Here is a 144,179-nt window from a genome sequence, read left to right on the forward strand (position 1 = left end):
AGCATTTCTTATTTGCATTTCGCAAATAAGCAAGCTGGCATTCATTACAATCTATATTTTTTATTTAGAATACATACAAATGTCAATTACGTCTTTTAGCTTGCCAAGAGATTTAAAGCGTCGTTTTTGAAAAGTGCCCATGAGCAAACGTGCTCTATTACGCAAGAACGAGATGATTGAATGATTGAATCTGGAAATAAAGCAAAATAACTGAGAAATAGTCCTGAGATGCCACGTCCGTAATTTATAGCCCCAAAAAAGCATTAATTCGATCTCTAACAGATTCATTAAAAGTAGTTATTACTCCAAAACCTGCATGATATCATTAACCAACATGGTTGAACACCCAATTTGCGACAATATGGTTTCGGGAAACAGTCATGACTAACTAGTTGATTTCTTCAACGATGCATCGTACTAAGATAGTGAAGCCGCGAGCTACGTCGTTGTACGGGCAACACACCCCTGTCTGGATCTGCCTTCTCTCCAGCTCCGCATCAGTTCTCGGTCCCACCGGCTCTGCCTCGGACACTCGACACCGCGGCTCTGCCTCGGACACTCGTCACCGCGGCTCTGCCTCGGACACTCGTCACCGCGGCTCTGCCTCGGACACTCGTCACCGCGGCTCTGCCTCGGACACTCGTCACCGCGGCTCTGCCTCGGACACTCGACACCGCGGCTCTGCCTCGGACACTTGTCACCGCGGCTCTGCCTCGGACACTAACCTCGGACACTCGTCACCGCGGCTCTGCCTCGGACACTCGACACCGCGGCTCTGCCTCGGACACTCGACACCGCGGCTCTGCCTCGGATACTCGTCACCGCGGCTCTGCCTCGGACACTCGACACCGCGGCTCTGCCTCGGACACTCGACACCGCGGCTCTGCCTCGGACACCGCGGCTCTGCCTCGGACACTCGTCACCTCGGCTCTGCCTCGGACACTCGACACCGCGGCTCTGCCTCGGACACTCGACACCGCGGCTCTGCCTCGGACACTCGTCACCACGGCTCTGCCTCGGACACTCGACACCGCGGCTCTGCCTCGGACACTCGTCACCGCGGCTCTGCCTCGGACACTCGACACCGCGGCTCTGCCTCGGACATTCGACACCGCGGCTCTGCCTCGGACACTCGTCACCTCGGCTCTGCCTCGGACACTCGACACCGCGGCTCTGCCTCGGACACTCGACACCGCGGCTCTGCCTCGGACACTCGTCACCACGGCTCTGCCTCGGACACTCGACACCGCGGCTCTGCCTCGGACACTCGACACCGCTGCTCTGCCTCGGACACTCGTCACCGCGGCTCTGCCTCGGACACTCGACACCGCGGCTCTGCCTCGGCCTCCAGGACCATCGGTGTGGCCCGGTCCTATCTGCTCAATGAGCACAATTATTCAAATCTAATCTAGTTTACTTTAAATGTACACTATGTAATTTTTGGCATTCTAGCAGTTAAAAAACAAAGATGCATGCATTTTGTAGAAGAACATTATTTTGGTTGTGCTTCAGCTCTGCGTAAAAGAAGCTGAAGAAGTTACTGTAGCTTTACCCATTAATAGACACGGTACTTCCTTAAATTCCAGCGTGGCGCTACAACAGCCATAATAGAAAGACACTTCACAATAGATAATGCTTCACAATGAACTCTGTGAGAGAGCTACATGGCAGTTTATCTGTTTAATAAAACACATTACTCACCTGTTGAGTAATAAAAGCGCCATCATCATCATCATCACTTTTACATTTCAAATCCCTCAGTATGCAAAAAAAAACAAAAAACATTATAAGTGTTTATATTTTAGATCGAGCGGGATACTCAGTCTCGGAAGAAGGATTGATGGTGTATTGACTCATTATTTAAATTTAGTTTGAACAAAAAAAGTTACATAGCGCACTTGTAAAAAACTTCCTCCTGAACAGAATTGATTGATGCTATGACAACTTTGAGATAATTTGAAAAACAACAAGTACTGAGTCAAATCATCATCAATTAAATGCAGATAACTCTGGATTTAATATATTGAGTATAAAAAGAAGGAACACTGTAACCTGAACTCTGAAATCAGTCAAGATTAATTACATCATTACTCTAAATGTGTCAAGCGAAGACATTCGCCTTTATTTCAGTCTAAACAAACACATAGGAAAGTAAGTAGAACGCAGTGATAACTAAGTAGACAACAACAAAAGTCAAAACTCCTTTAGGAGATGAAGAAAAAAACACGCTAAGCATGTAGGTCAAGTATACATGATAAGGAACAGATGATAGTCTTTATCCGCTTTGGAGGAGCAGAACCAGGTCGAGGCGTGAAAAAATGTCTAGAATTGTTTGAGGTTCTTTGTTCAGTGGTTCGCCTGTTGTCTTGATCTAGAACAGAGGAGTCCAACCATTTTGTGAGTGAGGGCTCCCTGAAGGGATAAAATATACTTGAATATTGATATACTCAAATATATTTATAATTTTCTCTATGTAGATGACATTACACTGAACATATTTCCCTGAATATTTAAATACCACAAAAATTCAAGAGTAATCTGTCCAATTTGCAACAACAAATCATCCAGATCAGCCAGCTTTTATAGGCAAAAGAAAAAAAAGAAAAACAACAGTGATCCTCTAACTGCCTTTTAATGTGAAATTTGGCATTGCATAATGTTCATAAGTGCCTTATAATCAGGAGTATAACCTGAAACTGTAACTCTCATGGAGTCCTCCAAATGTCCATCAGTAAGGCGTGTTCAGTGTTTGTTCTTATTAAAATGTATCTCTGCAAATGCAGATTCACACAGGAAAGTTGAACCAAAAAGACAGGCAACTTTCATGGCTGCTGTGAAAATATTTCTCTGGGTCAACAAGTCTGTTGCCCCCTGATAAGCTTTTAAATCTCCACCTCAACCTCACTAGAAAGCAGGTTAAATGCACCACTTAGTTTCTCAGAAATGTGCAAAATGTCCAATTGCATGAAAGGATTTGTAATGAATGGCACACATGGTTCCAGCTTATCAAAGTCAGGGAATCTGTCCTCAAATTCTTGGCCATGCCATTCCAAGAGTTCAAAGTACTTATTTATTGCTCTGTCAAAGACCTCAGATGCAGAAGCATTGACTGCCTGGATGGAAAGTGATGCAATTCCTTCCTCTGTAAATGCGTGGAGAAAAGCCTGTTAAAGCACTGATCATGTCACTGATTGTCTTACCGTTTCCTTGCAGGTCACATTTTCCCAGTGAGGTCATTTAGGAAGATAAGATCCAGGTTTATTTTTAACAAGTACATTTTATTTGTCACTATTTGCATTTTAATGCTGTAATATCTGGTATAAATGGTTTCTGCACCCAACCATTATAGTATTGCCTTTTAGACAGAATCTTGCACTCTATCTTTAGAAGGTCTTTATATTTGCTAAATATTATATATATTTGTATGTGAATTTGCATTCCCGTTTGTGATTTTAGACAGCTGTGTGTTTGTGTGGGAACGGGACTTTTATTTTGGCCCGGTGATGTGACGTCATAAGGCAGCGCCGCACTCCAGTTTCTGTTGTGGTTCACCTGAAGAAAGGTTTGTGGGTTTACGCATGTAAAGTGTTTAAATAAATGGAAGCTGTTCTAGCAATTTAATCGTTTTTACAAGCTATGTAAAATAAATAAATAATTATTAAATGTAACATTGTAATGCTTTTTTCGTGAATCAAGTATCTATACATGAGTAACAGAAACAGGTGCGCCTCCTTTCGCTCTTGATATCGCGTATCCGTTTATCGTATACATGGCATAGGTCACTGGAAAATAGTGATGAGAGAAATTGAGGTTTTCGAAACTCCGAGTCAATTGAGCCAAATGATTCACAACAATGATTCAGTGATTCAATTCGATCACCGGATCACCGCATGCTGACGAACCCTGCTGGTCCAAACTGTGTAAATGCAATGAGAACACAAACATGAATAATGGCTTAACTATAATATCTTTTGCTATAATAGTAATAATAAATAATAACTTTTACAAACCAACTGAAAATGTTTTTATGGAAGTGTAATCTGTTAAATGTTAGCAACAAATAAATAAATGCCATAACTAAATACAAAGTGTCTATATAATTTTTGTTCTTTTATTAATTTGTAGTGTTAGTTTTGAGTGTTTATTGGCTAATTATATTTAAGTCCATTAACTGTCAGTGTGCTGACTACTGAACTATAGTGAGCTGATTGAGAGAGACGCACCCTGAAATATAGTTTGGAAATCATTTTTCTTTCTGACCTTAAATACAGAGTCCAAACACAGAAAAACTCCCGGTGAAGCAACTGAGATCCATGTAGGCAACGTTTAAGATGGCGTTGATTAAAGAGGAGAGTGAAGTCACGAGGATTGAAGTGAAGCAAGAAGAGACTGAGGAACACACAGGTTGGTTTAATTCTCAGAGATGAACTCAGTCAGAGATGGCGTGTCATTTTCTCATTTCACTCAGGTGTTTTTGTACCCTGTCTTCCCTCTTGCAGATTTCTCTCTTTTCCTTTTTTGAAAGTCTGATTTTAACTAAGTAAGTGACCAATCACAGGCTGTGTTATTCAGCACCTCTGGCTGAACGTTTGTTTTCTAACACAGTCAAGAAGATGAGGAGGAAAATCTAGAGCAATTTTGTATTCTATTCTATTCCTAGCAATAGCACGTTGAATGAAATAATACTTTGTTTTCATTTATATTAGAAAAAAAAGAAACTACAAAGAACTCTAGGCGCAAAGTTCAGTTCCCACGCGCTGTATGAGCAGCGGCTTTGTGCGTGATAAAAACCACTCAGACAGAGCACGCATATACCGAATAGTCCTACATAAACATACTCCTGTTTTACTGTTTATTGCTCTTGAATGGTTTGAAATGACTTATTTTTTTTAAAACGCAAGGCTTAAAACGCATTATATCAATAAGCAGCAACGTCACATGACGACACATGACGACCGCAATATAGTCACATGATGACCGCAATATAGACGACAGTCCAAAATCTCAACCAGATGACAAATTTCAACCAGTTAAACGTGAATAAGCGTATATCCAACCAGCCGTAATAGCAACCAAAGCACCTCAGCTGGAAAAACGGTGTGCCTCAAAAACGCTCAAGCGCCACCAGGTGGCCGTCTTCAGAAGAGCACCAGGCATTTCAGCTGACACACGATAATTTAACATTTATTGTTAGGCATATATGGTCTATTAGTCTCTTTTGCATTTATGCATTATACTGGAGCCAAACCTGAGAAAGTTATCCAGCGTTCCTGGACACGTCATTTGCGTAGTTGTAATTCATAGATGGGGATTATGATTATTGTGAATGAGCGTGCACATGCCTTATTTACAAATGATAGGAATTAATTAACATACACACGTTTAACAAGCAAATCTGATGTTTACAAAGCATTTGTGAATCCGGAGGAGATTTCTCAGGAAGGTCCATTTTAGATGCAAATTACTCTGAATTTACCAATATATTCACGGAAAGTTCACAAATGAGGCCCAATGTCTTTTGTTCGATTTGAATGTAGCAAATGCTGTTGTCAGTGACAGTTTATATTCTGTGCAGTCCATCTTAAGAGTGTGTGTCTTGTAGTCGAAGTCGTTCCTAACATTGGCTTGTAGGCTGTTGCAGCTCAACTCTATCTCAAGGATGGGATTTTTCTGTATTTACTACATTTTTCAAATTTTTGGACCTGAAAAGTATGACCCATGAATTGGGAGGACTGTATGAAGATTGAAATCGTAAAATGGATGATTACTAAACAAACTGCTAAATGTGAATAGCATCTTTCAAATCTTGCCTTTCGAGGATATGAAACGGTGTTACTTGGCCGTATGTATTCTAACAATGAATGCTTGTGAAAACGTTTTATGGCTTAGTGCGATTAACAAATCGCAAAGGCTGTGATTTAAGATATTATTAGTTTGACGCACCGTGTTTCAGAGTGAAGAATTTTCCATGTGTAAATGATCCACTGTATTCAGTGTCTCAGCAAAAGTTATGATGTCGCAAACTTAAAGGAACACGCCACCGTTTTTTGAAATAGGGCTTACTCACCGTCTCCCTACATTTAGATAGATGGGCAAACACATTTTTGTCTCAGTGCATGCATCCGTAGAAATACGAAGTTGACAGTGCCTGTGTTTGTTGTCGTATGCTAGTAAGCATAGCATGTTAATTCCATGTGTGGCTTTCATGAACAATATTAAGGTAGATACCATCAATTAATTTTAAATCAGAGACATAGAGCCTGAGAACTGTTTATCAACCGTTCAAAGCATTGTGTGTAATTAGCAGAATTTTAAAATTGATAAAAAACCTAATAAGCAGTTAGTGTTGTGATAATAAGATCTATATTTCCTGCATCTAGTAAGCAGTTTTTCATACATTGAGATGAAGCATCTTATGTTCAGAGATATTGCTCCAATGATTAATACTTCTGTTTTTGGCAGAATTTAATTAAAGAAATGTACTTGTTATCCCGTCTTTTATATCATTAATACACTGTGCTATCTTAGAGAGTTGGGAAGTTTTTTCAGGTTGTTAATAAATATAAAACTGGGTATTATTAGCATAAGAGTGAAATAATATCTCTTAAGGGAAGTACAAGGAGAAAAGCAGAGGACCCAATACTGAGCCCTGTGGCACTCCATACTTGTGTTTGATGAGACGTCTCTTCATTTACATCATGGCTGGGCATCTCTGGCCCACTCAGATCCACTTTGCAGAAAACAATTTTTTTGTTAATAAAATTGATTTTATTACACTTGTCTTCCTTGTGTTGTTAATACTGAAGAGTTAGCCGATATTTCTTAAATCCTTCAGATTGGTCAGATTGCATACTTCCTTCAATCTACATAATTTCTATTTGTTCAACAATCTATGATTGTTCTTTAATTTCATGGTAAAACATTCCTGTCTGGTGAGGTAAATGGAGTAATATTTCATCTGACACTTTCACACTCACCTTAAGAAGTGTGGCCAAAACTCACAATATTAGTTTGGTGCCACTTGTGAAACTCATACATAACAGCTGTCTTGTGTGAGAAAAAGTTAAATTTTTTACAGCGTATAGGACCTAACATACATGTTGTTGGTTAATAATATATATCTTTTTTATGTTTGTTTCTTTGTGCCATTAAACCTGGGTTAAATTGTATTTGTTTTTTGTTTTGTTTTTTGCCTTAGACCTGATGGCGCTGAAAGAGGAGAGTCAAGAACTGAATGAAATTCATCCTGAATTCATTATTGGAGAAAAATCATTTAGTTGCTCACAGACTGAAAAGACTTCACGAGAAAGAGCTCAAAAGGCTGCAAATATACGTTATTGTACCTGCCAAAAGTGTGGAAAAATTTTCAACAGAAAAGCAAACCTTAATACTCACATGAGAATTCACACTGGAGAGAGGCCTTACACATGCCCTCAATGTGGAGTAAGTTTCACTCAAAAAGTAATCCTTAACAGGCACATTAGAATTCACTCTGGAGAGAAGCCTTTCTCCTGCAAACTGTGCGGACACAGTTTCATTCGAAAAGGATGCCTTAAAAGCCACATGGCCATTCATTCTGGAGAGAAGCCTTTCGTCTGCAATCTGTGTGGAAATAGTTTCATTCGGAGAGGAAGCCTTGAAAGCCACATGAGAATTCATACAGGAGAGAAGCCCTTCACATGCCAACAATGTGGAAGGAGTTTCACACACAAACCAACTTTTAATGCCCACATGAGAATTCACACTGGAGAAAAGCCTTACATATGCCCTCAGTGTGGAAAGAGTTTCACTGAAAAAGGAAACCTTAAAAAACACACGAGAGTTCACACTGGAGAGAGGCCTTTCACCTGCCAACACTGTGGAAGTGGTTTCACTCATAAAGGAAACCTTAAAAAACATGAGAGCATTCACACTGGAGAGAAGCCGTTTGCATGTGCTCAGTGTGGAAAGAGTTTCGGACATAAAGTATCCCTTAATTCCCACATGAAGATTCACATGTTGTGACCAATGTAATATAAACAGTGTTGGGGAGTAACGGAATACATGTACCGGCGTTACGTATTCAGAATACAAATTATGAGTAACTGTATTCCGTTACAGTTACAATTTAAATAGTTGGTATTTAGAATACAGTTACATTTTTGAGATCAATGGATTACATGACGATACTTCTCTGTTTCACGAGTTTATTCACTCTCTAAATAAATTAAAGCAACTCCATGCATTTCCCAGAAGCCCCAATATGAAAACGAAAAAATGCACGGTTTGCGTGATCAGTGAAGTCACAATGGAGTCGGAAGAGGAGCAGCAGGAGCTAGAGGTAGATGGAGCCGTAACAACAGATCCAGGGCAAGAATATGTTTCTATCTTGGAAATTCAAACAGCATTTCACATTAAAGAAAGAGAAGGGAGGATCTTCCTGGGTCTTCTCGTCCAGATCCAATGCTACCACATCTTCAAAATACTAGTATTATTTGAAGTTAACATTATAAAATAAGTAGACCTACACCACAAAACTAGTTGAAGATAAATTCTTTAAAATTGGCCAATTCCGTTATAAACGTGACATTTACAGTCAAAACTTGAAATATAAATTCTCAGAAAATGCATTTAATACCAATATATTGAAACGTCTGTTTATATCCATACTCCCTTAATAAAGGAGTCCAGACATTAGAAAAATATTTGTCTACACATGGGTTTTATATTTAATATGAGGGAAACATGCGTGACACAAAACAATATTTAACTTTTAGGTGGCAAAATATTTTTTAGTAATTCTGTGAATTACACTGCGCAAACCAAAGTAATACTACTACCCACCGGATGAAGAAGGGTTGGCTCTCAGTCTCCACAGAACATAAAATATTCATTTTATATTATTTTATTTTTCGTGTTCGCATTTATGAGGAAAAACAATGTTACGGACGCGACAGTTCTCCGTTAAGGACCTGAGCGCTCTGAAAGCGGCACTAAAAGATGCTTTAAAACTTTCACAGAGACATCCAACAGAAAGCACAAAAACTTTCTTTAAATTGAATTTCGTTTTGTAGTAATTGTATCTTAATTTTAATCAATGTTTCATCCACCAATTGCCTGGATTTAATAAATAAGTAGTAAATATAGTAGACGATAGATAATCACGAAACGGAGGCGCCAGCGCGTGAACTGGAGCTCGTCTCATAAATGAACCAAAACTCAGTGTATAAGGTAACCTACTCGCCTCTCAGACATGTCTACTTTTAACCAGAACAATTCAAAACGGAAGGAAACAGACTACAGACTGCTCTCTGCTTTTGTAATCCGTATGAAATGTGCATTTCTCTCTGGCACGTTCACTACTGAAGATCGCGAGTCAGCATCGTCAACTTCATCTTAGCCGACACTGACAAAGAAAACACTTGTTTATTAATAAACAATTAAAATATCTCCTTGCTATATTTGACATATTCATAATCATTACTTTTGCCGGTTCTTTGTGACAGCTTTTAGATACTTTATTGGCAGCGCCGCCCTTACATGTTACATGAACGCGTCACCACCGCACCCCCACCCCACCAGAATAGGCCTGTTTTGTTAGCCGGATTTGATGGCCGCATTCTTACACTTTTAAAGGCAATTCAATGTGGAAGTAATCCAAGTTTTCAGAATACGTTACTCAGATTGAGTAACGTAACGGAATACATTACAAATTACATTTTTGGGCATGTATTCTGTATTCTGTAACGAAATACATTTTGAAAGTATCCTTCCCAACACTGAATATAAATAGACAGTATATTGCCATCAACATATACAGTTACACTGGAAAAGTCATGCTTATGTGAGAACCTATTTTAGTACTTAGTACTTATACAGTCTCTCTTGCGACAGTTTCAAAAAATGTAGTGGTTGCAGTAAACGGCCTCTAATTTTGAATGTATGAAGAAGTCCCTCCATTCAATATAGCCTATTGACACCTTAGAATTGACACTTTTGTTTTACAGTGAAATGCTACAATGTAAATGAAAGGTTATGCATGATATGCAATGATATAAACTATAAAATCCAATCAAGTAATGTTGTGCAATATTCATTATTTCATTTAGTGAGAGCAAAATCATTGGCTTCTGGTTCCTTTCTGGCTTCTATGTGGTTTGCGATTTAACTCTGTTTTGGATTGTTTTCTTACTACCATTCTTTGTCATTTAAACTGCTAAATCACCATATATCTGATATCTATTACGTTAATCATACATCGCTAGCTTTCAATTTAAATTGCTATCACAAGCACAACGTGTTAGCATTTTAACTTGTCACTCATGCTCACCGTCTCTTTTGCGAGCCCATCAAACACTGTGGTAAGTAGAAATCAGAAAACAAACATCAGTTTGTCAAACGTCAGTCATGTCATCTTCTGTTATTGTTGCTTGCCATGTTTAGCGTAGCATGTGTTAACTCGCAAGTACGATGTCAGACACTGTCAGACACCCTTTCTGTTTGCCAGAGTGATGAGATAGTTAGTAGACTGTCCTCACTCAATGGCTGGCTCTCTAAGTGGTGTCCGCAAAATAATATAGGGTTCATAGACAATTGTAAAAGTTTTTGGGGCAGACCTGACCTGTTTAAAAGAGATGGTATTCATCCCCCCTGGGATGGTGCTGCTCTTCTCTCTAGTAATATGGCACATAGTCTTAGAGCTCAAACATGACAATCTGGGGCTCAGGTCAGGAAGTAGACAAACTGGCTAAACCGACCGTCTAAGGTCAGATAAATCCCATCACATAGTTTTTGAAACACATCTTCAGATGCACCTGAACACATCATCAGTGATGTAACCTGTGAAATACAAAAAACTCCCAAACCCATTAAGGGTAAAAATGTTCAACAAATGAAAATCAGAAGTAATACAGATGAACAAATGATAAAGCTTGGTTTCCTGAGTATTAAATCCCTTTCTACAAAAGCATTTTTTATAAATGATATGATCTCAAAGAACATAACCTAGATGTGCTGTGTTTGATAGAAACCTGGCTAAACCCAGACGATTACATTACATTATATAAATGAGTCCATCCCCCAAGATTACTATTATAAACATGAGCCTCGCCTGAAAGGCAAAAGAGGCGGTGTTGCTACAATTAATAATATTTTCAGTATTACCAGAGATAATTTATATAGAGACATGCCACTTCCTCCATCCTCAGTACAACTATATAGGGAAACCCTGTAACGCCAAAGATGGCGGTTGTATGCACATGTCCCGCCTCTCCCGCTGGAAAGCCAATCGTCTGCTTTTAACAGTCTAGCCGGGAAACATTTAAGCCTATCGTCTGGTTCCACTGACGCATGCGCACAGTTCAGGTTTGAGACAGCGGAAAATACGTTACTGATTGAAAAGGTGGCAGATTTGATATGCAGTGTATGCGTGCGTTGTGTAAATATCAGACATCCCAAGTCTCCCAGAACTTCCGGGAGTCTCCCCATATTGATAGCGGCTCCCTGATGCCCACAAATTAATTCAAATCTCCCGGGATCTAGAGCAAGCGAGCAAGAGCGCATTATCATCATTATATGATAATAGAAATTACAACAAATGCCAAACACAAGAACCAAAAACAAAAAAACTGTCCCAGCGATGTTTGGTTTCTTCAAGACCAACGCGACAACCCACAAGGGTTTTATGAGAGTTTATATTGAAAAGTCCATAGGTTAATGTTTGTCAAATGAGAAGGATGTGCATGTGGGACTGAAGCGCTAGTCTGTGGAGAAGTGTGTGGGGGACAAGCTCCAGACACCCTTCCTACCGGACCAGTAGAGCGGCTGTTCAGTGGATGCTGCGCAGATGGTAGGCTCCCAGCCGTAGTTATTTAGCTCGCCATCATTCATCTCCAAACAGAGAGAAAACCTGGCCAGTTCCTCTATGTAAACATAGCCTGATGGCGACGACGGATTCCCTACAGCCAGTAAGTAGTTCTGTCCACAGCTGTCGATCAGCTTCCCCAAACCCCTGAATGAGGAAGAAACCGCGGCCCTGTTAAACAATCGTGCTACAAAGTGCGATTGGCTAAGCACAGTCACATGACTGGAGTTACGTAAGGTCGCAGGGCACGTACTTCGCGCAGATCCATAAAAGGAACAGGGACAGCAAAACCAATATACAAACATTTAATATATATTGACATATTTTAACTTGGGTTACACCCTCCCCCCTTAAACCCATGCACGTCTCGTTGCATGTTAAACCACATGAATAACTGAACTGGTGGTAGGCGCAGGATTTAAAGCGTCCGATATACTGTGTAAAAGAGTTTGAACCACAGATATCAGGGGATTACCAAGTAAACTGTACTGCAACCTTTTAGGCGGCAATCGTTGACGCACAGAACGTCTTAAACTGGGTTCTGGTTCTACCGAATCAAAAGTTAAATCAAAGTTTAAGGGCTCAGAGATACTAGAGACTGACGTCTCAAGATCAACAAATAAAAAAACAAGCTTGATCCACCACAACATATATGTCCTGCTCCCACTTATCACTGAGCTTGTGTTTACCTCTCAATCGAACACTGCGCACAAGCACTCGGTCCCCTGGCTCCAACTTTGAATAGGGGACTCTTTGATCAAAGCGGACCTTGTTCTTTTCAGATGCTTTGGCGGCATTCTTCGAGGCAATATCGTGGCTTTCTTTCAACCGGGACTTCAGATTTTGAACATACTGTGAATGAGGTTGGTGGTTCTTCCCACTCAGCGGTAAACCAAATGCCAGGTCGACCGGAAAACGAGGAGAACGTCCAAACATCAGTTTGTATGGTGTTTATCCTGTAGTCTCATTCCTGGTTTGCTTCCAGAGTCCCCAACATGTTGAGCAGGGTGGGGTTGAATCTTTCTACCGGATTTCCTTGCGGATGGTATGGTGTAGTCCGACACTTCTTAATTCAAGCCACCTCACATAATTCCTTGAGCAGTTTGGACTCAAAGTCCCGCCCTTGGTCTGTATGTAGTCGTTCTGGTATCCCATAATAGACTATAAAATTGTCCCACAGACATTTGGCCACTGTCCTAGCCTTCTGATTTGGAGTCAGAAAGGCTAAGGCGAATTTGGTGAAGTGGTCTGTTAACACAAGGATGTCTTTGGTGTTGGTGTTGTCTCTGGTGTTGCTGGCTCAAGCTGACAAAATCCATGCAGATGAGTTCAAGTGGTCTAAAAGTGTAAATACTGATGAGAGGAGCGGCTCTCTCAGGAAGAGCTTTGCGACGAATGCACCGTCCACAAGTCTTTCTCTTTTGCTCTACGTCAACAGACATCTTGGGCCAATAGAAGTGAGTGCGAGCGAGATCTAACGTGCGCTCTATCCCCATATGACCCATATCATCATGGAGACTTAATGTCTCCATGAGACCAAAACAGTGGAACGAAGTTCTTCAGGCAGAACGAGTTGATATGAAGTCTGTTCATTGTCCTGTCGTGTTCTGTAGAGAATGCCTTTGACCAGTTTAAGCTTGCTGAGCTCTCTCAGCAGCAAGGAGATCTCCGGCAACCACTACCTGGCAGTAGGAGGAACTTTCTTACCTGTCTCCATCTGATGTATGACTTCCCGGAGATTTGGGTCAACCCTCTGTTTGTCCCGGAGCTCAAGATGGGACAGAGTCGGAACCACAGGCAGCCCAGGATCTTCTGCATAGCTCTCAGGAAGAACGTCTGCCATGATGGTCAGGGAATCGATTCAAGAACTTGCTGCTTCCACTCGGATGAGGCAACTCTGGCAAATGACATTGACAACCTCAGATGGAATTGAGGGGTCGCCAGAACCGGGAAGATGTTGTCTGGTGAACTGATTGAGGAGTTCTTGATCGGATTCGCCGCAGGGCAAGTATTCCTGTGGTCGTCCAGCTCTATATTGCAACTTGAAGGAAAACGTGGAGAGCGCAGCCAACCACCGAAAACTCGTTGCATCCAACTTGGCTGATGTCAAGATGTAAGTAAGAGGATTACTGTCGGTAACCACGGTAAAATTGGCCCCGTACAGATAGTCCTGAATTTTTTCTCTCACGCTCCACTTTAATGCTAAAAACTCAAGTTTATGAGCCGGATAACGACTTTCGCTTAATGAGAGTCCTCGGCTTGTGAAAGCAATAGCCCGAAGCTTAGAGTCTTGCTCTTGATAAAGCGCTGCACCCAGCCCAATGGTGCTCGCATCCGTATGCAGAATGTAAGGACGTTTTGGAACAGCGAACCCCAGGACTGGTGCACTGGTAAGTTTCTCAATCAAGGTGGTAAAGGCAAGTTGACAGTGAGAACTCCACGAGAACCGAAGGGTTGATTTGGATCAAACTGGGGGACCTTTAAGTCAAGGGGTTTTAAGTTCTTTCTTGTGGAAGAATATCCGCGGGTCAGTTCGTTGAGAGGCTTTGCAATGGCTGAATACCCCTTAATGAAACGGCGGTAATAAACTGCGAATCCCAGGAGGGATCTTAAGGTCTTGAGATTAGTGGGAACTGGCCAGGATTTTAGTCCAGATACCTTCTCTGGGTCGGTCTCAAAACCATTTTCAGAAACAATGTGTCCTAGATATTTGACTGATGTCTGAAAAAATTTACACTTTTCAGGCGATTGTTTCAAGCGTGTCGGAAAAAATGATCAGATCATCCAAAAACACAAGGACCTCTTCCAAATGGAGATCACCCATACACTTTTCCCTCAACCTTTGGAAGGTTGAAGGGGCATTGGTTACTCCCGGGGGCATTCTGTTCGATTCCCAGAATCTGAGAGGCGTGACAAAGGCTGTTTTTGGCTTATCTGCTTCATTCATTGCAATTTGGTAATAACCCAACTTGAGGTCTAGCACCGAAAACCACTTGGATCCAGTGAGTGCAGAAAACAATTCCTCCAAGTTTGGCAATGCATATGCGTCCTTTAAAGTCTGCAAATTGAGCTTGCGGTAATCAATACATAGTCGAATATCTCCATTTTTCTTCTTGACAACAACTATAAGCGACGAGAAAGGTGAATCGGAATCTCTAATAACACCCGCATCTAGAAGCTCTCTCAGATGTTTGGGAACTGCTTCTATATCCTGAGGATGAATTGGTCTTGCTCGGTGTTTGAATGGAGTGTCGTCATGGAGATTTATATGATGTTTCACATGACTAGCGCAGCCAACGTCCATGTCAGGCTGGGAAAAGATGTTGGACATTGCATTTAACTTGGTGGTGATTCTTTCCTTCCATTCCAGGGGTAATGGCGATTACCCAAAGTTAAAAACTAGTGGAGAGCCGTTGGTCCCAGGTGCTGAAGAACTGGTCACATGCTGCTCTGAGACGATGCATTCATACGCTCCCAGCTCTGCTATGATGGTCGAAGGTGGTATGTAAATGTCTTGCTCCCGGATCGTTTCTCACCATAACAGGTACTTGGTGAGGGAAACGCGTTGGCATGTCAACAAGACAGCTGCTAACGCACAGACGACCCGGCAGGCCTGAATCCGGATGTTGGACGATAGCATACTGACTTACTGGAGCAGAGACTTTAGCAGAGGCTTTCAGCAATACGGTTTGGCCAACAGGAACAAGCACAGAGACTTTACTGAGCAGAATTACAACTCCAAGATGGCCGCGGCAGCTTTGTTGATAGCTCACTTGGAGAGTTTGTAGTACAGCTCGGTAACTGGATGCATTTGGTTGGAAAGAAGGATTGTCGCTTTGCCGAAACTGGTCGTAGCGCATTTCGAGAGTGTTAATGCCAATCAGGATTGAGGTAGGAAATTCTGGTCTGACATCAGGAACAATGAGTGCAAGGGTTGGAACAGTAATGATGCTTCCCACAAAGTCTTTAGGGAAAGTCACTGTAGTTTCAATGTAGCCGAGATATGGAACATTTTGGCCTGCTGCTCCTTCGATGTGGAATAGCTCGTGCAGAGATTGAACTGGTTGATCGGAGAGACGTTCAGTTGTAGAAGGAATCCAGAATGGTCATAACTTGGGACCCGGTATCCAGAAGACAGGAACCGTGATGACCGGCGACATTGACATCAGCAGTACATCTGGATCCTATAAGTCCTTTTGGTACTCTCCTTGATGTAGACTGCAGCTCAAAACAGTTGACAGGAAGCTTACTCTTGGCGGGACAAATTTGGTCCTGCTCCGCCCCTGGATGTCCCACACCAGGAACTAGAGCTAGTTTAAATGCTTCTTTGCAGATGGATTTTGTCTCTGCCACTTCTGCTGCCTGTCTTGAAACTTCTTTCGCTTGGCACTAACCAGTGCTGGGTTCAGATCAGAATCACACTGAGGCTTGACATGGCCATCCTCCCCACAGCGAAAGCAAAACCCAGGTTTTAAATTGAAAGAAGCTAGTTTGGCGTTTCTCCCCGTCTTCCCGGTTTCAGACTGCTTTGAGGCAGAATATGTAGCTGCTGGCTGATACCTGTTGGTCTGACCGGCATTGAGAGCAACAAGCTGTTGTTGAATGGCTGTCATCTGTTGTGAAAGCTCCTTGGTGAAATTTGTTATCGCAGTGCACAGATTTGGTTATTCATCCTGCCTGTTTAGAAATTGAGCATGAGTGGTTACCTTTTGTTTGGTTCCTCCAAGATGCTGTTTCATTCTTTGCTCCTTTGCTGCTTCTCTGTCCTCCTCTGTCCGCAGGAGTAATAAAAGTTCAGCAAAAGATGTTGGACTTGATTTCCTTTGTTTGAGTTGGAGTTCTGAAATCAGTCCATTGTCCCAACACCCTCTGCAGAATTGAGCCAATAAGCATTTATCCACATCTCTCTCTAATACTCCTCCCCCCTCACAGCATGTTGTAGTGCCATCTGGAGTCTCTGTAGGTACTCAGATGGCTTCTCCCCATTTTTGGTAAGTGTCCATGAACTTGGCGTAAAGTTCTTCACCATCCTGGACAGTGCCATACGCCGACTCCAGCTGCCGCAAATACACATCAGGCAGCGCATCAGGGTTTAGATGTTTCACCATATCACAGGCAGGGGGCAGCAGGCTGTCACGAATTAGTCTGGTGCATTGGAGATCAGAGATGGCTGGATCACGCAACAGTAATTCGACGCCAGACCGCCAGGTGACGTAGTCCATTTCATGTGTTGACCTGGGCACTTTACCAGAGAACGGTCTCAGCCTATGGCTGGCATGCATGGATGTATCACTGCTCCGGACCACATGCTCCACAACATAGCGCTTCACTAGGTGCAATCGATCGCCCGCCAGCGCTGTTCATACCGGTACTGTTAGAGGCAGAAACAGGTGGGGTGAAAGAAGTTTCTAAGGGAGCATACACTGAGCCAAAAGTTCGACTTGGTACAGGAGGAGGTACAGATGGCTCTGGAGGTTTTTTCTTTTGTTCCAATTCAAGGACATTTACAGCAATGGGATGAAGTTGTGCAATAGCTTGTTGTATCTGGAACATCATTTCACCAAGAACCATTGAATAATCTTTTCTAGACATTTTGTGTGCTACAGCTAGCCGTCTAAAACATTATTTAGGTGAATTTAAACAATGGCTAAGTTGCTAAACGCGGCTTGTTCACATGTAAGGGCCCTGTTCATGTTGGACAGACATTTTAATTGCATTTTGTGTCTGTTAAGAGGCACAAATACACTCTTTATGTATAAGCCCCGTTAACTGCCGTTTTAGCTGAGTGGGAGCTCTGGGCATTCGGTGTAGCAGCTCCGTCTTGCAATCACCAATCCGGTTAGTTTTTTTTTCTATAGACAGTACTCATAAAGGTATAACGATCAAGATTAATTTAAAAATTGCCCGGAGTTCTCCTTTAAGTTTGTTAAAAACAGGCTTAGGAGAACTCTAACCCAAGAGAACTTGGAAGCATATATGCTTATGTCAACAGAGAAATACATTCTGATGTCCTGGGACTCTGATGGGTTGATGTACGAGGTTGCAGAGACCAGGGTAGGGTTGCACCAGCCATTCGTAAGTTCTTTCTTAAATTGTAACGTAAAGTCCACACTAGAGGCTTAGTAACTACTAGCTAGTTTGTAACTAACTCTGTACTATATTCCGTTGCACCATTTGTTCGTAAGGTAGAGCATAGCTAGTAGGTCGTAAGCTCTCCGTAAAGTAATCCGTAGTCGCATAATATGACGTTTAGCCTCAATGAACCAATAGCAGCCTTCAAATACGTGAGCAGAAATTGTGTTGAAATGCCGTGAATTTCAGTTTATCCTTCATTCTAACTTCTTTTGCCTCACGTTACTAACGGTAAAAATAAGTTTTCCATTAAATACGATACTTGATCATGAATAACAAGTGTTTTTATATGTAAATAACATTCAGAAACTGTATTTGAAATGAAATTAATAAGGATCAATAAATAAATATTGATACAAAAAAACATAAGATATTAGTACGTTTATTGATTATGACTGATATTTGACATGCACAACATGGACCGATGCACACAGCGGCGCTGTTTAGGAAGGGTTGGTGTTAAAGAGACGCTATCAAAGTAATCTTTTCACATAATGTTCTCCATCTTAAAATGTGAACAAGTGTAAATGTCAGCATTATCAAATATGTCTAAAGAATTGAAGTCTGTCAGGTAAAAGAAGAGCTTATTGATGCAGTGCAGTTTGTCTGATATTTTATTCCGACCGTTAACTACTCCTGATCGGAGGCTGCCATAAATATTTAGTTGGAACTTAGAGTTAAGTTTAAACTAAGTTTAATGGTGCAACGTAAAAATACGTTACGTCAAAACTACGCACAGCTGGTGCAACTGGCCCCAGTGACGTACTGCGGCGAGAACTCATGTTTTGAGGTAGGCCAGTTTTCTTTTATCAAGATTTTTGCTGGATACTGACAGTGCGATTTATTCTCTAAAGATTTATGATTTAGTGACATTTCCATAAAGTAATGTATGGATTTAGAAATCTGCATCCCTCTCCAGCTCATCAGCGGCATTGTGTGTGTGTGTACTCACAGTACTACAATGCTCAATACCACTTCTGTTTGTGTATAGTTAAATGTTCCTATTCTATATTAGCAACTGTTAAATGGTCTGTTTAGGTCTGTTCTAAACATGCATATGCATTGCAATATCCCTTTGGGGAAAAATGTGTCTGTCATTAAATTTTTTCTGTTATTATTATATGTTGGTGTTGGTATTTCATGTTGTTGTGCAGTCATTTGTTTGTCATTTTAGATTTCAGCATTTGCTTATTCACAGGGAACCATTTTCATAAAACCTATGAAAACTTCACTCTATAATCTACAACATGCATTTGTGTAGTGGCATCTAGTGGTGAGATTGCAGGATATTAACTCCTTTCTAAATGCATAGAATGTATAGAACAAGACATAAAACATGACGTGGCGTTGCCAAGGTAGCAATTTCCTTGGATCTAAACAAATCAATCTAACCATAGATCTGACCAGTAGCAGTGTCTTTCTTAATCTATTTAAAAATAATTTTGCAAGGTTCTATGACGTTAGTATATTTTTTTTACAAAAAAATATTTTTTCTTGGTAAAAAAAAAAGGGCCGGTGGTCTACGAAATTTCCCAGTAGATTTTTTGGTCCCACTCCGCCCCTGTAGACCCCTGAGGAAAAATTCCATTCATTCTTTTATAGGAGATGAAGAATTGTCTAAACTAAGCTACTCTGAAAGAGAAGTTATATATGCTCTTCTGAATATCGTTAATTCATCATTGTCATTAGGATACGTACTGAAAACTTTCACACGGGCTATTATTAAACCTCTTATTAAAAAAACACATCTTGATCCTACAGAATTAGTCAATTACAGGCCGATCTCGAATCTACCTTTTCTGTCAAAGATACTAGAAAATGCAGTATCTTCACAACTATGTTCCTTTTTAGAAAGAAATGGTATCTGTGAGAATTTTCAATCAGGATTTAGACCGTATCATAGTACTGAGACAGTTCTCATTAGAGTCACAAATGATTTGCTCTTATCATCCGATCGTGGTTGTATCTCGCTATTGGTGCTACTCGATCTTAGTGCTGGATTTGGGAGACGTGACGTTGACATGGCGACGTAATGGGATCACTTCAGGGAGCCCTATCAACTTCGAGTGTCTACAGAACGAGCCAATGAACGTTGGCGTGCGTGAAAAGCGTCACGCGCACCACCCCGCAGCGCGGGTATAAACAGGAAGTGGGCGCACGCACTCATTGTTTTTCGCTGAGGAGCCGAGATAGAGACGGCCGTACAGCGATGGTCAGCAACCGTGGCGACGGGACGTCACGTCTCCCGTTCCCTCCTTCAGGGAACGAGGGTTACATTAGTAACCGAGATGTTCCCTTTCAGCCGCTCACGTTCGATGTGATGGCGACGTGGCGACGTAATGGGATCCCATGGAAAACGCCGCGGTTGCTGCCACATCCAGCACCCTACGGAAGACTCTCAGACCCCCATCTGGCTGGGGCGGAAAACCTGCGTAGAGGGAGTTCACTGCTGTTCCGTCATACCCCACACAGTGGAACTCTTTGGATAACACTGGGAAAGCGTGCCTTTCCAGCGGAGAGGGACGCTGCGGAAGCCACATCCTGCCCGAAGGGAGGTAACATGTGGAGAATACACTTATGGACTGGCCGGAGGGCAGTGCAACATATGGAATGTCACTGGGGTGGCTCCAGCCTGAGAAGGCGGAGGCAACACAAGCAGTGACGGCAGAGCAGACTCTGCCAAGGGAAAGACACGGGCTCACCGCAGGGAGCTGATCGTGGAAGAATACGCATATGGGATCGCCGCAGGGATCACCACATATGGAACCCAACCCAGCAAAAGTTACACAACCATACAAGCACTAGGCCTGGCGTCAGACGCTCCGCAACATCTGACTGCCGAGGGGATGCGGAGGAACTCTACAGGGTTCGCCTGAGTGGGGAACTCGACTGGAGCGAGAAGCGCACGTATTCGCTCCATGAGAGGGGAGTGGCGCAGCAAGCCACCACTAGAGCGAGAACTTCGGTGTTACCGGCTGGATGAAGCGAGCACACAGCAAGAAACCGTCTCAACACGTAAGCTATTAAACCTAGTGAACGTGTTAGCTGTCGCCCAGCCCGCAGCTCTACAGATGTCTGTCGGCGAGGCGGCGTGTGTCAGCGCCCAAGAAGAAGCGACACCCCTAGTGGAGTGAGCTCTCAACCCGGGCGGGCAAGGCACGCCTTGAGCTTCGTAAGCCAAGGCGATGGCATCCACTATCCAGTGGGCCATCCTCTGCTTGGAAACAGCCTTTCCCTTCTGCTGGCCTCCGTAACAGACGAAGAGCTGATCTGAGGTCCTGAGGCTTTGCGTTCTGTCCACGTACAGGCGCGGAGAGCGGACGGGACAGAGAAAAGCCAGGGCTGGGTCTGCCTCATCCGAAGGCAGCGCCTGCAGGTTCACCACCTGGTCCCGGAAGGGAGTGGTGGGAACCTTGGACACGTATCCGGGCCGGGGTCTCAGGATTACGTGGGAGTTAGCCGGGCCGAATTCCAGGCATGATTCGTCGACCGAAAAAGCATGCAGGTCCCCTACCCTGTTGATAGAGGCTAATGCAACCAAGATCACTGTTTTACAGGACAGAATTTTTAACTCTGCTGACTGCAAAGGCTCAAAGGGTGGTCTCTGAAGTGTCCAAAGGACCAGAGACAAATCCCAAGAGGGTATAGAGAGTGGGCGAGGAGGATTTAGTCTCCTTGCCCCCCTCAGGAACCTGACGATCAGGTCGTGCTTTCCGAGGGTCCCCTCGGTCAGGGAATAGAACAACTGGCAGTGAGATGTGTCCGGGGCGGCAAACAGATCTACCTGTGCAGTCCCGAAGTGCCTGAAAATCAGCTGGACCACCTGGGGATGGAGTCGCCATTCTCCCGGTAGCACCCGCTGCCGTGAGAGCTCGCCCGTTGTACGTGGCCCCCCAGTCGGTGGCAGAGGCATCCGTGGTTACCACAGAGTGCCTGGACGCTTGTTCTAGGGGAACACCTGCCCGCAGGAACGAAGGGTCCGACCACAAGCTGAGAGTTTGGCGACAGTGGGTCACTTGGACCCGGCACGAGCCGCTCTGCCACGCCCATCTCGGGATTCGATCGTGGAGCCAGTGTTGGAGCGGCCTCATATGAAGCAATCCGAGCGGCGTGACCACGGCTGCAGATGCCATATGCCCCAGGAGCCTCTGAAATAGTTTCAGTGGTGCCGCTTTTCTGCGTCTGAGCATGCTCACGCAGTTCAATACTGACTGGACGCGGGCCTCTGTGAGGCGCGCTGTTACGTTGATCGAGTCCAACTCTATACCGAGAAAAGAGATCCTCTGCCCGGGGTTGAGTTTGCTCTTATCGCCAATGAAGGTGACCCGAAGCCCTAGGTGGCTGAGGTGATTGAGCACCATGTCCCTGTGTTCGCACAACTGCTCTCTCGACTGGGCGAGAATAAGCCAGTCGTCGAGGTAGTTGACAATGCGAAAACCACTCTCGCACATGGGAGCAATGGTCGACTTTCATGAAGACACGGGGCAACAGGGCCAGCCCGAAGGGTAAGACTTTGTACTGATATGCCCGTCCCTTGAACGCAAAGCGAAGAAACGGTCTGTGTCGAGGGAGAATCGAGACATGAAAGTTTGCGTCCTTCAGATCGATCGCTGCAAACCAATCTTGGGGACGGATGCATTTGAAAATGCGTTTCTGTGTAAGCATCTTGAACGGCACCCTGTGAAGGGACCGGTTCAGGACACGCAGGTCCAAGATTGGCTGTAACCCACCGCCTTTCTTGGGTACAATAATGTACGGGCTGTAGAAGTGTCCGATCGCGTCCTTTGCCTGTAGGACTGCGATCTCAGCTCTGAACACAGGAGCACTGTCTGCCAGAACACAGGTGAACAGAATGCCCCTGAACACAGGGGGACACCGGGCAAACTGAATCGGATAGCCGAGTCTGACAGTACGGATGACCCAGCGAGACAGGCTGGGAAGCGCTAGCCAGGCTCCCAGACACCACGCAAGCGGGACCAACGGCACCACAGACGTAACCGGGGTGGGGCAGCGCGGCGGAATGCAGGGGTCCGACTCGGACGGCATAGCGGCCCGGAGTGGGGTCTGAGTGTGTGGTGCAACACGTACCTGCTACCGTCGAAGGGCAGACTGAGTGTGCGGAGGCGTCAGTGTGTCCGGAACACAGCCACTGCTGCTCGCTGGCGATGAAAGAGGGGCTTGAGGGTGACAAGGCATAGTGTTGTCGACCGCCAAGCGCACCCTCTTGGGACCCAAAGGTTTCAGAAATTGCTCTTTTGTTGAAAATGTGGGTACCACTGGCCCAGAGGTCAGTGGCGGAACAAAAAGAAAAGGAAACAAAGGATTCTCCGCCCGGCCCTTTACCGGGGGAAGGAGCGGTGCCTTCACCGCCTCCTGAAGAGCAACTTGATCCACCTCTGGGTCGCCCGTCTCAGGGTCGGTTTGCACCTGTGCTTGCCTCGTGGTTTGGCAGCGGCCTGGATGGGCGTGGTCGTCTTACTGCGTCCTGCTCCACGCTGAGGCCTGGATGGTGGCTGCTGCTGCTGAGGCTTAGCGGGAGCGGAGGACGCCGCAGGAGGTCGACCTTGGGGACGATTGGACGGAGGATCTACGGCCGGCGGACAGGTGGGAGCAGCAGCGGTCCGCTGGGGCAGGATGTGTCGGATGGCCTCCGTCTGCTTCCGGGCGGCCAAGAACTGTTGGGCGAAGCTCTCAACCGTGTCGCCGAATAACCCAACCTGGGAAAGAGGTGCATCCAGGAACCGATATTTATCGGTGTCCCTCATATCCGCCAGGTTGAGCCAGGTGGTGCTCCTGGACCACCAAGGTGTACATCGCATGACCGACTGAACGTGCGGTTTCCTTCACCGCTCGGAGAGCGAGGTCGGTTGCCACACGGAGCTCCCGGAGGAGCTCTGGATCAGAACCACCCTCGTTAATGTCCATGAGCGGCTGGGCCTGGTGGACCTGCAGTAGCGCCATGGCATGGAGGGCGGAAGCAGCCTGTCCTCAGGCTCTGTAAGCCCTTGCCGTGAGACCGCATGAAAACTTACATGCCCTGGACGGGAGGCGCAGATTGCCTCGGTAGGAGGAAGCGGCCGCCGGACACAATTGCATCGCGATAGCACGCTCCAGCGGCGGGACATCCACATACCCCTTAGCTGCTCCGCCGTCGAGGGTGGTGAGAAGGGAGGAGCCACTAGGACGGCTTCTGGCACTATACGGCGCCGTCCACGTCCTAGTAAGCTCCTCATGCACTTCCGGAAAGAATGGTACCAGGGCGGCACGCTGAGAACTAGCACAGCCCGCCCCAAGATACCAATCGTCCAACCGAGAAGGTTCGGGACGTGGTGGAGGGTTCCATGCATGCTCGACCTTCTCTCGGCTCGGGAAAGCATAGCCGCCCATTCTGGATCTGACTCGGGCAACGCCACACTCCCGGAAGGGGGTAACGCAGCCGAGTCTTCATCTCCAGAGGACTGAAGCTCCCCCTCCGATGCTGCGATCGACATCTGATCGTCAGGTGGGGCTCCAAAGGACACGGCTGGTCATCAATGAAGAGGACCAGCGCGTTCCTTTGGAAGCTCCAACGGCGGCAGCGCTTGAGAGGCGTGAGGGGCCCGTGGAGATTGCCTCGGCAGGGAAGCCCTCACGGTAATCCTCAGATCACCCTGCCCAAGCGCAAAAGTAGGTTTATTCTGAGGTCCAGAATAAACACTAGATTTATTAGTGTATTGGCGAGGGGACTGCACCTCCCTTGAGGTAAGCGAGTTTAGATCTTAGCGCTGCCATAGTCATATTCCCGCAATGAGAACATGAGCTATTCACAAAAGCTGCCTCAGCATGCTGAACGCCCAAACACGAGAGGCAACAATTGTGGCCGTCTGCTGGCGCCAGGGAACGACCGCACCCAGAAATGCACAAGCGGAATGACATCCTGAAAAGGACGCAGGGTCACGCTTGTGTTGCTCTTTTAGTTGAAAACAAAAATTATATAGAAAAGAAAAAATAACTCTCTCAGTGCTGAAGCACCCAGGGATAGCCGCGGTGTAATCGGGGTACACACTCAAAGAGGAACGCCCACCGAGACCGACACATACACATACACAGACACACACAAAGTATGCTGTGCAAACAGCAGTTCTGAGCTGTAATTCTCGCGGCCACCGCTTATCGCGCCGTCACACCAGCAAAGGAACAGAGTATTTTCTCTCCTTTGAAGCAGTCTTCAACGTTGCAGCAGTCTGCAGAAACTCAGAGTCAAAATGAAAGCTCGGCTCCGAAGCGAAAAGACAATGAGTGCGTGCGCCCGCTTCCTGTTTATACTCACGCTGTGGGGCGGGGGCGCATGGCGCTTTTCACGCACACCAATGTTCATTGGCTCGTTCTGTAGACACTCGAAGTTGATAGGGCTCCCTGAAGTGATCCCATTATGTCACCACGTCGACGTCACGTCGAACGTGAGCGACTGAAAGGGAACCACACTTATCTCACAATTATCAATTTGTAGCATTAAAAGAAGAGGCATCATATCGATGTTCAGTATGGTTTACCACAAGGCTCAGTACTAGGACCGTTTCTTTTTACACAGTACATGCTACCTTCGGGAGATATCATAAGAAAGCATACCGTTAGCTTTTACTGTTATGCTGATGATACTCAGCTCTATAATTCTTTGCGGCCTGACTAAACTTATCAATTCACAAAATTAACAGAATGCACTAATTTCCTACTACTAAAAAATTAAGGAAAAAAAAAAGGTTTTAACTATTGGGCAAAAAACCTCTGCAAGTATTAACCTAAAACACTAACACTTGATGGTTTCTCTGTCAAGTCTTTGTCTTCAGGTAGAAACCTGGCAATTTTATAAAACTGCATTTTTTTCATCTTAAAATTTTATCTAAATTACGACATATGCTTTCAATGTCAAATATGGATCAGTTAGTTCATGCGTTCATGACATCAAGGCTAGACAAATTTCCTCTCGAGGACAAATAAAAATCAAATCAAATCAATGCTATTATGGATGGTAATCCCTTGCTTAGTTGGGTACACTTAATATTCAGCAATATTATTGATTTGACTGCACTGACACTATTGGATGAGAAATCAACTTAGCTAGACGATGACATCACTGTTTTCTGCAGATCTGCTTTATAGGTGAATTGAACTCATTGCATAATTTATGTACTTTACACATTTATTGAACCAAAATGAATCACTGATAAATCAAAGTGGCTTTACCCTGACCATGCTACATTTGTTGTTTTAGAGAGTGATAAACTCTTCGTTCTCTGCTAAAGGAAAACACAAGAACATTTTTAATATAATTTTCCAAGACAACAACAAGATTTTCCAGGACATTTTACATTCTCCAGGACTGAAACATTAGCCATCAATTTTCCAGGATTTTCAGGACACGTGGGAAGCCTGTAAGGGTTTTATGTGTGGAAATGTGTCCACATTGAGTACATATGTTGGCATATCTGTTGGCAGGTCAATGCGCTCTCTCCACTGTCCATTTCTATGTGGGCATTAGCAATTTCCTCATGTGAGAAGTTCTTGCAACACAGTTTGCAGGTGAAAGCAGTCTCCGTGTGACGACTTATGTGGGTATGAAGGTTTTTTTTATGCCTGAAACTCTGTCCACACTGAGGGCATGTGTACGGCTTCTCTCCAGTGTGAACTCTCATATGGACGGTCAGGTTTTGTTTTTGAGTGAAACGTTTTCCACACTGTTGGCACGTGAAGGGCTTCTCTCCGGTGTGAACTCTCGTGTGGTCACTAAGACTTCCTTTATGTGTGAAACGTTTTCCACATTGAGGGCATGTGAAAGGCTTCTCTCCAGTGTGAACTCTCATGTGGCTTTTAAGGCTTCCTTTTTCAGTGAAACTCTTTCCACACTGATCACAGGTGAAGCGACTGATAGAGCTGGTCTTCTGAGATCTTTTTTGTGAGGAAGTCTTTTCAGTTCCTCTGGGTTTTTCTCCATTGATGGAATCACACTGTTTCTTCTCATAGTGATCTTCAACTAGTACTTCACTCTCCTCTTTCAGCACCATCAGGTCTAAAGCAGAAGACAAAAGCAGCAACTTAATAATAATAAAACTTTAAAAAGTTTTATTATTGTGTTAACAGGCCAATGAACTGGGAAAATAGGACCTTTTCATGTGTTCATTATGTGACTTATAAATCTGGGGAACATAGGATTTCCCAGCGTGCCACAGGGCTCAGTATTAGGTCCCCTGCTTTTCTCCTTGAATATATATAATGCAGATTTATTATATTATTATTTATTATTATGCATGTTTTATATTTCCTTAAAACCTAAAAAAACTATAGTGTTTTATTGATATTAGAGCAGAATCCACTGATCAATGAAAAAAGCCTTAATTAATAATATTGGAAACAATCATTAATGAATTTTATTATTAATAGGTTTGATATTGATAGGCTTGACAGATGCACGTGTTAATAGTTTTGAGACGTAACACTTTACGCATATATATTCTTACACACTAGCATCATCAAGTGCCAAGTAGTTGTTTTCATTAAAGGGTAATCTACACAGTGTGATCTACAGTGCCTAGCATAAGTGAACACATCCATGCTAAAGTTGAGTAAAAAGAGGAATAAAAAGATCATCTTTTGGAAATTGATCTTAATGCCTTAATGTAAAAAATGAGGAAAAATCCAACCTTTAAGGACACCAATTTTCTTTGTGAATGAATAATGTACCGTAAATAAATAAATGTTCTTCCTTAAAATACAGGTTGCGTAAGTCAGGACACCCCTATGTTAAATTCCCATAGAGTCAGCAGATTTTTATTTTTAAAGGCCAGTTATTTCATGGATCCAGGATAATATGCATCCTGATAAAGTTCCCTGGCCTTCGGAATTAAAATATTCCACATCATCACATTCCCTTCGCCATATCTAGAGATTGGCATGGGGAACTTTCCATAAGATCATCTCTCAATGCAAATCAAACCAGCTATTAGCCTAACTGAAATATCACCATGCCGATCTCTAGTTGTTAATTAAGGCATTAAGATCAATTTCCAAAAGATGATTTTTTTATTCCTCTTATTAGTCAACTTTAGCATTCGTGTGTTCACTTATACTACCCACTGTATAATATCAAAGATAAATTAACTGTATTTTATATTTAATTCAAGTATGTTTTTGACTGAAGTATTTAATTCTGATGTGACAGTTTAAGGTTTGTTGTTGTGTAGTTCTAAGACTGTGTTTATAGCAGGGATGCAAACACATGTATGGTCAAAAAAGAGAGAGGTTATCGAAGCCCTCGCCCCGTGGCAAATATCCATAATTGTGATGAATTTAATCCTTTGTAAGTTATCATTTTGCAGTGTAAGATTACAGTTAACACCTTTAAATATTACATAAATGTATTGTGTATTTTTATTAAACTTAATGAGTGTATAAATTAGCAGCAAAAAGTAATTCTTGAAAAAATCTGCACAGTAATTTTATAAAAACTAAACATGTTAATACAAACAAATTACTATTAGTACTCTTAAAAAATACAATCATGCAATCATACATTTCACAATTTTATATTTATATATGAATGTCAAGAATTCAGATGTGTAGGCTATATATTTATATAGCCTACACTACACTACACAGAAATAATATACCATTAAATTATACTTATTTTAAATGTATTGTGCAGGATAGGTATAAAAAATATATAGGCTTTTAATAATCTTTCAGTGCGCAAAACCATGAACGCTTCAAAACAGAGCGCACAAAGCGCGTATGCGCATCGCGGGTGCAGAATGATGTGCTCAAAGCAACACGGAGTCACAGTGTGCAGCGCTGCGCAAGTGCGCATTTAAAAGTTCACGGCACAAAGCGAAGAAATGTCGAGAGCACAGATCCTAGTGTATATCTGTCCAACAGTTTATTGATCATTTGTTTCTTCACAGTTTTAAATTCCAGTTATTGTGCGTTTGATGCCGATTCATAGTCCTTGCCGTTTAAAAAAAGCAACAAACATAATATACAAATACACAAAATAATGTAATTTTATGCAAATCCACAGCCTTTTATCTATAGATCAAGCACTATAATGTGAATATATCATATTGGAGAGAGTTTTACCGTGCATCCTGCTGTAACCGGACGAGGCGCGCGCGCTATTTGAATGCTGAATGGAGAATGATTGACAGCCGCAGAGGAGGGAAAACGAGTTTCTGTTAACTTTAATTTAAAGTTTTAAATTAATTAAAAAAATTTAAAGAGTGAGTCGCCACAGCGGGCGACTCACTTTCCTCACACAGCGGGCGACACACATCGGGCGACTCACTCTCCTCAGCGAGCGACTCACTTTCCTCACACATCGGGCGACTCACTCTCCTCAGCGAGCGACTCACTTTCCTCACACAGCGGGCGACCCATTCTCCTCAGCGAGCGACTCACTCTCCTCACACAGCGGGCGACCCATTCTCCTCAGCGAGCGACTCACTCTCCTCACACAGCGGGCGACCCATTCTCCTCAGCGAGCGACTCGCTCTCCTCACACAGCGGGCGACTCACTCTCCTCAGCGAGCGACTCACTTTCCTCACACATCGGGCGACTCACTCTCCTCAGCGAGCGACTCACTTTCCTCACACAGCGGACGACCCATTCTCCTCAGCGAGCGACTCACTCTCCTCACACAGCGGGCGACCCATTCTCCTCAGCGAGCGACTCACTTTCCTCACACAGCGAGCGACCCATTCTCCTCAGCGAGCGACTCACTTTCCTCACACAGCGAGCGACCTATTCTCCTCAGCGAGCGACTCACTTTCCTCACACAGCGGGCGACCCATTCTCCTCAGCGAGCGACTCACTCTCCTCACACAGCGGGCGACCCATTCTCCTCAGCGAGCGACTCACTTTCCTCACACAGCGAGCGACCCATTCACCTCAGCGAGCGACTCACTTTCCTCACACAGCGGGCGACCCATTCTCCTCAGCGAGCGACTCACTTTCCTCACACAGCGGGCGACCCATTCTCCTCAGCGAGCGACTCACTCTCCTCACACAGCGGGCGACCCATTCTCCTCAGCGAGCGACTCACTTTCCTCACACAGCGAGCGACCCATTCTCCTCAGCGAGCGACTCACTTTCCTCACACAGCGAGCGACCTATTCTCCTCAGCGAGCGACTCGCTCTCCTCACACAGCGGGCGACCCATTCTCCTCAGCGAGCGACTCACTTTCCTCACACAGCGAGCGACCCATTCACCTCAGCGAGCGACTCACTTTCCTCACACAGCGAGCGACCCATTCTCCTCAGCGAACGACTCACTCTCCTCACACAGCGGGCGACCCATTCTCCTCAGCGAGCGACTCACTTTCCTCACACAGCGAGCGACTCACTTTCCTCACACAGCGGGCGACTCACTCTCCTCAGCGAGCGACCCATTCTCCTCAGCGAGCGACCCATTCTCCTCAGCGAGCGACTCACTTTCCTCACACAGCGGGCGACTCACTTTCCTCACACAGCGGGCGACTCACTTTCCTCACACAGCGGGCGACTCACTTTCCTCACACAGCGGGCGACTCACTTTCCTCACACAGCGGGCGACTCACTCTCCTCAGCGAGCGACCCATTCTCCTCAGCGAGCGACCCATTCTCCTCAGCGAGCGACTCACTTTCCTCACACAGCGGGCGACTCACTTTCCTAACACAGTGGGCGACTCACTTTCCTCACACAGCGGGCGACCCATTCTCCTCAGCGAACGACTCACTCTCCTCACACAGCGGGCGACCCATTCTCCTCAGCGAGCGACTCACTCTCCTCACACAGCGAGCGACCCATTCTCCTCAGCGAGCGACTCACTTTCCTCACACAGCGAGCGACTCACTTTCCTCACACAGCGGGCGACTCACTCTCCTCAGCGAGCGACCCATTCTCCTCAGCGAGCGACCCATTCTCCTCAGCGAGCGACTCACTTTCCTCACACAGCGGGCGACTCACTTTCCTCACACAGCGGGCGACTCACTTTCCTCACACAGCGGGCGACTCACTTTCCTCACACAGCGGGCGACTCACTTTCCTCACACAGCGGGCGACTCACTCTCCTCAGCGAGCGACCCATTCTCCTCAGCGAGCGACCCATTCTCCTCAGCGAGCGACTCACTTTCCTCACACAGCGAGCGACTCACTCTCCTCACACAGCGGGCGACCCATTCTCCTCAGCGAGCGACTCACTTTCCTCACACAGCGGGCGACTCACTCTCTTCAGCTGGCGACTCGCTCAGGCTGCGTTGACCTAATATTATAATAAAATCTCTACCAATTTAAAATACTGTGGTGGTGCAATAACTAACAGTAAAATGTTAAATTTTTGTGTTGTAAAAGTCATTTATTCTGAACCAATCATCTTAAATTGATTCTCATTGGATTTTTTTTTTACATTTATAAAGGCAATTTCCCCCTAACTATCATCTTTCATGTCAAATTCTATACATTTTAACTCACTATATATGGCTTTTACCAATCAAATTGACTAGTATCAACAAAAAAATAAATAGTTCCCACTGCGGAGAAAACAGAATCTGCATTAGAGGTGGCATTTATAAAATAAAATAAAAAAACCCAAAACAAGCATAAAAAACATTGTTTAACCACTTTAAAATAAACACCGTAAAGCTTCTATGGATTTTATCAATTATCTTTAAAATAGAATATTCTGAAAAAGTGACTTTGCATTTTTGCTGATTCACATTGGTATCAAAATAGGTAAAACACATTTCATAGTTACATACACCATTATGTTTTTGTAAATATCACATTAAACACGAAACAACCAAGATAAATATATGTCTACCTCAAATGTAACACTGTAGCATATCTGTACATCCGCATCAGCGGAAAAAACATTATCTCATTCACGGCTCTGATTCATGGTAGAGATAAATGCATGTAGGCTACACAGGTAACCGTGAAGACACTGAATTTAACAAAACACAGCTGTCATAATAATCACAAATACACTTACATTGCTGTAAATTAGTTTTTATGAATGAATGGCTTGCTCTAACTGTTGCTCTGGTCTTTGTCAACAACACACGCTTGCACCCCCTGCTGGTGAGGTCGACTAACAGCAGACGGAGATTATGCTCGGTAATCTACTGCTTTTCCTGCAGTTCCTCGATGTCAACGTTGAATTTACTGTTGAATTTGAACCACTGAATTTGTGGCAGCAAATTTGCTAAGCGAAATAAAATGGACCGAAAATTGCCTGTTGAATATTATAGGTTGTATTTTTAATCAGTTTGAATATTTTGGAAGTGAAATATGAAAGGTGAATATGGGTTATTGAATTTTGATTAATGAAAATGTGTTTGAAATGTTTTGAATTGAAATATTCACAGTTTAAATATTCAACCAAATTGAATTTCAGCCCATAAAATGCAAGCCCTGAAAATGCAATGCAAGCATGGTTTATGCAATGCATTATTTTTTCCAAGTAGTGCAATTCAACAGGCTTTTTTGTTTCAAAAACTTTTGGCATTATTTTACTGGCAGCTGCACTAACGCAGCCTACATGAGTGAGTCGCCAGCTGAGGAAAGCCCGCTGTGTGAGGAAAGTGAGTCGCCCGCTGCGTGAGGAAAGTGAGTAGCTCGCTGATGAGAGTGAGTCGCCCGTTGCGTGAGGAAAGTGAGTTGCCCGCTGAGAAGAGTGAGTCGCCCGTTGTGTGAGGAGAGTGAGTCGCTCGCTGAGGAAAGTGAGTCGCTCGCTGAGGAGAGTGGGTCGCCCGTTGTGTGAGGAGAGTGAGTCGCTCGCTGAGGAAAGTGAGTCGATGCGTGAGGAGAGTGAGTCGCTCGCTGAGGAAAGTGAGTCGCTCGCTGAGGAGAATGGGTCACTCGCTGTGTGAGGAAAGTGAGTCGCTCGCTGAGGAGAATGGGTCGCCCACTGTGTGAGGAGAGCGAGTCGCTCGCTGAGGAGAACGGGTCGCCCGCTGTGTGAGGAGAGCGAGTCGCTCGCTGAGGAGAATGGGTCGCCCGCTGTGTGAGGAAAGTGAGTCGCTCGCTGAGGAGAGTGGGTCGCCCGTTGTGTGAGGAGAGTGAGTCGCTCGCTGAGGAAAGTGAGTCGATTCGTGAGGAGAGTGAGTCGCTCGCTGAGGAAAGTGAGTCGCTCGCTGAGGAGAATGGGTCGCTCGCTGTGTGAGGAAAGTGAGTCGATGCGTGAGGAGAGTGAGTCGCTCGCTGAGGAAAGTGAGTCGCTCGCTGAGGAGAATGGGTCGCTCGCTGTGTGAGGAAAGTGAGTTGCTCGCTGAGGAGAATGGTTCGCTCGCTGTGTGAGGAAAGTGAGTCGCTCGCTGAGGTGAATGGGTCGCCCGCTGTGTGAGGAGAGCGAGTCGCTCGCTGAGGAGAATGGGTCGCCCGCTATCTGAGGAGAGCGAGTCGCTCGCTGAGGAGAATGGTTCGCTCGCTGTGTGAGGAAAGTGAGTCGCTCGCTGAGGTGAATGGGTCGCCCGCTGTGTGAGGAGAGCGAGTCGCTCGCTGAGGAGAATGGGTCGCCCGCTGTGTGAGGAAAGTGAGTCGCTCGCTGAGGAGAATGGGTCGCCCGCTGTGTGAGGAATGTGAGTCGCTCGCTGAGGAGAATGGGTCGCCCGCTGTGTGAGGAAAGTGAGTCGCTCGCTGAGGAGAATGGGTCGCCCGCTGTGTGAGGAGAGCGAGTCGCTCGCTGAGGAGAATGGGTCGCCCGCTGTGTGAGGAGAGCGAGTCGCTCGCTGAGGAGAATTGGTCGCTCGCTGTGTGAGGAAAGTGAGTCGCTCGCTGAGGAAAGTGAGTCGCCCGCTGTGTGAGGAAAGTGAGTCGCTCGCTGAGGAAAGTGAGTCGCCCGCTGTGTGAGGAAAGTGAGTCGCTCGCTGAGGAAAGTGAGTCGCCCGCTGTGTGAGGAAAGTGAGACACCCGCTGTGTGAGGAAAGTGAGTCGCTCGCTGAGGAAAGTGAGTCGCCCGCTGTGTGAGGAGAGTGAGTCGCTCGCTGAGGAAAGTGAGTCGCTCGCTGTGTGAGGAGAGTGAGTCGCTCGCTGTGTGAGGAGAGTGAGTCGCTCGCTGAGGAAAGTGAGTCAACCGCTGTGTGAGGAGAGTGAGTCGCTCGCTGAGGAAAGTGAGTCGCCCGCTGTGTGAGGAAAGTGAGTCGCTCGCTGAGGAAAGTGAGTCGCCCGCTGTGTGAGGAGAGTGAGTCGCTCGCTGAGGAAAGTGAGTCGCTCGCTGTGTGAGGAGAGTGAGTCGCTCGCTGAGGAGAATGGGTCGCTCGCCGTGTGAGTCGCTCGCTGAGGAGAATGGGTCGCTCGCTGTGTAAGGAAAGTGATTCGCTCGCTGAGGAGAATGGGTCGCCCGCTGTGTGAGGAGAGCGAGTCGCTCGCTGAGGAGAATGGGTCGCTAGCTGTGTGAGGACAGTGAGTCGCTCGCTGAGGAGAATGGGTCGCTCGCCGTGTGAGTCGCTCGCTGAGGAGAATGGGTCGCTCGCTGTGTAAGGAAAGTGAGTCGCTCGCTGAGGAAAATGGGTCGCTCGCCGTGTGAGTCGCTCGCTGAGGAGAATGGGTCGCTCGCCGTGTGAGTCGCTCGTTGAGGAGAATGGGTCGCTCGCTGTGTGAGGAAAGTGAGTTGCTCGCTGAGGAGAATGGGTCGCTCGCCGTGTGAGTCGCTCGCTGAGGAGAATGGTTCGCTCCCTGTGTGAGGAAAGTGAGTCGCTCGCTAAGGAGAATGGGTCGCTCGCCGTGTGAGGAAAGCGAGTCGCTCGCTGAGGAGAATGGGTCGCTCGCTGTGTGAGGAAAGTGAGTCGCTCGCTGAGGAGAATGGGTCGCTCGCCGTGTGAGGAAAGTGAGTCGTTCGCTGAGGAGAATGGGTCGCCCGCTGTGTGAGGAAAGTGAGTCGCTCGCTGAGGAGAATGGGTCGCTCGCCGTGTGAGTCGCTCGCTGAGGAGAATGGGTCGCTCGCCGTGTGAGGAAAGTGAGTCGTTCGCTGAGGAGAATGGGTCGCCCGCTGTGTGAGGAAAGTGAGTCGCTCGCTGAGGAGAATGGGTCGCTCGCTGTGTGAGGAGAGCGAGTCGCTCGCTGAGGAGAATGGGTCGCTCGCTGTGTGAGGAGAGTGAGTCGCTTGCTGAGGAGAATGGGTCGCTCGCTGTGTGAGGAAAGTGAGTCGCTCGCTGAGGAGAATGGGTCGCTCGCTGTGTGAGGAAAGTGAGTTGCTCGCTGAGGAGAATGGTTCGCTCGCTGTGTGAGGAAAGTGAGTCGCTCGCTGAGGTGAATGGGTCGCCCGCTGTGTGAGGAGAGCGAGTCGCTCGCTGAGGAGAATGGGTCGCCCGCTGTGTGAGGAGAGCGAGTCGCTCGCTGAGGAGAATGGTTCGCTCGCTGTGTGAGGAAAGTGAGTCGCTCGCTGAGGTGAATGGGTCGCCCGCTGTGTGAGGAGAGCGAGTCGCTCGCTGAGGAGAATGGGTCGCCCGCTGTGTGAGGAAAGTGAGTCGCTCGCTGAGGAGAATGGGTCGCCCGCTGTGTGAGGAATGTGAGTCGCTCGCTGAGGAGAATGGGTCGCCCGCTGTGTGAGGAAAGCGAGTCGCTCGCTGAGGAGAATGGGTCGCCCGCTGTGTGAGGAGAGCGAGTCGCTCGCTGAGGAGAATGGGTCGCCCGCTGTGTGAGGAGAGCGAGTCGCTCGCTGAGGAGAATGGGTCGCTCGCTGTGTGAGGAAAGTGAGTCGCTCGCTGAGGAGAATGGGTCGCCCGCTGTGTGAGGAGAGCGAGTCGCTCGCTGAGGAGAATGGGTCGCCCGCTGTGTGTGGAAAGTGAGTCGCTCGCTGAGGAGAATGGGTCGCCCGCTGTGTGAGGAGAGTGAGTCGCTCGCTGAGGAGAATGGGTCGCCCGCTGTGTGAGGAAAGTGAGTCGCTCGCTGAGGAGAATGGGTCGCCTGCTGTGTGAGGAAAGTGAGTCGCTCGCTGAGGAGAATGGGTCGCTCGCTGTGTGAGGAAAGTGAGTCGCTCGCTGAGGAGAATGGGTCGCCCGCTGTGTGAGGAAAGTGAGTCGCTCGCTGAGGTGAATGGGTCGCTCGCTGTGTGAGGAAAGTGAGTCGCTCGCTGAGGAAAGTGAGTCGCCCGCTGTGTGAGGAGAGCGAGTCGCTCGCTGAGGAGAATGGGTCGCTCGCTGTGTGAGGAGAGCGAGTCGCTCGCTGAGGAGAATGGGTCGCTCGCTGTGTGAGGAAAGTGAGTCGCTCGCTGAGGAGAATGGGTCGCCCGCTGTGTGAGGAAAGTGAGTCGCTCGCTGAGGTGAATGGGTCGCTCGCTGTGTGAGGAAAGTGAGTCGCTCGCTGAGGAAAGTGAGTCGCCCGCTGTGTGAGGAGAGCGAGTTGCTCGCTGAGGAGAATGGGTCGCTCGCTGTGTGAGGAGAGCGAGTCGCTCGCTGAGGAGAATGGGTCGCTCGCTGTGTGAGGAAAGTGAGTCGCTCGCTGAGGAAAGTGAGTCGCCCGCTGTGTGAGGAAAGTGAGTCGCTCGCTGAGGAAAGTGAGTCGCCCGCTGTGTGAGGAAAGTGAGTCGCTCGCTGTGTGAGGAAAGTGAGTCGCTCGCTGAGGAAAGTGAGTCGCCCGCTGTGTGAGGAAAGTGAGTCGCCCGCTGTGTGAGGAGAGTGAGTCGCTCGCTGAGGAAAGTGAGTCGCCCGCTGTGTGAGGAAAGTGATTCGCTCGCTGAGGAGAATGGGTCGCTCGCCGTGTGAATCGCTCGCTGAAGAGAATGGGTCGCTCGCTGTGTAAGGAAAGTGATTCGCTCGCTGAGGAGAATGGGTCGCCCGCTGTGTGAGGAGAGCGAGTCGCTCGCTGAGGAGAATGGGTCGCTAGCTGTGTGAGGACAGTGAGTCGCTCGCTGAGGAGAATGGGTCGCTCGCCGTGTGAGTCGCTCGCTGAGGAGAATGGGTCGCTCGCTGTGTAAGGAAAGTGAGTCGCTCGCTGAGGAGAATGGGTCGCTCGCCGTGTGAGTCGCTCGCTGAGGAGAATGGGTCGCTCGCTGTGTGAGGAAAGTGAGTTGCTCGCTGAGGAGAATGGGTCGCTCGCCGTGTGAGTCGCTCGCTGAGGAGAATGGTTCGCTCCCTGTGTGAGGAAAGTGAGTCGCTCGCTAAGGAGAATGGGTCGCTCGCTGAGGAGAATGGGTCGCTCGCTGTGTGAGGAAAGTGAGTCGCTCGCTGAGGAGAATGGGTCGCTCGCCGTGTGAGGAAAGTGAGTCGTTCGCTGAGGAGAATGGGTCGCCCGCTGTGTGAGGAAAGTGAGTCGCTCGCTGAGGAGAATGGGTCGCTCGCCGTGTGAGTCGCTCGCTGAGGAGAATGGGTCGCTCGCCGTGTGAGGAAAGTGAGTCGTTCGCTGAGGAGAATGGGTCGCCCGCTGTGTGAGGAAAGTGAGTCGCTCGCTGAGGAGAATGGGTCGCTCGCTGTGTGAGGAGAGCGAGTCGCTCGCTGAGGAGAATGGGTCGCTCGCTGTGTGAGGAGAGTGAGTCGCTTGCTGAGGAGAATGGGTCGCTCGCTGTGTGAGGAAAGTGAGTCGCTCGCTGAGGAGAATGGGTCGCCCGCTGTGTGAGGAGAGTGAGTCGCTCGCTGAGGAGAATGGGTCGCTCGCTGTGTGAGGAGAGTGAGTCGCTCGCTGAGGAGAATGGGTCGCTCGCTGTGTGAGGAGAGTGAGTCGCTCGCTGAGGAGAATGGGTCGCCCGCTGTGTGAGGAGAGTGAGTCGCTCGCTGAGGAGAATGGGTCACTCGCTGTGTGAGGAAAGTGAGTCGCTCGCTGTGTGAGGAGAGCGAGTCGCTCGCTGAGGAGAATGGGTCGCCCGCTGTGTGAGGAGAGTGAGTCGCTCGCTGAGGAGAATGGGTCACTCGCTGTGTGAGGAAAGTGAGTCGCTCGCTGTGTGAGGAGAGTGAGTCGCTCGCTGAGGAGAATGGGTCACTCGCTGTGTGAGGAAAGTGAGTCGCTCGCTGTGTGAGGAGAGTACGTATACAGATCCACCGCTGGCCTATCAGTGGGAAAGTCAGTATCTAGTGGCTGTAGTATAGTGACTTCCTACGACGAATCATTAGTCCTATTTTTGGACCTTCCGTCCCACCATATAAATAGACTTCTGTCCCTCACATTAAGCTATGGAATGGCTTCAGATGACTTTGTGAAATTATAATAAGACCCTCTCAGTCTCAGACCCAAGTCACCCAAACTGACGGGAAAAAAGCGTGAGGCGCCTAAAAGCGCGCTGTTTGCATCCCTGTTATAGTTTGGAGAAAATGGCGAAATGTGTTAACAATCAAGAAAAACTGTAAAAAGGTATTGAGATCGGGATGAATGTCCTGTTTCCATCTGTAATGGTTTTGAACAAGATATCGTCATAAACTGATAATACTTAAAGGTAATTTGGCTTAGAAGGAACAAGAAACCTGGAGTAGATATCCCTTTAATGTTACACAAAATAATTGTTTTGTTTACGCTATTTCTATATTGTTTTTTCCTAATTCCTGTATTATAATGTGTGACATGTCGTAATAATGAATGTCCAATGTAGAAGTAAAAGTTTCTCAGATGCTGTATTTGTCTGGTCATGTGATCTCAACACCAGGCGACCCGCTCCATAACTAATAAAACTGCTTTAATTAGGACTCTCATTATTTGTATTGCATATATTGTTAATGGAAGATAATCACTGTGAATTGGATGAAGGTGCACGAACCCACTGTGACAAAATGGACACATAGATTGAGACAGATATACATATTTGAGAAGATGACTGCAGATTTGCAGAAGTGGGCATTAGTTGAAAATTTGCAGGAAATAAATAGTCTTGATATATGTTAATGTTTGAACAATGCAGATAATGTACTGGTATGTGGTGCATTCTCTGAAGTGGTGTAAAGGATTTGTGTTTTTTTTTTTAACTCCTTTACATGATTAATATTACATGTAAATGTTAGGTAACAGTGCTTTGTTTATAAGAAAAGTTCAATAAAAACAGTTAAAAAAAACATTAGGACACTCTTTAGAAATTAGGATTTCTGTAGAGCTGGATATATAAAAAAGGATCAGCGTTGAGAACGAAACTAACCTGTGTGTTCCTCAGTCTCTTCTTGCTTCACTTCAGTCCTCATGTCTTCAATCTCCTCTTTAATAAACGCCATCTTTATAATAGTGCGTCACAGATGCTTTCCCAGGAGTTTGGACACACTGTCATGTTTGAGATGAAAATTATTAACAGAAACAAAAATAAATCTCAATCAGTTCCCTAGTTCAGTGGTCACTGGCAACGGAGTGAGAGTTATAGTCAATGGCCTTAAATCTAAATATACACAAATCATACAAAAAGTTCATGAGCAGGATTTTATGATTTATATTTGGCATTCAATTATTTGTTCATCACATGTAATAATTTAAACTTTCATGAAAACATTTGCAGTTGGTTTGTAAAAGTTGTCATTGCACATTAAAGGTAGGGTAGGCAATTTCGGAGAGGCTAGCATTAGCAAGCTAGCTTTGAAAGCATAACACTAATGTCCACTACAGTGGAAAAAAATCGCTCAGTGCCAATAAACAGCGCTAATAAATTGAGAATCACGTTTCTTTTTGTTTCAAACAGATCACGATTCTGAAAAATAGCATGTAATTAACTAGAGGTTTTGACAAAACGTTAATTGCTGTAGTCTATTTAGAATGTTTAATTAATCTGAATGAATTAAAAAAAAACAGTTTAATTGATTTAATGACTCACTAAATAATAAATAATTCACTTGGTTCGGTACTGAATGAATCAGCATTTTTAAACTAATCTCTTGAGTGAATGACAAATACACTTTTTAACAGTCACTTGTCGCCATCTACTGGTGTAACAATGTAAATGATACAATCTTTATTTGAAGTGGCAAGTTACTTTCAAAAGATAATTTACTCTATTTTAATTTTGTGATAATATTAATATCTGCAACACAAAACCAACGAAACTGTGGTTGAAAAGATCTGTGATTTTGTCAAATGTTTAACAGACACAGGCTGTCATTAGGAATGAGATCACGTGGGTGTTTGAATCGAGATCGCCAACTTTTTGCAACGATTTATACATGGTTATAATAAAAAAATTGGTAGATAATGAATGCAAAACAGAATTGTATTTTTGTTTTTTTTTGTGTAATGTTTATTTAACCAGGAATTTGTGACAACATTACCTGTAACTGGGACATAATTTGTTTATAAATAAATAAACAAACAAACTTCATGAGGTGTGATGGAAATACACAGGAGGACATCGGACCGAATGCAATGATTGGACAAACATTTTGTGGTCCTGAGACTTCCACGGAAGATATATGTACATGTTTTAACATTTACACCACTTCTAATATTGATTGATATCAGGATGTAAAAAAGCGTTTCAACCAGAATAGCAGAAAGTGTTTATGAAAATGTTCTCGTTGCATTTAAACTGTTCTGACCAGCAGGAGTCCGCGTGCGGTGAACCGAGCGATTCGAATCACTGAATCATTTGAATGATTTGGTTCAATTGACTCGGAGTTTAAAAAATCAGATTTTCTCTCATAACTTATTTCCAGTATCCAAATTCGTGTTTACGATAAACTGATTCACGTTATAGAGAGCGAAATGAGACGCACCTTTTTCTGTTACTCATGTATGGATGAGATTTACTCACAAAAAAAAACTTAATTCATGTTAAATAAAACATTACAACATTTCATTAAAAAATATATTAAACTATGTTACATCGCTTTTAAAAACGATTGAACAGTTTGCATTGATTCAAAGACTTTAAATGCAAAACCACGAACCTTTCCTCAGAAACAGACAGACGCAGGAGTGCGGCGCTGCTTTATGACGTCACACCACCAGATCAACATAAAAGTCCCGTTCTCTCTCTCTCTCTCACACACACACTCTCTCACTCACACACACTCACTCTCTCTCACACACACACACTCACTCTCTCTCTCTCTCTCTCACACACACACACTCACTCTCTCTCTCTCTCTCTCTCTCACACACACACTCACTCTCTCTCTATCTCTATCTCACACACACACACACACACACACACACACACACACACACACACACACACACACACACACACACACACACACACACACACACACACACACACACACACACACACACACACGTTATATCAGATATTACAGTATTAGAATGCAAATAGTGACAAATGCGGTGAACAAGATTCAAATACATGTTAAAAGTCTTCTTATACCAAAATCTTATGTCAAGGTATACGAAATTTTGTTTCATGATAATGTTCAGGTTTGTCACATGACTGTGCGGATGCTGTTTGAAAATGGCAAATATTATATACATTTCCAATATAAAGTAGTAGCGAGTGTCTCGAGTTTACTTATTTAATTTGATGTAACCTAGAATTGTTCTCCCATTCTTGTATTTTGTTATAAATGTTTCAAAATCCAACCTTAAACGGGACTTTAAATCTGATATTTCCAAAGGGATCTCCATGGACAGACAGATAAATAATGCTACTGTATTTCGTAAGAATCAACATCATACATTTGTAATGTTGGCATATTTATTGCACAATATTCCCATAAAAACTGGGAAACAAAGATAAGGTCAAAAGGAGAGGCATTATGTACAAATACATCAATAAAATCTAAGCAGTATATACAGCTAACATTTACCAATGCATGCCAGTAAATAAATTAAATGTTTGTTGTTGTCATATAAAGAAATAATTAGATATAAATACATATTCTGTAGAAGACAAGTGGATCTAGATGATTTTTGTTTTTTACAAAATGAAATAAATTGCAAGTTCCCCACAGAAGCATCTCATACATGCTTTAATCCTTACAATAACCTGCAATGCCGTGTAAAGCCTTTCTTTATCGTGTGACGTTGATTAAGACTTAGATGTATGGTTTGACCCAAACACAAAGTAAGCAAATTAGTCATAAACATCTATGCAAGTCATGAACGGTTTGAAATTAATGCTTATATTAACTCTTTCCCCGCCAGCGTTTTTTTTTTTTTTTTAGAAATCTTGCCAGCATCAGCATATTTGATCATTCTCATAAATTTTCATGGCCCCCAGAATATTGTTGCATGAATATCTGAACATGCAATATATCAAAAGAAAGAACAAAAAACGGTTTCATTCTAGCTTCATGCATTCTTTTTTTTTATCAACACTTGAATGTGAGTAAATTTCATTGAAAATGTTTTTTTTTTCTCAGCGTTTTGTTCAAAATGTTGTTTTTTCCCCAAAAAGTAAAACATGCCTCTATGCTTGTTTCTGCTTCACATGTGTTTAGATCAGGAGATTGTGTAATAAATCAGAGGTTGTGTGATGGCGCCCCCTACCGTACAACAGTGAACGCACAGAAAGACGGACAATGGCAGGGAAAGAGTTAAATAACTGCATTCCTCTCAGTTATTTCATCAGTAAACAATCTGGCTGCACGCTAAAAATAGTCATTACACAAAGATACAGCATTTCAATCCTGAAAATAAATGATTGTTAAATGTCCCTGGATCAGTGTTACAAAAAAAGTCCAGCACAAATCCAATGTAGTGAGTGACCGTCAGATCTCTCTCTCCCGATGTATTCCTGCACAGCCTTTAAACATCAAACATCAAACATCACACAGCACGACACGTTTACATGACTGTTCAAATAAAAAAAATACATCTCTTGATCATTTCTCCTCCGCGGGACAGGTAAACACTTCTGTTACCGCTAAAGTGACTTTGCACAATGTCGAATCCTCAGAGCTCATTCATGGGAGATCGCGCCACGGGTTCATCTTTATTGAACCAAACGTGAAAAGTGTTTCATTTAACATGTTAGAAAAGTGTGTGTGTGAGGTAGAGCTCTGGAAACAACAGGGTTAGTTCTCTTGTAAACACATTAAAAGGATATCAACATGATCACTCACTGCCACAATCGATTGAGAAAATAATAATGTATTTAAAATCATAAAACTGATTTTAAAAGCGCTGAGTCTTTGCCTTGTGTGTTGATGTGGAGGCGCCGCGCCGGCGTCAGTGTTCGCTCACACACACACACACGCACAAGGGCTTCTTTGGCTTCTACATTCAGACGTGTTGTGAAGAAACAAAATGTGGAGTATGGAATTAAAAAACTCAGTGAAAAAATTGATTGATAGAAAAAAGTGATCGTCCAGAGAGGGTTTCTGGGAATCTGTGGGTTTGGTGAAGAGCATCTGTCCTGCAGTCTGCTCACCCTGACCCTGTGACCTCATGACCCCGTGACCCCAGTCGCTCTACAGGAGGATCTGGGCCACGTACGGCGAGTGTGTGCTAGCTACGGCCGCTAGCAGAGGCAGGTCGTTCGACTCGATCCTGTGGGAATAAAGGGAACATCATCAGATCGTTACTTTCGCTGGATACACATGCTAGCGCTGGGCGATATACCGGTGATGCGTCCCAGCTGAGGACCCGAGACATCCGATTGGCTCAAAGCTCGTTTTATGGGTAATCGCTGTAGTGCCTGGTTACAAATCAGAATCACTTTATTATACCCGTTTGAACTGTGTTATAACGACCATTAATAACTTTCTATATACTAGCACGTTTCATATACTAGTATATAACCGAAGTTATAGATTGTGAAATTAAAGATTTCTGGTTCTTTTTTTTAGTTAGCTTAGATAGTAGCATAGCATACAGCTATCCGAAAGTATTAGAGATAATGTTTCTTTTTCACTTAAACGTTTCTTAAACTATATAAATAATCAGGATAAAAATAAAAGATTATTACATGAATTAAAGTTTGATAGTTTACATTAAGAATCGCAAGAACAGTTTTAGATCAGTCACACTACTGGGGTCCTAAACTGAGACTCATCACTTCACCACACCGGTTCACACCCAATACCAGTGTTTATTTTTGTCATGTTATGAATTTTTTATATACCGCAATACCAGTGCATGTCGCTTAAAGGTGCAGTGTGTGATTTTTAGCGGCATCTAGTGGTGAGGTTGCGAATTACACCCAACAGAAGTTACGGTGGCCGACAGGAAGTCTCCAGAAGTCTTTGACATCGGTGAATAAACACGAGCAAGTCTTAGTCAGAGCGCGGGTGTTTATATGAGCGCATCTGAAGAGAACTGACCGTCTTTAGAAAAGTTTCGATGTTATTTTCATTGAATCTTTCTTTACGTTTCCTGATAAAGCAGTGTTTATGAGCGCTGTTTCAGCCGCTCTTACAGCGCCTCCTGCTGGAGCTCTTTATAAACACTGCAAACCTGAATTATATTAACATTAGTGTGGGATTGCTCTACAATATTCACTCATGACAGTAAAATAGGGTATTCTGAGTCAATCTACTGCAGTATCTCCTCTCTCACTCAGTAGAAAATGTGGTTAACACCCAGTCATGCTTGAAAAAATAATTATCCTATACCGTGAAACGGGATAATTTTGAGAAAATCCCGTGATATTAATGTTTGTTCGTAGTACCCAGCACTAAGGCTGCGTTCCAGTCCACTTGCGAACTTCCCTAAGCACTTGGATGAATCCCTGCTGCCGAGGGAAGTTTATATGGACCATATGTACACTTCAGGAAGCTCCATATACCACAATGCAACACGATGGTGACCTCAACGCATATTGCATTTAATTAACCCCACCACAAACAACTCTATGATAAATTATAAAAAAAAATTTAAACAACTCAGACACACCATTTATATATAGAATGCTGCATTAAACAATTTCGTAAAGGAAAAAAATTAAAAATAAATCAACCCCATAGTGGATTGTAAGTGATCAAGGGCTTATCGTTCCAGTTCTGCCCATTGCAGTTTCCGCCAGTAGTGGGCACTCATGCAACGATGCAACTCATGCAAGCAATGACGTACATCCGAGTGAACGAGGCGGAGGGTAGTTAGCGAGTGAAGGGCATGACAATTGTGGACTGTACCAGCGTTGCGTGAGTCTTACCCCAGAACCATGCCCAGCTCCTTCACATGCACTCGGGTCTGGCCCTTCAGGTACTCCGCCAGCATCTTGCTCTTGAAGTACAGCTCCTGCAGACGGTCCTCCAGATGCATGATGCACTGCAAGCAGAGCGAGAGTCAGATACACACACACACAAACACACAGTCCAATCCTGCTTAAGTTCAGTTTAGCCTTAACCTTGCCCAAACACTAGGGGTGTTGAAATCAATCGTTTCTGCGGTGCATCGCGATACAGACGAGGACGATTCGGTATCGGTTCAGTAATAGACCATAACCGATTATAATGTACTGACGCTTTTCTGACGTCATTTATCGCGTATGTGTTTTGTCCCGGTAGCATACACTGGCAGAGGGAGGTGATACACGAGTGCGAGTAATTAAAAATGTTCCAACTGCTTGGAGCACTACATCTGGGCACATTTCGGCTTTTATGAACAACCTGCTGCACGAGCTGGAGAAGACACACGCTGTGTGCGCTTTTGTAACGCACAAATAGAATATGCAGGAGGTAATTGATAAATCACTTTAGCCGTTTTCAACCAGAGCTGTGAACGCCTGGAAGAGTCTGACTGCTGTAGATTAGCGGATGAGCTCGTGTGATTATAAATGGATGATCGTCACCTTGAATAGCGGACTCGGCGACGGTTGATGCGCGCTCTCTAGGGTAACATTATACACTGATGAATGAGCGCTGCTTTTAAATGAACATTTCTTTAAAACAAAATTGATTTGACAGAACTTCATTTTCTTAATGGCATAAATATGCTTTACTCCCTTGAAACTTAAACTGGAATGTCACTATTTCTGTCACTGCGACTTCCCGAACAGGCGAACACACACACACGCATACACACATCACTATTGAAGTAAAATCGAAGATGCAGTGCACCGCGATGTATCGCGATATCGAATTGAACTGAATCGATGACATTAATAATTGTAATCGAACCGAACCATGAGACCAGTGTAGGTTCACACCCCTGCCAAACACACATGCCTGGAAGTTGCCAGTAATCCTGAACCAGCTTTATTTGCCTTCCACAATGTATTGAAATTAGTGCTGTCAATCGATTACAAACAAAAAATATTTCACAAATTTTTCTGTGATTAATCGCAATTAAAAACACTTTTTAAATATATTCTGTAATGTCATAATTTCACAGTTAATCTTCAAATTAATGTAGAGACAACATAAAGACAGTATATTTTAAATACTTGTTTAATGGCATATTTTTATGAATGAAGCTCAGTATCACTGATACTAAAACAACAATTGATGTATCCATCAAAATGACCCCCCCCCCATTTTAAACAAACTATAGCCATTCAACATTACAGTGTAATTGAAAACTATAATTTTTTTGTAACATTTATAAGACAGTTAACTTAAAATAATCCTCACACAAACCCATGATTGATGTCCCTCCTGTCTAACAGCTATGACATATACAGAAATTGAATAAACTTATCAAATAGTCTGCACTGCATAAAATATAAGTTAAATATAGATTAATCCTTAATAAAGCTACAAAAGTTCTTTAGTCAATTGTAAGGCTGTGTTTTCCTGAAATAAAGGCATGCGCTGCGTGTTTCAGAGAGAAGCGCGGCACTGTGAGCGACTCACGTTTTCAGACACTCGATTCACTGTAAATCATAAACTCAATCTGTTCAGAGCTTGACGTGCATTTGGAAACGCAACATACGCTACTAATTTGACCAGATTTGTAAAGATAAGAGTTTATTAAGACGTTGCAAACAAAGGAAAAGCTTTAAGGGCTTTCTGAGGATTTCCCTTCAAAATAAGAGCTTGATGGTGTAACGCTTGAACATAATATTTAAGTAAAGTATGTTATTGCGGTATGAAGCCAGACGGGGCCGTGAGCCACAGGAGATTCTTCCTGCCTGTTTTTGTTATGTTAATATGCTGCGCCTTGAATTTTGTCATTTATGTTTGTTTTGCAAATAAAGTTATGTTTAACTAGGGTTGGGAATCAAAAATCACTTGGTCAAGAACCTATGCATGTTTAATATTCACAATATTATAAAAGAAGTAGATGAAGTTGTTAAATATAAATATAATATCACATAATGCACTAAAGCATCATGAACCACATAAACAAACATGATTGTCACATTACTGATTACACTGGTTCCTTGTGAAAGGTGTTCCAGCGAGAGGGAGTTTAACTCACAAAGTTGGGCGACAGGTTGAGTCTGTAGAGCTGGTATGTGGACTGGAGCAGGCCGGACACGAGGCTGGACACCAGAACTTCTTGACCAAGTTTGTCGGAGGGTCGTCTCTGGCTGCTGGCCACCTGAACGCTCCACTTATCAGTGTCTGCGATGATGCACACGGCCTCCGCGAGCGGCTCGTCCAGCACTGGGTGCTGCAGAACAAACACACTTATCACATTACAGTCACATTTCTGTGCAATTAAAGTCCTCCTGTGGTGAAAATCCAGCTTTTAATATTGTTTATATGTCTATGTGGTGTTTTTAATATGCTTTAAGACAAATCATGTGTAAATTCATAAGTCGACAGTATTTCTGAGTATTTTCTCCTTAAAACTGCAGTGAACCAAAGACAGTCTCAAAAACATGGTTTGAAATCGCTGGTGTTTCTGACGTCACAAACTACCTTGTAACCAATCAGATTAACGTGTGATCGTTAACGAGTGGATCTCTGAGATGAGTGAGTGGAGGTGGGGCTCATTTGCATATTCATAGAACCACGTATATATTAAATGAAGCAAGGGTGTCGAGTTACATTCAAGATATTTTAAGGCATGAAGACATTTTTTTAAAGGAAAAAAAACGCATAAATATGTCATTTTGGTGATCAAAGACGAGTTTTAAAGGATAAAATTATTGGCAACAGGGGGACTTTAAATATGGCGCTATCCCTCATTAACGTCAATTAAGACCAATCGGATGAAAAAATGTGTTGAAGCAGCTCTTATTGCACGCAAGCAACAGTGATTTGACACTTAGCAAGTACCACCAAGTGCTAGTCATGTGATCCACTGGAGGCTGTCTTTACCTGAACTGCATGGGCCAGATCCGACATGAGGTTCTGCCTCAGCTTCTCATCATTGGGCGCTCCGTGCAGAACAAAGTCTGGAACATATGTGGGACAGTATCCACCAAACAGTGACCTCCCGAAGTTTGCAATGCTCGGTTTAGAGAAGTTCTCCACCAGCTTCTCCCTAGAAAACAAATAATCTCATTCATTATTGACATTTTGTTTTACATAGCCGCAACATATAGTTCTTCATTTACTCACCTTCCGCATGTCATCCAAGATGTTCAAGTCTTTCTTTCTTCAATGGAAAAGAAATGAAGGTTTATGAGGAAAACACTCCAGGATTTTCCATATAGTGACTTCAATGGAGTCCAAAGGGTTGAAGGTCTAAATGTGAGTTTCAGTGCAGCTTCAAAGTCTCGACACGATCCCAGCCGAGGAATAAGAGTCTGATCTAGACAAACCATCCGCCATTTTATACACAAAATAAAATTTTGTTTTGTTTTATCACTCTACATTTATAAACCGGAACACGCGTGACCTTTCAACGTGATTAAGTAATGTGTGACGCATCACAGCTAGTGCAAGACCAACATTTGTGGTTAAAAGTATATAAATGTTTATTTTGTTCTAAAATGTTCGCCCGTTGGACTCCATTGAAGTCACTATATGGAGAAAAATCCTGAAGTGTTTTCCTCAAAAACCTTAATTTCTTTGCGACTGAAGAAAGAAAGACATGAACATCTTGGATGACGTGGGGAGAGTAAATTATCAGGATATTTTAATTCTGAAGTGAACTAATCCTTTAAGAAAATCATTTTCGGTGACACTTTACAAATGGTTCATTAGTTAATATTAGTTAATGCATTAACTAACATTAACAATGATCAATACATTTGTTACAGTATTTAATCTTTGTTAATGTTAGTTGATAAATGCAGCTGTTTATTGTTTAGTTAATGCACTGAATTAACATGTTAATATATTTAACAATGTTAACAAAAACAACTTTTGATTTTACTAATATATTCGTGAATGTAGAAATTAATATTAGCGAAGATGAATAAATGCTGAAGTAGTATTGTTCATTCTTAATTCATGTCAACTAATATAGTTATCTAATCAAACCTTATTGTAAATTGTAACCTCCTCTTCTTTCCTAACCAGAGTCTTACCCGGGTAACGGCACCTCAAGCTCATCTTGCCAGTCGTTCTGCTCATCGCTGTAGAACAGCCCGTCGGACTCGTGTCGATGAAGCTCCTGTCCGGCGTCCTCGCTCTCGCTGTCGCCCAGCGCGCTGTCCGAGCTCTCGTTGCGCGGGATCTCCCAGTCGTTCAGCGGAAGAACTTTCTTCTGGTCCACCACTGTTGCTTGAGAAGGCACGCTCAGCGAGATCTCAATACCTTTGTCCTGCTCAGCAGAACAGCAGGTTTTATTCCCTGTTTGTGCAGGTTTCGGATAGACATCATCAATAGTCCTGGTCTCCACAGGGTTGTCCTCATTGAAATACTCGTCGAACATATCCGTGCAGTCCCCTTGCACTCTTGGCCCCCACTGAGACATCTTTCTAGTGAGGGATGGTGCATTCAAGCCATCGTTGGTCTTGATTTGGTCCAGTTTAAGCTTCGCCTCAGCGTTACAAAGCCTCTGCTGGTTGTCTTTGAGAAGCTTCTTGTGTTTCTTGATCTCCTTCTCCACCTTTAGTTGCCGACTCTCCATGTCAGATTCAGGAGACATGGAGTCTCCGATGAGGAATGTGACTTTGGAAGAGGGTTCGTTCTCGTTGTGATGAAAGGTTGGGAGGGTTGAGTTCTTGTCGGGTGGCTTCTTCTCGAGCAGGGTGTTTGGGGAATGAAGGACCCTGGTTGGCTCGCCAGTTTTAACCTCAGGCACATCCGCTGAAACCTCGAGCGCGGTTCTTCTCTCGCACGGCGAGGTGGATCCGATCTTTACCACGGTTTCCAGGCGAGTCTCGAGTCGCGGACTTTCCGCCTCCCTGCAAGGCAAGTTTATTTTAATGCCGTCAATCAATTACAAAAATTTATTCGATTAATCACAAAAAATTCCACCAATTTGAAACATAATTGTAGCCATTCAACATTACAGTGTAGTTGAAAGCTATCGATTTTTTAAAATTTATTAGGCTTCAAAAAATATAACTTAAATTAAGTGAACTTAAAACAATCCTCACATTAACCCATAATAAATGTCATATTTACCTGTACACTTCCTGTCTAATAGGTAGGACACAGACAGAAATTGAATAAAGTTATCAAACAAAAAGGAATTAAAACAATCACAAAATAAAAGCAAGGAAAATTAAAACCATTTTAAAAGGAATTAAAAGAGTAAAATGATGATACATAGATAAACGTCTCATCTGGCAAAACACGGCTGGTGTGTATCATGTTTTTCACAGCTCCCAGTTTTACTCTGAGATTGTCCCATGGTGATTACACTGTGTCTGTGGTGTTCTTTTGGCGCGCCTAAGAAATCTATTGGACATCTCCGATGGACCCGATTTTTCCCCAAAATCGGACAGGAGCTCTAGGACTGACTCACAGGGTAACCTCGGGTTATAAATACCTTACTTATTGAACCGTTGTTTTTATAACCTAAGAATGTTCCATTTCTCTCTATACACACCACGGGTCTCCTTACATCGACATGTTTCTACAGGAGCCCTGAGCGGACAAACGTGTTTCGTCACTATGTTGATCTTCGTGCAAAGAAGCTGCTAAAATCAGCGAATAAAACACTGACACAATGATGAACAAGTGACAATAATATTCGCAATAACATATCTTTTTACTGAATAATCAAGTAAACCTAATTTATTAATTTATCTTTGTAAAGAAACCTCATTGCTTAACTGGCTACTCTCTGCTGTCTCAGACGACGACATCACTTCCTGTCAGTCACCGTAACTTCTGTTGGGTGCAATTCGCAACCTCACCACTAGATGCTGCTAAAACTAACACACCGCAGCTTGGAGTCATTTATGTTCGTCTCTTACCCAATTCTCAGTGCCATTTGAGTTCAGTTTAGAATCAAAAGGATTCCTCTCACCTGCAGACGGGAGAGTCTCCGTCCGGTGCAATGGGATGGTTGTGCTCGTCTGAAACCTCGGTCTCCATGTAGGACCTGCTCTGTAACCCGTCCTCAGCCTCGGCACCGTGGGTCAGGTAGTCCTGGCTGGGCTTGTGCATGGTGACCAGCACGTACTCTGAGTCCTCCACCTCTCCGGGGCGCAGCGAGGTGGTGATGAGCGAGCCGGGCATGACGATGGCCTCGTCCTCGGCACTCTCCAGCAGGTGCATCTCCAGCAGCTCTGAGCAGCGGATGAAGTACGTCAGCACGTACAGTAGACGCTGGACCAGCTCCTGGCGCCGGCCCACCACCACCGTACGGGACAGGCGCACCGGGGAGCCGATCGCACCGTGCAGGTCACCTGCAGAAAACACACAACATTATTAACCAAAACTATTCACACATGTCAGGAACCAAATATGAAATGTGATGCAATGTGGAAAAAGACACGTTGTTAACGAAATTAGACTTCAATCCTTTTATGCTGTGAAATTTGACTCCTTAAAGGTTTGATTTTACTAACATCATATGGATGTCATAAAATGTATGGACATGCCATCATTGCACTATAGAAACTTCAAAAGTTTATTGAATCATTCATTTACGAGATTTGTTCAAAAACGCAGATTCTTTTTTACATCTTCATGAGTAAGTCATTGAATCATTCATTCAAAATAATGAAAAATGTTTTAAATAGACTGCAACAATAAACATTTTGTCAGAACCTATAGTAAATTAGCCTATATTTTATTTTGTTTAGTTGTCTGTTCAGAATTTTATTATAAATATTAACTAGATCATGAAATTCACAAGTCGACAGCATTGCTGAGTATTTTCTCCTTAAAACTGCAGTGAACCAAAGACAGTCTCAAAAACACAGTTTGAAATCGCTGGTGTTTCTGACGTCACAAACTACCCTGTAACAAATCAACCAATAAACGAGTGGATCACTAAGTTGCTGTGAGTGAGTGGAGGTGGGGCTCATTTGCATATTTATAGAACCACATATACTAAATGAGGCAAGGGTGTCGAGTTACATTCAAGATATTTTAAGCCATGAAGACATTTTTTTTTCATGGAAAAAAAACGTTTAAATGCGTAATTTTGGTGATCAAAGGTGAATTTTAAGGGGGGACTTTTTAAGGTTCTTTGTGGAAACATCATAGCCAATAAAGAACCTTTATTTTTATGAGTGTAGTAAGAATCAATGCTCCCTAGTTTTACTAGCACATTGTGGGCTTTTTAAGGAGGCGAACATTCCAGTGCACTAAACGGATTTTACAATTTACAGAGCAGACTGAAACGCATCCTTTAGCGCCAATATCAATTAAACACACTTGACCCAGATAAATCAAGGTCTTCAGGATCACCAGAAAATTCCAGGCAAGAAAGTGTCCCTCCAGGAGCAGGACTGGACTTCAACAATGGGGTTAAAGCTAAACTCTGCAGGGGTGCGTTTCCCGTACAGCGCTGTAACTCGCGGCTTCACTACTATAGTACGATGCATCATTAAAGAAATCAACTAACTGGTCACGACTGTTTCCCGAAACCGTATTGTCGCAAATTGGTTGTTCAACCATGTTGGTTAATGACGTCACACATGTGGTGGAGTAATAACTTCTTTTAATTAAACTGTTTGAGATCCAATTAATGCGAGATGTTTTGCTATATTTTGCTGTGGGCATGTGCATCTACACTCTACTAGATGGCAAAATGCAAAAATCTGTTTGCACTCTTGTAAGCTTCATTTACCAAGTTGTGCCCAGAGTGGGTTGTAGGGATGCGTTTTGGCCAGCATGTCCACACTGGGCGAGGAGTGCTTCTCCAGGAAGATCTTCAGGGGCGGCTGACCGTTGGGCATGACCGTGGGGACCCAGGCCAGATGGTTTGTGAGAACTGCAGTGAGAAGCGCTGGGAGGAATCTGAAGGCAAGAGAGAAAGCATGCAACAATGGTTACGAAAACATCCATCATTCACACTTCACTAGGGTTGGGAATCAAAAATCGATTTGGATACTTGTTATAAAATTTAAATTTAGATTCCTCTTATCGATTCCTTTGTGAGCATTTGAATATAACTTTAAACAATTCAATTCACTCTGTTTTCTGTGTTCCTGTGTATCAGTATATTGGATCCGTGCTGCTCTTAAAGTGACAGCAGCCTAATATTCCTGCCATCTGTATAATAACACTAATCAAACAACAAAAGACAGAAAATTCACTCGCTGTTCTTGACTGAATAACTTTGTAACTATATTTATAATGTATTTTATTTAAAAACTGCAGTGTTATTTTACATTTGATTATGGTTTCTGAACCTGAATACCTGAAAATCTTGTATCTTTGTTCAGTTGTATCGAGTTGTTGCGATGGCTAATTTTTAATTTGTTTTTTTTTTTATTACTGAGTGTTTACTTGTCTTTAATAATGCTTGAAATCTATATTAGTTAGGCTAGTTGTTTGTCTATGGTGTTTTTAAACCACAGGCAAACGTTCCTTGTGTAAGTGTTCTTTATCTGTTGATTTTTGTTCATGATATTCAGCTACAATTAAATGTTTTAAAATAAGAATAATTGTGAATGCTATCCAAGTTTTTTTCATTACCTTATTGAAATCGAAATTAGGAATTGATCAGAATCGGAATCGATAAGCAGAATCGTAATATTTAAAATTCAAACGATACCCAACCCTACTTATCCCAGCCATCAATGCCTTGAGAAGTACGCATAAAGTTACTCAACTGGTTCTTGGAGGCTTGCTCCATTAGCAGCGCCAGCTCCCTCATGAAGTGGCCACACAGCTGGTTCTTTTCAGGTGGACCCGACATCATGGTGAGCCAGACGGGCTCGGACACGCGGGGCATCGTGTACAGGTTGCAGATGGTCGTCCTACAGGCCGTCCACACACACACACACACACACACACACACACACACACACACACACACACACACACACACACACACACACACACACACACACACACACACACACACAGACACAGACACAGAAGAGCTTTTGTCAACAGTTGAAACAAAGAGCGTTTCAGTTGCACAGGGCTGTCCCGGCTGGGAAAGACCATTGCAGCATATTTAACGTCTGGAAATGTCCTGCAGACGGGGAATATGGGCCGCAGTCCAGGGGTCTCATTTATAACCGTTGCGTCGCACAAAACTGCTCTGAATGAGCCATACACCACTTCCCACGCATAAGTTGTGATTTATTAAAAACAGACTTGACGGGAGAATGTGCGCCTGCATGCAAACTATGATCATGCGTATAAACATTCTGGTGACATTTTGGATCTGAGGGAGTAAAAGCAGATGAAGGAAAACCACTTTAAATCTTTATTATGAGTCCTAATCATAAACAGTTAAAAAAATAAAAGAAGGATTTAAACTGTTTTAAATCTGATATACACATTCAGATTAAATATGCCATTCTTTTTAATGATTAAGCACTTAATTTACATTAAAACATTACTGAGAAGTTTTTTTATATTCTAATAAATAGAAATATTTGTAGTGGATGAGATGCTTTTGAACACTTTTCCTGTGGGATGCTGTGTTTTAATGTTTGATTATAGCAGAACTCATGATCTAAGAAAATATTTTCATGCAAATAATTATCAATAATGCACAATAAGGTCAATCTATTTCCAAATATATAAAGCAATTACACATACTATTTGGCCAGTGGAAAAGATTGAGAAAAACTTTCTCTGAAATGTATTTTATACTATATGATTGATTTATTCAAAAACAATGCAAGGATAGGCTACTAAATGATTTTTAGCAATGTAATGTGATGCACATCCATATCTCATATTTTTCTAATGTCTTGTACTGTTAAACATGGTATCACTTGGATGAATATGCATATGCAAATGATATATGGAGACGAGGATATGCGTAGTAAAACGAGGCGTTGTAAGCTCTTATATGGTTATTTCGAGGAGGAGACGCATGTGCACAATCTTCCTCTGACTGGGTTTATAAAGGGGATTTTGCGCAGGTTCTGGCGTACACACGGGGTTTATAAGGCTGAATATTTTTTTGCCATTTGAGATTTTTGGCTTTCAGGTGCACGTACACTTTTAGCAAGGATCCTACACAGTTTTATAAAAGAAATGCCGTGCTGCCACTTGAAATGGTAGGCGATCAGGATCAAGAGATCAGGACTGCTTCCTCCAATTCATTATACACAAAGAAGATCTCAGGATTCTACAGGAACTTTAATTCTAATCTGTAATGCAAAAGTGTACTGAGCTGATATCCCACGTGTTGTTTACCATTACTGGTGCTGATAAGACACTGGGAAAGTTGCAGATGTTTGCACAAACACCCAAGCGTATACTGCTAACAACCTGACACTTGGAAAAGGGACAAAGTACACCCTTCCCCAAGCCGCACTACACTTCCCAGTACTGAAGTTAGTGTGCAGTGACCTATAAAAAGCCTCATGCAGAAGCAGCTAACAGACAGAAACTGCTTTAGCACTGGATTAGGTAATAGTTATGAAGCGCTGAGGTCTGCTTTCATAAACCGCACTGACAGAAAACGACACGCGCTAAACGTTCGTCACTTCAAATAAGGGCTGGGTGATAATTTAAGCATTAAGATATGAGATGAATTCACAATATAACACACGTGTGCAACCCCTACTACATATTAACACTATTTGATTAAAATTGTACAAAATACATTGAATGTCACTGGTATCCTAGATAATGATAATAAAAATTTCTGGTGTTTCTGACGTCACAAACTTCAACGAGTGGATCTCTGAGTGAGTGAGTGGAGGCGGGGCCCATTTGCATATTCATAGAACTGCATATACTAATTGAGGCAAGAGTTACATTCAAGATATTTTAAGGCATGAAGACATTTAAAAAAAAAAGTTTAAATATGTAATGTTGGCGATCATAGACAAGTTTTAAGGGATACAATGATTGACTACAGGGAGACTTGTATTTCCTTTAGACATAAATTTGTTTAAAATGTGACCTAAGCAAAAAGCTGATTGTTGACCAATGACCTTTCAGCAATAAAAACTCCAGATACTGACGCACTATGATCTTCCGTCAGATCGCCAGAGCTCCGGGTGTATAGTTAGCCCGCTGGAGGTGGGAAATCTGAAATATTTGTTTGTCTGTTCCCTTGCACATTATTGACTATTCTGGTCAGTCCTGACAGTATGTGAGGGAGATAAGGTTTCTGTGGCACTGGGGTCAGGTTGCTCTGGCCACACACCAACAGGCATATGACTTGGAAGTATGAGATGGTGCATTAGTGGATCAGCTGAAGCACTGACACGGACAGAGCTTATTTTACACAGACTCCTCGCTCTGCTGCCTCCACAAGAGACTTTAGGATATGTTCCATACTCCTTTTTAAAAGCATTATTTTTATTATTGTACATTAATATATTAATGATCATGCTACACAGAATTTAAAATGTAGATAAAACAGGACATGCACAAGTATTATCATGTTCAAATTTAAATGTCTGAATTTAGCAACTTATTTAATTAAGCGCAACTGTTAATCAATTAATTGATTGTTAAAACAAAAGAGTGTAATTTCTGCTGTATTAAAGTGCCCCTTTAATGCTGTTTTAAAAGCTATTAATTTTATTTTGGAGTCTGCAACAATAGGTTTACATGCATTTAAGGTCAAAACACAAATTTTCTCACAATATTCATTGCAGCAGCACCTCTTTCCTCAAGTGTCTGAAACTGTTTGATAAAGGATTCAGTCTCTAAACCCCGCCTTTCTGAGAGCTGCTCTGCTCTGATTGGCCAGATAACCCAGATTGTTGTGATTGGTCAGAAACCTACTAAAGGTTCGAGCAGAAGTAAGACTGGAATTACTGACGACTACTCGTTTCAGGCAGTTCAGAATCGCTTCTTAACAACTATATGACACACTAGATGAAAGATAATATTTTGAAAAAGCACTTTAAACGCTCCTCTCGTCTGCCATTGGTCAACCAAACAGATGCGGTTAGTCGAACAAACGAATCAATGTTCTGACGGAGCTGCTCTCAGGAGAATCAACCTACACACAGTTGAACTACACATTATCACAGAGAGCATGACAACAAAGCAAGGCTCGCCATTAAGCCTCATCATGAGCTTGTCCTTCAGACAAGTAATGCACTTGTCAGAGTAAAAAAGATGCTTGTCCAGAAAAAAATAGGTTTTTAATTTATTCTGAAGCAATATTCTCATCAGTATCCAAGCAGCTTTGACCTAAATCTGGATATTTATGATATTTTAACCTTTATAAAGGGCATTTTCCCCAATTGTTTTAAATATAGGTATAGATATATATGTTTTAAACATCATTTTAAAATCTTAAATTTGATCAATAAATTAAATTAGAATAATAAAACACTATAGGGCGGTTACCAATATAGTGTAAATTAAATAATTTACACAGAAAAATTACAACTGCATTAAATGTTTTGAGATTACAATTTTTTTGAATATACAAATAAGAAACATCAGAAAGAATGATTTTTAAACATGAAACTAAACAACCATCAGGTGGCGGCAGGTGACCGTCTTAATGAGAGTCATTGAGTCAAACGATTCGTTCAAACGGCTGATTCATTCAGTAATGAGGCAGTTGTATATGAATGAGCCGTTGAATCTTTGACTCAATCGATTCGTTCAAAACGCTGAATCATTCAGTAATGAAACACGGTTGAGCGTTGGTGTGAGATGCGCTACGGTTCTGCTGTGATCTTTGTTTGGAACATTTTCGCTGCTGAAACAGAACAAAAGCAGTCAATATCGCGTATAAAATGTAAGTGACTTAATGTTAATTACTTGTTTATTGAACTGTCATATGAAATCAGCGTCACATTTTCAATCGTGATGGTATACAGCAACGTTGGTCGTGTGATGTTGCTTAACTGGATCATATGTTATAAATATAAAAACTCCACATTTTGAATGTTTACCGTAGTATGTTAACTGTTAAAGTATGTTAACTTTGTGTGAGCTACGCTTATTTGTTGTGATTTCTGTGCGAGCCTCAACAGCACAACCTTGTTGCAATCAGTACATTATATATTATATTATTATTCACTATCAATCACCACTTACACTAAATAAATGCAGAATCATTCTCGTGTTTTGGCTATTCCCTTGTGATTTTTTGTTATTGACGTTTTAATCAGGATACTTGCCCGGTCAAGCAAGTAAAAATCATTTTCACCCCCTTCAAAAAACCTACTTGTCTCGGACAAGCATTAATGTCGAGCCCTGATGACATACTTAAATCTAAAGTCAACTGATAGAGATTTTCAAATGACACCAAATATGATTGACAGGTTGAATTTTGTTTTTACGTCTTTGAAATGTATAATGTTTCTTGCCGTCATGCATGTGATGCCAGAGCTATCGTGTGAATCGTGTCAAAGGTCATCGTGCTCATCTCAGCACAGCTGGTGTCGCTCATACAGGACCAGAAGTGGAAGATTAAACACCTTCACTTGCAATGATTCAGTGAAAGCGCTCCCAGATCAGCGCTGATCTCGCGTCACATGAGTGGATAAGTGGGTCAAAGTGTCCATTAAACCTTTGGCTGGACTTTTGTTGGATGCAAATAACCAAAACACCTGGTGATCAGGGTTCACAGACTTGTCATCACACACCTACTCACCTAAACTCATTGAGGCCGTCCACCATTCGACTGTAAGCCAACGCTCTCTGGCTGGCATCCGCTGACCTGCGGCTCAGTATCATAGCCTGCGGACACAGAGCCGCGCGACGTAAGAGAGACTCAACAGATGGCACAGGGTCAAAAAAGGGTCATGAATGGAGTCTAACCTGCTCGGTGGCACTTTTGAGTTGGTTCATGTGGCTCTCGAAGAGCGGAAAGTGAGAGAAGAAGAAGTCCTGGAACTTGGCGTTTTCTTCCTCATTGGGCGAGAGCAGAAAGATGACACCGATGGCGATCTTCTTCTTCCTGGCGACGCCCAGACTCGGCCCGCTGTTCTCATCAGACATGTTGAAGCTCTCCTCCACAGACCTGCAATGCAAACCAGTTACACAGGGAAATGATGTTGTTTCTCAAAGTTGTTTTATAAAACGGATAGTTCCGGTCCTTGATTCTGATTGGTCTGATTTATTCAGGCTCTACAAGAGCAGGTTTTCCTTGTTCCGGATCCTCTCTTCCCAGTCTGTCAGTAACGCTCTGTTTACTTCCTGTCTCTATGAAGCCCCTCCTTCTGAAAAGCACATTGTGCTCTGATTGGTCGGCTGGAGCAGTGTGTTGTGATTGGTCGAGCTCTTTGAGTGTGTTTGGGAAATGTCCCGCCCCTTACCATAACCACCAGTTTAACACACTACTAACTAACTCAACCAGGCCCCGCCCCTTTATTCTGCGTATGAATTATTATAATGAGGAATATTGTAATGTGTTCGTTCCCCGGAATAAACTCTAGATGTGCGTCAATGTTAATAAAAAACAAAAGACAGAAAATCACTGAATAACTTTTGTAGCTTTAAAAAGAATGAATGTATATTAATTATAATTAATGTAGATTTAATGCATACAGGGAAGACTATGCAGCGTTTTTTTTACATTCCATTTCTGTAGTATTTCTAATTTCTGATAAAAACTTAAAACACTGTTTATTTCATTTTATTACTGACTGTTTACTTAAATTTCATGGTCTCTAATATTTTGGTATCATAACCTTATTTAAGGAAAAAATAACTAATATTTATCCTTATGGTGATGTAAGACTTGTGTTCCTCTTTCCCAGGACTCACTGTAATGCGGTGTGTGATACACAAGTGTGTGTGTGTGTGTGTGTGAGTCGCACCATCGAGGGAAGACGCCGTTCTCCAGGCTGGTGGTCTGGCTGCGTAACCAGCGCCTCTGGTAGCTACTGGCACAGCTACTGGCGAGAGACGAGCCCGGGGACGGGAACGGGGTGATCAACAGACTACTGAGAGATGCTGTGGAGGACAGAGAAGCAGAGAGTCAGTCAACGCACACGCACTCGCACAAACGCACTTGCACACGCAGTCACTCACTATCTCTCTCTCACACACACACACACACGTCACTATCACTCACTATCTCTCTCACACACACACACGTCACTATCACTCACTATCGCTTTCTCACACACACACAGACACACACAAACACAAACACATGTCACCATCACTCACTATCTCTCTCTCACACACAAACACACACTGGGATTGGGATTGACTCTTTGGACTGAAGTATCAATTCCAATCTCAAGAACATATTGAAGTAAAAACAGATTTGTTGTTCCTTTAACAGCAGTTCTTCAGGCTGGAGATGAAGCACATGCGCCAGAATTAGCCTCTTCGTTTACTAGTGCTGGCGGGCAGTTTTGGGAAGGGCTAAATATAAGCGTGAGTGTGTGTGACGCTGCATTAGCCGAGCAAGAGATCCCAGCTATGCTCTTTCCATTGCAACAGCTTATCCAGGTCTCAGATATTCGTGAGCCGTGACCCCAGGCTGAGCTTCAGGACAACCCGACACCACCGACTCTCATTCAGGACACAACAAGATGTAAAATAATAATAGAGTATGTATGTGAAGTTTTATCTCAAAATACCCCACAGATATTTTTATATAACATGTTAAAATTGTCACTTTTTGAGGGTGAGCAAAAACGCACCACTTTTGTGTGTCCCTTTAAACGCAAATGAGCTGTTGCTCCCGGCACAGGGGGCGGAGCTTCAAGAGTTCAGAAGTTGCTCCGTCTTCAGGAAGAACTGGAGCGCGTTACAAATTAACCAAAACTCGGCATATAGGATACCTGCCTCACAGACATGAGAAATATGCCTATAGTAGCTTGAAATGTCTACTTTTAAACAAACCAATTCAAATCGAAAACAAATACATTTTGATTACATAATCCGAATGAAAGGTGAATTTTACTCTATAGGCACACGCATTCACTAAACTGCAGATGAGTCAGCAACGTCAACTTCATTTTTGCAGCCAACACCGACTCAGAAAACAATAGTTTATTAATAAACAATTAAAATATCTTCTTGTGTGTCACAACATCTGTGTGTCCAAGCTGAAGTGTGTGTGTTCTGCAGCTTCAACATCTGTGTGTCCAAGCTGAAGTGTGTGTGTTCTGCAGCTTCAACATCTGTGTGTCCAAGCTGAAGTGTGTGTGTTCTGGAGCTTCAACATCTGTGTGTCCAAGCTGAAGTGTGTGTTCTGCAGCTTCAACATCTGTGTGTCCAAGCTGAAGTGTGTGTGTTCTGGAGCTTCAACATCTGTGTCTCGAAACTGAAGTGTGTGTGTTCTGCAGCTTCAACATCTGTGTCTCGATGCTGAAGCGTGTGTGTTCTGCAGCTTCAACATCAGTGTGTCCAAGCTGAAGTGTGTGTGTTCTGCAGCTTCAACATCTGTGTGTCCAAGCTGAAGTGTGTGTGTTCTGCAGCTTCAAAATCTGTGTGTCCAAGCTGAAGTGTGTGTTCTGCATCTCACCTGAGCGAGCGATGCCACTGTCCCGCTCATCGTACGGTCCTCGGCCCGGCATGTCCATCGGGTTACTGTGACCTGAGAGGAAGAGACAAACAGTCACGCAAGAGACTCTTAAAGAGCTTGATCATCCGTACCCTCCACCATGCATACATCCAGGCATCTCATCACCACTGTGATCTACACACACACACACACACACACACACACACACACACACACACACACAGCGCAGGCAGGAGAGGGACACCGGTGGCTTATGGGGGACGGCCTCGTCAAGCTAGAGTTAACACCCGCTCAGATCTACCAGTTACACGTGATGTTGTCACAAGCAAAGCACTAGATGCACATGCACATGCACACACACACTCGTACACACACACACGCCAACCTGAAAAGAAAGAGGCGCTCTTGATGAGGCGGAGAGGGCCTTGCTCTGAGAGCGCCCGGCGCGGGCTGCAGAGCTGAGAGAAACCTGTGACCAGCACACGGCCAGGAGAACACACACATCAGACTGTTAGTCAAGTACAGGACGCACACACACCTCGACACAAACGTTGTGTGGCGCTTCGGAAAGAGTCTCTTCTGCTCACCAAGGCTGCATTTATGTGATCAAATATTACTACAATTTAAAACGTCTGTTTTTGTGTGTGAATATATTCAGTTTTTTTAATCAAATAAATGCAGTGTTGGTGAGCTGAAGAAAAGCATAAAATCTTGAATCACTCTGAAGTTGAGCACGAGTGAATCTGAAGCTGACGCACACACACAGATTAACCCCACAGAACAAACACGACTCGGTTTATTTGATGAACAGTGCCGTTCATTCTGTGGGCGTTGCACACAAACACTGCTCTAAACACACACTGCCGTTCAAAAGTTTGGGATCGGGAAGAATTTTAATGTTTTTAAAAGAAGTCTCTTCTGTTCACAAGGCTGCATTTATTTGATTAAAAATACAACAACAACAAAAAGTAATATTGTTAAATATTATGACAATTTAAAATAACTGTTTTCAATGTTAATATATAGTAAAGTGAAGACTGGAGTAATGAATACAGTATCACATGACCCTTCAGAAATCATTCTAATATGATGATTTGATGCTTAAGAAACATTGATTATTATCAATGTTGAAAACAGTTGTGTAATTTTTTTTTTTCAGGATTCTATGATGAATAGAAAGTTCAAAAGAACAGCATTTATCTGAAATCGAAAGCCTTTGTAACATTATACACTACCGTTTCTTTGTGTGGAAAGAAACTAAAGAAATTAATACTTTTATTCAGTAATAATGCATTAAATTGATCAAAAGTGTCAGTAAAGACATTCATAATGTTACAAAAGCTTTATATTTGAAATAAATGCTGTTCTTTTGAACGTTCCAATCATCAAAGAATCCTGAAAAAAATTACACAAATGTTTTTAACATTGACAATAAACAGCTGTTTTCCATTGGAATAATATTTAACAATATTACTGTTTTTTGTGTATTTTTAATCAAATAAATGCAGCCTTGGTGAGCAGAAGAGACTTCTTTTAAACCGATCCAAAACTTTTGAACGGCAGTGTATATGATGGTCGGGCAAACTCACAAAAACATGTTCAGGTCAGGGTTCAATCTAAATGCAATTTATTACGTTTCAAATCAAGGCTATTTTTAGGTCCATTAGGATCTGTTGTATTGTACTTTATTTTCATGACAATTAATCACATATTCTTTTGCATCGACTGGATAATGAATGACAGCGACACAAGCTACTGAGGGGATGCAAGCGGTATTTTTGAAATTGATCATTTCAGAAGTTCATGTTGCTGATAAAGCTATGATGAACTAGCGGTAATGGTAACTCGAGCGTTCACAGCACCGTATCGGTGTCAATCAGCTGTCAAATGAGGCTTTTCGCAGTGACTTAATTTCTTTAAAGAAATAAAAAGCTATGCAAGTGCTAAATCATGAACTAAACACAAAGTTTGGGTCAAACAGTTGAGATGTAAAATATGACCTGGACATGTTCTCCGAGAGGCACCATGAGTCTTAATCACATAATCACATGTTTAAAGCAGTTTTGTGACGATTTCATATGAAATATTACACACAATGGAAGAGGATAGACACATAAAGCATATACATGTAACGTGGGGAAACACTGAGATCAAAACGTCATGAAGAATTATACAATGAAAATGAGAATAAAACAGAATGTTTTTAAACGGACAGCTGAAACTATAAACATAGCTCAGGGTTAATTTTGGTAACAATAATGTGTCTGGAGTAACTTCAAGCTGGTTTAGTTACCTATGCTTCCAAGAAAGCCGTTGTGCTCGGGCCGGAGCGCGCCGGAGTCCTGACCGATGAACTCCAGACTGTCCTGAAGTCTGCAAAGCAATCGACAGCAGTGTTGGTGAAACGAATTGCAAGTAACTTGGGTTACGTAATCAGATTACTTTTCAAGTAACTATTAAAGTAATGCATTACTTTTAAAAATTTACAACAAAATATCTTGAGTTAATTTTTCAAATAATTAACGCAAGTTATTTTGTTTTCCCATTTATTGTCTGACAGCTCTCCTGTCCTCATGTTGAGACGATTCGAAGTGCAGACGCGTTGTGTGTGTGTGTGTGTTTGTGTGTGCTGTGTGAAAACATGACGGTTATTGTAGTTCTAGATTAAAGGTAAGCATGCATTTACTCATCTCATTTGCACAAAAACAAAATACAATATTCCTCAAAATCAATAAAAACAGTGAAATACAGATTCAGAATACTATGCAAACCTCCAATAACTAAATAAAACAGCAATGAGGCAACGGATCTAGCGGTCAGCGTGAGCTTACGTGTTCAGGCTCCCGTAGGCACTGCCACCCGTTCTGGCTGTAAACACTTTACTGAGCATCAGCTGTGCAGGAGATCTGGAAACAAACACACAAACACACAAACACAAACACACACACACACACGTAATCAGATTACTTTTTCCAAGTAACTAGTAAAGTAACGCGTTACTTTTTAATATCTCAAAATATCCAAGTTACTTTTTCAAATAAGAAGCGCTAGTTACTTTGTCACATTTTTTGACTGACAGCTCTCCTGTCCCCATGTTGAGAGAAATAAAGTGAATAAAGCCTCTACCGTACAGGCGTAAAAATGCATTTCCTTCTGCCTGAGGAATATTCATGTCACATTTGGTGTGAAAGGGCCGTAGCATTTGCCAAAAATACAACTTTTTTGTTGTTATTAAAAAACAAACAAGCAAGCCAAGCCCAGGTGAGAAAAAGTAACGCAAAAGTAATGTAACGCATTACTCTTCATAAAAAGTAACAATTTGTTTCTTTTTTGGGAGTAATGTAATGTTGTAATGCATTAATTTTAAAAGTGACGTTCCCCAACACTGGTTGTGATATGCGTAAGCCGCTCGCTTCAGTCTCACCGTATCTGGTGGATCTTCAGCGTCGAGCCTTTGTAGCTCATGGCCACCGAGCCGAACATCATCTCCCCGAGCATGTTAGCGTCTGACGCGCACCGCGACGAGGCCTGTGGGAAACACACACAGAGCACAGTTGTTCACTAACGTTGCAAAGTAAATAAATAAATAAACAGGCCTTATATGAGTTTTGTTCCAAATTATACAGCTAAGCAATATCACTGTTTCTTTTCTTCTGAATATCAGCATGATTTCAAGTAAGTCCTGATTTTATACAACAGTTCAATATACAAGAGTTACATTTTAGACTCAATATTGTCTGTTTTTGACCAAAGAAAATAGTCCCACACTAAACTGTTGTGTTGATTCAGTCGTTTGAACGGAAGAATGATTCACTGATCCATTCATAAAGACAGTAGCTGTGTCTGAAATCGCCCTCTTATTCTCACTCACCATTCCCTGCATTACTGCGCTAATATAGTTCACTTTAAGGAGTGAATGAAAACGAGCGAGTGACTCATTAAATCAGAGACAGTAAAATTACAATACTAACATTGTTGTCTTAAAGTCCCCCTGTGGTGAAAATCCAGCTTTTAATTTTGTTTATATGTCTATGTGGTGTTTTTAATACGCTTTAAGACAAACCATGTGCAAATGCATAAGTCGACAGCATTGCTGAGTATTTTCTCCTTAAAACTGCAGTGAACCAAAGACAGTCTCAAAAACACGGTTTGAAATCGCTGGTGTTTCTGACGTCACAAACTACCTTGTAACCAATCAGATCAACGTGTGATCGTTAACGAGTGGATCTCTGAGCTGAGTGAGTGAGTGGAGGCGGGGCTCATTTGCATATTCATAGAACCACGCAAATACTAAATGAGGCAAGGGTGTCGAGTTACATTAAAGATATTTTAAGAAAGAATGAGATTTAAGGAATAAATTATTGACTATAATTTGTCAATAATTATTGACTATTGACTAACCCTAACCCTTTTGCGCGGACGTCACAGTTACGTCACGGCGCTAGCTGGAGGCAAAACAAAGGGGAAACTGGAGGCGGCAAATACAAACCAGCACAGATTCGGCTACATAATGAGGAGCTCAAATTAGTATTATTATTATTAAATGTCATCTTGTTGTGTTGTTGGGTGCTAGAATCAATGAAAAATTAATATGCTGTATCTGGAATTTTTATTTCTAGAAAATATTCACATCATTAAAAATGCACCGTAAAGTCACTCTTTACATCGTCGTCTTCTTGGCGCTGGCTAGGCAGAACTGCGGATCGTACGACACAAGTCTTGTACATAACCATTCAGCACATAGTTATAGGCATCTAAAGATTTATATGCCTTCAGTTTCTCTTTACGCTCTGTTTCTCTATCGGGTAGGTGTAGAAGTCAGGCCACTCAACCGGAGGTAGCCTAGCGTTAACGTTAATCCTGTCAGATCGTCCATCCATTGAGTGAGCATGTACGGGTCAGCCAATCTGGTTCCGTCCGTTAAAATAAACTTTTGCAAATAACAATCGCGGTCCTGGACAGTGAGTGACCTTGCACATTAAGATAAAATTGGATTTTCTCCAGTCATTGTTAAAAAACAAGCTAACAAAACTTGCAAACTAACGTTAGTGAAGCGGCCAGAGGGATCGTTCTGCCTCCACCTAAGCTCCGCCCACAAAAAAAGTCACCATGTTTACCAACTGAAAAGGGGTCTATAGGGGGACTTTAAAAGGCACTATCTCTCTTGTTTGTGCCGACTACTGACCAGTGCAGGCAACTCAATTAAAACTGAAAATGAGCACTTATACTTCCACAGGAGTTATATTTTAATAGGGTATCAGCACTTTTACTCATGCACGGGAGTGAGTACACGTGTGTGTGTGTGTGTGTGTGTGTGTGTGTGTGTATGTATGTATGTATGTACAGTATGTATGTATGTCTGTGTCGGGGCTCACCTGGAAGCGGGTCTGGGCTCTGGGCTCTGGGCTCGGAGTGAGTGTGAGAGAGAGAGAGTGTGTGTGTGTGTGTGTGTGTGTGTGTGTGTGTGTGTGTGTGTGTGTGTGTGTGTGTGTGTGTGTGTGTTTGTCGGGGCTCACCTGGAAGCGGGTCTGGTCTCTTGGGCTCGGAGTGAGTGTGAGAGAGAGAGTGTGTGTGTGTGAGTGTGTATGTGTGTCGGGGCTCACCTGGAAGCGGGTCTGGTCTCTGGGCTCAGAGTGAGTGTGAGAGAGAGTGTGTGTGTGTGTGTGTGTGTGTGTCGGGGCTCACCTGGAAGCAGGTCTGGTCTCTGGGCTCGGAGTGAGTGTGAGAGAGAGAGAGTGTGTGTGTGTGTGTGTGTGTGTGTCGTGGGCTCACCTGGAAGCGGGTCTGGTCTCTGGGCTCGGAGTGAGTGTGAGAGAGAGAGAGTGTGTGTGTGTCGGGGCTCACCTGGAAGCGGGTCTGGTCTCTGGGCTTGGAGTGAGTGTGAGAGAGAGAGTGTGTGTGTGTGTGTGTGTGTCGGGGCTCACCTGGAAGCGGGGCTGGTCTCGGGGCTTGGAGTGAGTGTGAGAGAGAGAGAGTGTGTGTGTGTGAGTGTGTGTGTGTGTGTGTCGGGGCTCACCTGGAAGCGGGTCTGGACTCAGGGCTCGGAGTGAGTGTGAGAGAGAGTGTGTGTGAGTGTGTGTGTGTGTGTGTATCGGGGTTCACCTGGAAGCGGGTCTGGTCTAAGGGCTCGGAGTGAGTGTGAGAGAGAGTGTGTGTGTGTGTGTGTGTGTGTCGGGGCTCACCTGGAAGCGGGTCTGGTCTCTGGGCTCGGAGTGAGTGTGAGAGAGAGTGTGTGTGTGTGTGTGTGTGTGTGTCGGGGCTCACCTGGAAGCGGGTCTGGTCTCTGGGCTCGGAGTGAGTGTGAGAGAGAGTGTGTGTGTGTGTGTGAGTGTGTGTGTGTGTGTGTGTCGGGGCTCACCTGGAAGCGGGTCTGGTCTCTGGGCTCGGAGGAGCTGCTGTCCAGAGAACTGGAGCTGCCACCCGTGGGTCTCAGCGCACAACACTTTCCCTGCGTCTCCACACACACCCTCTGCAGACAACACACACGCACACAATCAGCAAACCCTACACCATCATCGAGAAAACACATTTAAGGTTTAACTTTGTCTGGAACGCTAATTAATGTCATTAATTATTTAATCAAGAGTCTGAATTGAATGTGATGACACACTAGAGCAAAATAACAAAAACAACATTCGGCTTGAGCGGTTTAATGATTCATGATCAGATGTACACCGCCATTCAGAGTGTGGGGTAGGTAAGGGGGGGATAAAATAAATGAATACTTTTATTCATCAAGGATGCATTAAATTGATTAAAAATTACAGTAAACAAATGTATAATTCTAAAATAAGCCCAGTCAGACTACTAATTATAAAATAAGATTCTATTTCAAATTTGTATTAATTAAATCCTGGAGAAAAATAAATAAATGTCCTCAACCGTTTTCAACATTGATAATAATCATAAATGTTTCTTGAGCATCAAATCATCATATTATAGTGATTTCTGAAGGATCATGTGACACTGAAGACTGGAGTAATGATGCTGAAAATTCAGTTTTGATCACAGGAATAAATTACGCTTTTTACTATATATTCACATAGAAAACAACTGATTTACATTTGAATAATATTTAACAATATTACTTGTTTTTTTATAAAATAAATGCAGCCTTGGTGAGCAGAGGAGACATCTTTTAAAAACAATTAAAAAAAAAGTAACGTCCAAAACTTTTGAACATTGTTTAAGAGTCGGTTCTTTAAATGAATCACTCAAAACGACTCACAAGCATAGTTGAATCAGTCCGATTATTCATTCACTGAATCCATCAGAGCGGTTACTGAATGAACAGTAGTTAAAGGGTTAAAGGGCTAGTTTAACTCATAATTTACTCACTTTCAAACACACTATTGTTATGTTGATCTTCAAAAACACCAACAATATCCCTCCATTGAAACTCACAACCAACATTTTGACATTTTAAAAAGTTCCCAAGTGCATTGATCAATATTTATATGAAGAAAAGCCTAAATTAAATCTGTTCATCATATAAAGCGATCTAAGGAAAAGTAAAATGATTATTTTCGGTCATGTTTTCACAGCTGTATGCTGGAGTTAGTGTGACATCATGTGACAGAGTGTGCACACACACACTTTTTATGCTTCAACTTGAATGCAGTTTAACGCCAGCATATTCAGTGAATGTGATTGAATAAAGAGTGATCTGTGTGACGTGTTGGAGTGAATGAGTGTGTGTGTGTGTGCGTGTGTGTGCGGCTCAGTGTCACTAACGGCTCATGCCGAGCCTCATCTGAAGAGCACAAAGAAACTCGATCATGTGAGACGGTCATATGACTTCCTTAACAACTCGTGAGCTGGGCTGTTTGCTTTCTCTCTCTCTCTAAGTGTCATGTGACTGCAGCTTTAGCTTGAGTCCCTATCAGCGTCTCCAGAGCCTCTCCCCAACACACACACACACACAAACACACACACAAGTCTCTGGGCTATACCTGCAGATATACAGAGGAGAACATGCACACACACACACACTTCATTATTCATCTGGCTGCATTACACACCAACATCAGATGGAACCTGTTGACTGATATCTGCAATATCAGGTTTGGAAAACGTTCATTTGTGGGTCAGCTCATCTGTGTGTCTGCGGTCACATGACAGATGATGACAAACAACCTGCAGACGTGACCGAGAGCGAGAGCAGAGACACACCTGCCGTCATGTGAATGTGAAGGAATGCACACACACACACACACACACACACACACACACACACACACACACACACACACACAGGGATGCAACCATTATAGATTATTATAGTCTGAGGAACAATCACGGTTTCACGATTATCATGCATTCATTAATTTTACAAAAATGTATAAAATTACATGAATTAGTAGATTTTAGAGAGTTATTTATTGCTGCATTTTGAAATAACAGTAATACAGCGAAAAAAAAAAAAAAAAAAAAAGTCCCATCTCTCCCTTTGGAATTACAAAAGGCTGACCTCTGCTCTTTACATATATGCATGTCAGTATGAGGGAAATAAACTGGAAATACATATTTTAATCATCTTTTTTAATAATTTTACATCTGGCCTGAGAAAATCATGTGAATTATTTTGGTTTGTTTGTTTGAGGCTTTAGTAAAAATGATCCCAGAAACACGATTGATTGACGCATACGATCACACCGGTGCAAATGTTCAGTGCGTCACTGATAAATACAACAAACATTTGATAAAATACATAGACGCTCAACACATTCACTTCCACATATTTGACAATCGGAATATATAACATAATTCATGATATAGTTACCAAGTTTGAGAATATTTTTTAATAAACAACGCTGTATAATGCATGAGCACGGAATCTGCAGGGTTTTTACGATCAAATATAAGGCTTTTTCCCATGTTTACTGTATCTTTCTTTAGTGAAAAAGAAACTTGAGTTTCTTCTGGGAACGAACACGTCAAAATATTCCTCATTTAAATAATTCATACGCAGAATAAAGGGGCGGGGCCTGGTTGAGTTAGTTAGTAGTGTGTTAAACTGGTGGTTATGGTAAGGGGCGAGACATTTCCCAAACACACTCGAAGCGCTCGAACAAACACAACACACTTATCCAGCCGACCAATCAGAGCACAGTGTGCTTTTCAGAAGGAGGGGCTTCATAGAGACAGGAAGTAAACAGAGCATTACTGACAGACTGTGAATATTTTTGAATAAACAATGCTGTATAATGCATGAGCATGGAAATAATGTTCTAAAATAACGTTTGCTTTAAACTGGCGCTGGGGCTCAGCTAGAACATCGACTGCCGACTTCAGGCTTTCTTTGGTGGAAATAAAAGCTTCTGCCATAGTTAAGAGTGTACAGTAGTAGCCTCAAGAGTGTACAGTAGTAGCCTCAAGAGTGTACAGTAGTAGCCTCAAGTGAGTACAGTAGTAGCCTCAAGAGTGTACAGTAGTAGCCTCAAGAGTGTACAGTAGTAGCCTCAAGTGAGTACAATAGTAGCCTCAAGAGTGTACAGTAGTAGCCTCAAGAGTGTACAGTAGTAGCCTCAAGTGAGTACAGTAGTAGCCTCAAGAGTGTACAGTAGTAGCCTCAAGAGTGTACAGTAGTAGCCTCAAGTGAGTACAGTAGTAGCCTCAAGAGTGTACAGTAGTAGCCTCAAGTGAGTACAGTAGTAGCCTCAAGAGTGTACAGTAGTAGCCTCAAGTGAGTACAGTAGCAGCCTCAAGAGTGTACAGTAGCAGCCTCAAGAGTGTACAGTAGCAGCCTCAAGTGAGTACAGTAGTAGCCTCAAGTGAGTACAGTAGTAGCCTCAAGTGAGTACAGTAGTAGCCTCAAGAGTGTACAGTAGTAGCCTCAAGTGAGTACAGTAGTAGCCTCAAGAGTGTACAGTAGTAGCCTCAAGTGAGTACAGTATTAGCCTCAAGAGTGTACAGTAGTAGCCTCAAGAGTGTACAGTAGTAGCCTCAAGAGTGTACAGTAGTAGCCTCAAGAGTGTACAGTAGTAGCCTCAAGAGTGTACAGTAGTAGCCTCAAGTGAGTACAGTAGTAGCCTCAAGAGTGTACAGTAGTAGCCTCAAGAGTGTACAGTAGTAGCCTCAAGAGTGTACAGTAGTAGCCTCAAGAGTGTACAGTAGTAGCCTCAAGAGTGTACAGTAGTAGCCTCAAGTGAGTACAGTAGTAGCCTCAAGAGTGTACAGTAGTAGCCTCAAGAGTGTACAGTAGCAGCCTCAAGAGTGTACAGTAGTAGCCTCAAGAGTGTACAGTAGTAGCCTCAAGTGAGTACAGTAGTAGCCTCAAGAGTGTACAGTAGTAGCCTCAAGAGTGTACAGTAGTAGCCTCAAGAGTGTACAGTAGTAGCCTCAAGAGTGTACAGTAGTAGCCTCAAGAGTGTACAGTAGTAGCCTCAAGTGAGTACAGTAGTAGCCTCAAGAGTGTACAGTAGTAGCCTCAAGAGTGTACAGTAGTAGCCTCAAGAGTGTACAGTAGCAGCCTCAAGAGTGTACAGTAGTAGCCTCAAGAGTGTACAGTAGTAGCCTCAAGAGTGTACAGTAGTAGCCTCAAGAGTGTACAGTAGTAGCCTCAAGTGAGTACAGTAGTAGCCTCAAGAGTGTACAGTAGTAGCCTCAAGAGTGTACAGTAGTAGCCTCAAGTGAGTACAGTAGTAGCCTCAAGAGTGTACAGTAGTAGCCTCAAGTGAGTACAGTAGTAGCCTCAAGAGTGTACAGTAGTAGCCTCAAGAGTGTACAGTAGCAGCCTCAAGAGTGTACAGTAGTAGCCTCAAGAGTGTACAGTAGTAGCCTCAAGTGAGTACAGTAGTAGCCTCAAGAGTGTACAGTAGTAGCCTCAAGAGTGTACAGTAGTAGCCTCAAGAGTGTACAGTAGTAGCCTCAAGTGAGTACAGTAGTAGCCTCAAGAGTGTACAGTAGTAGCCTCAAGTGAGTACAGTAGTAGCCTCAAGAGTGTACAGTAGTAGCCTCAAGTGTGTACAGTAGTAGCCTCAAGTGAGTACAGTAGTAGCCCCAAGAGTGTACAGTAGTAGCCTCAAGTGTGTACAGTAGTAGCCTCAAGTGAGTACAGTAGTAGCCTCAAGAGTGTACAGTAGTAGCCTCAAGTGAGTACAGTAGTAGCCTCAAGAGTGTACAGTAGTAGCCTCAAGTGAGTACAGTAGTAGCCTCAAGAGTGTACAGTAGTAGCCTCAAGTGAGTACAGTAGTAGCCTCAAGAGTGTACAGTAGTAGCCTCAAGTGAGTACAGTAGTAGCCTCAAGAGTGTACAGTAGTAGCCTCAAGTGAGTACAGCAGTAGCCTCAAGAGTGTACAGTAGTAGCCTCAAGTGAGTACAGTAGTAGCCTCAAGAGTGTACAGTAGTAGCCTCAAGTGTGTACAGTAGTAGCCTCAAGTGAGTACAGTAGTAGCCTCAAGAGTGTACAGTAGTAGCCTCAAGTGAGTACAGTAGTAGCCACAAGTGAGTACAGTAGTAGCCTCAAGTGAGTACAGTAGTAGCCTCAAGAGTGTACAGTAGTAGCCTCAAGTGAGTACAATAGTAGCCTCAAGTGAGTACAGTAGTAGCCTCAAGAGTGTACAGTATTAGCCTCAAGAGTGTACAGTATTAGCCTCAAGAGTGTACAGTAGTAGCCTCAAGTGAGTACAGTAGTAGCCTCAAGAGTGTACAGTAGTAGCCTCAAGTGAGTACAGTAGTAGCCTCAAGTGAGTACAGTAGTAGCCTCAAGTGAGTACAGTAGTAGCCTCAAATGAGTACAGTAGTAGCCTCAAGTGAGTACAGTAGTAGCCTCAAGTGAGTACAATAGTAGCCTCAAGTGAGTACAGTAGTAGCCTCAAGAGTGTACAGTAGTAGCCTCAATTGCACGGTGTAGCTGACTCTTTACGATAAAGTAACCATGTCGCGGTTAATAGTGAAATCGGTTAATCGCTGCATCCCTACACACACATACATACATACACACACACTAACCGTGACGGGAGCTTCTTCCATGCTTCTCTTCCGGGTGTCGGAGTCGAAGAGGACGTTCCTGCCGCGCCGCTCGCAGTCCTGATACACGATCAGGCGGATCTGACTGGGCTCCAGCTCTGGCGAGGACCAGCTGAGGACAGACACACACACGAGTGAGAACACACTGTATAAAAATATGGACGTAGTGTCCGTGACGTCACCCCTGGCGTTTTTGAAGCCCAAAGTGGGCGTCACTCCCGGATAAACGAGAGGCAGATTAGCTAAGGTGACGCTAACAGACAGCAGACAAACGGCTAGTAGTGACATCAGCGGCAATCCACCTGTCACTCAAGTGGCCACACCCTTAATTATGCAGAAATTTAAGGCTTAATATCATTTAAACGGATGAGTTATTAAAAAATGCACCCCCCTCACAGTCATCACGAAGGGCAAAATAAGCAATATAGACCAAAACCACTTTTTGCACCAGACTGTAAACATGTTTTTTTCTGCTGAAAGTTGGTTATTTTAATATGGGGGTTTATGGCATTGACTCTCTTTTGGAGCAGTTTAAGTCACTTCAGGGGGGACATTTCCCAAACACACTCGAAGTATTCGACCAATCACAACACACTGATCCAGCCGACTAATCAGAGCACAGTGTGCTTTTCAGAAGGGGGAGCTTCATAGAGACAGGAAGTAAAGAGGAAGAGAGGTGGAATACACAGACGGAATCGTGGAAATTTAGTCAAAAAAACTAAATTTATAGTATATCCTAATGCAGAATGTCATAGAATTATGCACATTTGGGAATAAATCAGATATAGGGCTGCACACTTTAACCGTGATATGGACTAGTGTCTGTCATATACAGGGCTCCAGACTGCAACCAATTGGTCGCATTTTGCGACCATTTTTCTTGCCGGTGCGACCAGATATTTATTTAGGTTGCGCTGCCGCAACCACAACGTGGCCAAGCAGTGAATGCTGCCCTCAGATGCTAGTCTGGAGCCTGTGAACTTAAAAAAAAAACTGCACATTGTAATATCTATACGTTAAGTCTATTTATTAAAGAAATTGTCAGTATTAGTTATTTTGGGGGAACATTTTCTGCTTGCGCTCCTGAAATTTTAGTTAGTCTGGAGCCCTGTACAATAAACATACTCAAGGACGTCTCACGATATGTGGGCATGAACACATGAACTTCATCAGATTTTCTGATGTACATTAGCTTCTTTTCGATCCACCAGCTGAATGAAAACACAAACTCACTCTCTGCCAGTAGGTGGCGCTGGACCAGCAGAAATACAGCGTTTACTCTGCTAATGAAGCTGTGCTTTTTGCAGGGAAATATCATAAAGTAAACTGTCATAATTCATCAACAATAAATCAATAGGTTGGCATTAATGTGGGCTGTTCATCATTGTGAACTTCTCTGAAAGAGCGAGTCTGTAGAACGAGCATCAGCGGGCACAATTAAATCATCGCCTTTTAAAGTTTAATCATTAAGCCGTATCACCATTACTGTTTTTCTGAGCCCAAATTTAAAGACCTCTTGAAATTAATATAGACTTTTCTTATACCGTTTAAGATATTTTAAATAGGGGTGTGCACGAAAAGTCGAATATTCGATCTGTATTTATTATTCGAAAAATACAACTCTGCTTGGTGGCCGTAAATGCAGTGAATCCATGATAAATCCAAATTTAAGACCTCTCGAAATGAAAAATAATTTTTTTATGCCTTTTAAGATATTTTACTATATTAAATTTGATACAACTGGACTTTTTCCGCTCCCACACCAACAGCCTGTGTGAGTGCGTGTATGAGTGTGTGTGTGTCGGGTTATTTCTGTGCTCAACAGGGCAGGTGAAGAGAGGCTGTTTACTGTCACATTCCCGACGACTGGACTCATACACACATACATCATCCACTTCATCAGGAATACAGACAAACAACAGCATCATTGTGGATGACCTACCATCCTAACGCGGTTTCACACACACACACACACACACACACACACACACACACACACACACACACACACACACACACACACACACACACACACACACACACACACACACACACACACACACACACACACACACACACACACACACACACACACACACACACACACACACACACACACGCGCACACACACGCACACACACGCACACACACGCACACACACGCACACACCAGCTGAACACAAAGACAACATGACTCACAATCTCAAATCATGAAAACTCAATCACAGATCATAATCCTCACAGCTGATCTTAAGAACAGATCATAACTCAATACTCATCTCTATTCTCTATCTTCTGTCATCAGTCTTGATCACATTAAAGTAAAGTGAACAGTTTCCAACACTGGGCTCAGTTTCTCAAAGACAGGCCAGATAACAGTAATTATAAGCACAGATTCAGCTCTAGGATTTAAAGCAATCATTCAACAGTCAACGACCAATATATTTAGGCAAAGCTGGTATGTGGCTTTTTTTTTTTAGTAATTTTTTTATTTTCTTAATATTTAATTACATTTTTATTATTTAAGTATTTTTTAAATATCTGCCAATCAGTTTGTGTGTCGGAAGCGGGACGTTTATTTCGACAGACCTGAGAATGCCAGGATTTGACCTCCCGTTTTCCATCTTCATTCAATAGTTGTCTTTTAAAATTTGACAGCTGTTAAACAAAGGAAGTAATCAACATATGGAAAAGTATTGTATTTGCATTTCTATTATTAGAAATAGAAAGGCACACAGTAATACACTAGCAAACACCGTCAGCATTCAGCAAATATGCATTTAAACAAGTTTTTGAATATGTAATCAGTTCCACGGCAAACCCAGCAGTGCGAGCCTCTGAAGTGTGTGTTTGCAGCATTAACACACATGTACTCGGCTGTCACTGGACACGCATCAATCACACACTCTAAATCCTTTACTTTCAAGTTAGTTCACTTTATTTTCAGACTATGCAGCACTACAGTCCCGTAAGGCTTGCATTACCACATAAAACATGATCACACACAGGTTTACCTGTTGGTTAGTGCTTTTCTTATTAACTGTGCACAACATTACAATACGATAACGTTCAATCAAGAAGTATTTTTATCAAGTGGTTTCATATTGACTAATTTTACAAAATTTGTAAATGTTATTGCAGCATTATTATTATTATTGGTAGAAATACTCAAATGTGCATCATTTCAGGGTTCATGCAAACAAACATTTGAGAGAAAAATTCAAGCAATTTTCAAGGACTTTATAAAGTGCGTCACACTTCAAAGCTATAGGCTAAAAAATATTATAAAATTTTAATGCGATGCCCAAAAATCTTATACATGCAAGCAATTACATCAGAAGAAATAATTAAATTGCGGAAAAATTAAGAGGTGTCCCTTACAATATCAACATCACTGGTTTCTCCAGAGCGGCTATATATTTATAACTAGCCTAAATTAATAACAAAAATGAACCATAACTGAACTTTCTTAATCTGGACTGTGATGCTATTTTCTTCTGGAAACAAACTCTGTTGCATTATTTTCCTGTTATCTTTGTAAAGCTGCTTTGATACAATCTGTATTGTAAAAAGCGCTATATAAATAAAGGTGACTTGACAATACTTTTTAAGGGAAAAGTACTTAAATTACAGTAATTAATTACTTTGTAATGCACAACATTGCTGGACATCCACATAAATGAACAATTGTTTAGTACTACTACTATAAATAATATGGTCACATTTAATTTTAAGGTATCCGTGTCACAGTGTAATTTATACATGGAAGTACTGAGTAATAATAATTAACTACATAGACTTAGTATAGGGTTAAGATTTAGGTTTACACTATTTTAAGGTGTCATTGTTTCAGTGTAATTATATATTTAAGTACTGAGTAATATTAAGCAACTACATGTACTTACTATGGGATTAGTGTGGTTAATGTTATTACTATGGTAAGTACACGTTACATATGTAATAAGGACACTAAAATAAAGTATTACCGGATTTGGTTTAGGGTTAATTGCATATTTTATAGTTACTACTACAGTAATTACATGTAACGTGCAATAAGGACACTGTAAAATAAAGTGTTACCAATAATATTTATCATTGTAGTAATAATGATTGCCATTTCCCCCACATTAGACTGTAAAGATAAGGATATCTGTCCTCATTACAGTGGATTAACTGTTATTTTCAGGGGGGAAGTGCTTAATCTGCTGAGCGCTACACAACAAGACTGATCTCATTAAACCCAAGCCGGCGTCAGTACCTGTGTGTCTGTGCGCGCGTCCCCATCCTCGCTAGTCCTCCGCACACAGCGCTGAGGAGAATAGCGCTGAGCTAAACTCACAGAACATCATGAGTGTGTGAGGCGAGACCCAGGCTGAGCTGGACATGCGGACTGAACCTCTCCAGCAAGTGTGTGTGTGTGTGGAGGTCAGAGCGGATCATGCCGTTACGTAAAGAAACCATCCAGACCGTGACGCAGTTCCTGTCCGCTAGCCGCTTCTGAACGCATGCATGGGAATGTTTCCAGGCCACATTCCTCTCAGCTCCACCAGAGCCGACGGGACAATAATAGCTGGAGGAGCAGCTGGTCAACACTCTCTCAGACTCCAGCGCTGGCTACGTCTACATGCTAACAAATTATCCGTCAGTGACGGGGTTGGCGGCTCAATCGGACTGAGAGCCTTCATGTAAACACCTTACTCGATCGGATTGAGCTCGATCCCAATCAGATTTCGTTTGGATTGAAAGGAGTGGTTTATTCCTTTTCTAATCCGATGGAGTGAACATGTAAACACTAGATCGGATTGAAAAATGACACTGAAAGACTGTTCATGTGAAATGACGTAGAAATAGCATAACGATGTAGAAATAACGTAATGATGTAGAAAATGGAAATAGCGTAATGATGTAGAAATAACGTAATGTAGAAATAGCGTAATGACGGAGAAATAGCGTAATGACGGAGAAATAGCGTAATGAAATAGAGTAATGACAGTGAAATAGCGTAATGACTAGGGCTGCAACAACTAATCGATAAAATCGATTATAATCGATTATGAAAATCGTTGTCAACAATGTCATTATCGATTAGTTGGTCTGCTTACGTCACGGGGAGCGTTTACTGGTACGCACACACACGCAAGGTCTCTCTCCCTCAGGCGCTCTGCCGAGCGCGCGCGCTACACGGTTTGGAGCAGTCTCTTCTGTCTCGCATGCGCGCTCTTGCTTGCGCGCTCTAGATTTCGGGAGTTTGAACTAATTCGCGGGCATCAGGGAGCCGCAATCAATATGCGGGAGACTCCCGGGACTTCCGGGATCTTGGGATGTCTGTATTTTGTCTCGAGCATCAGGTTGCGCAATCAGTTCGCTCGCAACGTAAGTGATGGATTAAAATAGCGCTACCGCAGAAATAGGTTAAATTAAAACGGTGTTTACAAAGCGAAGCACTAAATATAAAGGCAGTTAATAACAGCAGCAGTAAAATATTGTTTTTTAGTCACTGTACTCAGTGGTTTTCAGCGAATGCTTGTGCACTAATGCATAATTTCTCCTGTCCTTTACTCAAGCCTGTTAGCTTGCTGGGTAACGTTACCTCCATTCCGTTCTCTTTTTATAGCATTTGTCTACTAAGTTTTAATTGTTTTTCAAACGCGATCTACTGCGGCTCTACGTTCACACAATTGTTTTCAGTCTTTCTATATTTATTTAATCAATTTATCCTTATATTATATTCTTTTATATATTATATATTTAATATATATTATATTCTTTATCCTTATATTCCTTATATATAATTAATTTTAAATAAAAATTAAATGAATTATATATTTTAGATGTTTTTAGTTCAGATATTCACATCTGAACAACATGTCTGTGTAAATTTGTTTTAACAAAAATTGTGTTAAAACATAATATGTTGGATATCATTTTTTTAACAATAATCATGTTTGTCAACTTGCCATCAGCAATTATCATTAAAAACAATGCAAATATTGATATTAGTAAAACTCAATGTGTGGCTTTTGCACTTTTTAAAGTACACTTTTACACATAAATACCCTGATTTACGGTTTTATTTAGTTATAATAAAAAAAAATCTAATTTAATTTCTATCCGATTAATCGAAAAAATAATCGTCCGATTAATTGATTATCAAAATAATCGTTAGTAGCAGCCCTAGTAATGACGTAGAAATAGTGTAATGAAATAACGTAATGACAGTGAAATAGCGTAATGACAGTGAAATAGCGTAATGACAGTGAAATAGCGTAATGATGTAGAAATAACGTATTGACGTAGAAATAGCGTAATGACGTAGAAATAGCGCATTGACGTAGAAATAGCGTAATGACGGAGGAATAGCGTAATGACGCAGAAATAGCGTAATGATATAGAAATAGCGTAATGACGTAGAAATAGCGCATTGACGTAGAAATAGCGTAATGACGGAGGAATAGCGTAATGATATAGAAATAGCGTAATGACGTAGAAATAGCGCATTGACGTAGAAATAGCGTAATGACGGAGGAATAGCGTAATGATATAGAAATAGCGTAATGACGGAGAAATAGCGTAATGACGGAGAAATAGCGTAATGACGGAGAAATAGCGTAATGGTGTAGAAATAGGGTAATGATGGAGAAATAGCGTAATGACGGAGAAATAGCGTAATGGTGTAGAAATAGGGTAATGATGGAGAAATAGCGTAATGACGGAGAAATAGCGTAATGACGGAGAAATAGCGTAATGATGGAGAAATAGCGCAATGACGGAGAAATAGCGTAATGACGGAGAAATAGCGTAATGACGGAAAAATAGTAATGACGTAGAAATAGCGTAATGACGTATGACGCGCTGAACGAGCGGTTCTCCTGATGAATAAAAAGTGTGGTATAAACGAGTATCTCGTCCTCCTATAATCCTGCTTTCTCTGCGTGTGTGAAGTGGAGCAGGACGACGCCACCAGTGCTCGCTTCACACTCTCACACACACACACACACGACTGCTTTTGGCCATTTTTACTGTGTGATCAATATAAGCAGCGGCACAACGGTTCATACGCTCATTATCTCCTAATTATGACCAGAAATAGATAATTATTAAGTCTGCTGTTTAAAACAAATAAAGAACCAATGTAGGAGAATAGTTATGCGCAATGAATGAATGAATGACAAATACATTTTTTAACAATAGTCCTCAGTGTTTTATCTGAACTTTAAGCTTTTATCCCAGTACTTCTGTGATGATCTGAATATTTGTGACAGAAATAACGATACTGTGTGGTTTCATACCTGTGCATGACAACGGCTGTCTCTGGATCAGCCAACGCAGAACTGAGTGACGATGTGATTGTGTAAAATGCTGAATACACACCGGCGAATCGCTGTCACTCAGGAATAAGATCATGTGGGTATATGAATCCAGATCGCCATCTTTTAACGATTAATCACGCAGCTCTACTAAAACCACTAGTACATTCCTCATTATTGTCCTTGAACAACTACAGACACACCACAATCCACACTCACATGATCTGGATGTGAAAGAATGACACATGCTGACATCGTGAACCACAATCCTCTCATCTGACACACTCTCTCCGGTCATGAGACATGCACCAATTACAAATATATATAGTTTACTGTATAAGGCACAATAAAGTCACAGAATGTCACATTTTGGAACAGCAAATCAAAAACACTTACTGTTTCAAATATGAGGTGTTGAAGAGTCAACAGTGAAGTCACAGAATTTGTAAAATTTTCAAACTTAATTAAACACTTTTTTTGGTCACGCCACCCTTAAACCTTAAAAAAAAAAAGGTGCAAATTAAAATAGTAATCAGTCTGTAGTTGATATCTACACATGACCGCTCTCTCTGGATCAGAACACACATCTGAGTGTTCACTGCTGGAGAAGATCAGGATGAGGTCACGAGGTCACCACACACACACACACACACACTGCAGCACTGAACCGTTTCACATCTAGCCGTCACAACAATCCCAAAACTGGTGTGTATCCTCAGATAGCTTCATCAAGTCTACACGTAGCCTAATCGTAAATGGCCGCACTCATTTTGACCTTTCTTTTAACAGATTGTGTTGTGTATATTTTTTGTTCTTACGTCACTTCAATATTGACATTCTTTGCTGTGTGAAGATGAATGAAGATATGGTTTTATGAACGGCTTTTGGCCTGATGTGTCGGATCGTCTCCCATTTTATTTTTTTGGGATAGAACGTTTTGTAAACTTCTATTGTTAAGTAATGATTTGTATGCGTTGCAATTGATTTGTTGAATATTTTGTGGTTTTGTTGATATATTGATGTGGTTTATTTTGCATCTGCTTTTTGGGTGTTTTTCTGATGTGGACTTGATTGTTTGAATCATTTGATTGTAATCTGGTGATTAAGTTTGGAAACGCTTGTAATGAGAAACGGCTGGTAATCACTGAACTCAAACTCACTCTTTTAAAGATATCTAGAGAAAGCGTTGCGTGATTCACTGATGATGACGGCTTATTTCCGAAACGTTTGAATGATCCAGGCGTGCTTTGTTGCATAATACATCTTTTTAGTCATTTATAAAGTAAGACTTTTGTTTTTCTATTTAAAACCCGACTGAAGCTTCACCCAAGAGTTAGTGGCGTACATGTTTTCAGTGGTTCACCGTGGTTTGGGAAGTTGAGATCATATTTCTTATTTTAATCTGTTGCATTAACAACGGCTGGTTTTATTTTGATTCAAGTCATTTTTTTCTTTGATAAACTGAACACACTGCATGAGGGAATTTTAAAAGTGTGATTTCCAGATGAGGAAAGGGCATGGAAATGTATAAATGTGTATGTATATAACTTTTTTCTTAAACTACATTTATCTCACCTAAATTTTTGCTCACACGTTTTTGTGTTTTTACAATGGGGTAATGTTGTTGCTCAAGACTTTACACAACACAAGGAAGCTTGACTTTTTGAAAAGTAGCAGAAAAACTATTTTTCTCAGTAGATGCTTTTCAGTTTTGTAGCTGATTGTGACCAAATGCCTTTTGTTTTTTTATCAGCCCTTCAAAACAATATGAGTTCTGCAAGAGTGCTTTATGTTCACTGCTCAGTGTGTAATACAGTAAAGACGGCTGTACAGTAAACTACACACTCACTGCCGATAGCTGGAGCACACTGTAATTCACACTACTGTCTGTTCAAAATACATTAAGAAAGCATTGGGGATTTGTTGCTTTTTTTCCTGTACAATCTCGTACCATACAATGAGTACTGTGTACAGTTACACCCCTAACACACACACAATTGATGAGCGCTACAACATTTTACACAGTGAAAATCTGTAAGTAAAATCCTTAAAAAGAAAAAACAGAATTAACTACTTTATGAACAAGAACAGTAACTATATTTCACCAGTAATAAAAAGTGCAAAGTTACCATGTAGAACAATCAGCTACTGTATCAATTCATTTTTAATTATTTTAAAGAATTTTCCAAAAATATTAACACTCCTATTTTCCATAAATAAAAAGCATTCAACATAAGAAGCTCTGTCATTGAAGCGGAAGTATTATAAATATAATGAGGATCTTCAAAAATAGTATTTGACGATGACGGTCCTTGGAGTTTATAAAGCTTGAGAACCATAGGAGCTTTACCTCAGGATCAAACTTTCTTCCAAATGCTTATCTAACACTCAAAAAATAAGATAAAGATGACTGTCAGCATGCAACAGAAATGCTAATGCAATGTTCAGTGGCAAAAGATTATATGAGTATATGAATATTTGACAATGAGGGACCTCGGAATTAAAAAGCTTGAGAACCTTCAGGATCATTTAAATCCCAAACTTACTTCTAAATGTTTATAATCTAACACTCAAAATAAGATAAAGATGAAAGTCAGTATGCATCAGGAATGATTTTAATGTTAACGCAATGTCCAGTGCAAATAAATCTAAAGCAAATCCACTAAACTAACTCAGTGTGAACGCGCGAATCCACGGACGGCGCGAGCCTGTTTGATGACGCGGTCACGTGCCAGTCTCGCGCACGCACACATATCATCACCAACGGCAAATACATTCAATAAACGCAGTGAAATCTGGCCTTTATGAGAGTAAACAACATTGCGTTTTATTACAGAACACAATAACTGCGTCAAAAACAAAAGCATTGAGGAACAAATAATACGTTTAGAGAAAAGTGACGTGCGACAACAAAGGGTTAAACGAACCAATCAGCGTAAGGCTAAACGTAGAGGCTACAGATGGAGAAAACCTTACAAAACCACAAAGAACACGACTCTAAACCCAGACACATATATCCACAGAGCTTGAGAAAACACACTGGAGTGTGTGTGATGATATGTGCTCTCCGGAAGCTGCTCGACACGTACCTGAACACCGAGTCCTCTTTGCTGCTCTTCGCGGGCGGTGAAAGCCCATTTCTTTTGTTGAAGAGCTTGTGAAACAGCGTGGGCGCCATAATGGACCCACGATTTGAAGGAAAACTCCTGTTTGTGTTTAATTCCTGAGGCACACTCGACTCCAGCACACGGACTCCATTTGTGGGGCAGTCATATGACTGCCGTTAGTCACACGAGCTGCTTGGCAACGCCACTGAGCTCCGATTGGCTGTTTATCTGCTGCGCTCCCTTCCGCGTTCCTGGTTGGCTGATATTTTGGTTTTTAGACCACGTGGTCAGAATGGCTGTGTTGATGTTTTGGAGTTGCATTTGAAAGCGATGTTGTATTGTATGGAGGAACCTATTTCCGCCATACGTGAAAAACAAATCATAAATCATAATTAATACTCTCTCTCTCTCTCTCTCTCGCACGCACACACACACACACACACACACACACACACACACACACACACACACACACACACACACACACACACACAATCATAATTGCTACTCACCACAGATACACTCACTCACATAGGCACACACACACACACACACTCTCTCTCTCTCTCTCTCTCTCTCTCTCTCTCTCTCTCTCTCTCTCTCTCTCTCTCTCTCTCACACACACACACTAATTTACTCACTTGACTCAAATCATTCATCAAAATATATAATACAGACTTACTGAAACTGATGAAGGACCGAGATCTTGTACTAAAAGATTTTCTGAAGTTTAAATTGCCAATTAATTAATTGATAGACAAAAGTTTACAATGTTACATAATAGGGTTACTCGACAATTAAGAAACGCTAAAGCACACTTTTTTTATTAGTATTATTCCTCTAGAGGTAATACTACACAAATCTGGGAGCATATTAAGAAATTAATTGGTGTAAATAACACTGGATCATCAAAGCAACTACAGTTAAAGCTACATGGTAAAATATCTGAGGATCCCTTTGAAATGGCTGAAGCCTTTAAAAGATACTTCATAGACTCTGTAGATGAGATTACTCAAAGTTTCACTGAAACAAAGGATAACATTTTGGTGGACTGTCAGCTCCAAACTTCTAAACCCCAATTCTGTTTAAGTAACATCTCCGAGCAAGAGGTATTAAGGATAATTAAAACACTTAAGACTTCCAAAGCTAAGGACTGTTACAGAATGGACTCTATAATGCTCAAGTCGTTAAAGGACTGCTTAGCTCCATCCATTACAAATATCATAAACCTTTCAATATCTCAAGGGATTTTTCCAAACACATGGAAAGCTGCTATTGTGTCACCAATTTTTAAAGCAGGAGATTATCAGTAACTATAGACCTATCAGCATTTTGCCTGTTGTATCCAAGGTGATGGAGAAGTGGGTTTCAGAGAAAATAGTCTTTTATTTGAACAACAGTGACTTTAGCCTGCATCCTATGCAATTTGGTTTTAGAGCTCACCATTCAACAGAGACTGCTACCCTTTTCCTTCTGGAAAACATTAAATCCATGATGGATACGGGGGGTATTGTGGGGGCAATTTTCTTGGAGCTTAAAAAGGCCTTCGACACTGTGAATCATGGAATACTTTTTAAGAGAAACAAACACGTATCGTTCTTTTACTGGTCAGCTTAAGAACTGGCTAATTGATAATCAGATATGTGCACATTAGACTACTGACTGCCTACTGTGAATTGTTGCTTGCGAGCAGATTGTCTTGTGTCAGACTTTGAAATCTCTCATTATGTTTTAGCCTATGTTGTGTGCTGATGTTGCTTGTTACTTATTGTTGTGTGTTGTATCCGTCTTATCACTACTTTTCTATGTTGTTATTTATTTGTGGACTGTAAAAAGTCATTTTATGTTTTTTTTTTTTTTTTTTTAAATCTTGATTTTAGGTTGCCTTCATAATAACTGTCTAGGGACGACAGATGAAAATTAGCCTGTAGATAAAATAATACACAAACGGTCAAAATAATGACACACCAAGTCATATTTATGAAATGAAAATGAAATTAGGACGTAAAAAGTCACAATTATGGGTAATTTCAAACCTCATAATTATTACGTAATACGTAGTATGTCATAATTTCAAAAATGTTGTCATAATTATGACAAAAGGTAAAAAATATAACTTGGTATTTTTAATCTCATAATTATGACTTGGTATGTCATATTTATGATTCACCAAAGCATGATTGTTCATATAATGGGCATTAAATATAGCATTTCATCCTTTTTATGCACAAAACAATTTGGTAAATCAAGATTAGTTGCACAATATTCTTTATTATTTGTCTTTTAGTACTTATTAATCTTTTACACATCAACATCTAGTATAAATAATTTCATTTATAAGGTACTCTTCCAACTAAATTACATGTAAAATCTCATATATACCACTGTTGGCTTCTCGTTATCGAGACTCTGCTTTAAAATCATCAGTTGAGTTCATATTCCATAACTTGACTTCATTGTACACATGCATGTTCCATAAGTGGAGGAGATATTAATGATGCCTCTGTTTGTTTCACCCACATAAATAAGTCTTCATCTCCCAGTACAGCGGATGATAACACGATATCGCCCTCTGCTGGTCAGATCCGCTCACATGCTGGACAGGATCTACGGGAACAGAAACACATTCCCAAAGGAACATGAATCCCCTGTCAATGTCAACGTGTCTATATGGGGAATACGGGGAAAAGTTACCGGTTTGGCAGGAAATGTAAACGAGTGTGTTTGTTTCAGCCTTTGGAAAAAGGCTTCTCCCTCACACGCATCTGCAAAATCAAAAAATCTCACAGGATTCTCTGAAGATGCGCATCTGTCCGGATGATCCCGGTTTTCCCGCTGATCCCGCTGCTCAATCTGAAGACGCTTGTGGCTCGACACGTTCCGGACGCTCACGATGTCACTGAACGTCACTTTTCTGCATTTCAGCACTTTTCTTTTCTCTGCAAAACACTGAAAAGGAAAATGTTTACATTTTGTATGTTGAGTTACGATACTACACACACACACGCTCAGACAAACACACACGCTCAGACACACACTCAGACACACACACACACACACACACACACACACGCTCAGACACACACACACACACGCTCAGACAAACACACACGCTCAGACACACACTCAGACACACACACACACACACACGCTCAGACACACACACACACACGCTCAGACACACACACACACGCTCAGAGACACACACACACTCAGATACACACACACGCTCAGAGACACACACACGCTCAGAGACACACACACGCTCAGACACACACACACGCTCAGACACATACACACGCTCAGACACACACACACGCTCAGACATACACACACGCTCAGACACACACACACGCTCAGATACACACATACGCTCAGAGACACACACACGCTCAGAGACACACACACGCTCAGAGACACACACACGCTCAGATACACACACACGCTCAGATACACACACACGCTCAGAGACACACACACGCTCAGAGACACACACACACGCTCAGACACACACTCACGCTCAGATACACACACACGCTCAGACACACACACACACACGCTCAGAGACACACACACGCTCAGAGACACACACACGCTCAGACAGACACACATGCTCAGACACACACACACACGCTCAGACACACACTCAGACACACCGCCACGCTCAGACACACACACACACGCTCAGACACACACACATGCACACACGCTCAGACACACACACACACACACACGCTCAGACACACACACACGCTCAGACACACACACACGCTCAGACACACACACACACACACGCTCAGACACACACACACACACACACGCTCAGACACACACACACACGCTCAGACACACACACATGCTCAGACACACACACACGCTCAGACACACACACACACGCTCAGACACACACGCTCAGACACACACGCTCAGACACACACACACTCAGACACACACACACTCAGACACACACACACTCAGACACACACACACATTCAGACACACACACACACTCAGACACACACACTCAGACACACACACACACACACTCAGACACACACACACACACACACATGCTCAGACACACACGCTCAGACACACACACACACACTCAGACACACACACACACACTCAGACACACACACTCAGACACACACACTCAGACACACACACACGCTCAGACACACGCTCAGACACACACGCTCAGACAAGCTCAGACACACACGCTCAGACACACACACGCTCAGACACACACGCTCAGACACACACGCTCAGACACACACGCTCAGACACACACGCTCAGACACACACACACACACACTCAGACACACACACACACTCAGACACACACACACACTCAGACACACACACTCACACACACACACATTCAGACACACACACACACACACACACTCAGACACACACACACACACTCAGACACACACACACACTCAGACACACACACACACACACACACTCAGACACACACACACACACACTCAGACACACACACACACTCAGACACACACACACACACACTCAGACACACACACTGAGACACACACACACACTCAGACACACACACGCTCAGACAAGCTCAGACACACACGCTCAGACACACACGCTCAGACACACACGCTCAGACACACACACATTCAGACACACACACACACTCAGACACACACACTCAGACATACACACGCTCAGACACACACACGCTCAGACACACACGCTCAGACACACACGCTCAGACACACACGCTCAGACACACACACACACTCAGACACACACACTCAGACACACACACACTCGCTCAGACACACGCTCAGACACACACGCTCAGACACACACGCTCAGACACACACGCTCAGACACACACACACGCTCAGACACACACGCTCAGACACACACACACGCTCAGACACACACGCTCAGACACACACGCTCAGACACACACTCAGACACACACACTCAGACACACACACTCAGACACACACACACACACTCAGACACTCACACACACTCAGACACACACACACTCAGACACACACGCTCAGACACACACGCTCAGACACACACGCTCAGATACACACGCTCAGACACACACGCTCAGACACACACGCTCAGACACACACGCTCAGACACACACGCTCAGACACACACGCTCAGACACACACGCTCAGACACACACGCTCACACACACACCCTCAGACACACACGCTCAGACACACACGCTCAGATACACGCTCAGACACACACGCTCAGACACACACGCTCAGACACACACACACACTCAGACACAAACACACACTCAGACACACACTCTCAGACAAGCTCAGACACACGCTCAGACACACGCTCAGACACACACGCTCAGACACACGCTCAGACACACGCTCAGACACACGCTCAGACACACGCTCAGACACACACACTCAGACACACACACTCAGACACACGCTCAGACACACGCTCAGACACACACGCTCAGACACACACGCTCAGACACACACGCTCAGACACACACGCTCAGACACACACGCTCAGACACACACGCTCAGACACACGCTCAGACACACACGCTCAGACACACACGCTCAGACACACACGCTCAGACACGCACGCTCAGACACGCACGCTCAGACACGCACGCTCAGACACACACACGCACGCTCAGACACGCACGCTCAGACACGCACGCTCAGACACGCACGCTCAGACACAGACACACGCTCAGACACACACGCTCAGACACACACGCTCAGACACACACACACGCTCAGACACACGCTCAGACACACGCACTCAGACACACGCACTCAGACACACGCACTCAGACACACGCACTCAGACACACGCACTCAGACACACGCACTCAGACACACGCACTCAGACACACGCACTCAGACACACACACTCAGACACACACACTCAGACACACACACTCAGACACACACACTCAGACACACACACACACACGCTCAGACACACACACTCAGACACACACACGCACGCTCAGACACGCACGCTCAGACACGCACGCTCAGACACGCACGCTCAGACACGCACGCTCAGACACGCACGCTCAGACACACACACACGCGCTCAGACACACGCTCAGACACACACGCTCAGACACACACACACGCTCAGACACACGCTCAGACACACGCACTCAGACACACGCACTCAGACACACGCACTCAGACACACGCACTCAGACACACGCACTCAGACACACGCACTCAGACACACGCACTCAGACACACGCACTCAGACACACGCACTCAGACACACACACTCAGACACACACACTCAGACACACACACACTCAGACAAGCTCAGACACACACACTCAGACACACACACTCAGACACACACACTCAGACACACACACACTCAGACTAGCTCAGACACACACACTCAGACACACGCTCAGACACACACACTCAGACACACGCTCAGACACACACACTCAGACACACGCTCAGACACACACACTCAGACACACACACTCAGACACACACACTCAGACACACACACACACACTCAGACACACACACACACACTCAGACACACACACACACACTCAGACACACACACACTCAGACACACACACTCAGACACACACACTCAGACACACACACTCAGACACACACACACGCTCAGACACACACACTCAGACACACACACTCAGACACACGCTCAGACACACACACACGTTCAGACACACACGCTCAGACACGCACGCTCAGACACGAACGCTCAGACACGCACCCTCAGACACGCACGCTCAGACACGCGCGCTCAGACACACACACACTCAGACACACGCGCTCAGACACACACGCTCAGACACACACGCTCAGACACACACGCTCAGACGCACACACTCAGACACACACGCTCAGACACACACACGCTCAGACAAACACACGCTCAGACAAGCTCAGACAAGCTCAGACACACACACTCAGACACACACACATTCAGACACACACGCTCAGACACACACACGCTCAGACAAGCTCAGACACACACACTCAGACACACACACATTCAGACACACACACACTCAGACACACACACTCAGACACACACACTCAGACACACACACTCAGGCACACACACACACACGCTCAGACACACACACGCTCAGACACACGCTCAGACACACACACTCAGACACACACACTCAGACACACACACTCAGACACACACACTCAGACACACACACGCTCAGACAAGCTCAGACACACACACTCAGACACACACACTCAGACACACACACTCAGACACACACACTCAGACACAGACACACGCTCAGACACAGACACACGCTCAGACACAGACACACGCTCAGACACAGACACACGCTCAGACACACACGCTCAGACTCAGACACACGCTCAGACACGCACGCTCAGACACGCACGCTCAGACACACGCTCAGACACACACACACATTCAGACACACACGCTCAGACTCAGACACACGCACAGACACACACGCTCAGACACGCACGCTCAGACACACACGCTCAGACACACGCTCAGACACACACGCTCAGACACACACGCTCAGACACACACGCTCAGACACACACGCTCAGACACACACGCTCAGACACACACACACTCAGACACACACGCTCAGACACACACGCTCAGACACACACGCTCAGACACACACGCTCAGACACACACACACTCAGACACACACGCTCAGACACACACGCTCAGACACACACGCTCAGACACACACGCTCAGACACACACGCTCAGACACACACGCTCAGACACACACACTCAAGACACACACACTCAGACACACACACTCAGACACACACACTCAGACACACACACTCAGACACACACACTCAGACACAGACACACGCTCAGACACAGACACACGCTCAGACATAGACACACGCTCAGACACAGACACACGCTCAGACACAGACACACGCTCAGACACAGACACACGCTCAGACACAGACACACGCTCAGACATAGACACACGCTCAGACACAGACAAACGCTCAGACACGCACGCTCAGACACGCACACTCAGACACGCACACACTCAGACACGCACACACTCAGACACGCACACACTCAGACACGCACACACTCAGACACGCACACACTCAGACACACACAATCAGACACACACACACTCAGACACACACACACACTCAGACACACACACACACTCAGACACACACACACACACTCAGACACACATGCTCAGTATCTAAAAATAAACATGTGAGACCATGTTATAGGCTATATGTAATGTTATACCCAGATATGACGGCGCTACTGCAACACGAATCACCGCAGATGAGAAGCTGAACAACTCTTCATCAAGCAAACTATCGCAAATCAAAGTGAAAGTCGCAGACGCTTAACACACGGTTGTTGATGGCCCTGTTTCTCTTGAAATTTTCTTTTTACTTGTTTTATTTTAGAATCATTTTATTGTTTCTAACATTTCCTGTTCTATAGACATGCTCATTTATTTATTTTTATACCATGGTCTGGGTGAATACTCGATTTTGATTGGCCATTAAAAAGTGATAGAGGACACCTAGTAAAGGAGTTCTGGTGAAACTGACTGTTTACCGTTCGAAATTAATAAATAAATGCGCTGGCTACATCAGCTGTGAGTAACCATAGCAACAGGCAGTCAAAGTATCCGTTTACAATTTATTGTATCAAAACAAACATCTAGTTAGCCGTTATACATAGCCTACTAATACAACAGTAGCGACTTCGTTATTTCTTTTAACCTTTTTGGAGTATATGACAACTTGAGAAACGACATAAGGAGATAACACCGCTGAGCGTACTATAAATATCTCCGGTTGCTAAATAAACCGTCAGGCGTAACCAGGGAATCCAAGATATTGTTTGTAATAACTTTAGATTTCGATTGTAAAACTAATTAAAATATAAACTAATGTTTTAAAAATGTGTTATTTGGCAAGTGACCATGGTATAAGTGGGTTAATGCCCTTTGAGGTGTCCATTGTCTAGGTATTAATGGACTTCGGCGAAGGCAAATTAATGACACCATGACACCTCCGGGGCTGGCGCCACGGGGGGCGTGAGGGGGCGACGCCCCCTCAACAGGACTCTCCCGCCCCCTCAGATCACCATGAATGTAAACGGGATTTTAATGATAAAATATGCTATTTAAAAATCACATTTGCCAATTACATTTTCACACATTTTCTTATTTTTGTCAATATTAAGCTAAATTAATAATATTTTAGTTAAGGACAGTCTGTTAGGCAAAGTCGAATTTTGATTGATCGTTTGATTTTGCGTGCTCGCTCACCCTAACATTACTTTAAATGTCTCACACGGGAAAGTTCACACGACGGCTACGGACTGTAGAGCGATATTCCATAACTTCAAGGTTGCATATTGCATCATATTGTTAGTTTCTCAATGGACATTCGTAAATGGATTATAAGGAAAGAACCCACAACACCTGCTGCTACTTCTTCTGGCTCATCTGAGCTCCAAATAAGCAGTGTGGACTCTGACAATGCAGCCCCGCTAACGGCACTGCCAGTCCCTCAGCCCGCCAAAAGCAAGGACTCGCCGACGCCGTCATCGTATAGTTTACCAGAGGACCTCGGTAAAGACAAGCCAGTCCAGGTCTGTTTAAAGCAGTTTCCAAAGAAACATCAACACAAAAACGACTGTAAACGGTCATTTTCGGCAAATAGGTACAATGATAGGGAATGGCTAGAATATTCAGAGCAAGCAGATTCGGCATTTTGTGTTCCCTGTCGGAAATTTGGAGGGAGTGACTCTGTGTTTACAAGTACTGTTTTTTGCAACTGGAAGCATGCGACAGATAAAGCGAAAGGATTTTACAAACATGCTAACTGTAAAGAGCATCTGGCTTGCATGGCTATTTGGAAAGAGCACCAATTGCGATGGTCCACTGGAAAAGAGATTTCAACCCTAGTTATTTCAGATCAGCTTTCTCGAAACTGCCTTTATGTGTCTTCAATAATTGACATAATTGAATTCCTGGTATCAAACGAACTGCCATTGAGGGGTACCGTTGATTAAGTTGATTAAGTTGATGACAGAGGTGACGCGGGCAGTGGACTGTTCCTGTCTCTATTTGATTACACGCTGAGAAAAAACAAAGAGCTAGCGCAGGCCTTCAGTACAATTCCAAAAAATGCTACGTACACATCACACGATGATTTATTTCAAAATGATTGAATTGAACTGATGAGTACAATCGTGACTGAGAACATTGTTAAAGATGTTGGGGAGTCATGGTTTACAATTAAAGTGGATGGAACCAAGGACCCGACGGGCAATGAGAATGTTGACCAGAACTGCACAGTGAAAGAGAGGCTGTTGTCAGTATTGACCACAGACAAGTGAGATGTCCTGTCACTCACAAACATCGTACGTGAAGTGAACATTGAACAGGAGTGCAAACAGCTGTTTTTTTAGCATTATTGACTTTTGGGGAAATGTCCGTTCGTTTCAGCGAACCCAATAGCAACTACATGGCAGCTTTGGATGCACTGGACCCTGGTTGTGAGAACTTTTTGAATGCGGGGAAAGTGCAACTACTACTCGATTTAACGAGCACCGTCTCAGTTCAGTTGCACGTCAGTTTTGGCAAACAGGCAAGGACGAGAAAGTGACATAGGTCAAACTTCTTTCAAAGTACTCCAGCGTTTGCCAAGCCATGCCAGTGGTACTGACTGCCTTAAAACACGCACTAACATTTGGGGCATCGACTGCTATGTGCGAGAACTCTTTCTCAACGCTTAAGAATGTATTTTCTGAGCACAGACGCAGCATGCATAGACGAAAAGCACATATGATCCAGCTGGCATTTGAAAATGACCCAAGTAGAAAATTCAGAGACGAATAGAAAGAGTTACTGCTGAGGAGCTTTCACTCATCGAAGAGAAGATTGCAGCTCTACAGAGACTACAGGTAGTCTACGATCTAATATTTTGCTTATGATTTAAAATGTTTAATAATTAGTCGCAGACAGTTGTTTCTAATAAAATGCTAAAAATCAGATGTACAATAACATTACTGTCTATAACATAACATTGATGTCCATCAATGGATTTAAATAGTATTTTTCGTTTAATGAGATCTTATATACGGTATTGCAAGTCTAAAGACTTAAAAGTTTATGTTCTATATCAGTTGTGATCTAGGTCCATGTATGTTCATTCATCTGTTACGTGTTCTGGTTGTGTGGGCCTTAACCCTCTGGTCCTTCTCATTTAGGAGTCACACTTGTTATCTTCGCGATCAAAAGTGAGCGGACACCTGAAAATGAAACTACGTGCCCACATCCCTCAACACACCGTTCAGGGCCCAGGTTATTTCCCTGTGCGCCCTCCCGGTTCGTGATGAGGAGAAGGATGCGAGTCTCCTCTGCCCTGTTAGGGCACTGAGAGCTTATGTGTCCCGCTCGTCGGTCTTCAGACAGACTGAGCAGCTCTTTGTTTTGTTTGGCGGACGCTCCAAGGGACTGGCCGCATCCAAACAGAGCCTATCCAGATGGATAGTCGACGCCATAGCACTGGCTTGCACTTCTAAGGACCTGCAGTGTCCTTTGGGTGTCAGAGCGCACTCCACGAGAGGCGTGTCCTCATCGTGGGCGTGGTATAGTGGGGTTACCGATATCTGTACGGCCACAGGCTGGGCCTCGCCGTCTACATTTATAAGGTTTTACAACCTAGAGGTTCCTGCCTTACAAGCCAAGATTCTGTCTGTATAGAATTCAGTGCTATCTGCCCCGCTGTGCCGGCCCAGATGCTGAGTTTCGCTTGTGCATCGCTCACTGAGCGATAAAACAGCTCCATGGGTGTTGAATAACCTGTACTATTACCCAGTTCAGGCTGAACACGTTCACCCTGTCTGCGTGAAACACTGTTAACATAACTCGCTCCTGTAGGATGCTATTTCATGGGGAATGATGCTTGCAGCCTCTCTTCTCCGACTCTCTGTGAGTCTATGGTGATTATGCACTATATGAGCCTCGGGCTACTGCCCTTGGGACTTTGGTGTCGGATCCCAGTACGCACGGCGTTTTGCATTCTGTTCCCCATAGCGTAAGATATTACGCATTACGAGAGATACTCTCGTAAGAGAACGTACTCGGTTACTAACGTAACCTCGGTTCTCTCTAGAGAGGGAACGAGTACTGCGTATCTTGCCGTGCATACACAGCTCTGGTTTCCCCATAGCATAAGATATTATGCAGTACTCGTTCCCTCTCTAGAGAGAACCGAGGTTAAGTTAGTAACAGAGTACGATTTATCGGTCAGCTTGTGCTGAGGAGGCGGGAACTTATGGTTATGGTTATTTACATCTCCCTTTTCCAGGTAGCCTACTTTGAATGAGTGTTTATGCTTTCGAAGTTTTTAAATAAGCTTGATATGTGTTTGGGATTGGGAAGATGTAATGTTTATGTTTTGTTGACATGTCGAGTGTTTTCGGTATTATATTTCATTTTTTAGACTAAACAGCACAATACTTTATTTAAGTAGGCATTCTGTTTTCTTTGCTCACGCGATCATTCAGCATGGTGATCTGGTGTTTACTCCAAAATAAAAACTCAAGGGTTTATTTCTTGCAAGTGAAGAAATTAGGACAAAAGTATTGTAATTTTCCTATTCTATAGCGTAATATAAAATTTACTTTTGAAATATTAATTTTCATTTATACAGTAGGCTAGCATACATTTATAGGCTATATGGATTTTCCATCATAGGAATAATTATATAAATCATTATTATATTATTATAATAAATGTTTGGCATTCTAAAACACCAGTGATAATGTAATGTAGACTGAGACTCTATATCATAACTAAAAATACGTTTGAGCCCTCTTTAGGTACAAGTCAATGCTTTTTCTTTGTTCAATGTGCACAGTTCATGGGTCGAAGCCAGTTGAAGCTCTTAAATTTGAGCTCTCAGAGTGCACCAGATTGATGCATTTAACCTTAAAATGTACACAATTTTCTTTCGGAGGAGCATGCCCCCCAACCCTCCTAGAGGGACAGAGGTCCACACAACATAGTTTTACAAGATCCAATAGGAAAGAACGGTCATTTATGAACTTTACCCCAGCATGTTAATGCCAAATTTAAATGTCCTTGGACAAACTACATTTGCCTAAGGAGGGGCCAACAAGACATTGTGCCCTCTGAATTCTTAAAGTGTAAATTGCAGGTTACATTTTTCATGAAGATAATGCAATGTGCTTATTAAACATAAAGATAAGAACCGCCCACCATTGTTTTGTATGTTGTTTTAAACCAAAATGCTGAATATAATATGAAAAGTTGGTACTTTTTACAGTGATTTTAAGTACTCCCTCCCCCTTCCACTAGGCTGGGCGTGACGTCATAAAAGGGACTCCAAGCCTAGAGTTAGCGTTAGTCTAACGGCAAGTAGGCTAGCAGTTATATTGGAGACCTAACTCAGCAAGCAAAAATGGTGTTGATGAATGAAATAACTCAATTGTAAACATACTCGTGTGTGCTGGCTATGAGATTACCGTGATTCTGCCTGAAATGAGTGTAAACTATTCGCAAAACAAACGGGTTCAGGCAGCATAGGTCAAAACCAGGATGCTGCGTGAGGCACGTCAGATTAATTGATTATTTGATGATAATTCTTACTTTTCACAACGTTTTAAAAATAAAAACAGACAGTACAGTATACAGTACACATAACTTTGAATTTTATTATAATTGTATTTCATATAATATACAATAATGTCATTTTTACTTGTTATATCAAATGTGATAATTGCTAGTACATTTAAAATATCAAAATACTCCCCATAAACATTTTAAATGAAATAATGATGTCATAATATTGTGAGATTTACACCATTATGGAAACAATAGAGAATGAATCGACATTCTCTGCGATCGATTCGCGCTTGGGTAGCATTTTTCGACAAGGCAGCACAAATCGTCTGAACACCGGTCGCGGCGCGGGTCGTGCTGCTCCACTAAACTCCAAAACGCGTTCACCTCACGGCAGCACATACTCTCCACTGCTGAGTCCACACAAACACCTGTCAAACACAGCGATAGGGACATCGATCTCTTTTTTTTTTTTCTGACAATGAGCATCGCTAATTAGTTGCGATTTAGCACAGGCAATATCGCGTTCTGTCAGCAGATGCCAGCAAAAGCGCCATTGTGCCTGTGCAGTGTGTGCACCTCTGATTAGGACTACTAACACCATTTAAGTAAATAATGTCTTCAGTCGTTGTCCCTCCTTGCTATTCTACATGACGTCAAGATTTTGAAAAGACTTTTTCCCTAATGTTATCCGGGTTAGCACCAGGCTAACCTAGGCTAGCTCTCGCTACTCACCATGACAACTGGCCAACCCTCCACTCATTTTCCTCACACCAAGCATTGATAACTCTTTGAGGGCCATGATTTCTGACAATTTCCTTCCCTCTCTCATGCCTGACTGGTTCAAAATTGTCCATAGTCAAGCCACAAACAGAAAGAAACACGCTACCTTTGAAGAAACCCCAATGTTTAAATATTTACATATTGAGCACTTTAATCTACACATACATTGGTTGTGGTGGTTAACCTGCAATTTACACTTTAATCAGGGCCCTGACCACATTCATCCCCCGCACTTTTGAAAAGCTTGCTACGCCCTGTCAGATGGTGTTGCCTAGACGAGCACGAAGACACGTACGAGTAAACGTGGCATATAAGCTAAAGTTTGGACCAGGATTGTCGTGCTCGTCTATAGGCAACGCCACCTGGTTCGAAAAATATATAAAAATATATACAAACTTTAGCCTATGTGCCACGTTGACTCGTACGTGTATATATATATATATATATATATATAGTTTTTGGACAAAATTAATTAATCAGAATGTGCGAGCCATAAGACAACAATGTCTCCGCTTCACCGATCGAACCGGCAACGAGCACTTTGATCACTTGATTTAAAAAACAACACATTTCAGCGCTAGAGAACGACTCTAATTTGACAAACGAACAAAATAAATGCTCTGCTAGTTAACTGGAGATGTTTTAATTTTGTATTTGTACACAAAAATTAAATTGGTAAAAAGTGGTGATGTGTGTTAATGTGAACTCTCTCTGTATTTCAGACGCCCCCTCATCAGCGCTCGTCTGGCGCCGGCTCTGGGGACCTCGAAGGGCATTAACCCTTACTAATACTGTACAACCAGTAAAACATGTCCTGTTCTGTAGTAGACATGTTATTATTTATTTATTCATGTTGTACCAGTCCAGTCTGTTGAAAATAAACCTTGTGTTGTAAGAATTTGTTTTATTTGTTTTGAATCTATTTTGAAGCGTTTTCCCATAACTTTTGTAAATTTACATACGTTTAAAAATATTGAAATTAATATCGATATCGCAATATCACATTTTTTTCAATATCGTGCATCTCTAACTCAGACACACACACACAGTTTGAGTATTAATCACCTGTCTGACAGCTGGGGAAGGAGCGACAGGTCTGGTGTTCACAGGCGTTCTCTCCTGCGCGGATCTCAGCTCAGCTCCTGCAGCACACACATCAAATAGAAGATGAAATGGAGGTTCATCAACTCAAACACACACACACACACACACACACACACACACACACACACACACACACACACACACACACACACACACACACACACACAATCGAGTACCTGATGCCATGTCTGAGGTCAGGGACTCCGAGGGCACACGTACAGGAGACCGGCTGAGGAACACACCAGTGAAATCAGCACGCATGAGTTATGAGAACCTGAAACATGTTAAAGTGTGTGCCATCACCTGACCGCCGGCCGAGGACAGATCTCCTTCTCTTCAGGGTCTACGGAGAGTTAGAAACAAGAAACAGCCTTTCATGCACTGACACGTCAGAGTGAAATGATCAGTCCTGAATGAAGCGCACCAGTAATGGAGGAGATGTTTGGCGTGGGCTGCAGCGCGAGGTCCCGAGCGTAACTCAGATCCAGAAGAGTGGAGTTCCTCACGCCGGACATCAGTCCGCTGGTCCCTTCATCTGTTTACAAGTCAAACACTCTAGTCTATATAATGAATTGAATCAAGAATTAAAGGAATAAGTGGCTGAAAACTTAAAACCGTCATCATTCACGTGCCTTCATGTCATTCCAAACACAAATACTGTTATTTTTTCTGTTGATTTCAAATCCAAACATTCTGCAGAATCTTTATGTGAAATGGAAATGGCTTATACATGGAAATTAAATGTATAATGGCCATTATACAGTAATGGCTTGCATTCACCCCTTTTTTCTCTACAGTGCGGGACTCGTCAGGGCTGCCCTCTCTCCCCTTTACTTTTTAACCTCGCTATAGAGCAGGGGTGTCAAACTCAATTCCTGGAGGGCCACACCCCTGCAGAGTTTAGTTCCAACCAGCTCCAACACACATACCTGGAACTGAGTTTGACACCCCTGCTATAGAGCCTCTAGCTAATTGGCTTCGTAGCCACAATGGTTTTGAGGGAATATCACGTTATGGCTTAGTTCATTAACTTTCTCTCTATGCTGATGACCTTTTACTGTATATCTCTAACCCTGTCTCCTCCTTGCCAGTAATTTTAGACATTCTAGACAATTTCAGCTGTGTCTCTGGTTAAAAGAAAAATTTGCAAAAAAGTGAACTTTTTTTGTCAACCCTGAGGCCAGTAAGCTCTCACACTCTCTTTTTCCCTTTAAAGGGTTAGTTCACCCAAAAATGAAAATTAAGTCATTAATTACTCACCCCCATGCTGTACCAACCCCGTAAGACCTTCGTTCATCTTCGGAACACAAATGAAGATATTTTTGATTAAATCTGAGAGGTGGATCACTGCTACATAGGCTGCCAGAGGGAATGAAACTTGACGGCCCAGAAAGTCATTAAAGAAAATGTTTAAATATTCCATGTGCCTACAGTGGCTCAACTATAAGTTTATCAAGCGACGAGAATACTTTTTTCCCGAAAAAAAAAACCATAATAACGACTTTATTCGACTATTCCTTTTCTTCATTGTGGGCCTGAGACGAGAGTTCAAGAGATTTCCACGACGCATGCGCGAGAACTGAGAAGAGGACGTTCTTCTTCTAATACTTCTTGTTCAGTTCTCGCGCATGCGTCGTGGAAATCTCTTGAACTCTCGTCTCAGGCCCACAAGGAAGAAAAGGAATAGTCGAATAAAGTCGTTATTATGTTTTTTTTTTCGGGAAAAAAGTAGTCTCGTCGCTTGATAAACTTATAGTTGAGCCACTGTAGGCACATGGATTATTTAAACATGTTCTTTAATGACTTTCTGGGCCGTCAAGTTTCATTCCCTCTGGCAGCCTATGTAGCAGTGATCCACCTCTCAGATTTAATCAAAAATATCTTCATTTGTGTTCCGAAGATGAACGAAGGTCTTACGGGGTTGGTACAGCATGGGGGTGAGTAATTAATGACTTAATTTTCATTTTTGGGTGAACTAACCCTTTAAGATAGCTTCAGGTGGATTTAAATACTTGGGGGCTTCTTTCACAAATTCGTTTAAGCATCTATTTGAGAAGAATGTTCAACCGCTGGTCGATAAAACCAAGTTCCTAGATGTCTAGATGGACTTCACTTCCTTTGTCTCTTGTGGGTCGCATTAATCTAGTTAAAATGGTTATTTTACCCAAATTCCTTTATCTTTTTCAACATATTCCAATTTGCGTTAATAAGTCTTTTTTTTTACAAAATTTGATGGTATTTTGCGTTCATTTATCTGGGGAAACAAACCGGCGCGACTCAAGAAATCAGTTCTTCAGCTGCCCAAGTCTAAAGGAGGACTTGCACTTCCCAACTTTCAACAATATTACTGGGCTTGTAACATTAATAAGATTCTTTATTGGAACATTTCTGTTCACACTGATAAATGCCCCCCTTGGGTCCATTCAGAGATTGCCTCAACGAAAGGCACTTTGTATTCTGTTATTTGTTTTTAACTTCCCTTAGCTATTAGTAAAATATCAACTAATCCAATTGTCACTAACACTATCAAAATTTGGGTCCAGTTTAGGAAACATTTTGGTTTACACAGAACTTCTATTCACACACCTATCTTAAATAATCATCTTTTCTCCCCATCTTGCTCTGATCCTGCTTTTCGAACTGGTCAGTTAACGGACTTGTCGAGCTGAATGATTTGTATGAAGATGGGGTGTTTGCATCCTTTCCGTCTTTGTCCACTAAGTATAATCTGCCCAATAGTCATTTGTTTCGTTTCTTCCAGATTAGACACTTTGTTCAGAAGCTGTTTCCCCACTTTCCCAACCGTCCGCCTGAATGCCCTCTTGATCATTTTCTCACTTTAGGGGCAGGCCAGAAACATCTAATTTCAGTTATTTACAACTTAATAAGTTCACTTAATGTAGACCCTACTGTTTCTCTGAGAGAGTTGTGGGAGAATGACCTGGGTGTTTCTATTACCGATGATCAATGGGACGAAATTCTAAGATTAGTCCATTGCTCTTCCATATGTGCCAGACATGGCCTATTGCAATGTAAGGTGCTCCACCGAGTTCATCCAACTAATGCCAGATTGGCAAAAAAGACCTTTTCAACGTAATTGCGTATTACGTGCCGTCACGAACGTGCATCACAGAACAGAGCAAGGCAAGCATTTGTGCTCATAAAGCTTATACTTTTTTATTTATTTTTGAAATGACCGATCGTTTCGATATATAAGACTCTTATTCATCGTCTGCTGTCGTTTAACGCTCTTTGAAGCTGCACTGAAACTGTCATTTGGACCTTGAACCGTTTGGGGCCCATTGAAGTCCATTATATGGAGAAAATCCTAGAATGTTTTCATCAAAAACCTTAATTTCTTTTCGACTGAAGAAAGAAAGACATGGACATCTTGGATGACATGGCGGTGAGTAAATTATCAACAAAGGTTTTTTTAAAAGTGAACTAATCCTTTAAGGGAACGTTCTATTTACGTTAAGAAAACTCTCCTGGATAACCAATAGGGAACGTCCTTGCGAACGTTCTGGGTACCCAAAACTATTGTTCCCAGAACGTAAAATTGTTAGCTGGGTTAATTTTGTTCAGTCCTTGCAGATATAGTGCACTCAAATGCATACACTATAGGGATTAGTGAATGAGTGAACGAGTGAGCGGTTTCGAACACAGCTACTGTAGCCCCTTTTACACAAAGATTCCGGAAAATACATGGATAAAGCGACCCGGGATTTGACCCGGTTTCGTTTGATTTTGGTTCATTCACACTGCTAGTGATTTTCCGGAATCAGAGAGTGCGTTCACACACGACCCGTAAAAATCCCGTAAAGACACATGACATCGATGTGACATGTAATGTCTCAGCAGCGTCTATAGTTTGCTTATGAGCTGCGATTTTTCTCTGGAGAAACCACGCTTGTGCATTTTTTTCTCTGATTCAATCATAAACTAGCGCATTACGTAACGTTTCACTAGTTGCTTTCACTTCACTTCAGCATCCTCATTACGACACGGCACGGATTACGGCTTTTGTTAACACAGCACGCGTTCCAGGACTGATCCCGGCAATGTTACTAGGTCCCCAACCCGGCATCGATCCCGGCATCAATCTCGGGTCGTGTTTGCGTTCACACAGAAGGTGTTCTGGCAATTTCCCGGCAATTTCCCGGGATCAACGGGCTGTGTGAAAAGGGCTTGTTCGCAACTCTCATAACGGCTCTGGTTCATTTAGTAAATATCGCCAATTCAAGTTTAAAACAAAGTGCGCGCGCTGTACTGTGATTGGTGGCTCGTTTGACCAGTTACGTTTTTATCCACTTATAAATAAAAAGGAACGACTGATTTTGAAAATGTAGTAGAGTAAAAAGTAAGATATTTGACTTTGAAATATAGTGGAGTTAAAGTAAAAGTCTCCCCAAATTTAAATACTTCAGTAAAGTACAGATACGCAAAAAAGCTACTTAAGTACGAATTACATTTACTTTGTTACTGTCCACCACTGACAGATTGAACGAATGAGTCAATCATTTTATCCTTTAAAACTCAGCTTTGATCACCAAAATAACATTAAAAAATATCTTGAATGTTGTCTTGCTTAGTTGGGGACATTTAATTTAATATTCAACAATATCTCCTGCACTTGACACCATTATATGAGAACTGAACTGAGCTGGATGATGACATCACGGTTTACTCGTATATATATATATATATATGAACTAGGACTATGAGATGAACTAGGACTATGAGATGAACTAGGACTATGAGAAACAAACTTTGAAACAAAAACAAAGTTTTCTTCTAGAAACAAACTTTGTGGCATTATTTTCCTGTTATCTCTGTAAAGCTGCTTTGAAACACTCTGCATTGTAAAGCGCTATATAAATAAAGGTGACTTGACTGCTCTGAATATGCAAATGAGCCCCGCCTCCACTCACTCACTCACTCAGCTCAGAGATCCACTCGTTGACGATCACACGTTGATCTGATTGGTTACAAGGTAGTTTGTGACGTCAGAAACACCAGCGATTTCCGTGTTTTTGAGACTGTCTTTGGTTCACTGCAGTTTTAAGGAGAAAATACTCAGCAATGCTGTCGACTTATGAATTTACACATGATTAGTCTTAAAGCACATTGAAAACACCACATAGACACATAAACGACATTAAAAACTGGATTTTCACCACATGAGGACTTTAAGTAGTGTATCGCTATATAATCTACACATGACGGTGCTTTAGAGGAGTGATGTGGAAATTTAATTTTAAAACGTAATGATTTTTTTTATTTTCAATACATAATGACATGCGTCTTGACATATGGCTATACGGCTTAGAAATGTATCAGTCCAGAGCATAAAAAACGAAAACAATTAGTGGCAATAACTTGAAGCACAAGAGAAGGATTTGTAAATTATTAGTGTTATTTAGTTGACAAACCATTCAATGAATTAATTTTTTTTAAAATCAGTATTAGTCCACTTTTTCGTTAGAACTTTTATTTTCAGTTTGTCACACATCATTAATCAAATCATTCTTGTACGTATTTTAATGTATTAGAAATAAACAGTTCATTCATACAAGCTGTCCTGTGAGGCCTAAAACAAAGGCCATTAGTGGAAAGTTTGCAAATTTAGAGAAATATTGATGTATTTTCTTAATTGTTTACTTAAGCTTTCAAGTAAAATATATTTATCATGCCTTTGAAAAATCGTTTCAGCTGTTAAATAGTTTTCTGACAGCTAGATGATGTCAGAGCATAAATGCCATTTTGTCAGTCATTTAGACTTGTTTATTGATTAATTGTGTTTTATTTCTAATAGTTTATAGTATGTTTATAGTGAGTAAATAATTTATATTTTTGCTGTTTTAATGTTAAAGCTAAAAAAAAAAAAAGAAAAAAGGATGAACTCAATCGAAACATTACTGATACCATTCCCTCATCTTTCCCACCGGTCATCCTGACCCGAAATACTTTTTTTTGTATTTTTTTAAATTGAGTGTTCATCGGAGGGGACTTTTGCCACACTTGAACCACGAATACAAAAAAAAATTGAATGGATTCGAGGAGTTTTGTGGTTGAAATTTAAAACAGTAACACATCCTTCCCTCGCGGCTCAATCTGACCCGTTAGGAATGAGTGGAACGCGAGGAATGCTTTAGTACACATAGAAACACCTATTCTAAAACTTTACCAAAAAATTATTTTATAATGTTTACATGCGTATCTGAATGCATACTGAAGTGAACTAACTTAATTTGCTCATTTTCTCCATATAAAGGAACATCTAGTGGCAAGAGTCAGGAAATATCATGTTATATTACTTTATTTTTCCCACAAGAGGTCGCCAAAGACTCCCAATGTAAGATATTTAGAGCTGAGTTAAAAGTGTTGTGCGTGAAGTTGTGAGCTATATTAAATTTAAGTTGAAAGAATGTGAGGAATGTGCTTAAATTACTATTTATGTATTATTTATTGATAAAATCTAGTAATTTAAAGGTAAATAAAATAAAAAATATCCCAAAAAATTGCATTAAAAAATAGAAAAAATATTATCAAAATGAAATAAAATAGGCTTTCTGGACAAAAAAGAAAGAAATATAGTTTTAGGGCTTCGGGTCATGACCCGTGAGGGAAAGATGTGTTTCACAGTGCGAGGGAAGGATTAAGGTCTATTTGCATTGTTTCAGGCACTGACGTGAAGTTTAGGACCAGCACTGCTGGGAACAATTGTGAAGTACTCCTAATATAATCGGAGTTCTCAAACGCATTAATAATACCATAATTGTCAGCTTTGCGAAACTCCTCAATGGATGAAAGCGTCAAGTCCTCGTCTGAAGTTGGAGAATCGACATCCAAGCAATCCGACAGAAAGCTGGAAACACCCGAGGGCAGCGTTAGACCTGCTCAGAGACAGAGAACGGCTCTCACAGGCCTGACAGGACACACAACAACACACAACACTGAACTTCAGCTTCAGTACACACTTGTGGAGTCGTGGCTGCCGTCCTCGGAGACGCCCTGCGGAGAACACACCAGAGCAGAGTATAGTGACTCTTTACTAGAGTTCAGGCAGAGTATAGTGACTCTTTACTAGAGTTCAGGCAGAGTATAATGACTCTATATCTGCACTCGGTACTAGAGTTCAGTCAGAGTATAGTGACTCTATATATGCAGTTCTAGAGTTCAGTCAGAGTATAGTGACTATATCTGCAGTTCTAGAGTTCAGTCAGAGTATAGTGACTCTATATCTATTGTAGAGTTCAGTCAGAGTATAGTGACTCTATATCTGTTGTAGAGTTCAGTCAGAGTATAGTGACTCTATATTTGTTGTAGAGTTCAGTCAGAGTATAGTGACTCTATATCTGTTGTAGAGTTCAGTCAGAGTATAGTGACTATATCTGCAGTTCAAGAGTTCAGTCAGAGTATAGTGACTCTATATCTGCAGTTCAAGAGTTCAGTCAGAGTATAGTGACTCTATATCTATTGTAGACTTCAGTCAGAGTATAGTGACTCTATATCTGCAGTTCTAGAGTTCAGTCAGAGTATAGTGACTCTATATCTGCAGTTCTAGAGTTCAGTCAGAGTATAGTGACTATATCTATTGTAGAGTTCAGTCAGAGTATAGTGACTCTATATCTGTTGTAGAGTTCAGTCAGAGTATAGTGACTATATCTGCAGTTCAAGAGTTCAGTCAGAGTATAGTGACTCTATATCTGCAGTTCTAGAGTTCAGTCAGAGTATAGTGACTCTATATCTGCAGTTCTAGAGTTCAGTCAGAGTATAGTGACTTTATATCTGTTGTAGACTTCAGTCAGAGTATAGTGACTCTATATCTATTGTAGACTTCAGTCAGAGTATAGTGACTCTATATCTGTTGTAGAGTTCAGAGTATAGTGACTCTATATCTGTTGTAGAGTTCAGAGAATAGTGACTCTATATCTGTTGTAGAGTTCAGTCAGAGTATAGTGACTCTATATCTGTTCTAGAGCAGTGGTTCCCAAACTGTGGTCCGCGGACCACTAGTGGTCCGTGAGGGTACTACAGGTGGTCAGTGGAAAGGCAAATTAAAATATAAAATAATATTTTTTACCTTCATTTTACCAGGAATCCCCATAAAAAACATAAAAAGTAAAAAGAATATGTATGCCTATATTGATATAAAATTTAAATTAAATTGTCAGGTTATTGTGTGATTACTAAAATAGGCTAGTGGTGCTCGGCCGTGACGTTCAAGTTCAGTGCCGTTAGAACCACAACATGGATCGGTGGATAGCAACAGGTTCTCTGAAGAGGAAAGCGGCAGAGGCAAATATTTTGCCATTATATAAAATATTTGTCTGATTATAATTTCACCAACAGTAATTCTGGATTGCCTCCACCAAACAAGTAAATAGGAAATAAGCAAATCCGAATACTGCACGCCAAAAACAGCAGTATGCGCGCAAGCGTGAAACGCTAGTGTTTCTTCTTGGTGCGTATCTTTTACTGGGGTCTCCAACACGTCGCACGATTGGAGGTAGCTCGTCAAGGGGCCGTTCACATATCGTGTCTTTTGCACTCTCAAGTTCATTATTTCATGTAGGCGCGCGGCAAGTATGCTCATAATTGAAGTGATGCACTCATTTGTTTAGGCGCAGCGAGATGAAAACACCTCAACTTTTCATAATGCAGCAAACGCACCGCAGTTCATGTGACAAAAACAAACAAATCAGCTTCATCCTTTCCGTAAACATTGAAAGCTCAGTCAATGAAGAATGCAAGAATGCACGTGCACCCAAACACTACGGGTGTTTTTCTCTTCTCCGTAAATAAATCTTGTAGCAGAGCTACAGCAAGCGTTTTTCGGTGGTGGAAATCTATTAGCTACTAAGCACAACTAAGTTGTGGAGAGCGCGCATAGCAACGACAGACGGCACGGGAATATCGGACCGAATTTTACTATTAGCTAATAATAAAAGATAAGCTAATGTGCATCGAAGTAAATGTCAAGTAATTTATCTTTTTTTGACTCATTCTTTTTATAAAAATGATTTAAAGGCTGAAATATGTGAGGTTTATCTTTTTATAAAACCTTTTTTGTTAAAACTTTATTTGAATTTCATTTTACTATATGTGCCTATAGGGGTGGCAGGGGTTGGCGGCAATGTAAGTATCTGGATATTTGCCGCGGGGCGAGGGCTTCGATAACCTCTCTCTTTTTTGACCATACATGTTTGCATCCCTGAAATGAACCTGATTATGCCCTCGGGCGCTTGAGTAAATAAATAAATTAAATATGTGGCAGCCGTTGTGTGCAGTAAACTTTCTTTTAACAAGCTGTTGTACTGATGTGATGACCAGTTATAGTTGTAATGTTAGTAAGCCTATTTAGAGGTGCGGATTAATTCAGGAAGGACTGTGTGTAGATATATTTTATTATGTGTATTATGAGGTGGTCCGTGAAAATTCTTGATTACAAATAGTGGTCCACATTCACAAAAAGTTTGAAAACCCCTGTTCTAGAGTTCAGTCAGAGTATAGTGATTCTATATCTGTTCTAGAGTTCAGTCAGATTATAGTGACTTTATATCTGTTCTAGAGTTCAGTCAGAGTATAGTGACTCTATATCTGCAGTTCTAGAGTTCAGTCAGAGTATAGTGACAATATATCTGCAGTTCTAGAGTTCAGTCAGAGTATAGTGACTTTATATATATTGTAGAGTTCAGTCAAAGTATAGTGACTCTATATCTATTGTAGAGTTCAGTCAGAGTATAGTGACTATATCTGTTGTAGAGTTCAGAGTATAGTGACTATATATGTTGTAGAGTTCAGAGTATAGTGACTATATCTGTTGTAGAGTTCAGAGTATAGTGACTATATCTGCAGTTCTAGAGTCCAGAGTATAGTGACTATATCTGCAGTTCTAAAGTTCAGTCAGAGTATAGTGACTCTATATCTGTTCTAGAGTTCAGTCAGAGTATAGTGACTTTATATCTGCAGTTCTAGAGTTCAGTAAGACTATAGTGACTCTATATCTGCAGTTCTAGAGTTCAGTCAGAGTATAGTGACTCTATATCTGCAGTTCTAGAGTTCAGTCAGAGTATAGTGACTCTATATCTGCAGTTCTAGAGTTCAGTCAGAGTATAGTGACTATATATGTTCTAGAGTTCAGTCAGAGTATAGTGACTTTATATCAGCAGTTCTAGATTTCAGTCACAGTTTAGTGACTCTATATCTGCAGTTCTAGGGTTCAGTCAGTATAGTGAATATATCTGTTCTAGAGTTCAGTCAGAGTATAGTGACTCTACATCTGCAGTTCTAGGGTTCAGTCAGAGTATAGTGATTCTATATCTGTTCTAGAGTTCAGTCAGATTATAGTGACTTTATATCTGTTCTAGAGTTCAGTCAGAGTATAGTGACTCAATATCTGCAGTTCTAGAGTTCAGTCAGAGTATAGTGACTATATCTATTGTAGAGTTCAGTCAAAGTATAATGTCTCTATATCTATTGTAGAGTTCAGTCAGAGTATAGTGACTCTATTTCTTGTGGAGTTCAGTCAGAGTATAGTGACTCTATATCTGTTCTAGAGTTCAGTCAGAGTATAGTGATTCTATATCTGTTCTAGAGTTCAGTCAGATCATAGTGACTTTATATCTGTTCTAGAGTTCAGTCAGAGTATAGTGACTCAATATCTGCAGTTCTAGAGTACAGTCAGAGTATAGTGACTCTATATCTGCAGTTCTAGAGTTCAGTCAGAGTATAGTGACTTTATATCTATTGTAGAGTTCAGTCAAAGTATAGTGACTCTATATCTATTGTAGAGTTCAGAGTATAGTGACTATATCTGCAGTTCTAGAGTTCAGAGTATAGTGCCTATATCTGCAGTTCTAGAGTTCAGTCAGAGTATTGTGACTCTATATCTTTTCTAGAGTTCAGTCAGAGTATAGTGACTTTATATCTGCAGTTCTAGAGTTCAGTCAGAGTATAGTGACTCTATATCTGCAGTTCTAGAGTTCAGTCAGAGTATAGTGACTCTATATCTGTTCTAGGGTTTAGTCAGAGGATACTGACTCTATATCTGTTCTAGAGTTCAGTCAGATTATAGTGACTTTATATCTGTTATAGAGTTCAGTCAGAGTATAGTGACTCAATGTCTGCAGTTCTAGAGTTCAGTCAGAGTATAGTGACTATATCTGCAGTTCTAGAGTTCAGTCAGAGTATAGTGACTTTATATCTATTGTAGAGTTCAGTCAAAGTATAGTGACTCTATATCTATTGTAGAGTTCAGTCAGAGTATAGTGACTCTATATCTGTTGTAGAGTTCAGAGTATAGTGACTATATCTGTTGTAGAGTTCAGAGTATAGTGACTAACTCTGACTGAACTCTAGAACAGATATAAAGTCACTATAATCTGACTGAACTCTAGAACAGATATAGAATCACTATACTCTGACTGAACTCTAGAACAGATATAGAGTCACTATACTGACTGAACCCTAGAACTGCAGATATAGAGTCACTATACTCTGACTGAACTCTAGAACTGCAGATAATAGTGACTCTATATCTGCAGTTCTAGGGTTCAGTCAGTATAGTGACTCTATATCTGTTCTAGAGTTCAGTCAGAGTATAGTGATTCTATATCTGTTCTAGAGTTCAGTCAGATTATAGTGACTTTATATCTGTTCTAGAGTTCAGTCAGAGTATAGTGACTCAATATCTGCAGTTCTAGAGTTCAGTCAGAGTATAGTGACTATATCTGCAGTTCTAGAGTTCAGTCAGAGTATAGTGACTATATCTGCAGTTCTAGAGTTCAGTCAGAGTATAGTGACTATGTCTGCAGTTCTAGAGTTCAGTCAGAGTATAGTGACTCTATATCTATTGTAGAGTTCAGTCAGAGTATAGTGACTCTATATCTGTTGTAGAGTTCAGAGTATAGTGCCTATATCTGTTGTAGAGTTCAGAGTATAGTGACTATATCTGCAGTTCTAGAGTTCAGTCAGAGTATAGTGACTATATCTGTTCTAGAGTCCAGTCAGAGTATAGTGATTTTATATCTGCAGTTCTAGAGTTCAGTCAGAGTATAGTGACTATGTATGTTCTAGAGTTCAGTCAGAGTATAGTGACTTTATATCAGCAGTTCTTGAGTTCAGTCAGAGTATAGTGACTCTATATCTGCAGTTCTAGGGTTCAGTCAGTATAGTGACTCTATATCTGTTGTAGAGTTCAGTCAGAGTATAGTGACTATATCTGTTCTAGAGTTTAGTCAGAGGATAGTGACTCTATATCTGTTCTAGAGTTCAGTCAGAGTATAGTGACTCTATATCTGCAGTTCTAGAGTTCAGTCAGAGTATAGTGACTCTATATCTGCAGTTCTAGAGTTCAGTCAGAGTATAGTGACTCTATATCTGCAGTTCTTGAGTTCAGTCAGAGTATAGTGACTTTATATCTGCAGTTCTAGAGTTCAGTCAGAGTAGTGACTATATCTGTTGTAGAGTTCAGTCAGAGTATAGTGACTTTATATCTGCAGTTCTAGAGTTCAGTCAGAGTATAGTTACTCTATATCTGCAGTTCTAGAGTTCAGTCAGAGTATAGTGACTCTATATCTGCAGTTATAGAGTTCAGTCAGAGTATAGTGACTTTATATCTGTTGTAGAGTTCAGTCAGAGTATAGTGACTCTATATCTGTTCTAGAGTTCAGTCAAAGTATAGTGACTTTATATCTGTTGTAGAGTTCAGTCAGAGTATAGTGACTTTATATCTGTTGTAGAGTTCAGTCAGAGTATAGTGACTCTATATCTGTTGTAGAGTTCAGTCAGTGAAAGCAGAGCATGTTTACCTCGCCACGATCTCTCCGCGCTCCTCCATTCGCACAGCTTACACTCGCGTTCGCTGCTCTGAAACTAAAAATCCACACATGACATTGGAAATACAGAAATATGTTGCATCTAAAGGGATAGTTCACCCAAAAATGAAAATTCTGTCAGTAATTACTTCTGTGTTGTACGTCACACGTAGGCTCACTATTGGCCGACGCTGGTCATGTGTGTGATGCTTGTGACGTACAACACAGAAGCTCTGCGCTGTTACACTAGTGAACTCACTCGAGGCCCACAGAGAAGGAAATGAATAGTTGAAATAAAGTCGTTATTTTTGTTTTGTTTTTGCGCACAAAAAGTATTCTCGTCGCTTGATAAACCTAAGATTGAGCCACTGTAGTCACTTGGACTATTTTAACGATGTCTTTAATAACTTTTCAGGGAACAAGTTTCAATCCCTTAGAAGGCTATGGAGGAGTGATCCAGCTCTCAGATTTGACCAAAAATATCTTAATTTGTGATCCGAAGATGAACGAAGGTCTTACGGGGTTGAACAACATGAGGGTGAGTAAATAGAATACTGACAGAATTTTCATTTTTGGGTGAACTATCCCTTTTAGTCCTACTGGGAAGTCATTGGGCTTATGAGATTCATATTTATAATAATATTTTTTTATATTTAATTTATATTTTGGCTTGTCCAGTGGTAAATGTTAAGGTACAAAGGAACACCGGGGTAAAAAGCACCTTTATTTTATTCTCCTCTAAACCACTAGATGGAAAAAAACTTGTGGTAGCACTTTCATAAACATCCGCTTTTCAAGATGCACGTGGAAATTATTCTGATCCTTGACATGATCGCGGACAGCAGTGCAAAGCTCATTCTCTGCTAATCTGATCTAATATTTGATATTTGAGCTAATATCTGAATCTGATCTAATATTTAATATTTTAGCTAATATCTAAATCTGATCTAATATTTATTATTTGAGCTAATATCTGAATCTGATCTAATATTTTAGTTAATATATAAATCTGATCTATTATTTAATATTTGAGCTAATATCTGAATCCGATCTAATATTTGATGTTTTTAAAAATATTGTAGATTTAAGAAGCAAACGAGAATCGCTAAAATTATTGAATAGGCTATTTTTAAAAAAAATAAAGATCTTGTTAATGATTTTTTTGTTAAAGACAATTAAAGTAACAGTTTTTCAATAAAAGAAGAAAATGTAAAAGTATGGTATTTGAGGTAAAAGGCACAATAATTAACATAATAATAAACAGCTGACTGACTTTTCCATTTGTTGACATGACATGGTTATTCAGATGGTAAATGTCATATATCAACCCTTAGATATAATCAACATATTTATAATAAAACCATCATAATTTAAAATATCACCTTAATCAACACGTAAGCAACATTCATCATTCGGCAACACTTGATCCATAATACTAACACTTTTCTATTCTATATCTTTTTTTTTTTAAATGTTTTTACATATACTGCATTAGATTAAACTGGGAAGGGTCACAGCACTTGCACATTGTTCTGCTATTGTTAGTTCCACTGCTTCTATTGGTCTCCTCATTTGTAAGTCGTTTTGGATAAAAGTGTCTGCTAAATGATTAAAGTAGGCCTAAATGTAAACATATCATATAATAAAATGTAATTTATTGTTAGAACTGTGAATCTATATTAAATTATTATGGGATCTCCTTTAATGCTTTCTGAGTCTATACCTTTTAAAATATACGTAGTTATATTGTACATATTTTAAAGACAGTAGTCTATTTATTGAACAAAAAAAGAATAATTTTATTTAACAAAAATAAACAGAACATGGTGCAAACTTTTGCTAAAGTGATTGTTTTGAACAGGTATAAACTTAAACATTATTAAAAACTAATTATTTTATCTAAAATATTTGTATTTATGTCTTTTGATTGTTTTACCCCCTGTGTGTGGGGGGTAAAAGATCTCGCCACCTTATACTTTCATTAATTTTTGTTAACAAAATAAACCACTTTTATGATTTATGTTCACACACAAAATCTGTTGCTCCATCAACCTTCAATAAAAACACATTTATTGCTGCAATCATACACTATGGGAGGAGTGAAAAGCTAATTTTTTCTCACCCAATGTAATAATAGCCCAGTTGAACCCTACAACTCGTTCATCAGCGTTCAACTTGTAAATACAATGATTCCGACATGAGGTTTATTGATCAATAATCCAGCCAATAAACTGGTTCAATCTGAGCATTTGAAAAACAAAAAGTCGTCTGTCCTAAAGAGGTGAGAAGTAAACAGGCCTGCTGTGCTGAGCGATCGTCACATAATATGTATAATAACAATAACAACAACAACTCATGAATCGTTGACTCGTTAGTAACTTAACAATTATGAGTAACTTATTTAGTAACGTTAATAATCACACCTGTCTTTCTTGCATCCATATCCGTTTAATGCAGAAAGCTGGCGACCTCGACGAGCACTCCGACTGCGTTTAGACCCATGTGTTTGGAAATCTAGGAGTTAAAAATAACATTTAAAACGAGTCGATTAGTAACGCAGAGTTATTCATAAAAACGCAAAGTCCTCATACTGAAGAATGACGGAGCGGCTCTCAGTGGCGTCACTTTGCGTCCGGTGCCTTTTACTCTTGACGATTTCTTAACAATCATATTTAAAAAACAAACTAAACGCGAAACTGTGCAGTTCTTCTTAACCGATCCTCCTTTTACACAACAATCCCCGAAACTATCATTACTACTGAAACGCTGTCGTTACAGTGGGCGTGTCCACGCTCGCTCGAGGAACGTAACCAAGCAACGCGAGTATAACTCCTACTCCGAAATAATAAACAAATTGTTTAGCATAGCGCTATGTTTAATGCTAGTTTAGTATGGGTAGAATAATAAAAGATGTGGGGTTAAGTGTACAATCATTTATTCTTTATTAAACATAAAACCAAATGACACGGTATTATTTTAAAATTACAAAGAAATAAAAAATGACAATTCTTATTCTGCTGTAGACCAATTACACATTTTTAATTGTTAAAAAAATGTTTTTAATCGAAATAACTTCCCCTCCCTCTTGCAGCAACAGACTCGATTCTTTTCTCTTTTTTTTATTGAACATCATAAACACAATATTAAAAATGGCATTCATTTTAGATAGTAAATCAAGGCACACCAATGAACAAACTATAAAGAATGTTTTCATCCCAGAAGATTTGCATTCATGCTTACTCTTCATATATTTCAATGGTGGAAAATACTTGTTAGCTAGCTTGTTAATTAATTATTGAATTATTCTCACCTGTAAGTAATTGTTGACTGTCCTTCAGCTGAACATGACAGAATTGTCATATTTTGAGCTGCTTTACAGCAGATTTGAACTCTGTTTGCATCATTGAAATTGTAGAAGGCGCTGTAGAAATAAAGCTGACTGACTTGAAAGAGTTGTAGCTTGATGAAGGCTTATCTCCTAAACTTTGGTTCAAACTTCTGAGTGTGCTGTTATAGGCTATACCCTTTTTTAGGAAAATAACTACAAACAAAATATTTTGCTGTTGTTATTTTTATTATCATTAACCAGCACTATAAGCAATTATATAGACTTTAAATCTCTGTATGAAACACCAAATGATCACATTGGCTCAAAGAACTTCTCTATTTAGCACCTCATTACATTTCCTGCAAAATCAATAATGATTTAGGTTGTTATTGTGCATGTTTATGTTGTAAAAATGACAATTAATATGTGAATAAATCTGTTTTTAACTCAATTTATATTGCATTCAAACTTTACCCAACAACGTTAACAGTGCTGATAGTTTAGTCTCTCAAAGTTTTGTTGATTCAAACTGTATTATTTTAATTAAATCCAACTTGAATCTTGACAAACCATAGGCTATGTTGTTTGAAAGATAACTATTTTCTGACAGAAGTTGTCATGGCCATGTTTAGTTTTTTGTCTTGTTTATTTTCTAGACTTATGATATGTTTACACGACAACTAGGCTATGTGCTAAAATTTGAAAAGTTTTCCCTTTGCATTGTTCATTTACAGACGTCAACGTTGTCAAAATGATCCCCGTTCACACAGAACTGCGAAAACGACTAAAAACTTCCTAAAAAAGATCAGGGTTGGCAATGTGACTTTGGAAAGAAACATTTCACGCCTATAGACTGAACACACAATACACACGTGCATGACGTCACAGCTTTCACAAATTCGCGTTTTTGTTGTTTACAACAATCCAACAAACAAACCGAGTTAAAAATCTTCAACATGCATTGGGTCCTCCTCACAGAACACTTATAGACTCATCAGCAGATTTTATAATATGGTTATTTCTACAACTACTACTACAATCATTTGTGTACAAGATAAATAATAAAGGAGACAGGACACATCCTTGAGATGAGATGGCACTAACCATTCAGAAAAACAGTATTTACTTTAACTCTATATTCTCTGCCCAATGAAATCTAAAATCCATCCTACTAGACTAAAAATACAACTTAAATTCATTAATGAGTTTCTCAACTAAAATATGTGGCTGAATGGTATTGAAAGAGATGAAAAATCAATAAAAAAGAATAATTTAGCAAATGTTTTCGGCTTATCTAAATGCTGAAGTTCTAAATGTAAGAGCATTACTACTGCATCCTCTATACATCGCATCGCTTAGCCATATACGCAAATTGTCCTTAGCATAATTTATTTTATTTTATTGTTTAACAAATTTTCAAAAGATTTCATAACCAAAGATGTAAGTGCCACAGGTCTAAAGTCTTCTAATGTCTGTACATTAGGCTTTTCTGGCACTGCAATCACAGTAGACTATTGCACAGTGCAGGAGCTTTTTGTTGTTGAAGGGAGAGAGCAAACATTTTATTAAAATATTGGTCCTAACTGTTATCACACATTCCCAAAGTATTCAACCCCCTATCTATATTATCAGGCCCAGGTGCCTTCCTGAATTTACACTGTTTAAACACATCCCGCACATTAAAAAGACTCAATCAGGCTCAACGTTTACCCTACATTAATTTCTCAAAACCCGCAATTTCCTGGATAAAATCGTAAGTATCAAATCTTAAATAAAAACTATTATTGATAATAAAATGTCTTTTCTTATAGCCCCTTTAGAAGTTAAATCACAAAAATAAGAAAAATAAAAGAGAAATACAACAATATAAAAGAAAAGCATTCATAAAAGAGAAGTATAAATATGAAATATGAAAAATATAAAATGTTATCAAAAGATTTCCATAAGTAAATGGTATAGGAAAGAACAGTCAAATAAATCAAATAATAGCTAGCCTAAAAAAGTAAGTTTTGAGGGAAGCTTTAATCTCAGAGGGCATAGAGTTATAGTTTTACAACTAAAATCCTGTAACAAAACAGTGTCTGAACTGAATCCATTCAAACTAATTCTGTTATTTCTTTGTTTCCCGAAGCTAGTGACTGCTCATGTAGAGTTCGCAGACGTTACCACAGCTGAGGTGGAATAAATGCAATATTTCTCAAATGCACACGTTTCAGATATTTATGCTTAATACAGCGTCTGTTTGTACAAGAATAAAGTTCAACATAAGCCTATACCATTTAAATACCAATGAAGTGGGGTCTATGTTTAAGCATTTTTTTATTTTATAAACATGACACAATATAACATCGCGACAACATGAGTTTTTGCTGATATAAAAAGCTAATTTGTGAACATTAGTGGAGATGTGAGAATACACACGAAACATAAGCATGCTAAACCGGTTTACTTTAATAGATGAAAATCACCACTGTCGAACTACTCCACAATGATGAATCCTAAAATAAGCTATAAGCTGCATTACCATAGCAATACCCGTGTTTGACAGGATTTTTGGTAAATCTGTGGTGAGTGGACTTCTGTCCCTTTAACCCCTTTATTTGGTCTTAAAAGATTGAGTTCGGGCCCCAGGGGGAAAAACCCCCCGCAGAATTATTAAATTAATCCCTCATTAGAAACATTATCAATTATAAAGTAACAGAACAAGGAACCACAAGGAAGTTGATTTAGAAGATTTCTATTCAAAGTTCAATTCCAGTCATATTACATTCAATTCAGTACATCTGTATAAAAGGCTCCCGGCGAAAGAAGACTTTTATTGCGGGACTTTTATTTTGATGGTTATTTTAGTGTGCGATACCCGTTGCTTCCAGTAGGAGGCATTATTATCATTGTTTGTTGCTTGTTGCCGACTGCGTCCCTGTAGTCTACTGAGATAAGGCAGCTGCGCACCTAAAAGTTTCTTCCTGCCTGTTATTTGGATGTTCGTTTGGCGTTTGGTGTTAAAAGTATTAGTACATGACCATAAAGTAAGTTTTCTCTGATTTCTCAATGTTTTAACTGTGTTTAAGTGTATTATTGAGCCTTGTGCACTTAAATGTGCATGCCCGGACATGTACCGATTCATGTGCGATCATTTCACAGATAAACAAGATGTGTAACTGATTTCTGGTAAATATAGTTAAATGTGACAGTTTATGTTGTATGTATCTGTAATATGTTAACTAATTATTCTGCAGAAGGATTATCCAGTATTATTTCCCTTTAATTATGCCAATTTGGGAATTTAGATTGTTTGTTGAGGCATCTGGATTCATTAATATATATTAATGCTAAAGTAATTTGTGACCAAACCAATAGTTTTTGTTATTGTCTTCAATTGCCCATCCTCTCCATATTTTGAGCTTTAATTGTCAATAGCTAATAACTTCGAAGTGCAGTATGTAGGGGGCAGACCTGCAAGTGAACATGCTTTTTCACAACCTTGGGAGGTACCTACCCACATGACACCTCTCCAGTCATCATGGGACCATCCTGATTACCTTTATGATGATGATGCTCCTCACACAGGCCCTTGGTTCAGACCACCAAGCTTCAGTTATGCAGAGTGCAGCGAAAACCTACCTCAGTCATTCACATCAGTCCAGCAGAACCGTTACACCAAGCCCGAATACTATAATGAGCTCCAAGCAATTCGCAGAGAAAATGTACAGCTGCTGCAAACACACAAAGCCTTTCGTGCTGACCTGATGGAGTTGAAAGAAGTTCGTACTGAGTTCAAAGAACTAGTCAAAGTTGCCCAAACCCTTAGAGCAGACCTCAGCACAACTAAAAGCAATGATCGTCCCCCAGTGCGACCCGAACCCCAACTGCCATCCAATCCTTCCTGTCGTGTTGGTCAGACAGAGCTGGCCACATCAGCTGATGATGAAGAGTGGCCTGAGCTTCCACCCTGACCTGAGCCCGAGTCAGAACTGAGCAGAGGTATGGAGGCTTTAAAGCTAATGAAACCTGACAAAGCTACATACCAACCAGAGGTACCAAAGTATTCAACGGTCTCCCAGGCTCACCCTGCATATAGCCATTCTCAGTATTACTTTCAATATCCAGATGTGCTACCACCGCCTCCAACTCCCGAAGATCTCAGAGTGTTATTATCCTCAGCTGCACAGACCTCGTATCGGAAACCCTTAAGTGCCCAAATTCCAGTTTCGTCTCCCCTACTTGGGTCCATACCAGCCCAGTCGAGGCGTCAAGCACCTGTGGTTAAGGTAGAGTCGAACATGCCACGTTCAACACACCCCTCAGAGTATGTTTATAGAGGGCCTACCCCTACTATCCCCAAGTTCAGCCGGCCAGATCCAAACGAGTTTGCCAGACTTCGGATCGCTTTGGAGAATCTGCTTCCTCCAGATGTGACTGAACTCTTTAAATATCAAATACTTGTGGACCACTTAAAGTTGGATGAAGCTAAGCTGATAGCCGATGCTTTTTTGAACTCGCTTACCCCATTTACTGACACCATGGTGGCCCTCTATGAGAAGTTTGGTCAGCCCCACCAACTAGCTTTGAGGAAAATTGCCAGTGTCCTGGAAGCTCCTGATGTAAAGCGTGGGGATACAGTTGGATTCCATAAGTTTACTCTTCAGGTACAGTCATTGGTGGGTTTGTTGAAGACTTTAGGACCTGAAGGTGACATTGAACTGAATTGTGGGTCACATGTCGCACGCCTTTTGAGCAGACTTCCTTCTGAACAGCGAGCTGAGTTCCGCCGGCACATGTTTTAGCAACCTGGAACTGTACCTACTTTACATAATCTCTCAAACTGGCTCCGTTATGAAGCCTGGTGCCATGACTTTGATGTAGAGATTTCCTCCCGAGGAGTTCAGGACCGTCAGGCTTCGAGACCTGTACAGAGTAAAAGGACTGTAGCCATTCTTCATGGGGTTGGAGTGGCTCAAGACATAACTTCCCTGTCCCCTCAGAAGGGTATGACTCCACCGACCAAGTCATTTGAAGTGAAACGGTTCTGTCCCTTCTGTGATAGTACAGAGCATTATTTGAGTCAATGCAAACCATTTGCTAAACTTACTACTGACCAGGCCAAAGACTGGATTCGAGGGAATAATCGTTTTTGGCGCTGTGCCAGGACTCATCATGCTGCTCAGTGTGATCTGAAGAAGCCCTGTAACTTGTGAGTCAGGTCTAGTAACTGCGTTAACACGCCGGTAATCAGTACAAAAACGAAACGTACCATCAGGTTTTGCCACCAAGAGACACGGAGAACTCCATGCACTCATACTAGGTTCCGCAATGTTATTTACAAGCATGTACTGTACTTACTTCTTTAGCACAGCACGTTTCAAAGGATTTACCCTGTATGGATGTTGTTTTATCGGTTTTGTTGTTCCAACATCAATATCGTGCTCGATGACATGAGTTTGTTTTGGGACATCACTAAACAACTCTGGAAATTGATGGACAACGTCCAAAATGTCAACCTTCTCAGAGTCTGTGAGGTGTGGGAGGTGGTCAGATTTAACTGAAAGCATTTCAATATTATTAAGACGACCCTCAATTAGAGCACGAGATGGATTATTTTCAGTTTCATCACTCTCTTCCACCACAACAGACAACAGCATAGATTTATCACTCGTCAACCTCGACGAATCCGACTCCAGCTCAGCTGGAGATGAACCTAGGCAAGTGGAAGGAGAAGCACGCTCAAAATAAGACATCAACATATTAATGTGACAAAGACGCTTCTGCTGCCGTCGGTCTGGAGTGGCGATTACATAATCGCGGTCGGAAACTTTATGCACTACCACATATGGGCCACTAAAACGGGCTTGTAGAGCAGATCAAGGGATGGGAAGTAACATAAGTACTTTATTACCCACTTCAAAGTGCCGATCTGTGGTTTTACGGTCATACCAATTTTTCATCTTGTCTTGTGCTCTCTCAAGATTTTCATGGGCTAACTCACGGGCTCTGTGTAAACGAGAACGAAAATTTGACACATAACTCAAGATGTCTTTTGCAGGGAACTCACTGAAAAACTGATCTTTCAATACAGCCAATGGACCTCGTGGAGTGTGTGCAAAAACAAGATCAGCAGGACTAAAACCAAGTGACTCCCGTCTCACCTCTCTACAGGCGAACAGCAGCCAAGGAATTGCATCTGCCCAATCCTTACCAGTCTCAAGGCAATATGCACGCAACATGCCCTTCAGCGTTTGATGATAACGTACCAGTGCTCCCTGACTTTCAGGATGATAAGCACTGGAAACGTTATGTTGTATGCTAAGCTGTTTCAAAACACGAGTGAACACACGAGACATGAAATTCGATCCCCGATCTGTCTGGATGATTTTAGGCAGACCAAACACAGAGAAAAATTGTAGCAACTCCTTTAAAACCACTTTGGTAGAAATTCCTCACAGAGGGATAGCCTCAAGAAAATGAGTAGCTGCACACATCATTGTTAGAAGATATTGATATCCACTCGTAGAGCGTACAAGTGGACCAACAATATCAACAATGACATGATCAAATGGCGGGGCCACCGCGGGAATGGGATACAAAGGAGCCTGAGGAATTTTCTGGTTGGGTTTACCAACCAGCTGACAGACCTTACAGGTTTTACAGAAACTAACTACATCCCGCTTCAACCTTGGCCAGTAGAAGTGTTGACTAACACGGTTTAAGGTTTTAGCCACCCCCATATGACCAGCTACACAGTCATGTGCTACACTCAAAATTTTATCTCTGTGTTCGACAGGCATCACAATCTGATGAACAGAGTTACCATGGTCTGGAACATTGTAAGGCCTCCACTTCCTCATTAGAACACCGTCCTGAAAGAAAAAAAATCGTGGTTCTTCATCAATGTTAATATCAGATGAGGCAGAGTGGAATAGAGGGACTAGTGACATATCTGCTTTTTGAGCAGCAATCAATTTTGTGCGGGATAAGCACGCAGACTCCGACATAATTTCATTAATTCTCTTATCAGGCCCAGATAGATCAGTGACGGATAATCTCTCTATGTCTCTAGATTTTTCAGACTCAAGATTCACAAAGAAAGAATCAGAGAGTTCATATTCAACAGGAGAAAGGGAGCTCCCTTCTTTCCTCGACATAGCGCGAGTTATCGCACATGCAGGAAAAACTTCTGGATTTTCCTCTACACACTCATGGGCGGTTGCCTTGCCAAGCACAGTAACAACTTGAGGGAGAACTTCCGACCTCCCTCGGTTCCACACATTACCACCTGCCAAATCATTGCCCAAAATAAAGGACACACCAGGAATGGGCAGAGATTCACGAACACCAACTGCAACATGGCCGGTGACTACACAAGATTTTAACATGATTTGGTGAAGTGGAACAACCGTAAAGCCCATCTCAAAGCCACGAACTAATACACTGGTGCCATTTTCCGTTATTTCTGACAAAGGCAAAATCCCTTTCAAAATGAATGATTGGGCAGCACCGGTATCACGCAAAATGCGCACGGGAATGAGATTATCATCACCAGACAATGAAACAAAACCATCACTAAGGAAAGGTTCATAGCCGGTCTTCACATCACTTGAAATTTCAGGACAGGACGAAACAAAATGTGGGGACGCTTTAATCAACCCAAAGCCTTTCGCAGCTTGTTTTTTTTCAGCACTGGACAGTCTGCCACCAAGTGCCCAGGTTTCTTACAATAGAAACAAGCCTGCTCTGGACTACTGGAAGAATGCACCGCAGCATAACTGGGTTTAGGAGATGAACCTACAGGCTTAGATCGGTCTTTAAAGATACGGTGGGTCTAAACAAATTTATCTGCCAAGACAGCAGCTTCATGCAGAGAATTGACTTTATGTTCGTTAAGGTAAGTAGCTACAACATCGGGCAAGCAGTTTTTAAATTCCTCCACAAGAATCAAGGCTCGCAACTTTTCCTGACTGTCCACCTCACTTGACGAACACCATCGATCAAACAAAGCCTCTTTGTCCCGAGCAAACTCTATATAAGTCTGATGTTCGGTTTTCTCACATCAGCGAAAGCGCTGTCTGTAAGCTTCTGGAACTAGTTGGTAACAACAAAGAATAGCTGCCTTAACCACACCGTAGCCTTTACTTTGCTGTGAAAGTGAAAGTGAAGAATACACTTCTTGTGCTCTTCCAGTTAAAACTGACTGAATTAACAAAGTCCATACTTCTTTCGGCCAATTTAAAGTTGACGCAACTTTCTCAAAATGCGGAAAATATTTTTCCCCGTCTTTCTCAATGAACGGTGGTACAAGCCTAACGTTTTTGCACACATCAAAAGACCCGGTGTGAATGAGATCAATATTTTCCTGTTTAGCTTTTTAATCTAAGCGTTTCATTTCCAACTCATTCTCAGAGACTCTTAAACGTAACTCCTCTCTCTCATTGTCTAATTCTCTCTCCCGAATAGAAAGCTCTTTCAACCGGATAGAATCTCTCATATCAACGGGAGGCAAAATCCTCTTCTCCACCAAAACTGGTAGCAGAGCAGTTCTAATGCGGTCTTTGAGGCGTTTATCAGAAGCAGACAACTCAATTTCATAATGAGTAGCTAATTCCAAAAGTTGCTCTTTTTTAAGATTATTAAACTCCTCTACAGAAGGCTTTTCAATAAACTCCTGAGCTATAGACATGACTAATATAGCAATCCAAAACAAAAAAAACAAAATACTACAGACTGCTAAACAACTACAAAGGAAGAGAAGGAAAAAAAAAGCGATCAAAAATCCCCAAAATGACCATAAGACTTTACCGTAACACCACCACGCCAAAATACTGACAAGTTGAGGAAAAGTTAGACACACTAATGGGCTATAAAACCCCAAAAATCACTGCAGCCAACCAAAAGTCTAAACCCAACCTCAACCTGTTTAAACACTACTTTAGGCAGTGCACTAATAAATCACTAAAGCGACAATCAAAATAAGCGAGTACCAGAAAACTGGGAGATTCACTGCTACACCCCAACCCCTACTTACCTATTCAATAAAACTAAACTTAGCCTCACTAGTCTTCAGTGGATCCCCCTACCCGGTGTACATTAAACGTTAAGCTTGTGAGGACGTAGCAGACCGATTGCGCAGCAAGGTTATAATCGTTAACGAAAACGAACGAAAAAACGAAAACTAGGTGGGAAAAAACATTGTTGTTAACTGAAATAAAAATAAAAACAAGGCATTACAAAAAACGATAACTAACTAAAACTATAATGTGTGTTTGGCAAAACTAACTAAAATAAAATAAAATTATAGAGTAAATGTCCTTAGTTTTCGTCTTTGTAAATGTCTTGGGCCGCCGCACAGGCCGCCACATATTGCGTTTCGTTATTCATTTTTAAAAAACGCAGCGTATTCGTTCAGCTGCATTTCCTTTCCCTGCTCTCTCTCTCTCTCACATACACGCGCGCGCACGCACACTCTCTCTCTCTCTCTCTCTCTCTTAGCTGTCCATCGTGTACGATGATGACGCTTGCTCCAGGGGGTGGGGGTGGGAGGGGGTGGGTTTAGCGACCTTGCCGCTGGTGCCACTTCTCGTGGGCGTTGAGTCCGATCCTTGAGCCGCACACTCGTCCGCAGATGGAGCAGGGGAAACCAGACACCAGGGGGGTACCAGCCGCCCACTTGTGTCTCTTGATGCGCCTCTCGGATCGTCGGTCTTGGTTGGTTTGATGTATTTGAGAGATTGCAGTTGCACAGGTGACATGCCAGGCAGGTTTGTCGAGTGCCAGTGATTCAAGCTGCGTGGGGGGAATGTTCGCTCTCTTTAGGATGTCCCTGGTGTAGTCCTTAAAGCGCTGCATTTGCCCTCCAGCGGACCGCTTTGCGCCCATTAGTTGACTGTAGAGGACTTGACGGGGCAATCGGTGTTCAGGCATGCGTATGGTGTGCCCTATCCAGCGCAGATGTTTTTTGGCAACAGCTGCTTCCATACAGATTGAGTCAGTGTTGCTGAGGATGACTGTATGGGGGATTCGGTCTTCCCAGGACAACCTGAGGATCTTCTGTAGGCAGCGAATATGGAAGGCCTCTAGGTTGATGATGTGCTGGCGGTATGGGGTCCATGACTCTGCCCCGTAGAGCAGAGTAGAGACACATACCGCATTGTAAACAGCAACCTTGGTACTGACCTTCAGGTTACGGTTTTCAAAAACCCTGTTGCGTAGGCGTCCAAAAGATGATGAGGCTTTATTTATCCGGGTGTGTATTTCTTTGTCCAGGGAGCAGAATGAGGACAAAGTGGAGCCGAGGTAGGTAAAGTGGTCCACTGTTTTAAGTGGAACACCGTTTATGTGAAAACTGGGGGGTGTGGGGGCGGAGGTAGTGAGATGGGACATGACCTCAGTTTTTTTAATGTTGACCTGTAGGCCAAAGGATTGGTACAGACGGGATATTGTGTTGAGGGCGTGCTGCATAGAGTCTGGGCTGTGAGCTAAGACGGCACAGTCATCAGCATACTGAAGCTCACAGATTTGGCTGGTCTTTGTCTTTGTGCGGGCCTGGAGCCGACGTATGTTGAAGAGGCTTCCGTCAAGTCGGTATTCCACATGGACACCGTCTTCATGTCCCATGACACGGTGGAAGAGGCAGGTGATGGCAGAGAGGAGGATGTTAAAGAGCACCGGACCCAAGACACAGCCTTGCTTCACCCCAACATTTACCTCGAAGGACTCTGACTGGAGTTCTCCAGTGAGCACTCTGGCTTGCATTCCGTCATGCAGTTGCTGTAGGATGCGGAGAAACTTGGGTGGTACCCCAAGTTTGGAGAGGTGTTTCCAGAGCAGTTCACGGTTGATGGTGTCAAAAGCTTTGCTGAGGTCGATGAAGGCAACGTAAAGGTCTTTGTGATGTTCTCGGCTCTTCTCCAACAGCTGCCTCAAGACAAAAACCATGTCTGTCGTGGATCTGGTCTTCCGGAAGCCACACTGAGTTTCCGGAAGCACAGCTTCCGAGATGTGATCAACCAGTCTGCTGAGCATGATCTTGGCCAGGACTTTCCCTGCGATGGAGAGGAGAGATATCCCACGGCTGTTGCCGCAGACTGCACGGTCTCCTTTCTGCTTGTAAATTACCACGATGTTAGCATCCTTCCAGTCCTGTGGGAGGGTCCCATGTTCCCAGATGTTTTGGATCAGGAGGTGCAGGCGACGCGTGAGGAGGTATCCTCCGTATTTAAAAACCTCTGCAGGGATTCCATCGGGTCCAGCGCTTTTGTTGTTCTTCAGCCCTGCAATAGCTTGCCGGAGTTCTGAGTGAAGTGGTGGGGTGTCCAGGTGCATGGTAGGTGGCAGGTCTGGGAGATTATCCAGAATATGTGGGTCGACAGGGTTGACGTGGTTGAGGAGACTGTCAAAATGATTTGCCCAACGGGCAAGAATCTCGTGGGGGTCCTTAAAGAGGATGGCGCCGTCAGCTGATCGGACTGGGGCAATCACCCGCTTCCTGGGGCCGTACAATACTTTTATGGCATCGTAAAAGCCATGACTGTTGTTGCAGTCTGCCAGGTTCTGGATTTCTCGCGCCTTTTGCACCCACCAGGTGTCCTCCATAGTCCTGAGGGCTCGCTGGGTTGCTGTTCTTGCAGCAATGAAGGAGGTTTTAAGGGTGGGAGATCCAGGGCAGGACAGGAGAGCTTTGTGGGCCTCATGTTTGGTTTTTAAGAGTGACTGTATCTCAGCTGAGTTACAGTCAAACCAGTCCTGGTGGTGTTTCCTTGATTGGCCTAGCGCCTCTGTGGCTGCGCTATGAATAGCCTGGCGCAGTGCTGGCCAGTCGGTTGATTCCTCTGGGATCTTGTTGAGGTTTTCAGCAAGTAGCCGTCGGAGGTTATCTTTGGTGGTAAGGCTATTCAGCGCTGTACAGTTGAGTTTCTTGTTTGGAGCCATCCGCGGGCCACGGGGTTGAATGCTCATGAGTAGTTTGGATCTGACCATGAGGTGGTCAGTCCAGCACTCAGCTCCGCGCATAACACGGGTCGTAAGGACCTCTTGTCTGTCCTTTTGACGGACAATCACATAGTCAAGAAGATGCCAGTGTTTTGAGCGGGGGTGCTGCCAGGTGGTCTTAAGCCTGTTCTTCATCTGGAAGACGGTGTTAGTAATGACCAGCTGGTGCTCTGCACAGAGGGAGAGGAGTCTGAGCCCGTTGTGGTTCATTTTCCCCACACCATGCTGGCCAATGACTTTATTCCATACCAGGTGCTCCGTGCCCACTCTAGCATTGAAATCTCCCATGAGTATGAGCCTGTCCGTAGCTGGGGTTTTCTGTAAGATGGCATCAAGAGCTCTGTAGAAATCCTCTTTGATGTTGTGTTCGGCATCAAGAGTTGGAGCGTATGCACTGATGAGAGTGGCGAAGCGTTCCTTTGCCAGGGGAATGCGCCATGTCATCAGTCTTTCATTGATGCCAATGGGGGATTCCGGAATGCGCTGCAGCAGTTTAGACTTTACAGCAAAGCCAACTCCATGGTTACGGCGAGTGCCTTTAGGGACCCCCTTCCAGAAGAAGGTGTACCCAGCACCAACCTCTGCAAGGGAGTCCTCCCCATGTAGTCTGGTCTCGCTGAGAGCTGCTATGTCGATGTTATATTTTGCGAGCTCCAGGGCCACCAGTGCTGTCCTGCGATGGGGCCTGTCAGGAGTTTCAGCCAGGTCCAGCAGTGTGCGAACATTCCATGAAGCAATGTTTAACTTATTTTTCACTTTAATTTTTCGACCGCAAGGAGGGATGATCCAACGGTTGCGGCTTACCGTCCGGAGTGTCGGGAGCAGACAATTTTTGGACCACCTTTTCCAGGTCCTTCCCCATCACAGGGGTGAGCAGTGTGGGGCTGCTCAGTCGCAATGGAAGCTGCCGAAAAGACGCGCTGCTCCATCCCGCAGTCCTAGCGACCATCACTCCATTGCCGCCTGTGTGCATGGTTTGGTTAGGCACTCCTAGCCACATCCTTGGCCTGTGCCCGCCACCATTCCACATCGCCACAGGACTTTTGGGGGAGGGGGTGGGGCAAGAAGCTTGCGCATAGGTGAGGATTAAGGTGAGGGTGTGGGTGCGCAGACCTCACTCCCACCATCTTCACTCCTATCAGATGACCTCCAGTGGCATGAGAGAACCCATGACGACCTTCGTCTGGCAGGAGTTGCAGGGGGCTGCCGGTGGTCCGGTCAGTTGGACTCCGCCTGTGCCTGTCCCCAGGTGCAGGTTTGTCTTCGGGGTTTGCTCCCCTAGCCACTGTACCCTCCAGAGTTAACCCACGTGGCTTAGGGTTGCCTTCTTCCGCCTTCCCAGCCGTTGTGGTGGTGCTCACATCACCATCTTCCGCCTGCGCCGCCGTTGAGGTCTTCACTGTTTACCCATAGCTGGGGCTATTTACCCATAGCTGGGACAGAGGTTGACGGGCATCAAGGCGTTTCCACTCACCGATGGGCCTGCATGCCGCGTCTCTGGGGCCCACTGCTGCTCCGAGATCCTGTACAACTTAGCCTGGAACCACAAGGGACCAGTTACCATGTGTGCCGCGGGGAGGCGTGTACGAGATCTTGGCAATGGAGAGGCTATGTACCGGCTGAGGAGGCTTACACACTCGGCTCCTCTTTTCGCCCCTGAAAACAGAAGGCTATCCGGTGGCAGTAGCTGAAAGCAGAAAGTGGCAAGCAGAAGCAGCATGCACTAGCTACAAGCACTACTACTCCAACACTGCTGCACTGACGCATCACACGCCCTGTGTGCACTGCACACACACACACAGAATAATTTTGTCAGTGTGTTAATGTCGACCCGAGAAGCGATTGCGGCTTCTTTAGAAAGTTTGAGGTAAAATGCAGTTGGGTTGTCGATGTCAAAACACGATATAAGCTGTGATTCAAATATTAGCTAAAGTTAAATAATGTTATGTCATTTTTTTACTCTAACACTGAATGTTTGCTGCTTCAATCCAGATGAGTATTGTATAGGGTAAATTTAGTAGGGGTGTGAAAATTGTACCGCTGTGGGATTTGTATAGGTTGTGCATTTTGTATAGAAGATGTGTAACGTAGATTTTTTGTACGGCGTGTGGATTTTGTAGAGGTAAAGAGATTGAGCTCCTAGCAATGTCTTGTGTGGCTCATAAATGTGTTGATACATGCCGTTCATGTGTATCTTCTTTAGTCTGTTGGCTATTTAGGTTTTTTCCTGGCACACGTCACTTACACATTTTGCACTTACTGCGGAGTGTTGTGTAGACTATTTACATATTTGTGCTCATATGTGACCCTGGATCACAAAACCAGTCTTAAGTAGCACGGGTATATTTGTGGGAATAGCCAACAATAAATTGTATGGGTCAAAATTATCAATTTTTCTTTTATGCCAAAAATCATTAGGATATTAAGTAAAGATCATGTTCCATGAAGATATTTTGTAAATTTCCTACCGTAAATGTATAAAACATTTATTTTTGTGAGTGAATGCAGCACAATCGCAAACATAAATGGACAACTTTAAAGAGTAACTAAACTCTAAAACAACTTTTTTTAGTTACTTATCTGCAAGAATGGAGCTTCATAAATGCTGTTCATTGATTGGAGTACATTTTTTGACATTTGGGTATAAAGTGTTTTAATTTTCAAATATATGGTGTAAAAACGTCTGAGTGCTGCCCTCTTCAGGTTAAACGGAAAGCTCCTGCAGTAGGGGTACTCTCTGACGTAGAATACTCTCTGACGTCAATCTGTCACGCCCTTGGTGCGAGCTCACCACGCCCTTGGCAGCCGCTGGTATAAAAGCATCTGTTTCCGTCAAAACTACTGTAGCGAGTCAGGAGTTGGAATTAGGAGTATTGAAAACGTATATATATATATATTAGCATATAGTTAGCATAGCATTTATATAGTTATTTAGATTAACTACCTAGGCTACATGAAATAATCTCGGCTATCGCTTCAGTGTGCAACCTGCATTTTACGTGGGATTGCTTCTCCAACGCAATGGAGGTGGGAATGGGCTTCTCCACACAGCTCGCGCTGCCAAACGCTCCTCTTCTTGCATGAACTCCACCACCGCAGCGGCGTCATGATGTGAGTGAGCATATATTTTTTATCACAATTTATGTTCCTTCTTATTAGGCTAAAGTTAATTAATCCTCTGGTGTCGACAAACGCGCCGGCGCGATTTGCTGATTATTTTTTTCACATAGCAGCAAAATATAATGAACGTAATAGTAATAATAATCCTGGAAAAAATTACCTCAAAATGACTGAATATAATAATAATCGGATGCCGAACGCGATGCGGGAGTCAAGACCGCAGTTTGAGCTGGTGTCCACAGACAATTCACCCTCCTCCACTTCAGGTGAAGGTGGGGGAGAAAAGTTCTCGACTTCAAATGACCGCTCTGTTGCAAAGCTACTTGCGTCACTCCATTTTAGCTAGTTTGACACGCCCCCCCGCTCAGCCCCGCCCTCGGTTCGTCGCCTCTATCTCCGCTGGGCTCCGCCCACTTTTCCAGCATTTTTCAAATATTGCCAGTGGGTGGAGTCAGGCTTTGACCAGGGGTTTAGTTACCCTTTAAAGGCGATTTTCTCAATGTTTCGATTTTTTGCACCCTCAGATTCCAGATTTTCAAATAGTTGCATCTCAGCCAAATATTGTCCTATCCTAACAAACCATACATCAATGGAAAGCTTATTTATTCAGATTTCATGTGATGTATAAATCTCAATTTAAAAAAAAATTACCCATATAACTGGTTTTATCATCCAGGGTCACATATGTACATTTTATGTAGCTACTGGTGTTATTGTTGAATACATATTTCTAAAATTGTATGATGTTTTTGTTGAGTTATTATTACACAATACTTTTTTCTTGAATCTTGCCCTGACAAATAACCAATATTACAAAAAAAGACTAAAACTAACACTAAAACTAATAAAAACTAAACTAAAACTAAGCATTTTCAAAAAATAAAAACTAAACTAAACTAGCAAACCCACTTTAAAAACTAATTAAAACTAAACTGAATTTGAAAACAAAAAGTCAAAACGAATAAAAATAAAAACTAATGAAAAATGCAAAACTATAATAACCTTGTTGCGCAGTCTACCACAATCCCCCGAAACGTACCGACTAAGGATACAACCAAAAATAATGAAACTAAAATAATAAAGTGGCAGACTCCGTGTCTGCCCGGTGACTTACTTATTGAGGTGCACACTCCTCTACCCAGAAGAAAACTATGGTACTCACCAACAAGTCGGTCACAAAACATTACTTCCTACCCGATTCGAAAACGGACGAGCCCCCAAATGTTATGATCAGGCACACTGGCCACAACATAAAGTGACCGCAAAGTCAGCTGTACTCGTTTGTCTAGGGGATTTATTTAACAATTGAGTAAATTACAAACAAAACTGAAATTGGGAAATGACTACAACAGAGCAAAACATCGCAGGAAGATCAACAATAGGCGTGGTGGTCGGTACACAAGTCTCTCCCTCCTCTCCTTCTCTGCACGAAGTCCCTCAGCTTTTAAAGGGTGTCTCTCCACCCACTCGTTACCTGATCACACCTGCACACAATGACAAATGAAAAACATACTGCCAAGCAGCCAAACATTAGTAAAAAAAACAGGGGAACGTAACAATGCGAACAACTGCCTTCAGAGTCTATGTACCCCTGAGGCCGCCAGGCACTTGGTCGACAGACTGGGAGAGATGCTTTCCAAAGCTGGATTTGAGATACGGCAATGGGCCAGCAATGTCCCCAGTGTTCTGAGTCACTTACCCCCAGAAGCTCAACCCAGAAGCTCAAGCTGAGAACTTGGAACTTTGGTTGGCTCAAGACAAGTCTGACATACCAGAGTCAACCTTAGGCCTAAGCTGGAACTGGCAGACTGATACCCTGGCGTACAAGCACCGACCTGTTGTATATGAGACTCCCACCCTCCGGAATATCTACAAGGTCCTAGCCACTCAGTATGACCCTTTGGGACTTCTTTTGCCCTACACCACTCGAGCAAAGATTATTATTAGGCAGCTATGGAGTAAACAGCGGGGTTGGGACGACCCGAACTTACCACATGAGCTCCTGTAGTCATGGCGTGTCTGGGAGAATGAACTTCAGTACCTTCCAAACATCACTCTCCCTAGGACTTATGTCCCTCCTGAGGTAAAGGATGGTGCCACGCATGAAGTCCACATATTTTCAGATGCTTCAGAGCAGGCATATGGAGCTGTGGCGTACTTGAGGACCACTGACAAGAGAGGCCAAGAGTACCTGTCTTTTGTGGTGGCTTGATCCCGAGTGGCCCCCAAACGTTCTCTTTCAATTCCTCGATTGGAGCTTTGTGGAGCTCTTGTGGCCGCTCAGTTAGCTAGATTGCTCAAGAAAGAACAGACCTTGCCAATAGAGACCACAGTGTTGTGGACGGACTCCTCTACAGTCCTTACCTGGCTTAACTCTGAATCCTGCCACTACAAAGTCTTTGTTGGCAATAGAGTCGCTGAAATCCAAGAGCTAACAGAGGAGTTTTCCTGGCGTTTTGTGGATTCAGCCAGCAATCCTGCAGACAACCTCACTAGAGGAAAACCTCTGAATGTCCTTACAGAGATGAACAGATGGTCTCAAGGTCCTTCCTTCTTACTCCAGGATCCAGCTACCTTGCCAGTATTGCCTAGCACAGACCTGAAAGATGACCAAACAGAGCTACGGAAGTCTGTCTTCTGCGGCGCCACTGCAGTGCCACCCCAATCAATTATCCCGGATGTCTGGAACCACAATACTTGGCAGGAACTCATGGATGCCACTGCTAAGGAAATTCAGGTAAACCCTACTTCTGAATCCTTTCCTGATGCAGATGATTATCGTCAGGCTGAGATCCTTATTCTTAAGCGAGTTCAGCAGGAGTCTTTCCCCAATGATTATCAGCGTTTGGTTACTGGGAAACCAGTGTCCTCAGACAGTTCGCCTTCTTACCTTAGCTCCGGAACTGGACAGATTCAATGGTTTAATCCGAGTGGGAGGTCGATTGAGGAGAGCGCAGTCCATTTACGAATCTACCTTACACCCCATTGTGTTGGACGCTCATCACCCAGTCACACGGCTACTGATTAAGCATTATGATTGCAAGCTGCATCATCCAGGACCTGAGCGAGTGTTTGCCGAAATCCGGCGTTATTATTGGATCATCCGTGGGCGTGAAGCCATTCGTCGGCACCAGCATGGGTGTCTAGACTGTCAGCGTTGTAGGGCAAAACCAACTATTCCGAAAATGGCAGATTTACCTTCTGCCCGTCTCCGTCTACATAAACCTGTTTTTTACTCATGTGGAGTAGACTGCTTTGGGCCAATGATTATTAAGATTGGGAGACGCACAGAGAAACGTTGGGGGATAATCTTCAAGTGTCTAACAACTAGAGCGGTGCACTTGGACCTCCTCGATACCATGAATGCTGATTCCTTCCTGATGGCCCTTAGGTGGTTTGTTGCACGGAGGGGAACACCTGCGGAACTGTGGTCAGACCAGGGAACAAACTTCAAAGGGGGTGAAAGAGAGCTTAGAGAAGCTTTTGCTGAGATGGCTCCTGACTTACAGAAACAGCTTGCTCGTCAAAGGATCCAATTTCACTTCTATCCTCCAGTGGCCCCACATTTCGGAGGAGTGTGGGAGAGAGAAGTACGATCGGTAAAGTCAGCCCTTTATACTACGGTGGGAGCTCAATCAGTTCCTGAAGAAGTCCTGCTGACAGTCCTTCTAGAGGTGGAAGCTATTCTTAATTCGAAGCCTTTAGGGTACGTGTCCTCTGATGTTGCCGACATTGACCCAGTGACACCAAACGGCTTGCTCATGGGGCGGCCGGATGGTTCCTTGCCCCAGGTTATCTACCCGGAGTCTGAATTGTTGAGTCGCAGACACTGGAGGCATTCACAAGTCTTATCCGACAACTTCTGGTCCAGATTCATCCGAAACTACCTTCCAGGACTCCAGACCCGGCAAAAGTGGCAGTCCTCTCCCCCAGACTTAACTGAGAAAATGGTTTTCATGGTTGTAGATCCACAGATGCCTAGGGCCCTTTGGCCTGTTGGACATGTTATCAAGACACACTGCAGTCTGGATGGACATGTCAGGTCTGCTGATATAGAGATAAAGGGGCAAGTATACACTCGACCAGTAGCACGTCTGGTGATCCTCCTAGCTCTGCCGGATGACAGAAACCGTCCTGCAAACTCGCCTTAAGTTAAGTTGCCTTTTAGTAGGAGCAAAATTGCCTATCACCTTTGGGGGCGGCTGCATAAAAGGCTCCCGGCGAAAGAAGACTTATTGCGGGACTTTTATTTTGATGGTTATTTTAGTGTGCGATACCCGTTGCTTCCAGTAGGAGGCATTATTATCATTGTTTGTTGCTTGTTGCCTACTGCGTCCCTGTAGACTACTGAGAAAATGGCAGCTGCGCACCTAGAAGTTTCTTCCTGCCTGTTATTTGGATGTTCGTTTGGCGTTTGGTGTTAAAAGTATTAGTACATGACCATAAAGTAAGTTTTCTCTGATTTCTCAATGTTTTAACTGTGTTTAAGTGTATTATTGAGCCTTGTGCACTTAAATGTGCATGCCCGGACATGTACCGATTCATGTGCGATCGTTTGACAGATAAACAAGATGTGTAACTGATTTCTGCTAAATATAGTTAAATGTGACAGTTTATGTTGTATGTATCTGTAATATGTTAACTAATTATCCTGCAGAAGGATTATCCAGTATTATTTCCCTTTAATTATGCCAATTTGGGAATTTAGATTGTTTGTTGAGGCATCTGGATTCATTAATATATATTAATGCTAAAGTAATTTGTGACCAAACCAATAGTTTTTGTTATTGTCTTCAATTGCCCATCCTCTCCATATTTTGAGCTTTAATTGTCATTTACAGGTGATACTGAATATGTCAGTAGAGTCTGTATTATGAAGGAACTGATTCATCTGTGAATGTACACCTTTATACTTATACTAATATAATGTTTTTGTTATTTTAGACTAATTCTCAATACACTTTGGAACGAAGCACCAGTCTCCTCATTCTTTGTGTCCTGACCGACACCCAGGGGTGTATACTGCTAACAAGTAGAACTAGAGCCTAGCAGTGTCCTTTCCTCTCCTACAACATCAATAGATTCAATAAAAAAAATAAGCAAATAAACAAATCAACTATTAATTTCAGTCCCAGAAACATTTACCTTTTAGTTACCTCACAGCAAATGAATGAAGATAAATCAAAATAATTAAATAATTCAAATGACTAAATTCAATGCAATAAATCTTATGTAAGAACGAAAATGAATCAAAATATAATAAGGCAACCACATAAGAAGAAAACAGGCGAAAATAAGAACACGTTTGCTTACCATGTCACTCATTAACCTACTGGGACTGAAATGCAATTCATTACATCACACACAATATTTACAAAATAATTCGGCAACTCGAGCGCCAAAATAAACACCAAAAGAAAACCCTTCCCAAAATAAACACCAAAAGAAAACCCTTCCCAAAATAAACACCAAAACCTCCTCAAAACATACTACCTATAATGCCCTGAATCAACATCTAAACCACAACATAACCGGATTGGAAATAGCTCTCTCTCAACCGCTCTATTTAAACGCCAATCACCAAATCGCTCTCGACACAACTTCCCAATGCTTTACGAAATTCAATGAGGGAAACATATTCCTCAAAATATGAATCTTAAGCATTAAAACAGAACAAGACCGCAGCATTAACACATCAATGCAACACGGGCTACAACAACAATGCTCACAAGCCAATCCGCTAGCGTGACCACGACCGCACCTGACAACAAAGGCCTAACGAGCGAGAGAGAGAGAGAGAGAGAGAGAGAGAGAGAGAAAGAGAAACGCAATCACACTTCCTAACATCCCCCCTGGTTCCCTGAATATAAGCTCAACAGCGCCATCCCCAGTACAGATCAGGAAAACATAGATCATTGACGACTGTCACAGCTTGAAAGAGATAAACACATGATCTTTTATTTTGGCGGAAAACATGGTTTACAAACTCGTCTCATTAGTAAAATGCATTATCGTCAACTATGCAGATGTGTAAATAATGCGTAACTAGATAAAGGGTTCCTACACTCATCGCCTAAGTGTTCTGAAAGTAGCCTAGTTCTGCTTACCACAGTTCTCTACACTCACTCAGGGACCGTTTCTCAATATGCGTTCTTGTCTGTACTTGTGTTCTTGTGGACTTGTGAAACGTCATCAATCGCTGCCCAAGTACTGTCTCAATACACAAGTTTGCATTTTGGCAAGAACGGTTAAAAATCCCGGAAGTGTTTTTGACACGCCCATTTTACCGAGGATGCATTGGTTGGTAGCTTGTGTGAACTTGACGGCAGAAATATCCCAGCATTCATTTCGGCATTCAAAGAAGGAGCGGGGAGAAGAAAGGCAGAACAACAGTAAGTCGTTTTTCTACAATTTCATATGCTATTTCATCACTAAATTCACTTCTGAGAGCATTTGATGCGAGAAATCTACTGTGTAGATTTCAAATATTACCATTTTTACGAAAATTTATGGCGAATCAAAAATATGCTCAAATATCTTCGGTAGTGAAGAATCTCCATACGCGCACGCGGGTGTAGCTAGCGAGCCAACCGGCCAGTCATGCTAAAAACTAGGGGTGGCACGATCCGCTTTTTTTCCCTCCGATACCGATTCCGATACCTGGGACTCAGTATTGGCCGATACCGATCCGATCCAATACTAAAATAATAATTAAAAAAACAGTGCCAAATTACCTAATAAACTGTATCTGTATGCCTCACTGTGGGGAAGAGACTGGGATTATTCTTTTGTTAAAGGCATCAAAGCTTGACTTAAATATTATTTTCCTTACTTTGTAAAACAATACAGACAAAATATATACTATATAATTAAAATACATTTATTTTAAAATTTTAAGCGCAACTTTTTAATGAAGCAGCAACATATGATACATAGATTGGACAGAACAACTAAGGCTATCAATAAACCGCCATTGCGCAAAAGTATTGTAATATGAAAGGCTCCAATTCAGAGCGGCAGGAAACCTTATGCGCATCCCGTGCGCAGAACGATGCGCTCGAAGCAACATGGAGTCACGGCGCGCAGCGCGTCGCATTGAAAAGTTCAAAGCACAAAAGTAAGATATACATATATTTCTTTATTTATTCATTAGTTTGAGCCTTTTAACAGTTTTAAATTTCAGTTAATGTGCGTGTGAAGAGCAATTATATCGCTCTCTACTCCAGTGTTGTGATCACTGAGGAGTTGTGTTGTGATCTGACAGACACCCGGTTGAAAGTAACATGTGAAACTCCAGCACGTTAAAGTCCTTTTATGCAAACCATAGACCTTTATCTACATATCTACAGTATAATAAAAGGAACATTGACTCATCTTGGAGAGAGTTTCATCGTGTTGACTGTTTTACCCGAGCGCGACGCGCTGTTTGAGTGCTGAGAATGACTGAAAGGCACAGCGGAGGGAAGCACTTAGGTGAAGATTAATTTAACGATTTAAATCTGTACCTCACATTAAACTATATGTAATGGCTTCAGAAATCTTGGAATACAGTACACGAAAACATTATAGTGCTTTATAATATTTTTGTGCCTTTTGTGTTGTATAACAATAACATACGTAGGCTACAATATCGGATAGGACTTGGATGGTCTCGTCTGGCGATACCCGATCCGGCAAATATTGCTAGTATCGGAGCAATACCGATACTGAGTATCGGATCGGCGCACCCCTACTAAAAACCTGGCTGTTATCATCAATAATTCTTGTTATGTTTGGGTACTGAAGATGGCGCTGTGCGGGGGTATTGCGCAATACCAGCAAGAACACATCGCCTCAAACTGTCAGCAGCGTTCTGTGTGCTCGTCACCTTGTAAGTTCATTCTTCCAAGAACAACTAGCAAGAGCGTTCTCCCGAAGAACACAAGTCCGTTCTTTGCATTCTTGGTTTTGAGAAACGGCCATACTCTCCTGATCCTCCTCAATAGACCTTTTACGCAAAAACCGGAAATACGTCAAGGAAGCGTCAACCCAGTTCCGGTGTAAGCTTTGTTGACGGAGAAATGGCAGCTAACGTTAGAGTGTTTTCGACTAGCCTGACTAGTCTTCCGAAGTTCACCAGCGCCGATGTGGTGAAGAGTGAGGAGATACATTCGTCCACTAAAGGGAACAAGTTGGACAATGGATATAAATTCTTCCATGAAGAGTTTATCCACAATTACCAAGGTAAGAAATTAAGAAATTGCTGTAGCTAGCTTTAACCATATCACCGGTTATATCTCTGTTAACGTTAAATGTAAAGTAAGTAATGGTAAATCTTGTGGTGAATTTGTAATATAAGGTATAACACATCGCAGTGAATATGTTGTGTGTATGTTTAAGTGAGATGGCAGGAGATAACATAACAAGAAGTAATTTGGTAAAGTTGTAACCTACTAGGTAAATGTGAAATGTTATTGACTTAACGTTAAGAAGTAAAGTTGTGTATTTCTATGTGAGATAACACGTAATATTTTCTTGTTGCATGCGGTTATAGTATAAAATATACTCCAGGGACAGGTTGTAGTGAGAGGTAGATGCTTCAGGTCAATGAGGAAGAGCGAGGAGCCTCACAAACTGGAGGTTTGACTATAGACAGAATGCTGGTTGGCAAAAGTTCAGAAAGTTGCCCGTTCTTGCGTGTTCACTCTTCTTGCTGCGGTTGCGGCACTTTCTTCACTTACTATTTCTTTACTGAAACAAGTTATAGTGTCATGTTATTATGAACATTGATGTAACAGCGTAAGTATGACTTCAGTGTAACCAATTTAATTTGTTATTGTGTCTAGATATCACTGGAGGCAGAAAGTGCCACTGCCAACCTGATGACTCCTTCATAGCGGAAATTAAAGAGAAATTAGATGTATGGATGCATACCTTCAATTCCACTAATCTTGTCTTTACCAATCAGTTTTGCCTTCTGTCTTACTGTTAATGAACTAATGTCATTTTTTATTGTAAATGTTTGGTGTTATTTCCACTAATCTTGTCTTTACCAATCAGTTTTGCCTTCAGTCTTACTGTTGATGAACTAATGTCATTTTTTTTATTGTAAATGTTTGGTGTTATTTATTAAATAAGTTATTAATCAGTTGATGTTACACATACCAAAAAATTAAAGGATGCATCATTTTGACCAACTGTTCAGTAGTGAAATAGTGAAATCAGTCACATTTCAACAGAAAAATATTACGAATATAACAATTATATTTAATTTGATGTTTAAGAATGTGGGAACACTAAATTATTTACACATTATACATTTACATACAAAACATTAATTCATTCACTCTTCAAAACAAAAAGGTCCTTGATAGTTTGCTAAAACACAGCAGTTAAGCCAGATCTGATTCACACTGCCAATCAGTGTGAGCGGCACAGGAGAGTCCCAGATGTGAAAGGACTTTACCCTACCGATCACTCTCTCCACTATAATTCTGAGGCGGGCAATGGCTTGGGTTTGTTCTGTTTCCTCTTTGCTGAATTGAGCTGGACGCTTAAAAGGTGGAATGATGAGTTTAGCTCCAACGTCAGCAACAAGGTCTTGAATGAGGAACCCTTTGTCTGCCATGATGTCGTCTCCTGGCTCCAGCAAGGGAAGGACTCCACTGATCCTGGTGATCTCCTTATCTGAGATGCAACCGGTGTGCAGGGGTGAGACAAATGTCACCAAGCCATTGGGAGCAACTCCAATCAGACCTTTCAATGTCGTCCTGTTTTTGTAGCTCGAAAAGGTTTCTGACTGTGAGGTCAGGGATGAGGCTGTCTCCAGGGCAATTTCTGTGCAGTCCAGTATCACTCTGACATTGGGACAGTACCTCTGGAATTTAAGGGGCATAGTGGACTTAACCTTTTCCCTGCTTATCCAGATGGGAAGTGAGCTCAGCATCACAAAAAGATAATTGGCCCACGTGATGGTAGCTCTGCTGACCCTGGCAATGCTTACATTAAACATGTCAGCAATGAGCTGCTCCTTCATGCCAACAGCAACCCGCATGGAATACATCAAGAACTCATCTATTAATGGCATGATGCGTGGTGGGCTGGGATCTTGGCAGCCTTCCTCCCCTGCCCTCTTTGCTTTGGTCCAGTACACCAGTCTAAGGGCAGATGGTGCAATCGACTCCCAAAAAATTGTAAAAACCCTCTCGGATGGAAATTTGGTGTAGAAACGAATTTGGTCGTCTAAGTCAGTGGTTTTCAAACTGTGGGTCGCGACCCACTTGTGGGTCACACAGTGAGAAAAGGTGGGTTGCACAAAGGCACTTAGCTGCAGCTAAATTTACGTTACGATGAGTGAAACAAAACCAGTCCGATTAATGACCAAACGACTCTTAAGTGACGATTCTTTTAAGGAATCATTTAAAAACATCAAAACACACAAACACACACACAAGAATCAGACGTCTGAATCAACATAGCATTCATTGAATGACTCACTGAATAAATCGTCTGATTCATTTGCGTTGAACTGTCACGTGTCTACATCAGTACAAATACAGCATTCAATGACCACGCACTCCGCGTAGCGTATGTAAAAAAATGGAAAAGTTTTTAAAACTAAAGGCATCGCAGACTTGTGAGAAGTCGTCAGAAACAACAAAATCTAAAAAGGAGCCACGCAGAAAATATGACCAGTCCTACCTTGATCTTGGTTTTATTGCCTGCGGAGGTCCAGACGGTGAGGAAGTCCCTCAATGTCTTTTATGCTTAGAAAGGTTGGCCAGTGCTAGCATGAAACCCTCAAAACTTAAACGGCACCTCACAACAAAACACTCTGCATACGCCAACAAGGGGCGATCGTATTTTCTTCTAAAAAAAGAAGAGTATCTTCGTCAGCAAAAACTGATTAAAGGTACAGCCAGCATCCCTGAAAAAGCAATGCGAGCCTCATTTTTAGCTGCATATAGAATCGCAAAATCCAAAAGGCCGTACACCATAGGAGAGGAGCTTCTGCTGCCAGCCTGCATAGACATCGTTGAGGAAATGCTGGGTAAAGAAGCTGCAGGAAAGATCGCTAAAGTTCCAATTTCTGATAACACAGTACAACGGCGTATTGAGGAAATGTCCTCTGATTTACGCGAACAGACAAGTGACAAAATCCGGAGTAGTGTTGCATTTGCTCTACAACTGGACGAAAGCACAGATGTTGCAAAATGTGCACAGTTACTGGCTTATGTCAGGTACGTTGACTCCACTGACATCGTTGAGGACTTCTTATTTTGTGAAGAACTGAAAGAACGAACGACAGGAGCAGATATTTTTGACTGCTTAAATGGATTCATAATGTCCGAGGGCTTCAAGTGGGAAAACTGTGTGGGCCTCTGCACGGACGGTGCGGCTGCAATGACAGGCAAGAAAAGTGGTCTTGTTGCTCGAGTAAGGGAGCTGGCCCCATTAGCTACTTTTACCCACTGTTTTTTACATCGAGAAGCCCTTGCCAGTAAGAAACTGCACCCAGAGTTAAACGATGTGTTGCAGACTGCCATCAAAATAGTAAATGCTATCAAAGCCGGGGCACTCTCCTCACGACTTTTTATATCGTTATGCACTGAAATGGGCTCAGAACATCAGCACCTCCTGCTTCACGCCGAGGTCAGGTGGCTATCACGGGGTAAGGTGTTAACTCGTCTGCTTGAGCTGCGAGAAGAGGTCTCGCGGTTTTTAGCAAATGTTAATTCTCCTCTTGCTGTACATCTGTCAGATGAAGAATGGTGCACGAAGCTTGCCTATCTGTCGGACATATTCACTCATATAAATGTACTGAATGAAAGCATGCAAGGTCCTTCATCATCCATCCTGACCTATATGGACAAGATCACAGCTTTCACCAGCAAGCTGAAATTGTGGAGATCCCGAGTGGAAAAAGGAGTGTGGGACATGTTTCCATCACTGTGCGAAGTGTGCGCCAATGACGATGAACGCATCCGAGGCACTGTACATTCTCACCTCGGCGCACTCATTCAGAAATTCCACGAGTATTTTCCTGATATTAGAGGTAAGATATATATATTTAGTTCTATTATTATTATTATTATTTTATACATGTTAAACACTCTTATCAGTTGACTTCATTGTAATAGTAATTTTATTTTTTTCTATCAAATCAATCATCTGTAGATATGACAGAATGGGACTGGATACGGGATCCTTTTTGTAGTGAGGCAAGAGAGCACTGTGTCCTAACAGGAAGAGCAGAGGAGGAGCTGATAGATGTGGCTTCAGACAGGAGCCTTCAACTGCTTTTCAGAGAGTCAAAGAGTCTTGGACAGTTCTGGGTGTTTGTTGCCAAGGAATACCCCACATTAGGAGCTGCTGCACTCAAAGTTTTGGTTCCCTTTTCTACCACTTACCTATGTGAGAGTGGATTTTCTGCTCTGACTGCAATGAAAACAAAATACAGATCACGGCTACAACCATCACAAGACATGCGTGTCAGTCTGTCGAAAATAATTCCTAGATTCGATGTGTTGTGTTCAAAGAAGCAGGCACACCCTTCACACTAATACATTTCACTTGCTTACTCTTAAGCTTGAAGTTGTTTCAGTTCTTGAGATTTGTACATGTTTTTGTTAAACAGAAGTACTCAGCTATTCCTCTCATAACCTTAACATAACCATTAGGCTGCTGTTTTGACATCTGAATGGTTATAACTTTCTGTATTTCTTTCAAGCATTTTGGTATTGCAATCAATTATATATTTCATTCATATGAAAATAAATTAAATTAATAGGAAAATAAAAACTGTTCTCTACTACTAAATGAAGATGTGTTTTTTCCCCATATTTCCATTTAAACTTGAGATTCAATATACTTGTCTAGGTGGGTCCTAGAATGAAAAAGTTTGGGAACCCCTGGTCTAATGAACAGTATCGGCTGAAGAGAGTAGGAGGTGGTAGGTCAGTGTTTTGCAACATGGCTTCTAAGTCATGGATGTAATCCAAAGCCTCGTCCAGAGCACCTATAAAGATAAATAAATAAAAAAACAGTCTTAACATATTTATGCTACCTTTCAACACAACACAGAACAGTAATCATGTCATGTCAACTCTTAAATGACATCACTGCAGAAATAATGTCATTCAGAGCGAGCTAGACAGCATGAAACTACGTTACAGTTACAGATGTAGACTAACATTAGTTAAATAAAAATACGTGTTTGTAATGTTAAGAGAGAAAATCTCAACTGCAAATAACAAATCCAATTACTGTGTGCACCAGTGGAGTTTTGCTGGCATCCAATGGGGAAAATCTGTTACTGCGCCCAAACAAAATACTACCACTCATTTTTTGAGATACCGATCTCACATTTGGAACACAACTTATTTAGATTTATGGCTTTGATTTTCTAGCCGTTTAGAGTTATACTCGTTTCATAAAATATATATTT

The 144,179-nt window shown here is 42.2% G+C and overlaps 5 protein-coding genes across 12 annotated transcripts; 1 reads left to right on the forward strand and 4 right to left on the reverse strand.

The window, feature by feature from the left end:
- The first annotated feature begins 3,488 nt into the window (after positions 1–3,488).
- On the forward strand, positions 3,489–10,059 carry LOC143733168 (uncharacterized). 2 transcript variants are annotated; one of them, XM_077224743.1, is made up of 4 exons: positions 3,509–3,562; positions 4,272–4,404; positions 7,199–8,023; positions 9,773–10,059. In XM_077224743.1, exons 2-3 carry the CDS (start codon positions 4,332–4,334, stop codon positions 8,002–8,004), a joined length of 879 nt encoding a protein of 292 aa, XP_077080858.1. In that variant the 5' UTR covers positions 3,509–3,562; positions 4,272–4,331; the 3' UTR covers positions 8,005–8,023; positions 9,773–10,059. The 2 variants fall into 2 exon arrangements, with proteins under 2 accessions (XP_077080859.1, XP_077080858.1); XM_077224744.1 differs by having other exon boundaries at positions 3,489–3,562; positions 7,199–10,059.
- Positions 10,060–26,140: 16,081 nt separating this feature from the next.
- LOC143733227 (uncharacterized) lies at positions 26,141–40,864 on the reverse strand. The gene is made up of 3 exons (XM_077224852.1): positions 40,764–40,864; positions 39,035–39,153; positions 26,141–27,020 (listed from the first exon to the last, which is right to left on the reverse strand). The coding sequence occupies exons 2-3, from the start codon at positions 39,105–39,107 to the stop codon at positions 26,395–26,397; spliced, it is 699 nt and encodes a 232-aa protein (XP_077080967.1). The 5' UTR covers positions 39,108–39,153; positions 40,764–40,864; the 3' UTR covers positions 26,141–26,394.
- A 645-nt stretch (positions 40,865–41,509) lies between these two features.
- On the reverse strand, positions 41,510–84,157 carry fnip1 (folliculin interacting protein 1). Of its 7 annotated transcripts, XM_077224764.1 has the most exons (20): positions 77,788–78,076; positions 76,119–76,187; positions 73,513–73,642; positions 67,919–68,029; positions 64,985–65,088; positions 64,392–64,466; positions 63,854–63,933; positions 61,946–62,029; positions 61,561–61,632; positions 59,897–60,032; positions 58,896–59,097; positions 58,729–58,814; positions 53,798–53,944; positions 52,810–52,979; positions 51,037–51,418; positions 49,142–49,963; positions 47,985–48,150; positions 47,137–47,331; positions 44,927–45,042; positions 41,510–43,323 (listed from the first exon to the last, which is right to left on the reverse strand). In XM_077224764.1, exons 2-20 carry the CDS (start codon positions 76,157–76,159, stop codon positions 43,245–43,247), a joined length of 3,198 nt encoding a protein of 1,065 aa, XP_077080879.1. In that variant the 5' UTR covers positions 76,160–76,187; positions 77,788–78,076; the 3' UTR covers positions 41,510–43,244. The 7 variants fall into 7 exon arrangements, with proteins under 7 accessions (XP_077080879.1, XP_077080878.1, XP_077080880.1 ...); XM_077224763.1 differs by lacking the exons at positions 76,119–76,187; positions 77,788–78,076 and adding an exon at positions 83,926–84,144; XM_077224765.1 differs by lacking the exon at positions 76,119–76,187 and having other exon boundaries at positions 77,788–78,129.
- Positions 84,158–86,196: 2,039 nt separating this feature from the next.
- Positions 86,197–99,851, reverse strand: LOC143733232 (uncharacterized). Its single transcript, XM_077224858.1, has 5 exons — positions 99,806–99,851; positions 99,679–99,731; positions 99,464–99,540; positions 86,638–86,892; positions 86,197–86,550 (listed from the first exon to the last, which is right to left on the reverse strand). Exons 2-5 carry the CDS (start codon positions 99,686–99,688, stop codon positions 86,533–86,535), a joined length of 360 nt encoding a protein of 119 aa, XP_077080973.1. The 5' UTR covers positions 99,689–99,731; positions 99,806–99,851; the 3' UTR covers positions 86,197–86,532.
- A 40-nt stretch (positions 99,852–99,891) lies between these two features.
- Positions 99,892–115,197, reverse strand: LOC143733242 (uncharacterized). The gene is made up of 6 exons (XM_077224875.1): positions 114,915–115,197; positions 114,747–114,837; positions 112,318–112,381; positions 106,483–106,516; positions 106,276–106,398; positions 99,892–100,037 (listed from the first exon to the last, which is right to left on the reverse strand). Exons 1-6 carry the CDS (start codon positions 114,991–114,993, stop codon positions 99,892–99,894), a joined length of 537 nt encoding a protein of 178 aa, XP_077080990.1. The 5' UTR covers positions 114,994–115,197.
- Positions 115,198–144,179: the final 28,982 nt, after the last annotated feature.

Source organism: Siphateles boraxobius, unplaced genomic scaffold, assembly GCF_051911475.1.
Source record: "Siphateles boraxobius isolate OS27281-9 unplaced genomic scaffold, OSU_SipBor_1 92, whole genome shotgun sequence".
In the NCBI taxonomy this organism is placed as follows: domain Eukaryota; kingdom Metazoa; phylum Chordata; class Actinopteri; order Cypriniformes; family Leuciscidae; genus Siphateles; species Siphateles boraxobius.

What these genes read in the sequence shown, in the direction of transcription:
- LOC143733168 (XM_077224744.1), top strand. Translation starts at nt 4,332, where the DNA reads ATGGCGTTGATTAAAGAGGAGAGTGAAGTCACGAGGATTGAAGTGAAG. An exon ending in AGAGACTGAGGAACACACAG is followed by an intron (nt 4,405 to 7,198) that starts GTTGGTTTAATT and finishes TTTTTGCCTTAG; the next exon opens with ACCTGATGGCGCTGAAAGAG.
- LOC143733227 (XM_077224852.1), bottom strand. Translation starts at nt 39,107, where the DNA reads ATGGCGTTTATTAAAGAGGAGATTGAAGACATGAGGACTGAAGTGAAG. An exon ending in AGAGACTGAGGAACACACAG is followed by an intron (nt 27,021 to 39,034) that starts GTTAGTTTCGTT and finishes CTTCTGCTTTAG; the next exon opens with ACCTGATGGTGCTGAAAGAG.
- fnip1 (XM_077224763.1), bottom strand. Translation starts at nt 84,014, where the DNA reads ATGGCGCCCACGCTGTTTCACAAGCTCTTCAACAAAAGAAATGGGCTT. An exon ending in GCCTACGGGAGCCTGAACAC is followed by an intron (nt 63,934 to 64,391) that starts GTAAGCTCACGC and finishes ATTGCTTTGCAG; the next exon opens with ACTTCAGGACAGTCTGGAGT. An exon ending in CTTGAGGTGCCGTTACCCGG is followed by an intron (nt 48,151 to 49,141) that starts GTAAGACTCTGG and finishes TTTGTTTTCTAG; the next exon opens with GGAGAAGCTGGTGGAGAACT.
- LOC143733232 (XM_077224858.1), bottom strand. An exon ending in CTTCCCCAGCTGTCAGACAG is followed by an intron (nt 86,893 to 99,463) that starts GTGATTAATACT and finishes TTTCCTTTTCAG; the next exon opens with TGTTTTGCAGAGAAAAGAAA.
- LOC143733242 (XM_077224875.1), bottom strand. Translation starts at nt 114,993, where the DNA reads ATGATTGTTAAGAAATCGTCAAGAGTAAAAGGCACCGGACGCAAAGTG. An exon ending in TATGGATGCAAGAAAGACAG is followed by an intron (nt 112,382 to 114,746) that starts GTGTGATTATTA and finishes GTGGATTTTTAG; the next exon opens with TTTCAGAGCAGCGAACGCGA. An exon ending in TCGCAAAGCTGACAATTATG is followed by an intron (nt 100,038 to 106,275) that starts GTATTATTAATG and finishes ACTTGTAAACAG; the next exon opens with ATGAAGGGACCAGCGGACTG.